Below are 144,179 nucleotides of genomic sequence, written 5' to 3'. Positions count from 1 at the left end.
ATGGGGAAGACTGCTGACTTCACACTTGTCCAGACGATGATCATTGGCACCCTGCACAAGTAGGGTAAGACAGAAAAGATCATTGCTAAAGAAGCTGGCTGTTCACAGTGCTGTATCCAAGCTCATTAATGGAAAGTTGAATGGAAGGAAAAAATGTGGTAGAAAAAGGTACACAAGCAACAGGATAACCGCAGCCTTGAGAGGATTGTGAAACAAAGCCCATTCAACAAGGAGTCAGTGCTTCAAGAGCTGCCATGCAAAGACGTATCCCCTACATGGGTTACAACTGTTGCATTCCTTGTGTCAAGCCACTCTTGAATCAGAGACAATGTCGAGGTGTCTTACCTGGGCTATGGACAAAAAGGACTGGACTGTTGCTCACCTGTTTCCTTTTCCTCTTGAATGATTACCTTACCCTCTTGTTGGCAAACAGGGATTTGCTCTTATGGGAGGGGGTGTTTGGGCAGATGTGGGACTGCTGTGTTTGTGGGTGCGTTGTCTCCCTCTGTTTACCTGTTTCCAGGTTACCAGCACTTCTGCTGGAGCAGGGTGGGGAGCACAGCTGTCTCTAATAAGCCTCATCAGCGTGCAATTGATGTGAGCTGTGAAGATGTGTCCATTGCCAGTGGCGTGTGCTATGTGATGGCTTCGTTTTGAGGATGCAGCGTGTTCTTTCAGAGCTCTCTTTTAGTTTATCTAGAAAGTGAAAGTGACTACTCTTGTCAAGTATGGGGACCCATACTTGAAATTCCCCTCTGCATTTAACCCACCCGAAGTGCACACACACCGTGAACACACACCCGGAGCAGTGGGCAGCCATTGCTGCGGCACCCGGGGAGCAGTTGGGGGTTCGGTGCCTTGCTCAAGGGTCTCAGCTCAGTCATGGTACTGAAGGTGGAGAGAGCGCTGGCTATTCACTCCACCCCACCGACAATTCCTGCCGGTCCTGAGCCTTGAACCCACAACTTCCGGGTTACAAGTCCGACTCTCTATCCTCCCACTAGAAGTAGTGTGTTTCAGTTAGTTGGCTTTTTCTGTTTGTCTAACAATGTTTGTTTAACATTTATGGTTAATTTTTTGTTGTTTATTAATAAATTTAACGAATCACTGCTAGTGATTCCAACTCCCTGCTCCTCCTTTAACCCAGTTTATTCTCTGTTACATCCCCTCATTCCCTTTAAACCATTGGGGAACATAACAGGTCCAAAGTCTCCTTTTTAGATGAAAGTAAATTTTGCATTTGATTTGAAAATCCAGGTTCCAGACTGGAGGAAGAGAGGAGAGGCACAGAATCCAAGTTGTTCGAGGTCCAGTGTAAAGTTTCCACAGCCAGTGGTGGTTTTGGGACCCATGTATTCTGCTGGTGTTGGTCCACTGTGTTTTATCAGGTCTAAGGTCAGTGCAGCCATCTACCAGGAAGTTTTAAAGCGCTTCATGTTTCTCTCTGCTGACCACCTTTACAGAGATGCTGATTTCATTTTCCAGAAGGATTTGGCACCTCCCCACACTGCCAAAAGTATCAATACCTGGTTTAAGGACCCTGTGTGTGTGTTTATCCCTGTGCTTGATTGGCTCTGTGTTATTTCTGTGCAAATCCTTTTTTTAAAAATTGGTCTTAAGTAATTAAATTTTCTCAGATACTGAATTTTGGCTTTTCATTAGCTGTAAGTTATAATAATCAAAATTAAAAAATAAACACTTGAAATATATCACTCTGTGTGTAATGAATCTATTTGTGAGTTTTACTTTTTGAATTGAATTGTGGAAATAAATCAACTTTTTGATGATATTCTAATTTATTGAGATGCACCTGTATATATGTATTTTTCTGTTCAACAAGGCTGTTTCTGCTAAAGTGATTGATACTCAGTGCAACTTATAACCCAGAGAGTGCGGTAATTACATGCTCTGTGATTAATCTAAATTAATCATATATATGAATTTTTGCTGTGAAAATATTTCAATTCAAATGAATTTTTGAAGATGATCGAATATATCAATAATTGTCAAACACTTTAAAGGTCAACGTCTCTTTTACTCTACAGAATCAGAAAATGTTTTCAATAATGGCCATGCTCTACGACTCAAATGTGACCTAATATGCTAAAAAAATGTATTCACGAGAACCATCCAATGCAATCCATTTTGCAAAAAAATAGGTTAGTCAGTCACAGGTACACTATATGTAGACTAACTCAGTTTGTCTCTGAATGTCTGGTCCAGCATGGTTTGACGAGGCTATCTGCCAGTATCAGGGGCTGTGCTAACTCAGACCTCTGGGCTAAATGCTTTGTATTAACGTGATCTTTCAGGCTCGAACTGCAGTTCTGTAATCAACAGCTCCCTTTGGGTATTATATTTTTCAATTCAATTCAATTCAATTTTATTTGTATAGCGCCAAATCACAATACAAATCATCTCAAGGCACTTTACAAAAACTAAAACCAAAAACCCAACAAATCCCTTATGAGGGGTAAGAGGTAAGATTGTAGAATGCAATATTCACACCTTTTCCAGGCGCGATGAAGGGCACCGTGACCGTCACCTTTAAAACATAACATAATTCCCTACAGCCAGTGTTTGGTTTGTCCATTCTCGGCTATTGTAACTTGGTTGCTTCTGTGAAAGCAGAACTGTTACCCATGTAGATTTAAAAGGCTCACTCTAAGATTTGGAAAATGCATCACTAGGTATTTTATAGTGGTTACACACTAATGGCAACATTTTTATGAATACTATAGTCCATTTTTGGTAATAGATCATTCTAAATATTGAACTTTGAACCTTATTTTTGTGCTTTTACTTTTGTATATGCTTTGTCTCTAGAGGCCATCATATAAATGGAATCTACAAAAAATTTATATACCTCTTTATATAAATTTTAAAAATGTATATAACTATAAATCAGTTTTATTTTTGGTAGGTGTTATTTTTAATATTCTAACTAGTGAAAAGCTAGTGAGGAAACAGTGCTTCATCAATGTGTGTGTGAAACATATACATAAAAGCATATAGTATAGAAACAGAGGTGTGAGCGTTGTCTTACTTGAGTTTCAGGAATTCAGCATAGGCCTTCTCATATACTGTTAAAGACAAAAACAGAATTTCATTGCTCTGTAGTGTATTTTAGAGATTCTGAAGCAGAAATTAACTTTTTTAAGTATTAAAATACTCATGTGGAGAGATGGCTATGACAAATTTATTAAGACATTTTCTTATCTGCATGAAAAAATTTCATCCATCCATCCATTATCTGTATCCGTTTATTCATAACTATCTGCTGGAGCCTAGCCCATCTCTCTTTGCGTGAAAAGCAAGGGTACATCCTGGACAAGTCACCAGTCCATTGCAGGGCCACATAGAAACAAACAACCACTCACACTTACATTCACTCCTATGGGCAATTTAGATTCACCAATCCACCCGACATACATGTTTTTTGGACTGTGTGAGGAAACCGGAGTATCTGGAGTAAACTCACGCATGCATGCAAAACTCCACACAGAAAGCGCCTGCTGGGTTGTGAACCCTGGACCTTCTTACTGTGAGGCAACAGTGCTAACCACTGTGCCCTGGTGCTGCCCTGAAAAAATTTCCATATTGGGAATTCATTATAATCAACGTGAATTCAAACTGGCCACTTCTGCAGGTATTTGTAAAGAAGTTTAGTAAGTTCAAAAACTGGGGTGAGCCAGGTAATTATGTGCATGCCCCCGAGAAATGGCATAAAACGTCAAGCTTCATTATAGAATTTACTTACTTTTTCTGTGCATTTGGATGATGGCACGCTACGCAGGTGAAGATGCATTTACTTGAGGTTTACTTTCTCATCAGAGGACTAAAGGCCTATACATACCCCGCCAGAAGTTTGTTCTCTCTCCTAGGGCTGTGAGAAAAGAATGTCATTTTTTTCTCGCAGCCCTGGTTTGAGAGTTCTCACAGCTTGTTCTCGACACATCATCTGGGCAGAACTTTTTTCTTGTGTGGTGTCCGACAGTTATTGTGTGATTGGTCAGAAATTTGAAGTGAGTGTGGTTAATACGGAAAGTGGAAATGTTGTCTTCCCGCTTTTTCTGCTGCCGGTTGTTATTGCAATGGATAGTTTTGAGGAACAGCTGCCAGAGGCGGTGAGGAGGTATGAAAATCTTTATCATCTTGTAAGGCATATGAAGACATACAAATGGCAAATAATTTGTGGACAGAGGATACGTTGAATACAGAGGAGCACGTCTGTGATAAAACATGGCGATATCTGATATCTTATCCGCTGTTTTGTAGTTTCTGTCAGATTCCCGTAACCTACAGTGGGAGGGACCTCCCAGGAGTTTGTCAGTTGAGTTTCTCGTGGAATATGAACACAGTTTGTTCTCACCACCAAATTTCTTGCTTCTTGTGGAGTATGTATCAGGGTTAACATGACTCAGATGACAAACGTTTAGATTAGACTCCGAGCAGAGGATATAATTCCTGATAAATAATTCCCTCTCAGCCACATTCCTGACTGAAAGGCTCATTATGCAGCTCATTATGTGGGTCTTTGTCTTCTTAGGTAAATCACATGATTATTCATGTATTTAATCATGATTATTCATCAGGCGAGACTTTTTGCATATGCCTTTTCTACAAAAAAGGGCCTTAGAAAATTCTAATCAGTGTTTTGTTTGCTGTGAATGAGTGAACAAGATGATTTTCACATCATTTTGAAGCAAACTCTCTAGGCTACAAGATGCAGTTTTATGACCTTATTTCAGTGACTTAGAAATGTTTTCACTAACCATGCATAAATGCTATTTTCTATGCACAATCATGTATAAACATGCTGCTCACATACTATTGTAGCCCAGTTTGTGCTGATTACAGTGTTATCAGACTTTAGCCATTAATATGTTTAAAAGCAACTGAAAAAAGCACAAATGTCAGGGCATGTCAAAATTTGTCCAGGGTCCCAAAACATCCTTAGACCCCAGAGGGTTAAACTTTAGATTGAAGCTAAGAGGTCCATAAAAACAAGTGGCAGTGTGGCTTCTAACCTACTATTTACTGTGTTATCAATAAAAATAGTGAGTGATGCAGCACAAGAACAAATGAGAGAGAGAGAGTGTTACTGACCTTCACCACTGAGGTCCACTGTGCGTTTATGTGTGTTTTCAGGGTCAGTGATCACTATGGAGTACTTTCCTTTATCCTTCTCCACTGGTTCAACCACCTGTGAGTCAATAAATCATTCACGCGAGCCCATTAGGTAATTAATGTCTGGCTATTTGTTTGAGTTGTCTCTCTTAGAGTACAATTTTCTTAATGATACATCTATCTAATCCATAATTGCAATTATAAATCTTTCTGACAAAATGGAAGATGCATAATTTGATTAATTATGCTTAATGAATTTTAAAACGTCTGATTTTATCCATCAGCCAACCCTTGTGACAGTGAGATTATGTGTGTAATTTGTCTTAAAGTTGCCCCGGGAAAGCACCCCTAGAACACTGATAAGGAACAGTGCCAATGCCTGCGGTGCTTCATTGTATGAACTATATATGATTCACCGAAAAAGTATATGCTATTGAGCATTGTACAGGAGAGGAGAATACCTCCATTGTTGCCATAGCAGGGGTTCCTCCAATCACAATCTTGTCACTGGGAGAGAGTTTAGTATCACTGAGGAGAAGAGAGAAGAGGAAAGCTTAGTGTGAATGTGTGTGGAGTGTTTGTATGAGAGTGGATGAAGGCTGTTTCAGAGTTAATGGAAAAGCATGTTTACATGCCTAGGGATATTTTTCTCTCTTGCTGTCTCTCTCTTAAAAACACATACCGAAAAGACAGGGGGAGGTTAAAAATCTAATCTCCATAATTTTTTGTTCTTCGGATAATTGAATAACAAAAAAAAGACTGTAACCCCTATCTTTGTTCTGTGTGTTTCTATTTATCTTTATTGTTTATCTTCTTTTCTTTTGTTCAATCTGTCCACTGTCACTTGGTTTCCCTTCCCTTCTCATTGCATACTCTTTAGGGTACAAAAGAGTAGTTCTACATGTAGAAAAACCTTTACAGGCAATGATAAGAGTGGGATTTTTGTCACAAAACAGGCAAAACATTACTGCAGTATAATAACAACAATTAGCAAGAGCCATTTCAAGTTTTAAGTGGCTTATTGTTTTTGCCACTCCCAGCGATTTAACTAAAGACAAACTCAAAATAATGTATTTCTGGTCAGCTTGCTTATAGGCAGACATTAAAAAAAAAAGATTCATAAAACCACATTTCCAAATATTGCTATTAACATTTACTTCTTTTTATAAACTTCTTCTTCTCTCCTAAGTAGCAGCTTTTGTTGTCATGTTTATTATAGAGTGCTAATAGTCATAGCATTATTAGTATTATTTTTATTTGTATTAGTATTATATATATAAAATATCTTACCCATGATACCAGGTAATGTTCATCTCTGAGGTATAATACTTCATGTGACACTGCAGCTGAACACCTGTTGCTGTGCAGCTAATCACCAGCTCTCCAGCACTTGCCCCTAGATGAGGTGATGAAGGAGAGAGAGGTGAAATCAAAATCAGCCATTTATGTGCATACTTTCCATCTCCCGCTCAACAACCTAGCCCCACTCTGCAGGGAGACCTACAGGATGCACTTGTGCCCAAAATGAATCAAATAAAATCAAACAACCATCTGCAGACATTTGTAGTATTTATTTTAAGACTTACCTATTTATGTTACCTTTATCTAGCTTGCTTTTTTTTTTTCGTCGTGTGTTGTATAGTTCGTCTACTGATTAGCAACAGACTAGCCTTAGTGTAACACACCTAAAACTAACTAAACTTTCTAAACAATTCATTAACCGCTACATTCCGGTACTAGTCAAGTACCTTTCTATTTTGACCGGTATTTATTGCTATTCCCAGACTTAGTGTTCGTTAGCCTACCAGTTGCCTTAGCTAGCTAGTAACATGGCTTCTCCCTCTCTCTTTCCACCGAGCTCAGGCTCGGGGTCTGTTAGCGGTCCAAGAGCAGCTCCGGAGCAGCCCGGAGAATTAGTCTGGGTGACGGTCCGACGGAAACATACTCCTAAGCAGAAGCCCACGGCTCATCACCTGCCTGTTCACGTTTCGAATGGATTTTCCCCGCTCAGTAACACACCTGCTGAAAAACCGACTCTGATAATTCGCGATTCCATAGTCAGAAACGTGAAGCTAGAGACACCAGCGACCATAGTCAAATGTATTCCTGGGGCCAGAGCGGGCGACATCAAGTGAAATCTGAAGCTGCTGGCTAAGGCTAATCGTAAATATGGAAAATTTGTTATTCACGTCGGCAGCAATGACACCCAATTACGCCAATCGAAGGTCACTAAAATTAATGTTGAGTCGGTGTGTAACTCTGCCAAATTAATGTCAGACTCCGTAGTTTTCTCTGGACCCCTCCCCAATCTGACCAGCGATGACATGTTTAGCCGCATGTCGTCGTTCCATCGCTGGCTGTCTAGGTGGTGGCCAGCAAACGATGTGGGTTTCATAGACAATTGGGCCACTTTCTGGGGAAAACCCGGTCTGATAGCGAGAGACGGCATCCATCCCACTTTGAATGGTGCGGCTCTCATCTCTAGAGCCGTCGCACCCCTCAAACCACATAGAGATTGTGTCTGCCCCTCGAACATATAAATCACCCCCTCAGTCATAAAAATTGTCATGTTCCTCAAAGCACAGGCCAAGGTGGAGGAGTAACTGCAATCTTCCACTCAAACTTATTATTAAGTTTGAGTTTGAGTTTATTATTCATCCTCAGAACAATTATAACTCATTTGAGAGCCTCACTCTGAGCCTCTCACATCCAAACTGGAAAACACAAAAACCAGTTCTACCATTCTTCCATTGTGTACCGTCCACCAGCTGCCTCAAACCCACTCCCTACCAAATTGATCATATTGTTGACAGTGCTGTAGCCTCACTGCGTGAAACGCTTGATACTGTGGCCCCTCTGAAAAAGAAGTTAGTGAATCAGAGAAGACTAGCCCCATGGTATAATTTACATATTCATACCTTAAAGCAGGCATCACGAAGGCTGGAAAGGAAGTGGCGTTCCACAAACTTAGAGGAAATTTTTCTAGCCTGGAAAAACAGTCTACTAACATATAAAAAAGCTCTCTGTAAAGCCAGAACTGCATACTATTCATCACTAATAGAGGAAAATAAGAACAATCCCAGGTTTCTTTTCAGCACTGTTGCCAGGCTGACAAAAAGTCACAGCTCTGTTGAGCCCAGTGTTCCCTTAGCTCTCAGCAGTGATGAATTTATGAGTTTCTTTACAAATAAAATCACAACTATTACAGATAAAATTCAGCAGATGCTTCCTATACCTACAATAAATGAATCTTCTACTACAGTAGCTCTTGAATCATCTGTAGGACCTCAGTTATGTTTAGACTGCTTCTCTCCCATAGATCTCTCTGAATTTACATCAGTAGTTGCTTCATCGAAATCATCAACGTGTCTCTTAGACCCCATCCCGACTAGGCTGCTTAAAGACACCCTGCCATTAATTAACTCATCTTTATTAGACTTAGTAAATTTATCTCTGGTATCAGGCTACGTACCACAGGCCTTTAAGACTGCAGTAATCAAAACCACAAGGCTCTGTGCTAGGACCGATTCTGTTCACCCTGTACATGCTTCCGTTAGGCTATGTCATTAGAAAGCACTCTATTAATTACCACTGCTATGCAGATGACACTCAGTTGTATCTATCTATTAAACCTGTTAACACAAACCAGTTAACCAGACTTCAAGCATGTCTAACTGACATAAAGGCCTGGATGACCAGTAACTTCTTACTTTTAAATTCAGAGAAAACAGAAGTTATTGTATTTGGGCCTAAAAACCTCAGAAATAACTTTTCTAAAATTATAGCCACCCTTTCCTCCAGCACTACTGTGAAAAACCTTGGAGTTATTTTTGACCAGGACATGTCCTTTAACTCACACATAAAACAAATCTCTAGAACTGAATTGTTTCACCTGCACAACATTGCCAAAATTAGGAACATCCTGTCTCAAAATGATGCAAAAAAACTAGTCCATGCATTTGTTACCTCAAGGCTAGATTACTGTAACTCATTACTATCTGGATGTCCCAGTATCTCCATAAAAAGCCTCCAGTTAATCCAGAATGCTGCAGCCAGAGTCCTGACGGGAACTGGCAAGAGAGATCATATTTCTCCTATATTAGCTTCTCTTCATTGGCTCCCTGTAAAATGTAGAATAGAATTTAAAATACTTCTTCTCACATACAAATCCCTTCATAATCAAGCTCCTTCATACCTTAAAGACCTCATAGTATCATATTATCCCAATAGAGCACTTCACTCTCAGAGTGCAGGTCTACTTGTGGTTCCCATAGTTTCCAAAAATAGTATGGGAGGCAGAGTTGGTCTCTAGTAGAGACCAAAAGGGGGATTTGTGGGAATGCAGCAACTACCTGAGAAAAGGGTTTCATAGAACACAAGATTTAAGGCATAAAGTTGTATAGGTCCTGCTAGTATGCATTAAGTATGGTATGTAGGCTGAGGAACAGACTCACTGTAGAGTGCTGATCTCCAGAGATATCTCTGTTTATAATAAAACCGGTTAATTTAGTCTCTGATTCAGCTCATCCTTTCTCAATTAAGGAACTCGGGTCGGATTCAACACTAACTGACATAAAGGCCTGGATGACCAGTAACTTTCTACTTTTAAATTCAGAGAAAACAGCAGTTTGTATTTGGGTCTAAAAACCTTAGAAATAACTTTTCTAAAATTATAGCTACTTTAGATGGCATAGCTACTGCATAGCTCCTTCATACCTTAAAGACCTCATAGTACCATATTATCCCAATAGACCACTTCGCTGTCAGAGTGCAGGTCTACTTGTGGTTCCCAGAGTTTCCAAAAGCAGAATGGGAGGCAGAGCCTTTAGCTATCAAGCTCCTCTCCTATGGAACCAGCTCCCAGTCTGGGTTTAGGAGGCAGACACTCTCTGTACTTTTAAGGCTAGACTTAAAACCTTCCTTTTTGACAAAGTGTATAGTTAGGGCTGGCTTCAGGTAACCCTGAACCATCCCTTAGTTATGCTGCTATAGGCCTAGACTGCCCGAGGACCATTGGTGCACTGAGCTCCCCTACCCTAACCCTAACACTCCCTTCCCTTCCGCTGTCTTCCTCTCCTCCCCCCTCGCATGTATATTCCACCATTGAATGTCACTAACCTTGTGCTCTTTCTCTCCCCTAGTTTGTGCTCTCTCCCTCTCTCTCTGTTCTCTCTCTGTACCTTCTGCAGGTGTCCCTGGTCCTGGAGCTGTATATCGCTGATGTGCAGTTACTGGCCCTACCAACCTGCAGTGTCTTTGTTTATTGTTGCTGTTCTTTTCTCTCTCCTCTATCCACTCACCCCAACCAGTCGAGGCACATGGCTGCCCAAACTGAGCCCGATTCTGCTGGAGGTTTTTCCTTCTGTTAAAGGGAGTTTTTCCTCTCCACTGTCGCCAAGTGCTTGCTCATAAGGCATTTGTTGGGTTTTTAGTTTTTGTAAAGTGCCTTGAGATGATTTGTATTGTGATTTGGCGCTATACAAATAAATTGAATTGAATTGAATTTTATACTACACTTTGTCTGTGTGGGGCTTTGCTCTCTTCACATTACAACTGTACAAGTGTGTCTTCCACCTGGTCACATCACCATGGTTTTCCATTATCACAGTACTGAAACCTCTTCACCTCTGCAACCACTACTCTAGTAGTTGCGGCAGAGCTGTCCTAAAATAGGAGTAAGATGCTCCTCCACAGTCATTGTGACAGCTCAGTGGAATTTCAAAGTGATTTCACCACATGATGGCATGATGGCCAAATGGTTCCAGCATGACAACTTCTGCCACACAGTGTCCCACTGTTGTAGGTACAATGTGTACAATGTGATTTTGAAACACAAATGTGTAAGGCTGGTGGTGGATCTACTAACTCTTGTCAGTGTGATGTGATTGCTGTGTTATATTTAGATAGTTTGCACTTGACCCTATCAGTGGATAGGGATAATTGATGTGTGTATCCACCTGTGTGTGTGTGTGTGTGTGTGTGTGAGACATGCAGATACCTACCAGCCAGTTGACAGAGCTTGTTGATGGCTTCATCAAAGACTAGAAGAAAGGCAGAGAAATGTGGGGTCAGAACAGAGAATGAAAGTCACAATTCTGCCCTCTAGTGGCTGCATTCAAAGCGCTGCAGGAAAAGGTTTAAATTAGGGATCAACAACCCTGGTCCTGGAGGCCCACGGACCTATCTGTTTTCCAGCTACCTCTGCTCTACCCACTGCTGATTAGTTGGATAAGGTGTGTCCAGCCAATCAGAAGCTGGAAGGGCAGGGATAGTTCAAAAATGAGCAGGACAGTGCCTCTTAACACAGTTAAATGTTGGGCTTGTGAAACTATCTGAAACCAGTAACACAGTAGGCTATAGCAGAAAGAAATCAACATAAGTCACAGACAAATGTTGCAGATACTCATACTGTTTGTGACCTATGAGCAAATAAATACACACCTAGATACGTACCACTTCCTTTGGCCGCTATAATGATTTTTTAGTTATCGTTTTCTCAAAAATGCAAGTTTACAAAGACATACCTTCAGACTACCACAGTGTCTATTTTCTAACCATATTACAGAAAACCAGGCCAGCATCACATTTAACTGGCTGAGTGCTACTGCTTGCTGTAATCAGTCTCCAGGCACACTCTTCAGCACAACACCCCTGGCAACAGTAGAAGGCCAGGTATAAGGAAGTACAATAACAGTCACTCAAAAGTAACTGGCAAATGAGGACAGAGTCCTCTGATAATCACCCCATATTAGCTGGCCAATGAGGACATGGTCTTACGACAGTCACTCTTGAAACGTTGTCCAATGAGGACACAGTCCTGTAACATCTGCCCGAACGAGACTTGCGCAAGTACTGAAACCGTTGGAAACCAAAAACGGAAACTGAAAATTTTACATTGAAACTGAAAAAATGAGACTTAACACCATGTACACAGATTATTTACTTTCAATGTTCTCATTTCTGTTCAGTTGTTATTGTGTCAAATCTCATTCCATACTAATTCATCAGTAAGATAAATTAAGTCATAAAAATATGTTTACCTTTTCCAGAGATGTCAATCTGACTCATGTCTTTTCCTCTGTCATCACTGATGGTGGCCTTGTAAACTCCTGCTGTCTTCAGTGAAAACTAGAGAAACAGAATAGGAAACATAAAACAGTATAGGAGGAATAGGGAATGTAGAATGCTTGTATGTTGAATGCTGAATCTAACCAGGTGGTGAGGTATTATTGAGCAACGTGTCCTTGTTTTGAATCCTCAGAGAAACACTGAAATGTGCAGTTTTTTTAAATTACCAAAGCACTGAAAAAAAATTGCATTCATAACTTGAATTAGAATGGCTGCTACGCTAGACTACATCCTGGTATTTTCATGCATAACATGCATAGATATAAATGCATTGTACATGGTTTTATAGCATTAAGGAGATTAACTGTACCAGAGTGTAATTACCAGTTTAATTGGCAGTTTGCAGACTCCTGATGCAAGGTCAGGTTTCACATCAGGTATGATTTCTTTGTCTTCTCTATACCAGTGGAACTGTGAGTCCTTCTTCAAGTTGGCAACCTGCAGTGAAAAACACAAATTAGACACATTACTATTAATTTAATTATTATTCTATAAATCTCATCAGTCTTGAAACTATAAATAAATGTGTGTTCCATCATATATTACAATGACAGTAATGCTGCCAACAACGACTCTATACAAAATCCATCAAGTCAGGGATGTAATGCCTCAGTAAAAATTGAGCCTATGTCTGCAGAATGGTTGATGCTTGAAAAGAAGTTTATGCCAGCTTTGGGCGGCCACTTTAAACATTCACACATTTCCTGATCGATTGTTGTGGTTCTATAGTATTCAAAGTACAGTTACTTGACAAACTGACAGATTAAACACATTTCAGCTTCAGATTGTCTAGACTAGAGTGATGTGAATAATACTATATAATAATACAATAATTATATGCTTCATGCTAACAAAGCAAAGACAAAACCATTTTATAATTCTGGTTGTTTGTATATGGACCTTATTATTACACAGCATGTTGCACCCTGCACTCAGCCTCTGCAGAATGACTAATTAGCTATTGAAAAGTAAGTCTCCCATTTGTTTACAGTGTAAATTTTCAATTATTTCTGAGTTTGACTGTGTTTACTGTGAGGGAAATTTATACCTTGACAGACAAATGTCTACTACCTCCCTTTTGTGTCCTATGTTAATTCAACAAAGGCTTTTAACACTGCTTTGTAGTCACAAGGAAGCAGACGGAAAGTCAGGGAGACGCTATTATATTATGTATGCCATCCTGCTGGCATGATTTACAAGTGAGTGACTGGTGTGTAAATTAATGCTGTTCAACTGATACAAAAGCTGATCATTTTCTGTGCTCGTGGTCAATCGGTATTGACCCGTGCTGTAGGCCGTATGTTCTGTTGTGACTCTGTTGCTTTGCCCGTTGCCATGCCTATTAAATTTGCCATCCTTTGACCTGAGATTTGCCTCCAAGTATTTTTTCCACGACATTTACCTTGCAGAACAAAGTGACAGAGCAGTCCTCTCCAACCTGGAGCAACAGGAACTCACTAAAGTGGGGACCTATATTGGATAAAGGCAGGAGAGAAAGGCCCAGAGAAGACATACATGTTAAATACAAATTCTAAAACTTGATTGTATGAGCTCTATTAACCTTTTTGAGTCTTGCATAGACCACTGAGGTTTAATTGTCTCAGGTGTAAGCCAAGTAGTGTTTTTTTATTCTTAGTGTGAAATAATATTGTGGAATTCTTCAGCGGGTATGATCCACTGACGTGATATCTGTGGATGTTATGTGTCTCTTACCCTCTTTGACTCTGATATACTCTCTCCTTTGGAAGTCAGCCTCAGCCAGGGCCGCCTTGAAAGCTGTATGTAAATACAGACACACAAAAACAGAATAACTAAAATAACAGTATTGCTGTATGGCAGTGGAATCATGATTTATGAAATTCACCATCTTAATTTAAATCAGAAACCTCTAAACGCACTTTTACATTTATCAGAAGAATGCATTTCCATGATGTTAGTCTGTTATGCCAAGGATGGACACAAGCATATATAAAAATCATATTACATACATTATGTCACAATAGGCTGTGTTTATTTTAGGTCAACTTTGTCTCAGTCACATGTGCACTCAAGATACTACAGAAACAGCAACAGTGTAAATTTTATTATTATGTTTTTTATCTTTGTCTCATTTGTCTTTGCAGTTCCCTGTTAATTCTTGTGGTACTAGACTGTATCAGTCCAAGCAGGGTTGTGATGGTTTGTTCAGTTTAGAGAAACACTGCAGAGAATGAGTGAGAAATCATAAACCGGGCATCTCTTACTATTTCCAATCAGAACCAGTGAGCTCTGTGCTTTGCCTCCTCCATCTGTGATCTGGCAGGTATATGTCCCCTGATTCTCCTCTGTGAAACAATCCATGATAAACTCAATGATACCTGTAGAGATGTCATGACGCATCTTGTTGGGCTGCAGTAAAAGAGTTTGTTGTCAAAAAGAGCCATAATATACTCAGGGATATACTTTAGGTCAAGGTTTAAGGTCAAGGTCATTTTTATTTATATAGCACCTTTAAACAACATTAATGCTGACCAAGTTGCTTCACAGTAACACAGTACAATGATAAAAAGTACAGAGATTAAAATGTAAACCAACAGCTTAACTCATGAAGTCAAATAAAACCATGAATAAGAAATTTAACTCACTAAGACCAACATAGCCAACAATTATAAATAGGTCTGAGAAAAGAGATACGTTTTCAATTACTTTATGAATGTGGAACACTTTTTTACACTATAATTATGGCTTTGATGCTGAATCACCAGGCAGGCAGGCAGACAGACAATTTTTTCATGTTAGAGACGGATTTTAATTTTTCCATCTCTCTTTAACTATGTTAATTTTAAAAACAACAGTGTATCTTACATCAGCTCCAGACAGTTCGATGTTATTTGCAAAGAATTTGTAGGTGACATTGGGTGAAATCTCTTCAGCCTGCAGCCAGAACCTCATTCTGCCTCTCTCCAAAATCTTATATGCCAGTTCTGACTTCAGTGGGATAACTAGAGGAGGAAAGAGAAGAGGAAAAAGGAAGGCCATGGGTTCAAAAACATATAATAACCTGTTGTTATTTTAATAGTAACAGCAGAAGAGAGAAAGCAAAAAAAATGTAAATATAAAGGTGGTTAGGCGGGTGATGCAAAAGCAAGTAAGACTTATCTGGATCAAACAAAAAGAGTCATGGCTACTAAGAAGAAACAGAAAAAAGAAATCTGAAATGTTCAAAGTAAGTCAGAACAGAACAAAATAAAGGCATGAAAAGTAGAAAGAGAAAAACAGTGTGGGTAAAACAGATGCAAAAGTGTGAGAGAAGAGATTAAAAGAAAGATTATGAAAGATGAAAGTCAGCCAAAGGTACCTACTTGGGTGTCTGATATCATAGCTGAGTGCGAGCATTTTTGCCAACTCTGAAACATAAAAAGATAACTTATTCATGTTATTCATGGGCACAAATAAGCAATTAAACACTTCAGAACTTTTTTGCACACTTTATTTTGTTGTATATGTCATTTTACCATGCAATTTGAAGAGATGACTCAAATACAAAGTTTGGAGTTGGAGAAGTCACTACTGTACATGTGCTAACTAGCCAGATGTAAGACAATACTTCATGGCACTGAGAGTTACACTGAAAAAAATGTAACCCAAATTGGAAGCAATCAGCATAAGGCACAATGAATAATATATAGCCTTGTAGTGCAGTGGCACAATAGCAGGAAAAAAATCTTGTCATAAGGACGTGGTTTTGAAATACACATACTGAGCCACGCTTGGAAAAATAATGTGAGCAATGTGCTCTGCTAGTAATCATCAGATGAATAATGAAAATTTTTGTTGCCCACATACCAGTGGGATTATTTTTTAAGCATGGCTTCTTGGCTTTCAGCTTTGTCATCCTACACAGCCTCAGTTTTTTGATGCATACCTTTCATTTAAATTAAGTTTAATTTTGACCATTTGACATATTTGTCTAATTGGATATTGATGTACAGTGGTTCAAATGCTCCTTTATGAAATGTTTGCATATAGTACATTAACAGTTCACAAATATGTGATGCAAATTCCAATGAGAAGATACCAGTAATACAAATTGAAGTATGTTGGCAGGTATAACTAATTAGTCTAGATTGTAAAGTACTATGCCACAGATAAAGGGCTGCAGATAATTTTATCTGCACACTTTGAAAGCCAGAGTTTGGGCTGGGTGGTTAAGCACCAAGCTACACATACACAGTGATGGGTAAATCCTACCTTCAGAAGAGATTGCATAGCTGGATGAAATGCCCTCTGTGTTGGTGACAGATACTGAGAACGTCCCAAAGTCCTCTTTATCTGGGTTCTTAAAGATCAGCTTTGAACTACAGTGCAGAACAGGAGAGAGACAAGCATATGGACATATGAAATTTCAAAATGCATATTTTCCAGTGTCCAGCTCTTTGCATGCAGCACGCAAATATGTGTGCAGTTGTGTGTATATGTGTGTGTGTGTGTGTGTGTGTGTGTGTGTGTGTGTGTGTGTGTGTGTGTGTGTGTGGTCTCACTGGTTGCCTTCGGTTTTAATCACTGTTCCTTTAGAGAAATCTGTGATTTCTTTATAATCTTTCTTCCAGATGAACTGAGAGCCCTCGTTAATTTGGCAGGACTCGAATGATAGAACAATGTCACCTGACTTCCCATCCACCACACAGGACACCTCCTGGGAACCTTCAATGCACACAGTAATAAAGTGATAATTTTTAATATGCAGCTATTTCACACAGCTGAACAATGCTGTGGTACATTCAAATATATAGAGAATCTTGGAAACACATCTTTAAAAATATACAAACTGCATTTATTAATGTCCCACTGTGATTAACTGGTACCTGCCACAGCCTTGGCTGTTATGGAGTCAGAGGGCATTGAGGCCAGACCCACTCCTGCGTCATTGACTGCACGCACTCTGAACAAATAGGTAGATCCCTCCTCCAGATCTGTTACCTAGGAAACAAACAGACAAGGAAACAACCTCATGTTTGCAAGAGGAAGAGAGTTACTGTATGAATTTCAGTGCACAAGGGGCATGACAAGTAACTGTCTTTAATTATTGTAGCGGCACATTTTCCAACATCAGAAATTGTTGCAGTACAGTAAATAACGCAGTTCATCAGGTGACTTATCTGGTGAGATGAAATTTTGACAGCAGTAATTACTACACTTTATGCAACAAATACTCCTATACTAACAGTCAGACCTATAATAGACCTCTTGCATATAGCTATTATTATAAGTATGAGGATTATTATTGGATTAAACACACTTTTCACTTATGATTAATTCTGTATTGTTTGCAGCCAACATTTTATTATGTAATTAAATATTTTTTGCTTTATACAGTAATCAAATCAAATATACTGTTCCTTTGTTGACTGATTTGCGTGTATCAGTAATGAGTTGCCTGTTTGCTGCTACTTTCCAATCTAAAACCAACCATTTTGTTCTGTACTTAAGACAGTAATTGTTTATTTTATCCACTAGATGTCAGTGTCACACGGTTTTCTGTTAAGTTTTCTATTAGCTGGTACAGAAAGTGGAAATGTACTGAAGTACACTGAAGCTAATATGATCAAACAGGAGGCTTTATCAATGAGAAATGAAGTATAGAGGAGGACTGCTGAAGAGATGAATATTTTGCAACACACACCATATCAGGAACACAATATGCAATTGTGATGATTTGTTTCAGCAGTGCTTATGTTAAACACCACCCACTGGTTTCTCTATAATGTACACAGTACAGCAATATACAGTACTAAGTTGTCATTCCAGGAGCTTTGTTTTGTACATACTTTGATGGAACCTTAAGAACAATAATACATATTAAAGATGCTGTCACCTTGAGGAAGCGTTGACTGACAGCTGTCTCGTTGGCTGTGATCCAGTCAGAAGTGCCCTTCTTTGCATACTCTACATGATAGCCTGTGATTGGTCCAGATCCAGTATAGATAGGTTTCTGCCACTGAACCACCACTGAATGATCTCTTACTTCACATACAGTCAGGTCATAAGCAGGACCTAAAGAACATGAGGAATAAGATAGATCTACATTTATAATTTCCCTTCTAAGTACATTTCATTGAATCCATTCCCTTCCTTTTAATTCTCAAGACTATGAGCTGACTGCCTATAACTTCTACAGGATTCATGGTTTTTGGACAAAAAAATGATAGTGACTGCATCAGTCAGAAGACTATATTTACTAACCAGGCTCTGGAATAGTCCAGGCCTCACAGGTGAAGTCAGCTGAATGCTTGGAACCTGGTCCCAGGCCAACCACGTTGGCTGCATGCACCTGGAACTGATAGATTGCTCCCTCTGTTAAGCCCTCCACCTGTAAATAAAATGTTACCTTGATTATCATCATACCCAAAAAAAAAAAAAAAAAACCCACAAAATAACCAATGTATTATTATTGTAGTGACTGGGTACTTGGTAAAAATTCTATGATATGCCATAATATCAGAGAATAGTCAATGATGTACTTTTGTGCACTTTTTTCTAAAATTGTAGCTTCCTCTTTGATTTTTTATTTTTATATCAAGCTTATCAACAAACATTTTTGTACCTTATAAAGCCTTTCTGCAAGTGGTGGGACGTTAACCTCCCTCCACTCTTTTGTTCCGCTGCGTCTTTTGTCCACATAATAGTCCTTGATCTTTGCTCCTCCAGAGTAAAGAGGCTTCTTCCAGGTCAGAACCATTGAATGGCCATCACAGTTCAGCAAAGCAATGTCATAAGGTGCAGAGGGAGTGGCTAAAAAAGGCAGTAATGAATTTTACTACTTATAATTACTTATAATTACATTGATAGTTCCCAACCATCAAAATCATTATCACAGACAAGCAAGGAACAGGGAAGATGCATTATCCCTATCGTCATCATCAATAATACTGATAAAAATATGCCAATACTGACACAGGGCAGCTTTGACAGTCAGGGGTGCAGACTCTTGGGATTCCTCACTAAGGCCCAGCTCATTGATAGCCTGGACACGGAATACATAGGTTTCTCCTTTGGTCAGACCACTAACCACAAACCTTAAGAAATAGAAATTCATGCAAAAGTGTCACTTTCATACACTACAACCTCCAACAAAAGAAAAAAAATACATTTAAGCCCAATGTGTACAGTTTGTTTGTTTTTCCATACTTGGTGCTCTTGTGAGGTTTATGATTTGCTGAGACCCAGTTTTTGGAACCCTTCACACACTGGTCGATGTAGTAGCCAATTAGATTGTTGGGCTCCTTTGGCGGAGCCCACTGGATGAGGACAGAGGTGTCAGTTTCTGTTGTAGCAATTACCTGACCAGGAGCTGAAGGTACACCTGAAGAAATAAAACATAATAAATAAATTAATAAATAACAATTAAAGCAATGGAAATGAATAATGATTAAAAAATAATTGTAGCCTTAAAATGTTAAAGATGTACGCTTAATTTTTGTGACAGCTGAGAGAAAATACACAGAAACAGACCTTTGAGTTCCAGAGTTTCAACAAGCCCAGTCGGCTCTGAGGGCACACTGGTTCCATGGATATTGGCAGATAAAACTCTGAACTTATACTGTTTGCCCTCTGCCAGGTCAAAGACAGCATAACGTGGGGATCGAATGGGCACCTTAGTGTTAACACGCTGCCATGCACCACTGTCTGCCATGCACTGTGGAGAGAAAGACAGACAGGCATGCCTGAAATTACTATACATCCACACACATAATAATATGTTGTGCTGCTTGAAGCTGGGTTTACTGCAGCAGTTATATTCATTTCACATTAGCCTGACCTAGATTAACAGTCAAAAAACTGCTGTGTTTCAGTCTATGGAACTGCTATGGTAGCAAACTAGTTTATAATATTGATTGGTTTGTCACAAGAATAGTTTGCTCACAATCAGTGTGTTAACTTCATTAATAATATGACTTGTTCATTTTGGGTACAACATTAGTACAGTATTGTACAGATCAGTGTATTTGTTATTTATTCAAGTCAGTATGCCTGTAAAATGCTTTCTGGTTTTACAATCCTGTTTGTGAAGACAAGAACTACATTGCTGAGGAGAGAGAGTAGCGTGCATACTATAAACTTACATTCTTAAATGCTGGTGAGGTGCACAAATACAGTGTAGTATTCGAAATGACACCTGTGTTGGTAAAGGTTTTTCTTACCTTTTCTATGTAGTACCACATGGGAACGTTGCAAGAATATGGAGGGGATTTCCAGCTGAGAACAACATATGTTCTGTCTATTTCTGAGACATGTATTTCTGAGGGAGCGCCTGGGGGCTTCCCTTCAGCTACACATAATCACACATACACACAGATTATTATATATATTTAGAAATTACTTGCAGTAATTGATATAGATTCATATTCATTTTAATTGAAAACCCACCTTCAACTTCATCATGGTAAGACACAACATCCAGTTTTCCTCCCAGCTTTTTGGCTACAGAAAGATAAAACACATGATGTCTGCTTCAAAATTGCTCCAAATATAGATTTCAGATAGACATTCTGTGATTTTTTAAATCTGTGTATCAAATCAGCACACTGGTATGCTAATATCAATTTTATTTGCAATATGCAAACAAATTAAAAACCAGTTTCTTAAAATCCAATGACCATGGAGGGATACATCATCGAACATAAACCACGTATTGCACAGAGGCCCTTATATGTAGCAGAGTTCAACAACATAATTTTGTCAGGGAAGCAAAATTTTCAGAAAGCTAATCCATTCATCAATCCACCCATCCATTTTCTGCCATTTTATCTGGGGCTGACTTTATCTGGGGCAGAGATTCCCAGACTTCCTTCTCCTTAGACACTTACTCAAGCTCTTCCCCGGGGGAATACTGAGGTGTAGTCCCTCCAGCTAACCTGGATCTTCCCTGGCGCTTCTTCCCAGTGGGGCATACCCAGAACACCTCTCCAGGGAGGCATCCAGGGGGCATCCAGAACAGATGCCCAAGCCACCTCAGCTGGCTCCTCTCGATGTGAAGGAGCAGCGGCTCTTCTCCAAGCTCTTCCCGGGTGACCAAGCTCCTTACCCTATTTCTAACGGAGCACCCAGCCACCCTGCATAGGAAGATCATTTCAGCCACTTAAACCCATGAGCTTGTCTTTTTGGTCAAAACCAAAAGTTTATGACAATAGGTGAGGGTAGGAACATACAGTGGGTACGGAAAGTATTCAGACCCCTTTAAATTTTTCACTCTTTGTCATTGCAGCCATTTGCCAAAATCAAAAAAGTTCATTTTATTTCTCATTAATGTACACTCAGCACCCCATCTTGACAGAAAAAACAGAAATGTAGAAATTTTTGCAAATTTATTAAAAAAGAAAAACTGAAATATCACATGGTCATAAGTATTCAGACCCTTTGCAGTGACACTCATATTTAACTCACATGCTGTCCATTTCTTCAGATCCTCCTTGAGATGGTTCTGCTCCTTCATTGGAGTCCAGCTGTGTTTAATTAAACTGATTGGACTTGATTAGGAAAGGCACACACAGATCCGTCTATATAAGACCTTACAGCTCACAGTGCATGTCAGAGCAAATGAGAATCATGAAGTCGAAGGAATTGCCCAAGGAGCTCAGAGACAGAATTGTGGCAAGGCACAGATCTGGCCAAGGTTACAAAAGAATTTCTGCAGAACTCAAGGTTCCTAAGAGCACAGTGGCCTCCATAATCCTCAAATGGAAAAAGTTTGGGACGACCAGAACTCTTCCTAGACCTGGCTGTCCAGCCAAACTGAGCAATCGTGGGAGAAGAGCCTTGGTGAGAGAGATAAAGAAGAACCCAAAGATCACTGTGACTGAGCTCCAGAGATGCAGTAGGGAGATGGGAGAAAGTTCCACAAAGTCAACTATCACTGCAGCCCTCCACCAGTCGGGGCTTTATGGCAGAGTGGCCCAACGGAAGCCTGTCCTCAGTACAAGACACATGAAAGCCCGCATAGAGTTTGCCAAAAAACACATGAAGGACTCCCAGACTATGAGAAATAAGATTCTCTGGTCTGATGAGACCAAGATTGAACATTTTGGCGTTAATTCTAAGCGATATATGTAGAGAAATTCTGGCACTGCTCATCACCTGCCCAATACAATCCCTACAGTGAAACATGGTGGTGGGAGCATCATGTTGTGGGGGTGTTTTTCAGCTGCAGGGACAGGACGACTGGTTGCAATTGAAGGAAAGATGAATGCGGCCAAGTACAGAGATATTCTGGAAGAAAACCTCTTCCAGAGTGCTCAGGACCTCAGACTGGGCCGAAGGTTCACCTTTCAACAGGATAATGACCCTAAGCACACAGCTAAAATAACAAAGGAGTGGCTTCGGAACAACTCTGTGACCGTTCCTGACTGGCCCAGCCAGAGCCCTGACCTAAACCCAATTGAGCATCTCTGGAGAGACCTGAAAATGGCTGTCCACCAACGTTCACCATCCAACCTGACAGAACTGGAGAGGATCTGCAAGGAAGAATGGCAGAGGATCCCCAAATCCAGGTGTGAAAAACTTGTTGCATCATTCCCAAGAAGACTCATGACTGTACTAGCTCAAAAGAGTGCTTCTACTCAATCCTGAGCACAGGGTCTGAATACTTATGACCATGTGATATTTCAGTTTTTCTTTTTTAATAAATTTGCAAAAATTTCTACATTTCTGTTTTTGTCTGTCAAGATGGGGTGTACATTAATGAGAAATAAAATGAACTTTTTTGATTTTGGCAAATGGCTGCAATGACACAAAGAGTGAAAAATTTAGAGGGGTCTGAATACTTTCCGTACCCACTGTAGATTGACTGGGAAATAAAGAGCTTCGCCTTTTGACTCAGCTCCGTCTTCACCACAACAGACCGGTACATAGGCTCCACCGCACCAATCAGTCTGTCAATCTCCCATTCCTTGTTCCTGTGAACAAGACCCCAAGATACTTAAAATCCTCCACTTGAGGCAGGATCTCTGCTCTGACCCGGAGAGAGCGAAACCACATTTTTCAGGTTGAGACCCATTACCTCGGACTTGGAGGTGCTGATTCTCATCCCAGCCACCTCACACTCAGCTGCAACCCGCCCCAATACACACTGAAGTTCCTGGTTTGATGAAGTCAAAAGGACAACATCATTTGCAAAAAGCAGAGATGGAATCCTGTGGTCCCCGAAGTGGGCTCCCTCTGGGACCTGGCTGCGCCTATAAATTCTAGCCATAAAAATAATGAACAGAGAACGGAACCGGTGACAGCCCCGACATGCACTGGGAACAGGTCTCACTTACGGCTGGCAGTGTGAACCAAGCTCCTGCTCCACCCAGACTAGACAGCCATTAGCAGAGGGCCCCGGACCCCATACTCCCAGAGCACCTCCCTCAGGATGCCACGAGGAACAGGATCGAATGCCTTCTTCAAGTCCACAAAGCACATGTGAACTGCGTGGGAAAACTCAATTGAAGCCTCATGCACCCTGGAGAGGGTGTAGAGCTGGACCAGCATTCCACGACCAGGACAAAAACCGCATTGTTCCTCTTGGATCTGAGGTTCTACTATAGGCCAAATTCTCCTCTCCCGTACCCCTGACATGGTATCCTTAGTTTGGACTCGCAGGCGAGCACCTTGTGGCCGGGTCTCTCCCCATGGCGCCGGTTGGTCAAAGTCCAAAAAGACGATGTGTGGCTGTCCTTCTGTGGACCCACCACCTGCAGGAAGAGCCACAAGAGGCATGGCTTTTTGATGAAAGGCGGGGGGCTCAATGACCCAATCCCTGGCTACTGAAACTGGCTCTAGGGACATGGCATGTCATCTCACTGGGGGGGAAGGAGCCTGAGCGAGAAGGTTGAGCAGTACTGACTAGAGATAGTCGGGCTCACCTCTATACACAGCTTGGGTTCTGGAACCCCACTTCTTGAGAGGGGCTAGATCCTCTTCTACTCTGGAGTTACCAGTGGTGAGAAGTGATGTGGGCTTCATAGACAAATGGGGCAACTTTCTGGGGAAAACCCGGTCTGGTAGCGAGAGATGGCATCCATCCCACTTTGAATGGTGCAGCTCTCATCTCTAGAAATTTGGCCGAGCTTATTAGCCGACCTAAAGCCTGACAATCCAGGGTGGGGACCGGGATGCAGAGACTCAGTCTAAAACGCCTCTCTGCAATTTTCTTAGAGCCGCCTCCCCCCTCAAACCACATAGAGACTGTGTCTGCCCCTCGAACATATAAATCAATTAAATCAGAAGTTAACAGAAGAGGAGTTATTCATAAAGACTTAATAAAAATTAAGACAACTCCTCTTATTGAACAGAAAAACAGAACTGTCAAATGTGGACTATTAAATATTAGGTCCCTTTCTTCTAAATCTCTGTTAGTAAATGATTTGATAACTGATCACCAAATTGACCTACTTTATCTTACTGAAACCTGGTTACAGCAGGATGAATATGTCAGTCTGAATGAATCAACCCCCCTCAGTCATAAAAATTATCATGTTCCTCGAAGCACAGGTCGAGGTGGAGGAGTAGCTGCAATTTTCGACTCAAACTTATTATTAAACTTTCATCCTCAGAACAGTTATAACTCATTTCAGAGCCTCACTCTTAGTCTCTCACATCCAAACTGGAAAACACAAAAACCAGTTCTACTTGTCACTGTGTACCGTCCACCTGTTCCTTACTCAGAGTTTTTAACTGAATTTCCAGACTTCCTGTCTGATTTAGTGCTTAGATCAGATAAAGTTATTATAGTGGGACATTTTAACATTCATGTAGATGTTGAAAATAACAGCCTCAGCATTGCATTTAGTTCTATATTAGATTCAATTGGTTTCATTCAAAATGTTAATAAACCCACCCACTGTTTCAATCACACCCTTGATCTTGTTCTGACTTATGGCATCGAAATTGAACATCTAATAGTTTTCCCCCCAAATCCTGTTTTGTCAGATCATTCTTTAATAACTTTTGAATTTGAAATGATGGATCATGCAGCGTTTGGAAGAAAATTCCACTACAGCAGATGTTTATCCGACAACACTTAATAAATTCAAGAAAATGATTCCATCTTTATTTGCATCTATGCCAAGTATAAACATAGTGGAGGGCAGCTGCCTCAATCCTACTCCCTACCAAATTGATCATGTTGTTGACAGCGCTGTAACCTCACTGCGTGAAACGCTTGATTCTGTAGCCCCTCTGAAAAAGAAGTTAGTGAATCAGAGAAGACTAGCCCCATGGTATAATTTACATGTTCGTACCTTAAAGCAGGCATCACGAAGGCTGGAAAGGAAGTGGCATCCACAAACTTAGAGGAAATTTTTCTAGCCTGGAAAAAATATCTACTAACATATAAAAAAGCTCTCCGTAAAGCCAGAACTGCATACTATTCATCACTAATAGAGGAAAATAAGAACAATCCCAGGTTTCTTTTCAGCACTGTAGCCAGGCTGACAAAAAGTCACAGCTCAGTTGAGCCCAGTGTTCCCTTAGCTCTCAGCAGTGATGAATTTATGAGTTTCTTTACAAATAAAATCACAACTATTACAGATAAAATTCAGCAGATGCTTCCTATACCTGCAATAAATGAATCTTCTGCTACAGTAGCTCTTGAATCATCTGTAGGACCTCAGTTATGCTTAGACTGCTTCTCTCCCATAGATCTCTCTGAATTTACATCAGTAGTTGCTTCATCGAAATCATCAACGTGTCTCTTAGACCCCATCCCGACTAGACTGCTTAAAGGCACCCTGCCATTAATGAACTCATCTTTATTGGACTTGGTAAATTTATCTCTAGTATCAGGCTACGTACCACAGGCCTTTAAGACTGCAGTAATCAAACCTTTACTCAAAAAGCCTAGTCTTGATCCAGGAGTCTTGGCTAATTATAGACCAATATCCAACCTGCCATATATTTCTAAAATCCTAGAAAAAGCTGTTGCTAAGCAGCTATCAGACCACTTACACAGGAATGAACTATTTGAAGATTTTCAATCAGGATTTAGAGCACATCATAGTACAGAAACAGCACTGTTGAAAGTTACCAACGATCTTCTCTTAGCCTCAGATAATGGACTTGTTTCTATACTTGTCCTCCTAGACCTTAGTGCAGCATTCGACACCATTGACCACAACATCTTATTACAGAGACTGGAGCATGTGATTGGTATCAGAGGAACAGCGTTAAAGTGGTTCCAATCCTATTTATCGGACAGATTCCAGTTTGTTCATGTCCATGATGAACATTCCACACGAACAAAAGTTAGTTATGGAGTTCCATGCTAGGACCGATTCTGTTCACCCTGTACATGCTTCCTTTAGGATATGTCATTAGGAAGCACTCTATTAATTACCACTGCTATGCAGATGACACTCAGTTATATCTATCTATTAAACCTGTTAACACAAACCAGTTAACCAGACTTCAAGCCTGTCTAACTGACATAAAGGCCTGGATGACCAGTAACTTTTTACTTACACCCTAACCCCCCCCCCCTCCCATCCCCTCTCTTCTCTCCTCCCACCTCATGTATATTCCACCATTGAATGCTACTAACCTTGTGCTCTCTCTCTCCCCTAGTTTGTGCTCTCTCCCTCTCTCTCTGTACCTTCTGCAGGTGTCCCTGGTCCTGGAGCTGTATATCGCTGATGTGCAGTTACTGGTCCCACCAACCTGCAGTGTCTATCTGCTGTTTATTGTTGCTGTTCTTTTCTCTCTGCTCTATCCACTCACCCCAACCGGTCGAGGCAGATGGCCGCCCAAACTGAGCCCGGTTCTGCTGGAGGTTTTTTCTTCCATTAAAGGGAGTTTTTCCTCTCCACTGTCGCCAAATGCTTGCTCATAAGGGAATTGTTGGGTTTTTAGTTTTAGTTTTTGTAAAGTGCCTTGAGATGATTTGTACTGTGATTTGGCGCTATACTAATAAAATTGAATTGAATTGAAAATTGAAGTGGCAGGCTGGTGTGGGCTTGTTTGTAGATCCCCATCTCAGCCGCCATGTGCTGGAGTTTTCCCAGATGAATGAGAGGGTCCCTTCCCTGTGCATTCAGTTAGAGGATAGGTTGTTTCGGCCTAACGGCTGAGCAGCAGTACAGAGTACCCGGCATTCTTGGAGTCCCTAGGAGGGTTGCTGGAAGGTGCTCCAACTGGGGACGCCATCATTCTGCTTGGGGACTTCAATGCTCCTGTGGGCAACAACAGTAAAACCTGGAGGGCGTGATTGGAAGGAACAGCCTCCCCAATCTGAACCCGAGTGTTGTTCTGTTGTTGGACTTCTGTGCTAGTCACATCTTGTCATTAACAAACACCATGTTCAAGAATAGGGGTGCCCATCAGTGCACATGGCACCAGGTTAATGATCAATTTGGTGGTTATGCCATCTGACCTTCAGCCATATGTCTTGGACAGCTTGATGAAGAAAGGGTCTGAGGTGTCAAATGATCACCACCTGGTGATGAGTTGGATCCACTGGCGGAGGAGGAAGCTGGACAGACCCTGCTAACCTAAATGAACTGTGAGCATCTGTTGGGTTGACCCAAAGGGATCTTCAACCCCCACCATGATGAGAGCTTTGACCAGATCCCGAGGGAGGTTGGGGACATTGAGTCCGAGTGGACTCTAACTATATTGTTGACATGGCAGCTCGGAGCTGTGGTCATAAGGTACCTCTCTGGTACCTGTCGTGGCGGCAACCCCTGAACCCGGTGGTGGAGACCGGAAGTAAGAGATGCCGTCAAGGTGAAGAAGGAGTCCAATTGAGCCTGGCTGGCTTGTGGGACTTCTGAGGCAGCTGAGAGGTACTGGCAGGCCAAACGTGCTGCAGCCCAGGTGGAGGCAAAAACTCTGGTCTGGGAGGAGTTTAGTGAGGCCACAGAGGAGGACTATCGGTCAGCCTCAAGGAAATTTTGGTAAACTGTCTGGTGCCTCAGGACGGGAAAGCAGTGCTCTGCCAACACTGTTTACAGTGGAGGTGGGGAGCTGTTGACCTCTACCTCTACTGAGGGCATTGTCGGTTGGTGGAAGGAATACTTCGAGGATCTCCTCAATCCCACTGAGACACACCCCCCATAGAGGAAGCAGAGGCTAAGGACTCGTCACTGAGGTGGTTCAGAAACTCCTCAGTGGCAAGACATCAGGGGTGGACGAGATCCGCCCTGAGTACCTTAAGTCTCTGGATGTTGTCGGGTTGTCTTGGCTGACACACTTCTGCAACATCGTGTGGTGACTGGGAACAGCACCTCAGGACGGGAAAGCAGTGCGCTGCCAACACTGTTTACAGTGGAGGTGGGGAGCTGTTGACCTCTACCTCTACTGAGGGCATTGTCGGTTGGTGGAAGGAATACTTCGAGGATCTCCTCAATCCCACTGAGACACACCCCCCATAGAGGAAGCAGAGGCTAAGGACTCGTCACTGAGGTGGTTCAGAAACTCCTCGGTGGCAAGGCACCAGGGGTGGACGAGATCCGCCCTGAGTACCTTAAGTCTCTGGATGTTGTCGGGTTGTCTTGGCTGACAGACTTCTGCAACATCGTGTGGTGACTGGGAACAGCACCTCAGGACGGGAAAGCAGTGCTCTGCCAACACTGTTTACAGTGGAGGTGGGGAGCTGTTGACCTCTACCTCTACTGAGGGCATTGTCGGTTGGTGGAAGGAATACTTCGAGGATCTCCTCAATCCCACTGAGACACACCCCCCATAGAGGAAGCAGAGGCTAAGGACTCGTCACTGAGGTGGTTCAGAAACTCCTCGGTGGCAAGGCACCAGGGGTGGACGAGATCCGCCCTGAGTGCCTTAAGTCTCTGGATGTTGTCGGGTTGTCTTGGCTGACAGACTTCTGCAACATCGTGTGGTGACTGGGAACAGCACCTCTGGACTGGCAGACCAGGGTGGTGGTCCAAACACAGGGGGATCACACTCCTAAGTCTATGCCAGGGTAATGCTAATTCTTTTAATAGAAAAAGTGAACTACTGTACCTTAACTTAGAATGTGTAACATGATTACAAAAAAAAAAATCCATTCCAAAATGTTAAGCTTTTCATAATTCAGTCATAGAGTAATGTAGTCTTACAAGCACCAAAATAAATGCACTACAGCAAATTTCATCAGCATGCATTTATCAAGTCTTCAAAACAGTGCAGGGATGAGATCTCTCAATACTAATTGAGTTAAACCCACAATGGAGTCTCTCAAACTCAGTGGGGTCCAGTGCAGCGATGGGATCAGACATGCGGGATGGTTTGCTGATTCCATGGGAGTTGACAGCTCTGACTCTGAAATAGTAGGAGTGTCCTTCAAACAGCCCAGACACTGGATATTTACAGATCTTGATGGGATGGTCATTGCATTGGGTCCAGTTTTCAGTTCCAACCTCACATCTAAAAGAGAAGAGAAGAGAGGCACTCAGGAGGTAAAAAACATATTATATTATATTAACATAATATTAGTGATTTTGAGGTATCATATCACCATGTAAGGACAGGTAATCTAATGTAATGACATTTAACTATTAACATGTATCAATGTTTTTAAGTAGAGAGGGTTTAACTGGTAGAGGAGGCTCTTCCACAAATGATGTACTTATGCTTTTGTTATGATGCAGGGATAGTAAACCCTCCTTCTGTATAGAGAGTCAAGCAAACTCAATGTGATCACTTACAGTAATCTGTTTGTCTTTTCAGTCAGTTTATTTATTTTATGGTGTTTAATCAGCAACTCCTACTTGTCCACGAAGTATCCCAGGATTGGACCTTCTGTAGTTGTATTAGGAGGCTTCCATGACACAATGACATAATCTCTATTGGCATCATGGATCTTGATATCCATAGGAGCACCAGGTGCACCAGGGACTGGTGGAGGACCATCTATATAGGAAGTGACAGGATGACATTATTTTAATAACTTGTGTTAGTAAGTAATTGTTAATAGTTAGTAAGTAATAATCTTTAAAATAAGTACAATTTTACAGAGTCTGTAAAATAAATGCAGGCATTGTATTGACAAGACATTAATTAAAATGAAATAAAAAATGAAGTAAGATGTTATGAGTTGGTGGTGGTGCTGGAGTGAAGAAGGGAAGAAGGAGAGAGAGGTAGGACCCAAATGCAGAACCAAAAAGAACTTTATTCCTCCTGGGATCACCAGGGCAAGGGTAAAAATACAAAAAGCAGAGCCGACTGAAACGGGAAACTGAAAACCACAGAATGAAACGGGAAACTGAGAAAAGCCAAATGGAACAGTAGCACATACATAACCAACAAGCATACAAATAATTGCAATAGGCAATACAAAACATTAGCAAAGGTCCTGAACCGTTTGGAAGGACAGCCCCCGAGGTGAGCGAAGTTCCGGGGTCCTTCGAGAGGACGGCCCCTGAGACGAGCGAAGGTCCAGGGCCGTTCAGGCGGACGACCCTTGAGGAGGCAGAGGTCTGAGGTGAAGGTCCAGCCTGGGACTCTGGCTGGGCAGTGAGGAGGAACACTGAAGAAGGGCTGGCTTTAGACTGAGGCGAAAACTGGCAGGAGGCTCTGGTGAGTGGCCAGCTGAAAGCTCGGGTGAAAGTCCTGCCGGAGACCAAGGTGACGAGCTGGCTGGAAACTGAGGCAAAGGACCAGTCCGAACCTCAGGAGAGAAACCTGCTGAAAACTCAAGCGAAGGGCTGGCAGGAGACTAAGGCGAGGAACTATCCGGAGACTCGGGTGAATGGTTGGCCAGAGACAGAGGCGAAAAGCTGGCTGGAGGCTCAGGTGAGAGGCCAGCTGGAAAATCAGGTGCAAGGCCTGCCAGAGACTGAGGAGAGGAGCTGGCTGGAGACTGAGGCAAGGGACTAGCCCGAGACTCAGGGGAGAGGCCTGCTGGAGACTCAGGTGAAGGGCTGGCTGGAGATGAGAAGAGGACCTCAGTGGGGATGCTATCGTCAGCATGCTGAAGGTCTGGAAGCAGGGGCCTTGGAAACTGGGGCACTGGAGACTCAGGTGAGAGGCCAGTTGGAAAGGCCTGCTGGAATCTCAGGCGAAAGGCTGGCTGGAGACTGGAAGGGGGACCTCAGCGGGGATTCTGTTGTCGGTGCACTGAGGCTCTGGATGCAGGACCGGAGCCTCAGCGGGGACGCTGGCGTCGGCGCACTGAAACTCTGGAAGCAGTACTGGAACCTCAGCAGGGATGCTGATGCCGGCACACTGAGGTTCTGGACTCCTGAGTGGAACCTCAGCGGGGACACTGTCCTCGACACACTGAGGTCTGGAAGGCTGCAGAGGAACCCTAGCGGGGGACGTTGTCATCGGCGCGCTGAGGTTCATGCAACTGAGAGGGTGGAACCTCAGCGGGGACAGCTTCGTCAACACACTGAGGTTCTGGGATCTGCCTCTTCAGACGGCAGAAACTCCATCGTCGTCGAAGCTGCAGGTGAGGAGGTTCTGTCTGCTGCGATGCAGGGTGCTCGGACTGGTGTGGCGCTGGAGGCTCCAGCGGTGAGGAAGGGAGAGAGTGAGAGGGGACCCCGGCTGGGAAATGGAGAGAGTGTGAGGGGGACCCAGGCTGGGGAAGAAGAAAGGACTCAGCCTGAGGGAGGAGAAGGGACAGCTCAGGCTGAGGAGAGAGATGAGGAGACTCAAGCTGAGGGAGAAGAAGAGGCTCGAACGGAGGGAGATGAAGAGGCTCAGATTCAAGGAGATGAAGAGGCTCAGTCCAGCAAAGTGGGGAGATTGGACTGACGCGAGTGATGTCTCTTTGTTCGAAGAAGGAGCGGAATGTGGACGGAGGCGAGTGGCGTTCCGATCCAGAGGAAAGGATCTCTAACTGAGGAGAGTTGCGTCTTGGTCCTGGGAAACTAGGGGAGCCGATGGTGTGAAGAGCTGAGAAGCTGGTGAGGGAAGTTGAAGCGCTGCGAGGCATCTCCACTTGGCTTCGTGGATCGGGAGTTGCCGCTCTCTGCCTTCCTCCAGCAGAGCATGTAGGGAAGAGAAAAGCTCGGACGCCTTCCTCTCACTCTTCTCAGGTATGTCCGGTGGCAGTGCAACAGGCACCACTGCTGTTGGCTACACGCGGTGAGTGCTATAGTGTAGTCCGGGGAGAACCTCAGGCAAAGTTGGAGAGCAGCGACACTCTCCCTTAAATGCCTCTCTGAGAATGCTTCCTCGGCTGGTTCTGCTGGGCCCATCTTAGGCAGAAACATTCTGTTATGAGTTGGTGATGGTGCTGGAGTGAAGGAGGGAAGAAGGAGAGGTAGGACCCAAATGCAGAACCAAAAAGAGCTTTATTCCTCCTGGGATCACCAGGGCAAGGGAAAAAATACAAAAAGCAGAGCCAAATGAAACGGGAAACTGAGAAAAGCCAGATGGAACAGTAGCACATACATAACCAACAAACTGTTATGAGTTCCCTTTTGGGACTTCCTGCCGGGGGACCTTTATACTGAAGGGACTTCCTGTTCTTCCCGCCTAACATACAAATAATTGCAATAGGCAATACAAAACATTAGCAATAAACAATAATGCTTCCGCAAAAACAAAGGGAACAGAGAAGTATTTATAGGGAGAAAACAAAAGGTAATTGATAACAGGTGAAAGCAATTAACTGGGTGTGTGAAGCTGACGGGGACCAATGCAGGGGAAAAAGGAAGTCTTTTCAGTGTAAGGATCCCTGGCAGGAAGTCCCAAAGGGGAACCATGACATAAGATTTGGGTTCCAAATTTAACTATGTGCCCTCTTTAGACTCATGATAGTTTGACATTTTTAGTTTCAAGCGTAATGTTGTATTTAAAATTATCAGGCAGTCCAGTCATCCACCACACCTCACCTGCAACAGAGACAAATGCACTGTGTTGTGCAGTGCCTCCTCTAGTGACCATGCGTAGTGTATAAAGGCCTTCATCATCTTTGTAGAGGTTTGGAAGAGTCAAGGTGGTGAATCCTCTGCCAGTTTCAATCTTCACCCATTTAGAGTCAAACAGATGTGTTTCTAGGATTAAAGCAAGATCCTGAATTCAATATCACTGCATAAATCTTTTAATCCTATTGCTATAGCAATATAATTTTAGAAATTATACATGCAGTTTGACTGCATATAACCATTGTTTATAAAAGATTAACTTAATATTGTGTGTGCTCATATATATGTTCATAAAATGCTACTTAAAACAGTTACCATCTCTATACCACTGTGCCTCAGGCTGTAGGTTGGCGAGGTTGGGATTCACAGCCATGGTTGCAGACAGAGTGGCAGAGTCTCCCTCAGTGGCAAACACAGGCCCAAACTGCTCCAGAAAAGTAATGTGAATTTTAGTGTAGTGGACCTGGGGGAGCATGACCTCTGAGAGACAGGGGGAAGGAAAAAACAGAATAGGAATGAGATGGGATCTTCAGTGGTGACAACTTGCTCATTCACTTTAAAAAGAGACATATTTTATACCCTAGTGGTGGTTACTTTATAGTCTAGTGGCGGTAGAAAGTTTTCAACATATTCAGAAAGTGCTGGATGAAGCTTTGTAGCCTGCCCAGCCAGACCCACTCCTTTCTAACCGAAAGAATGTGGGTCTGTAACCTCTACCTTAGGGAGTGTTTTCCTTTGGCTTCAAATGAGCCAGGCCAATCACAGCCATTTATCTGCAATGGGCTTTATGCGTTACTTTTTTTGTAATATTTCTCAATGCCAGTCCCAAGTCCACAAATCTTTCTACAGCTGGCTTTTGCTGTTTAGTCCGTTCAAAAATGTGCAGAGAAATGGTGATAACACCATGTATTAGGTAGGTAGTCATTCACCAACATGAATGACTAACTACCCACCTACTCTACTACATGGTCTCACTGTCCCTTTGCTCGCATCATATCGTTCTTTCTCTTGGTTTATTCTGCGTCCATTGAAATTCAATCTCAACTGAAAAGATTCCAGACTAATTCTTTGTATAGAATAGGAAAAAATAGTCTGGTTGGCCAGGGTAGAAATTTTGATACTTACCTGTAAAAGGAAACCAAGCATATGGACAGAACTCATCCTCCTGCCTGAACCCTGCATGATTAAAAACAAACATACTGATAGTTGAACATTATTAGCAGTAACTAATTGATAAAACTGGTAAGCAATCAGGCAGATGATAACCAGTGGCCATCAAAGATGTAATGTGTCCATATAATAACTACATGTTTAGCAAAGTAATTTGCCTGGATGATAAAAATCACACTACAACATCAGAAACAGGGTAATCACATAGGAGGACTTACTCTTGACAATAACGGCTGCCTGGCTAGAGGCTTGTCCATGGATGTTACTAGCCACTGCAGTATACTGGGCTGTGTCATTGGTGGAGCATCTATAAAAACAATGTCAATATACGTATCTATTAGTATATTCATAGACGCTTACTGTATCTTGATCAAAATTTTGGAAATTCCTACATATATCCATTCATTGAATGTCAATGAGGATCTGCTCTAATAGGATAACTTGCAAGGCACTGAAGTAATGCCAGTGTGGATTTACTTTTACATGGTGTATTAAACCAGTGTACCAGATTTAGTTTCTCACATGAATGCGTTATGTTGCCGGGAATAATCAGCAGGTGGGAGAGGGGCAGAGCAGAGATTAAGCACAGCCCCATATACACTAACAGCACAGAAGAACCTAAAACCTGGCTGGTTTAAGGTATCTGGGGAAGGTTTTGACACACAGCTGATAATTCTAATATGTCCAGTTTGATCATACTTGGCATATTTTAGCTAGATTGATGAATGCTTGTACAAGACATACTGTGTTTCCTGGAGACAGGAAAGTGGGCAGTTTATTCAGTTTTCTATATTTCTCTATATATCCACTGTTTTAGCAGGTTTTCTTTGCTGTTTAACATTGTTGATAGTAAGTTGAAGAAAGCTTCAGTCATCTTCTCCTTTTCAGTATTACATATGTAGCAAAACCATTTCCAATGCCCACCATTATCACCCTTTTATCACAGTTAACATTTAAGTGGGTTGCTGATTTTTTTGTTTTTTGCCTGATATGTTCTGTGATTTTCTTTAACTGGGTGATTGCATTTGATGCCAGGGTTAATTCTAGGATCAGACTTTTAAGTGTGCTCAGCCCCTAAGCAGAATGTGACATTTGACATATTGTTGCTGTTTCATCTCCACTTAAAATAAAATAACAAAGGACATCAGTTAGCTCATTACCTGGCAAGTGAGTAGCTAAGTAAGCTAATGTTAATAATAATGACCAGTTCAGCCCAGTGTTCACAGTCAGAACAGTCAGCAACTATATTTACTAATGTTAAAATTTAAATGTGGCCTACTCTCCAATGAAATCCTCCACTGCCTACTTCTTCTTCTATGTTGCCTTTATGCGCATGGCTGAATACAAAAACACTGGGCTGCTGCGGATGCACCTGCTTTTTATAGGGCATGCTTGATATGACATACTTGACATGATTGTGTTAAAATGGCAAAAAATTGGCTGGAATCAGTTGTTGACCTCTAATCATAGTAGTGTGAGTTATGAAATTCCTCCCTTAGCGCTCAGCAGTGAGGAACTGTTTCCGGGTAAGTGAATCACTTCCTATTGCAAGCGTGTTGTGCTGTGTGTGTGGTGTATAGTTCGTCTACAGATTAGCAACAGACTACCTATAGTCTAACATTCCTAAAAACCTAACTAAACTTTCTAAACAATTCATTAACCGCTACATTCTGTCACTAGTCAAGTACCTTTGTATTTTGACTGGTATTTATTGCTATTCCCAGACTTACCTTTCGTTAGCCTACCAGTTAGCTTAGCTAGCTAGTAACATGGCTTCTCCCTCTCTCTCTTTCCTGCTCGGTGTGCCACATGTTTAGTTATTCCTCTGCCTCCTTTGTGCAGGGTTCTGCTAGATTTGGAGGCGAGGATCACCGTTTTGGAAGTGCGGCTCCACACCTTTGAACAAAAGCCAGCTAGCTTAGCCCCATTAGCAGGTGTGGAAGCCACCGAGCTCAGGCTCAGGGTCTGTTAGCGGTCCAAGGGCAGCTCCGGAGCAGCCCGGAGAATTAGCCTGGGTGACGGTCCAACGGAAACTTACTCCTAAGCAGAAGCCCACGGCTCATCACCTGCCTGTTCACGTTTCTAATAGATTTTCCCCACTCAGCGACACACCTGCTGAGAAACTGACTCTGATAATTGGCGATTCCATAGTCCGAAACGTGAAGCTAGAGACACCAGCAACCATACTCAAATGTATTCCTGGGGCCAGAGCGGGCGACATTGAGTGAAATTTGAAGCTGCTGGCTAAGGCTAATCATAAATATGGAAAATTTGTTATTCACGTCGGCAGCAATAACACCCAATTATGCCAATTGGAGGTAAATATGGAAAATTTGTTATTCACGTCAGTAGCAATGACACCCGATTACGCCAATTGGACGTAAATATGGAAAATTTGTTATTCATGTCGGCAGCAATGACACCCAATTACGCCAATCGGAGGTCACTAAAATTAATGTTGAGTCGGTGTGTAACTTTGCCAAATTAATGTCAGACTCCGTAGTTTTCTCTGGACCCCTCCACAATCTGACCAGCGATGACATGTTTAGCCGCATGTCGTCGTTCCATCGCTGGCTGTCTAAGGTGGTGGCCAGCAAACGATGTGGGCTTCATAGACAATTGGGCCACTTTCTGGGGAAAACCCGGTCTGATAGCGAGAGACGGCATCCATCCCACTTTGAATGGTGCGGCTCTCATCTCTAGAAATCTGGCCAAGTTTATTAGCCCACCTAAAGCCTGACAATCCAGAGTGGGGACCGGGATGCAGAGACTCAGTCTAAAATGCCTCTCTGCAGTTTCCTTAGAGCCGTCGCACCCCTCAAACCGCATAGAGATTGTGTCTGCCCCTCGAACATATAAATAAATAAATCTGATGTTAACAGTAGAAGAGTTAGTCATAAAAACCTAGTAAAAATTAAGACCACTCCTCTTATTGAACAGAAAAACAGAACAGTCAGATGTGGATTATTAAATATCAGGTCTCTTTTGTCTAAATCTCTGTTAGTAAATGATTTGATAACTGATCACCAAATTGACTCTCTCTGTCTTACTGAAACCTGGCTACAGCAAGATGAATATGTCAGTCTGAATAAATCAACCCCCCTCAGTCATAAAAATTGTCATGTTCCTCGAAGCACAGGCCAAGGTGGAGGAGTAACTGCAATCTTCCACTCAAACTTATTATTAAGTTTGAGTTTGAGTTTATTATTCATCCTCAGAACAATTATAACTCATTTGAGAGCCTCACTCTGAGCCTCTCACATCCAAACTGGAAAACACAAAAACCAGTTCTACCATTCTTCCATTGTGTACCGTCCACCAGCTGCCTCAATCCCACTCCCTACCAAATTGATCATATTGTTGACAGTGCTGTAGCCTCACTGCGTGAAACGCTTGATACTGTGGCCCCTCTGAAAAAGAAGTTAGTGAATCAGAGAAGACTAGCCCCATGGTATAATTTACATATTCGTACCTTAAAGCAGGCATCACGAAGGCTGGAAAGGAAGTGGCGTTCCACAAACTTAGAGGAAATTTTTCTAGCCTAGAAAAACAGTCTACTAACATATAAAAAAGCTCTCCGTAAAGCCAGAACTGCATCCTATTCATCACTAATAGAGGAAAATAAGAACAATCCCAGGTTTCTTTTCAGCACTGTAGCCAGGCTGACAAAAAGTCACAGCTCTGTTGAGCCCAGTGTTCCCTTAGCTCTCAGCAGTGATGACTCTGAGTTTCTTTACAAATAAAATCACAACTATTAGAGATAAAATTCAGCAGATGCTTCCTGTACCCACCATAAATGAATCTTCTACTACAGTAGCTCTTGAATCATCTGTAAGACCTCAGTTATGTTTAGATTGCTTCTCTCACATACATCTCTCTGAATTTACATCAGTAGTTGCTTCATCTGAATCAACATGTCTATTAGACTCCATCCCGACTAGACTGCTTAAAGGCACCCTGCCATTAATTAACTCATCTTTATTAGACTTGGTAAATTTATCTCTGGTATCAGGCTACGTACCACAGGCCTTTAACCCTCTGGGGTCTGAGGGGGTTTTGGGGGCCTGGACAAATTTTGACATGTCCTGACATTTGTGCTTTTTTCAGTGTCTTTTAAACATATTAATGTCTAAAGTCTGATAACACTGTAATCAGCACAAAATTGGCTACAATAATATGTGAGCAGCAAGTTTATACATGATTGTGTTTTTGAGAAAAAAAGTGTTTATGCATGGTTAGTGAAAAACTACAATTTTTTACTCACTGAAATAAGACCATAAAACACAAACAGAACATTGGTTCACAAGACTTTGGAGACCAGCATGTTGTAGGCTAAAGTGTTTACTTCAGAGTGCTGTGAATGTCATCTTGTTCACACATTCACAGTAAACAATACACTGATTTAAATTTTCTAAGACACTTTTTGTCCAGAAAGGCCATATGCAAGAGGGTGTGTCTGAGGATGAATAGTCATGTGGTTTACCTGAGAACACAAAAGACGCACTGAACGACCAGACAAAGAAGCGCATAATGAGCCTTTCAGGCAATGTAGATGGGACGGATTAGTGCAGCACAATACAAAACAATGAGGAGCCATATGATCCTCATTTGAGTTAAAATCAGTGTTTTTACTCTGAGGTCAAGCTAAACTGTTTGTCTCTGTGTGGAATACAAGAAGCGCTTCTTCACGTCCGTGACGCGCCATCATCCAAACGCGCCGAAAAAGTGAGTAAATTCTATGATGAAGTTTGACGTTTTATGTCATTTCTCGGGGGTGTGCACATATTTATTTGATTCACCTGAGATTATTTACATGTGAACAATGGACAGTGTACAAGGCGGGACCACATTACCTGTAATGAGGTGGGACAGGAAAAAACGGACTTCTCCTTACGTTCATACGGATTAAATAAAAAGTGATGATTTGTTTTCGACTTGAATTGTTTCACTTAAAAGAAAACATTTCAAGCTTTCTAGCCATATAATGCTATTTTTTTATGAGCCAAATATTCGCTGAGATTCTGGTTGTTTTATTTTCGCGTCTGTGAAGAGAAATGGCAGAGACAGAAAAGGCAGAGAGCGCACCCTGTCGGCTTTCTTTATTTAAAAAAAGCACAACGTTTTGTTTTTATTATGATGGTATACAACTAAAAGTAGACCCTTTACAGATTTGAATGATATATTTCTTTTATCTGTACGATCAGAATTGACGGAGTAATTTAAGTTTGTTTCGGCCTTATCAGGAAAAGATGCGTCAAAACGCGCCGGCGCGTGCGTCGATCCCAGAGGGTTAAGACTGCAGTAATTAAACCCACAAGGCTCTGTGCTAACACCGATTCTGTTCACCCTGTACATGCGTCCGTTAGGCTATGTCATTAGGAAGCACTCTATTAATTACCACTGCTATGCAGATGACACTCAGTTGTATCTATCTATTAAACCTGTTAACACAAACCAGTTAACCAGACTTCAAGCCTGTCTAATGTGAGAATGCAGCAACTACCTGAGAAAAGGGTTTCATAGAACATAGGATTTAAGGCATAAAGTTGTATAGGTCCTGCTAGTATGAATTAAGTGTGGTATGTAGAGACAACAGCCGCGCCCTGTAACCTCCTCTTTGTGTAAGACACTGTGACCCCCAGATATAGGGTGCGCCTGCAGCATAGCTGTTGCTAAGGGAATTGGGCAGTTTTACCTTATAAGGAAGTGACCTTAACCAGTGCGGGAATGGAGAGGTCAACCAGGGAGTGGCTCTTGTCTGTGAAAACCACTGTTTTTCCTGTTTTATGTGGATCTCATTAGGCACAGGCTGAGGAACAGACTCATGGTAGAGTGCTGATCTCCAGAGATATCTCTGTTTATAATAAAACCGGTTAATTTAGTCTCTGATTCAGCTCGTCCTTTCTCAATTAAGGAACTCGGGTCGGATTCAACAATTTTGGGGGCTTCGTCTGGGGATTTAAGCCAATTTGGACAAAAACGGGGGACCAGATACATTGATCAACCAGGGCGTTGGCCACACAACCAGTAGGTAAGCAGAAACCATTTTAATAAAATTCTGCATATTGGGAATGACTAAATTACTGCCCTGGACTGGTTAAATGTACCTGTCTCAGCACAATTGCCTGAATCAGAGATAAAAGAGGCTAAAACAGACTTTAAGTCTTGGACTGCGGTATATAAATTAAGCACTGTAAGGGTAAATATAAGGAACTGTCCTAGGTGTTAGCAAACCCCACCGATCTCCGACAGGAGACGGAGCCAGGGTGGCAGCTGGGTTCACAGTCCCAGGGAATTTAGGACCCCCGAAAAGAGTGAAAGGAACCGTAGAGTGTAAAACAGAGACCAGGTAGAGGTCACTGGTGAATATAGGATATCAGCATATAGGATATCAGCATATCCTACAGTAATAACAGAAACTAGAGTAAACTAATATCTGCCTATTATAGCATATTCAATTCAATTCAATTCAATTCAATTTTATTTGTATAGCGCCAAATCACAATACAAATCATCTCAAGGCACTTTACAAAAACTAAAACTAAAAACCCAACAATTCCCTTATGAGCAAGCACTTGGCGACAGTGGAGAGGAAAAAACTCCCTTTAACGGAAGAAAAAAACCTCCAGCAGAACCGGGCTCAGTTTGGGCGGCCATCTGCCTCGACCGGTTGGGGTGAGTGGATAGAGCAGAGAGAAAAGAACAGCAACAATAAACAACAAATAGACACTGCAAGTTGGTGGGGCCAGTAACTGTACATCAGCGATAAACAGCTCCAGGACCAGGGACACCTGCAGAAGGTACAGAGAGAGAGAGAGAGAGAGGGAGGGAGAGAGCACAAACTAGGGGGGGGGGGGGGGGAGCTCAGTGCACCGATGGTCCTCGGGCAGTCTAGGCCTATAGCAGCATAACTAACTAAGGGATGGTTCAGGGTTGCCTGAAGCCAGCCCTAACTATATGCTTTGTCAAAGAGGAAGGTTTTAAGTCTAGCCTTAAAAGTACAGAGAGTGTCTGCCTCCTGAACCCAGGCTGAGAGCTGGTTCCACAGGAGAGGAGCTTGATAGCTAAAGGCTCTGCCTCCCATTCTGCTTTTGAGAACTCTGGGAACCACAAGTAGGCCTGCACTCTGAGAGCGAAGTGGTCTATTGGGATAATATGGTACTATGAGGTCTTTAAGGTATGAAGGAGCTTGATTATGAAGGGGTTTGTATGTGAGAAGAAGGATTTTAAATTCTATTCTATATTTTACAGGGAGCCAATGAAGAGAAGCCAATATAGGAGAAATATGATCTCTCTTGCTAGTTCCTGTCAGGACTCTGGCTGCGGCATTCTGGATTAATTGGAGGCTTTTTATTAAGATATTAGGACATCCAGATAGTAATGAGTTACAGTAATCTAGCCTTGAGGAAACAAACGCATGGACTAGTTTTTCTGCATCATTTTGAGACAGGATGTTCCTAATTTTGGAAATGTTGCGCAGGTGAAAGAATGCAGTTCTAGAAATTTGTTTTATGTGTGAGTTAAAGGACATGTCCTGGTCAAAAATAACTCCAAGGTTTTTTACAGTAGTGCTGGAGGCCATATTCTGAGGGATAGTATTTTAATATACTTTGGTTATAGAACAAAGTGGTAAACTTAATTATAAATGATAACTAGGTCCCTATGGGAATAATATGTGATAAGGTCGGGGTGGAATAAATTTAATTACAGGTTATTATTGATAATTGGTATATGGTCAATATGGCCATCTGGTGGCAGAGTACACACCACTTACACAGACAGAAGGACAAAGCCAAGTTGGAGGAGGTAGAAAACAAGGTAAGGCCATCCTCATTTAGTTCACCGCCCTACATGTGTCCTTCCCCATCGGCACCCCTACCAGGTATCTATCCCACCCTGGTCATAGAACAGGGACAGCTGCATGTGTCCTCTAGGCCTGGGCAGAAGTCGACAGGCCATGCGTGACAACCCTGACTTGCAGGGAGCGGACTCTGTGGTATGGGAGAGACATCTGGTGCATCACCTCATCCGCGCTCAAGAACAACACCAAAGGGAACATGATCAGACCAAAGACCTGCAAATGCATCGGCGACCCGATGTTACTACTGCGAAGAGACAGGACATTGGGTCAAGAACTGCCCTCATATCAAAGCCATGGAGCGAGGGAGGGGATATCAGGGCGGCTTCCCAAGCTCCGGCCGAGGCCGAGGTGGGCCTTTATTAAAATAGAAAAACTGAAATATCACATGGTCATAAGTATTCAGACCCTTTGCAGTGACACTCATATTTAACTCACATGCTGTCCATTTCTTCTGATCCTCCTTGAGATGGTTCTGCTCCTTCATTGGAGTCCAGCTGTGTTTAATTAAACTGATTGGACTTGATTAGGAAAGGCACACACCTGTCTATATAAGACCTTACAGCTCACAGTGCATGTCAGAGCAAATGAGAATCATGAGGTTGAAGGAACTGCCCAAGGAGCTCAGAGACAGAAGGCACAGATCTGGCCAAGGTTACAGAAAACCAGGCACTGCTCGTCACCTGCCCAATACAATCCCTACAGTGAAACATGGTGGTGGGAGCATCATGTTGTGGGGGTGTTTTTCAGCTGCAGGGACAGGACGACTGGTTGCAATTGAAGGAAAGATGAATGCGGCCAAGTACAGAGATATCCTGGAAGAAAACCTCTTCCAGAGTGCTCAGGACCTCAGACTGGGCCGAAGGTTCACCTTTCAACAGGACAATGACTAAGCACACAGCTAAAATAACAAAGGAGAGGCTTCGGAACAACTCTGTGACCGTTCTTGACTGGCCCAGCCAGAACCCTGACCTAAACCCAATTGAGCATCTCTGGAGAGACCTGAAAATGGCTGTCCACCAACGTTCACCATCCAACCTGACAGAACTGGAGAGGATCTGCAAGGAAGAATGGCAGAGGATCCCCAAATCCAGGTGTGAAAAACTTGATGCATCATTCCCAAGAAGACTCATGGCTGTACTAGCTCAAAGGGGTGCTTGTACTCAATACTGAGCACAGGGTCTGAATACTTATGACCATGTGATATTTCAGTTTTTCTTTTTTAATAAATTTGCAAAAATTTCTACATTTCTGTTTTTTTCTGTCAAGATGGGGTGCTGAGTGTACATTAATGAGAAATAAAATGAACTTTTTTGATTTTGGCAAATGGCTGCAATGACACAAAGAGTGAAAAATTTAAAGGGGTCTGAATACTTTCCGTACCCACTGTACCTGCCATTTCTAGTCGACACAGGGGCCACATGTTCCACCCTCAATAATATGGCCAACTCCACCTTGTCGACTCGTCACACTACAGTCATGGGCTTCTCGGGGAAGAAACAGACTCTGCCACTAACGGTCCCACTGACCACCCAAGTGGGTCCCCAAATAGTGACACACCCCTTTGTGTTTTCTCCAGGCACGCCAGTTAACCTCCTGGGCAGAGACCTTCTCATCAAACTGGGTGCATCAATTCTGTGCACCCCTGATGGACTCACATTGACACTGCCTGATGGGACACGTCTCCCTTGCTCCGGAACACATGCAATGGCACACAAACAATGCCTTTTGCAGCCGCTAGAAGAGGACAGTGCGGACATATATTGGGCTAAACTCTGCCCTGAACCACCAGACCAACCGGGCATTCTATCTGTTTTCCAGCAGTGGCGCCCTTGGATCTCGCTCCTCGAGCCCTACGTTCCCCCACCGGACCCTCCCCACGTCACCCTCTTCTACGACAGGCTCCAAGCCGATTGGTACAGGGAACAATTCGAGGAACAGGTCGAGGGAGACGAAAGGAGCATCGACACAGAAAACATTTATGTTGTCCCCGAGGGGGTAGTGGCCACAGTTCGGCTGCTTCCGGCTCAAGTACCCTGGTTCAGGATGGAGGAGGACAGTGCACCTCATGTCTCTCTCGCACTACACCCCACTCACGAGGCCAAGGACCTGAAAAGAGCCCTAAAACAGGACGCGTGGCAGCCTACACAGCTGCCTGGGGTCCTCTACGCTCCACCTATTAAGACGTTCTGCATAAAGACATCGGCCACGGACTCTGCCGTCCTGGAACACCAACAGGTCGCCAGACACCATGGTCGAGAGAAAACGGACCACCATCTAGCAGCAGGTCTGCTGGATTCTTTGCCGCCACATCTCTGGGCACAGTCCCCGACAGATGTCGGCCTCACAGACTGCCCTCCAGTTACATTCGAGGTGACCACGGACTCCCCGTTGTGGGTCCAGCGGTACCCCCATAAACCGTAAGCCGCTGAAGGGATCCGTGACACCATTGAAGGCCTTTTGGAGGCAGGTGTCCTCGAGCCCTCCTACTCCAACTGGAATACTCCCATTTTACCGGTGGAGAAAAAAGGCACAGGGAAGTACCGTATGGCTCATGACCTCCGCGCCATCAATGATGTCCTGGTGACCCCCACAGTTCCTGTACCAAACCCTTTTGTGGCTCTCACTAACCTGAACCCAGACCAGTCCTGGTTTACCTGCATAGACCAATGCGTTCTTCTGCCTTCCATTGGCTGAGGACTGCAGGGATATTTTCTCCTTCACTTACCAGGGCTCCCAGTATCGCTACACCCGGCTCCACCAGGGGTTCGCCTTGTCTCCAGGCATTTTCAACCAGGTACTCAAGCAGGCCTTGTCAGGCTGTTCCCTCCCCAAGAATACCATGCTCATCCAGTATGTTGACGATCTCCTGCTGGCGGCTCCCTCTGCCACTGCTTGTCTCCAGGCCACAGAAACTGTTTTGCTGTGTCTGGCGGAGAGAGGGTTTAAGGTCAGCAGGTCTAAATTGCAAGTTTGCAGGAAACAAGTTTCCTTCTTTGGTCGCTTGATCTCCCAGAAGGGCACAGGGCTGTCTCCCACTCACAGGTCTGCCATCCTCCACCACCCTAGGCACAGATGATGAAAAATTTGGAAAATTGGTGGCATCCCTTCCTGAAAGACATGGCTCGTGATTGGGTAAGGAGCTGTGAGATCTGTACTAAGTACAACCCCAGACCTACTCTGCGACCAGAACTAGGCCGGTATCCACTGATTACCAAACCAGGTAAGGAAATCATAATTGACTTCACAGACATGGGAACCTCTGTCAGAGGATACAGGTACATATTAATGTGTGTGGATGCATTCTCTGGGTGGCCAGAGGCGTGGCCTACTAAGAAAGAAGACAGTAAATCTGTGATCAAATGTTTGATTAATCATTACATTCCTAACCATGGTTTTCCAGAAAAAATAAGGTCTGACAATGGTACTCATTTTAAAAATCAGGACCTCCAGAAGGTGGAGGCACTAATGGGGCTGAAACATTCATTTGGCACTGTGTACCATCCACAGTCACAGGGCAAAGTGGAAAGAATGAACCAAACGGTGAAATCCAAATTGGCTAAAATCTGTGCACAGACTAAATTGAACTGGGTTGATGCCTTACCTCTTGCACTTATGTCAATTAGATGCTCTGTTAACCAATCCACAGGTTTCACTCCTCATGAACTCCAGACAGGGAGACCCTTTTCCGGTCCATTTACTCGTCTACCTGGGGAGCCAGGTGACGATCAGAGTCTAACCGCTAAGACCTATTTTAACTTTCTACAAGCTCTCGTTTCAGCTTTTGCCAGACAGGTTGGAGAGGGCACGGAGATCAATCAACCTGTGCCACCACCGACAGACAAGGTCCTGCTGAAGGTTATCAAACGGAAGTGGTCGGAGCCGAGGTGGACAGGACCATTCAGGGTCACTGAAAGGACATCACACGCCGTGAGACTACAAGGGAAAGGTGATACGTGGTTCCATTGGTCGCAGTGTGCGGCCACAGAGGAGCCGACAAGATCACTGGAACAGGTCCGGATGGATCTGTTGACAGACACCTCTGACTTGGACGAGGCAGAGAAGGACCCTCCTCACAAAGGGGCAGAATAGAGGAGCGGGTCAGGTGCTGAGGTAGTCTACCCTCAGCCCGAAGAAAAAGGAGAGGAACGACAAGCTACCACAGATCAACAAGGGAGGAGGTGAAATAGTGCTCCTCTCCACCAAGGGGCGTGCCAAGCCTCCAACCAACGAGCGGAAGTGCACTTATATGCCATTGTGGTGTTTACGTTGTTTTATGTGTGATTGTGATCTCTTAGTAGAGATCAAAAGAGGGATAGCAAATTTCCTCTACCAGGTACCTCTTCGAAAGTTGGTCTCTAGTAGAGACCAAAAGGGGGATTTGTGGGAATGCAGCAACTACCTGAGAAAAGGGTTTCATAGAACATAGGATTTAAGGCATAAAGTTGTATAGGTCCTGCTAGTATGAATTAAGTATGGTATGTAGGCTGAGGAACAGATTCACTGTAGAGTGCTGATCTCCAGAGATATCTCTGTTTATAATAAAACCGGTTAATTTAGTCTCTGATTCAGCTCATCCTTTCTTAATTAAGGAACTTGGGTCGGATTCAACACTAACTGGCATAAAGGCCTGGATGACCAGTAACTTTCTACTTTTAAATTCAGAGAAAACAGCAGTTTGTATTTGGGTCTAAAAACCTTAGAAATAACTTTTTTAAAATTATAGCTACTTTAGATGGCATAGCTAAAAAGCCTCCAGTTAATCCAGAATGTTGCAGCCAGAGTCCTGACGGGAACTGGCAAGAGAGATCATATTTCTCCTATATTAGATTCTCTTCATTGGCTCCCTGTAAAATACAGAATAGAATTTAAAATCCTTCTTCTCACATACAAATCCCTTCATAATCAAGCTCCTTCATACCTTAAAGACCTCATAGTACCATATTATCCCAATAGACCACTTCGTTGTCAGAGTGCAGGTCTACTTGTGGTTCCCAGAGTTTCCAAAAGCAGAATGGGAGGCAGAGCCTTTAGCTATCAAGCTCCTCTCCTATGGAACCAGCTCCCAGTCTGGGTTCAGGAGGCAGACACTCTCTGTACTTTTAAGGCTAGACTTAAAATCTTCGTCTTTGACAATGCGTATACTTAGGGCTGGCTTCAGGTAACCCTGAACCATCCCTTAGTTATGATGCTATAGGCCTAGACTGCTCGAGGACCATCTGAGCTCCTCTACCATAACGCTAACACTCCCTTCCCTTCCCATCTCTTCCTCTCCTCCCCCCTCACATGTATATTCCACCATTGAATGTCACTAACCTTGTGCTCTCTCTCTCCCCTAGTTTGTGCTCTCTCTGTCTCTCTTTTTCTTTCTCTCTCTCTGTACCTTCTGCAGGTGTCCCCGGTCCTGGAGCTGTATATCGCTGATGTGCAGTTACTGGCCCCACCAACCTGCAGTGTCTATTTGTTGTTTATTGTTGCTGTTCTTTTCTCTCTCCTCTATCCACTCACCCCAACTGGTCAAGGCAGATGGCCGCCCAAACTGAGCCCGGCTCTGCTGGAGGTTTTTTCTTCCGTTGAAGGGAGTTTTTCCTCTCCACTGTTGCCAAATGCTTGCACATGAGGGATTTGTTGGGTTTTTAGTTTTTGTAAAGTGCCTTGAGATGATTTGTATTGTGATTTGGCGCTATACAAATAAAATTGAATTGAATTGAATTGAGATAAAGCTGGATGGATGTGACTCTAAATGTAAACAGCATTACTGTTTACACAGCATTACTCTCCAGCTTAAGAGGCACAAGATGACAGATAGCCAAGTGTTCCTCAGTGTCATTACATGCCACACATTCATGGCCTGTAGACCAACTTCAACCAGTTATTAACCAGACTTCCGCTCTCACCATGATTCTATTGTTACTAATTTTTCAATACACCAGTGTCAAGTAACATGGATTTTTCACCTGTGCAGAATGAATGGTATTCATAAGATGATGAATGGATGAGATGAGATGAGATGAGATGAGACGAGACAAGACAGATGAGATGGAATGAAATGGACTATTTATAAGGCAATGAAAGCACAAGGTGTAGGAGGTTGTTTAGGCAGAATAGAAAATGTACACTATTTTGATTTTGGGCAATAATAGCATTTAGCATTTAGTAAATTGTTATGATTCTTGAAGACGGAAAAGTACATGGCCCATGTGCAGATAACAACCCTTTATTGCAGACGCTGAACAGGGCATTATTCTAATGTAATGTAGTTAGTTTCATTTTGGTTGAACTTTACGTAAGTAACAGAGAGAAGGAGCTAGAAGTGACTGGATCCAAGGAGAGAATGATGACTGAAAGAATACTGCTGAGGAACAGCTGAGCTTTCTAAGACTGAAGGGAGAGTGGGATATGCTCTTGTCCCATATACATTATGTAGCCATACAGGCCAAGTGTCATGAATGTGTAACAGTGAGCTATGAATTACAAACCTAGTAATTGGAAAAGATTAGTTAAGGACACCTTCTATTTTCATTGTGCACACAGTGAAGTTCAACTCCAGGCAAACTGTGCAAGGCTCATTTTAAATCATTTAAAAGTGTATTTGAATTCCTGCACCTTGAAATCTCCAGAGAATGGATTCCACCTTTGGCTTTAACCAGGTACCTTCCAGAGGATATATCCAGGATCACATCATCTTTATACCTAATGCAGAGGAAATATACAGCACATCAGACCATATACAGACATTTTTATCAGCAACATCTACTATCATATTACTGTCATATGTAGAAGAATTAAAGAGAAAGAGGATAGGCCTGCCTGCTGTCACCAAACAACATGTATGGGCAAGACTGTCTCCCAGAAATTCTGTTCATATGCAACTCAGCTGCAACAGCAAATATGAAAAAGTTGACTTCGGACAGAACATGAATGTAATTTTGTGAACACTTCTTACAAAACATATCTCCTGTAGCTGTTTAGTTGTGTAATATAATATAATAATATAATATAATTAATTTCTGACAGACAGGGTTGGTACAGTTGAGTAATTGCAAAAGAAAGCAAGATTTTGATGTTTTTGTTTTATTATATAACAGGCCTGTTAAGTATAAGGTTTTAGGCAAAGCAGATTTATTTGCATAGCACAATTGATACAGAATCTTCCTGCTCACCATTTTACAATGGGCATGGGGAAGCCCTCAACAGTACAGAAGAGTTTGATTGGAGTGTTTCCAAACACGGTATGGGATCTTAGTCGGACCAGGAACTTTGGTCCCCTGATCATGGGCTCTTCATGCACATATTTCTCCACCACCTTTCTCCTTACCTAGACAGGCAAATAAAGGTGCCAATAACAATTACACTAATTAAAACAAACAATTGTTACATGTTTTTTTTTTTTTTTTACATGGTTCACTCCCACTGTATGTAAGTGTAAGTTCTTGCACAGATAATGGAATCCATTGTTCATATGCATGTCTGAATATGAACCTTTCATAGATTCTTACCACATCCTGGATGCGAGCCTGTGTTTTGTGCTCATATCTTTCCTCCATCGCCTCAGAGCTGAAGACAAACATTAAGTTTCAGAAAAACATTGGTTTGTACACAGGCAGAGATTTAACATAATTCTTAAAATTATATGGGATTTTGAATGTTTACCTACTTGTAGCATGTACGTTTTGTAAATGAAAACTTTTCTTAAGAAAATTGTCATGTATTGATGCACCTCAAAGGCATTTATGGTAAGCAGTTCTTATTTCAGTAATAACCATTAATAACTGTGTTGTTGCTGAGTATGAATGGTAAATATGGACACCGGTTATTTAGTTACATTAGTCCAAATAACAAGCGTCTAAAATTGCTTTACTATTTTATTAGTGGGTTAATTGGCTTTGTCTTTCAGATACAGGCTGTATGCTGTCTGTAGCCAGACCAAGATGAGATTTGTGATCAGATTTCCTATAAAACACTTTAAAATAATAAAAATGAAAGTTAGTCATTAAAATATTCATTCTGCATGCAAAGACTAAGGCAAGCTCTGTAGTACTGCTTGCCATTCTCTGCTGAGCAGTATAGTGAAATTTACAACTATCAGTAAAGTCATTCATTACTGAACCACCATTCACACCTAGTACTTGTACATAAACTGTTGTACCCCAACCAAGCATTCATGAAAACTTAAAAGTAGACTTAAAAGTAGTTCTGTGACAAGTTTAGAGGCCATGTCTGTAGCTACGGAAAGGAGTAACACTTTGTGCTTTTAACTTCTGCCATGTTGAAATGAGAGGGTGGGAACCTGGAGGATGTAGAGAATGAAGGACACTTTTAATCCTCATCCTACACAACAGACTAACACACACTGACTCTCCAATATCTCTTCAAGTTAAAAGGTAACTTAATGCATTTTTGGCATGAACCACTAACCCAATAGTTAAAAAAATAGCAACAAGAAAAGTGAGCACAAAAGCACATTATGTACACAAGCTTCATACTACTTACTCAGGAAATTAGCTCTATATAAGCAGGATCACTGCCACTAGATTAGTAAAAAATGCATATCCAACACTCGTCATTGAACACATTGTAGTAGTCATTATTTAACAAGGAGTAAACTTGTGTGCTGTTATTGGCCAAAAAGTGAGCAGTCAGAATATGTTCCCTTAAATCACAAACACATACAACAGTCCACATAGTTTCTAACCACAGCAATGCTGATTAGAGAATGTGACAGAAAATCTGCTAGCATAAGATTTTTCATCATGGTGTTGAACTATCTAGAACTAATCAACTCATTAGAGTTAAAATTAGGGATGTCTGAGTTTTTTTTAACTTTATCCCAGTTCAATTTAAATCCTCCCACAGATTCCACAGATTGGAATTTGTAAAGTCAAACCCATTTAGACAGTACACTTGAAATATAATATGTCAAACTGGACCAAAATTTTTCTATTATACTATTGTATTTGTGTGCATGTTTGTTGCTTGAAAGTTTGGGCAGTCTTGAGAAAAAGATTCAAATTAATAAGCTTGCTTACTTGCAGAAAATAGGTTTGAGAGTTTTAATCTAGAACAGTGTGTTGTTTTTTATTGCTGTCAAATTATAAAGGATTAAGTTAGCTTGAACTGAAGTTGGGTTTGGCTTGATTTTGCCAATGATTTGCAATTAATAATGTTTTAATCAGCCTGGATATAGATTTTGAAGCTGAAGTTCTGAACTATTTCAAGTTTAACTTGGGTATTTCAGGGTTAGTTTGGTCATGATATTACATTAATGCTCTACAGGTTAGCCTTCTTATTTTAACCGAATCTGGGTTTTAAAGCCATGTTATCTTTAATATGTTCATATGTTAATATGTTCATATGTTAATATGTCTGAATTTGCACATTTAGCAATGGCAAAGCTTAGTAACAATAGTACTATTAGTGATAACATTAGAACTAAAAGTGTTGCATAAACTTAGTATTTTAGTTATTATAAGTCTTTTTTTCCAGTTTTATTATACCTGCTGTACTCTTTAACCACATATTGGCTTTGTTTGTGGTGGAATTCATGGTTGTAATTCCCACGTCTGATCCACACTGACATGGTAACACTGTAGACACAGACCTGTTGGACCAACACACACAGACTGACATGGTAATGAAGAACAGCAGATCCTTGCCCCTTAATTCAGACCCAGCACAAAGACACCAACACAAAAAAACATGTTGACGATGGCTACCAGCCGTAAAGGTTTATCAGAGAGACTAGGGAAATAAGAAGCAATGAGATAAAATGAACAGTAAAGGAAAGAGATAGTTAAGTGTGCTAACGGGTATTTTGGGCTTAGGCAAATGTAGTCTGTGTTATTGACTGTGCTTTGCAACCGTATGTTTGTGTTTACTGTCCTACACAAAAGGAAAAGCCCTCCTGAAATCTGAAGTTGGCACAGTGTAACACAACCACAACACACACATGCACAGCCATGTTTCCATTCTTTCAGATGACATTATAGTGACTTAATCACCACTCCATACCTAACTCTAACCCTTACCCTAACCGTAACCAAACATCAAACTGAGTCATCACTCTAAAGTTAACGATTTAAGTTTTGACTTTGGGGACTTGCGCTCATAAGGTCCTCAGGTCAACACAATCTGATTTTGTAAACAGATTTATGTTTTCACAACATTAGTAATACCAGAAACCAAACACAGCAGTGTTAATGACATCATTACAAATGACAGGGTGATTCTATTTACACTTAAAGACACGTCCAGTCCAGTTTATTGTTGAAGTGAACACCCAGGTACTTAAAGCTGTCCACCAGCTCAAAGTCTAAGCCCTGGATGTTCACGGGTGTGAGGGGTAGTGCCCTTCTCCAGAAGTCAATCACCATCTTTTGTCTCACTTGTGTTTAAGCACAAGTGGTTGCGTTTGCACCAGTCAACAAAGTCCATGATGACTGACTTGTACTCCAGCTCATTCCCCTCAGACACACAGCCAACAATGGCTGAGTCATCGGAGAACTTCTGTAGATGACAGCTGCTGGAGTTGTATGTTAAGTCCTAAGTGTAGAGGGTGAACAGGAGCAGTGAGAGCACCGTTCCCTGAGGGGCCCCAGTGAGCAGATTACCACCTCAGATGCACAGTTACGCACGCAGCCTCACGTACTGCGGCCTCTTGGTCAGGTGGTCAATGGTCCATGCAGCCAGGTTCCTATCCACCCCTGCCCCCTCCAACTTCCCCTCAACAGCACCGGCTGGATGGAGAAATCAAAGAACATGACTCTCACAGCGCTCCCGGCAGTCTCTAGGTGAGACTGCCTGTGCTCAGTATTGAGTAGAAGCACTCTTTTGAGCTAGTACAGCCATGAGTCTTCTTGGGAATGATGCAACAAGTTTTTCACACCTGTATTTGGGGATCCTCTGCCATTCTTCCTTGCAGATCCTCGCCAGTTCTGTCAGGTTGGATGGTGAATGTTGGTGGACAGCCATTTTCAGGTCTCTCTAGAGATGCTCAATTGGGTTTAGGTCAGGGTTCTGGCTGGGCCAGTCAGGAACGGTCACAGAGTTGTTCCGAAGCCACTCCTTTGTTATTTTAGCTGTGTGCTTAGGGTCATTGTCCTGTTGAAAGGTGAACCTTCGGCCCAGTCTGAGGTCCTGAGCACTCTGGAAGAGGTTTTCTTCCAGGATATCTCTGTACTTGGCCGCATTCATCTTTCCTTCAATTGCAACCAGTCGTCCTGTCCCTGCAGCTGAAAAACACCCACCACCATGTTTCACTGTAGGGATTGTATTGGGCAGGGGATGAGCAGTGCCTGGTTTTCTCCACACATACTGCTTAGAATTAACGCCAAAAAGTTCAATCTTGGTCTCATCAGACCAGAGAATCTTATTTCTCATAGTTTGGGAGTCCTTCGTGTGTCTTTTGGCAAACTCTATGCATGTGTCTTGCACTGAGGAGAGGCTTCCGTCGGGCCACTCTGCCATAAAGCCCCGACTGGTGGAGGGCTGCAGTGATAGTTGACTTTGTGGAACTTTCTCCCATCTCCCTACTGCATCTCTGGAGCTCAGCCACAATGATCTTTGGGTTCTTCTTTACCTCTCTCACCAAGGCTCTTCTGCCACGATTGCTCAGTTTGGCTGGACGGCCAGGTCTAGGAAGAGTTCTGGTCGTCCCAAACTTTTTCCGTTTGAGGATTATGGAGGCCACTGTGCTCTTAGGAACCTTGAGTGCTGCAGAAATTCTTTTGTAACCTTGCCCAGATCTGTGCCTTGCCACAATTCTGTCTCTGAGCTCCTTGGGCAGTTCCTTCGACCTCATGATTCTCATTTGCTCTGACATGCACTGTGAGCTGTAAGGTCTTATATAGACAGGTGTGTGCCTTTCCTAATCAAGTCCAATCAGTTTAATTAAACACAGCTGGACTCCAATGAAGGAGCAGAACCATCTCAAGGAGGATCAGAAGAAATGGACAGCATGTGAGTTAAATATGAGTGTCACTGCAAAGGGTCTGAATACTTATGACCATGTGATATTTCAGTTTTTCTTTTTTAATAAATTTGCAAAAATTTCTACATTTGTTTTTTTTTTCTGTCAAGATGGGGTGCTGAGTGTACATTAATGAGAAATAAAATGAACTTTTTTGATTTTGGCAAATGGCTGCAATGACACAAAGAGTGAAAAATACTTTCTGTACCCACTGTATGTGTGATCTTGACCCTCCTGTCTCATCTCCTTGACTCGTGTTGTCTTGACCCTTTGCCTATGTACCTATGTCCCTTTAGTTTCCTGTGTTCATGTTTTGGCTTCCTTTGAGTCTTGTGTTTTTGAATAAAGTTTCGTTTTAGAACTTGAAGTACCAGAGTGGGCACTCATTTGGTCTGACTTCTAACCCCCCAGCAGCAACCCTGACACATTGAGGAGAGGATGGGGTTGGGTGGAGTGGTGTGAGGACCGGGGGGTGGAGGGGAGTGAAGTGTCCGCTGGCCTGGGGATGTATGAAGGGGGGGAGGAGGGGTTGCAGAGGGAGAGGGGGTGGAGTCAAATCTGTTGAAAAAGATTCAACTCGTCAGCCCAGCGCTGATCTCCATCAGCTGTCCTTCTAGCACCACTCTGTCCATGTCCTGAGAGGGTCTTTAGGCCTCTCCAGACGTCTCGCGCGTTGTTCTGCTCCAGCTACTCCTCCAGCATCCTCTTATAGCTGTCCTACAAGAATTAAAGGGGGGAGATTGGAGATTCTCCAAAACAACCTCAAATTTGACCCCCCGAACATGTGTGGAAACGCACCAAAATTTGCACAGAAATCAGAATCGTGTGAAAATTTTATATTTTATAGGTTCCACAAATGACCTCAAAAGAATGGCTCTTCAGCGCCCCCGACAAAAGTAAAAATATACTGCACCAATGGGAGCCCGGCCGACACTTTTTTCATCGCACACTCACCAAACTCGGCATGTTTATTCTTCATGTTGGGCCAAGCAAAAAAGCATATCATGTCAAGGTTGTGCGACCAACAGGAAGTCCACCAGGTGGGCATTTTCCTTGAGGTCACTGTTTGCTATTTTTGCTCACCTCGAACTTGAACTCCTCCTTCTAGGTTTTTGACCGAATAAGCTTATTCTTGGCCTACCTAATCTACACAAGAGGGGCTGCAAAAGTTATCCAAATTTCGTAATTAATTTTTACGGTTTTCCCCTGCTGGATGCGGTAAGTTGACATACGTTTTTGGCACCTTCGACCGTTGGCATTGTCAGATTTGAATCTGACCAATTGATGAATTTTAGATCCCAGGTGCCTGAATCCGGGTGATTGAACAAAATCACAATAGGCACAATAGCCAATTGTATAATAATAAAATTTGAATGGAGAGCCAAACATTTAGTTTGTCAGAACTGTACCAAATTTGGCAGAAAAATCCTTTAGGGTGACCCGATCAGAAAAGCCAATTGGACCTATGTTCTATCTTCCACACTGTTGCCTTGGAGATGACAGAGACCCACCATTGTTTTCCTATGGAGAGCTGCACTAAGGGATGAAATTACATGGAGAGCCAAAATTTTGTTTGTCATAAATGTACCAAACTTGTCTTTAAAAATCCTTTACGGCGTGATGATCAAAAAAGCCAATAAGACCCATGTTCTATTTTCCACGAGGTTGCCGTGGCAATGACTGAGATCCACCATTGTTTTCCAATGGGAGTTTTAAACTTAAAGGTGCAATAGTTGAATAAATATTTGTTACTGCTGTCTTGTCAAATTTTAATCAATTATACTCCCCGCAAGCCTGAACCCACATGATCAAACAAAGTCACAATAGGCGCAATGGCGCCCCCTCAGTAATTACTTGCAAATTGCATGGAGAGCCAAACATTGAGTTTGTAAGAACTGAAGCTAATTGGGCAGAAAAATCCTGATCAAAAAAGCCAATTGGACCCATGCTCTATTTTCCATGCTGTTGCCGTGATATTGACTGAGAGCCACCATTCTATTTCATTGACAGATGCATAGTGGAAGATGAAATTAATGTAAAAATGCCTGCTGCTGCTGCCGTCCTGCATTTCTGTGTATCTGTATGTTTCTGTATGTGCCTGTATCACTGTGGTCTCAGAAATGTGCCCACACCTCACCTTTCCAGGTCCAAATTCTGCTCTCATTTAAAGGGCTCCCAGTGACGTGACTGGAACCACGGTTTGACCTTGGTATTGAATAAATCTTGTTTTATGACAAGACTCTTTTCACTGTGATGTTGTGAAAAATTTGTCTTTTCGGTCCGAAATGTGGCCTCTGGAGTGATTTACAAAATCCCCCACCTCAGATGTGGCAATGCGCGACACCTTTCGGAAAATGTATATGATGCGGGGACCTGGAAATTGTTAGGATTCTTCTTCTTTTTTTTTTTTGTTATTCTTCTTCTGAAACAACCTCAAATTTCACCCACTGAACATGTGTGAGGAGGTTTGCTCGAGGAGGCGGTTCGCTGGAGGCAAGGGCCGTTTAGTGCCACTATATTGTGATTATTATTCCATTCACTTCCCCAATGATTTGTATTTATTCTTGTTAGGCAGGTGTCTGACATAAGCATGTCTTACAGTACAGACTCCACAAAAAGAGCATAACTTTGTCTTACATCATGCACATATAGTGGAACATGTTTAAGTGACATCACCTACGTCTTCAGAGACCAGAAATAAGGTCAGATGAAAATTGAAGCACATCTCCTGCCCAGCCTCTACATACTTAAAACTCCTGAGATGTGCTGTACTGGCAAAGGCATCCCTGTTTCCACATCTTTGAAATTAGTAAAGTCATTTTTAACTTACAGTACATCCCCATCAGCACACGAGCAAACAAACTGGTGATACCAAAACACAGCCAATCCTGACCAAAGACCTCACACCCCTGAAGTCAATAAAGATTGATTCATGTGGTTGTGCATGACGATTTGGAATTTAAATATATTGATCATTATTTTATATGTATATAGATTAATATATGTTGAGGTTTCATAGTTGTATTGGGGACATTTTATGTATTTATTTAACACAGAAAACTGTTCATACACAGCCTGCCAAAACTCACACACACACCAAAGAATACATTTTTAATTATTTATTTTGCTTTTAGTTAACCAGGAAGTCCCATTAAGATTGGAGGTCTCTTTTGCAAGGGAGACCCAGCCAAAATAGCAGCCATACGAAGTCTGTACGTACAAAATACACAATGAACAATAAAACAATAATAAAATAACAGTGATTCATTCACAATGGCTTCTCAAGAAAAGCAATAACATTTCACCTTCACTGCATTCTTTATGATACTCTAAATATAGTATATAGTTACTTTCTAGAGCATGTTACAGTAAAACATTCAAGCAACAGAAACAAGAAGATACACTGCCTTAAAAAGAAAAAGAAAACTTTCGCCTTAAATTCAGCTGCTATGAGCCAAGTCAAAATTCTAATCCCGGCAGTCTTACCCCCGCTGTGGCTGACTTCTGCCTCTGTCAGTCCAGCCAAATGACATCTGAGCCTCTGTCTCTGTAACAGTAAACCTCTTAAATGCTTAACCATAACTGTACAAATGTCTGAAATTCTGTAGCTTGATCATAAATAGTCTCTACTCAGATACAGTTGCATTCTAACTAGTGGGAAGTGTAATAATGTAATTTCCCCCATGGGGGATGAATAAAGTATCTGTCTAATGGCTATGTTATTGTGGTTTCTCCGTATACCATAAAATGTTTACCATATGCATAAGGTTAAATTAAGTCAAAACGATGAAAGTTCCAGAGCCACATGTAAGCAAATTGTCTCATGAACCAACAGTTTCTAGTAAATTTGACTGCTCAGTTGAAGTCATTTAACCAAGTAGCCTACTGTTATTATGGCAAACATGTACAAAAACCTGCTATCTAGCTGTCTTGTCCCAAACAAGGCCATTTCGGTCCTTATGCCTAAAAGACTGGATAAATAATTTATACCTTGTAAATTTCTGCACATTCATAATAATATTCTTGTGTCATATCACTCTTCCATTTGAGTGCTCTGGTTTAGGGCCATTCAACATCCATTGGTCATTCCCTAAACTGCTCCCTATACCTCCTTCCAACTTAGGTTTAAAAACACAACTAAATGAAAAGACTGAAGATACAGAGGGGATAGCACCAGAAAACAAAATTTAAAAGTTTACTTACCCTTTGAGACTTCCTTTGCAGGGACTTTGGTTGTCAGCCTGAATCCACAGCGAGTCAGCCAGAACCAAGTACCAGGGCAACAAGACCACCACCCATCTCTAGCTGACCACTATCAGCCTCTCCCTGAGGCCTTATAAGGAAAGTGAACTGCCTATATATAACCAGTATTCTTCAAGACAGAGCTAGAGGCTGTGAACTACTTCATTAACAGAGTTTAGCCATTACAGCTGGTAGTGGAATCCATGTTTGCCAAACTACTGGATTCTGGCATGTTAACAGCCTTAACATCTGGTTATTCAAGTATACCAGCTTATACAGAAAATACCAATGCGGTGCCACACATTTTCAACCAATGAAATGGTGGGCTTTAACAATAGGCTGGTCACATTAATTTCTAATGTTATAGCAATTGAATAATAAAACATGTTTTAGATAGCATTTCGCTGTTATCTAACAAGCATCTTCAAACTCTAAATTCTGTAATAAATATTGCAATAGCGAGACGTTTCTACATTAATCAGCTGTTTAACTGTACATTTAATCTGGGAACACATTAGACAGTACTGAATACTACTCTAAGATCATTCTCCGTGTGGACTCAGAAACATCTTGAGACACTGAGCTGCATGCTGATCTTTGGCCAGTGCCTATTTATAAAACTGGATACAGTTACAGACTATTCCTGACACAGTTGAAGAGCTGTGAAACACATTTTACAGCTAAGGGGAAATTAATGTGATTAAAGACTGTACTGTTTGTGCAAAAGTGTTAGGGTAATTATTGGAGAATTATTAGAGAATCTTCACAGGTAATTATTAGGTAACAGCAATTCTTCTGTCACTGAACAGCCTGGCTTTTCATTCCCAGTGCCAAAATACAATTGGGAGTTTTTTTATTAGCAACATTAAATTGCAAATAATCTCATATATTCATGTAACCTATTTAATATATTAGAAATAATATTACAGCATGAAATCAGCATTTTGTTGAGAGGTTGATTAAGTCACCAGGACTCAACTGGACCCACACTGTAAATGAACATGTTCTAAACTAATACAGAAGTTATATCAATTGGTTTATTTTCCCTTAATAAATTTTGAATGTCTTACAGAAGTTTCATAAGTATCAGGCAGTCAATGTAACATTCATTGCACTTTTGTGTCCTATTGTAAATTTTTTCTTCTTTGTGTATAAGAGCCCTTTGTTGAACATATAGAAGTACACTGTGTAATCATTGACGGTGTATACAATGTGACGTCACCCAGTGTTACGCACCGCGAGAATGAGGCCAATTCAGTTGTCATTTTCGACCGTTACGGACGTCACCATGTTGTGATTGTGGAGCCAGAAGTACCACAATAAACGAGTATCAGAGAACGTTCTCATCAGCAGCGAGCTTGTTGAATATACCCGCCCCCTCGAGAGAGCGGCTAAAACTATGACCGCACAATCTACAGTCTACAGTCTAAACTGGCTTTAGTCATAAGGCTTAATCTAAGGCTAAATTATCGTTCTGCACAATTATTTCTAGTACAAAATAACGGGCGACCTGCGATTTGCGTATGGGTAAAGCAATCTGTCAATCATCTCCACGTAGGAGTGGAACTGGTCGACGTGGATTAAAGGCGGCATCTTTCTATCTATTATATTAATATCTGTCTATACCCGCTTATTCCTTGATTAGGGTCACGGAGATCTGCTGGAGCCTATCCCAGCTCTCTTTCATGCAAACTAGTGATGGGCGATACCACAAAATTTGGTATCGATCCGATACCAAGTAACTACAGGGCCAGTATCGACGATACCGATACCGATACCGATAGCTTTTGCACCTTAAAGGAAAATCATTATTGCATACAGTGATGATTAATATCTTTATTGCAATGGCAACATGAATAATGCTCATGAACATAAATACTTGTTTAAATGCTAATAATAAAATGATAAATAAATAGCATTTCCATTCGTAGTGGGTGAAAAATAGCACCACACACTGCTTCTTTTCCTCTTTCTCCATGCTGCCGTGCCTCTCAGCAATGAGACGGAGGAGGTCCCTCCACGCTGCAGAGTGGAGAGAGTAATACTTCTGCAGTGCATGACTGGCTCTGGAAAGCTCTGACATCTGATTGGCTGCCATAATCATGTGATACGGAAGACCATTTAAAATACGCTTGGGCTGGTTTTCACACATCCAAAACTCTCAAAAGTGAAAACTAATTGCACGTTTTTTATTAGGAGTGGTATCGAGCGATACTTAAGAAAGTATCAACTCCAAAGTATCGACTAGCGGGTATCAAAGTATCGATTCCAGAGAGGCGATATTCCCATCCCTAATGCAAACTCCACACAGAAAGGCGAATCCAAGACCTTATTGCTGTGAGACAACAGTGCTAACCACTCAGCCACCATGCTGCCCAACGTTGCAAATATCGATATAAAAAAATAGGAATATTAAGTGCGTATTAAAACAAAGACGACAAAGCCACAATGATTACTGTGGCAACAATAGTGACTTTGTAATTGGCGCTGATTTTTAAATAGAAGTTAATGGGAGCGAGGCAGTGGCGGCTGGTGAAAAATATTTTGGGTGGGGATGTGCTAAATTTACTTATTTCAGTAACCATCCCAATACAATTAATAAGATCGCATGGCAATAACATAACATAGTTCATGGTCCTGTAAATGTTCAGCAGTTATTTAATGTTATTAAAATGTTTGGCCATTACACAAAAACAAAATATACATAAATAATATATCAATTAATATAATTCAATTCAATTCAATTTTATTTGTATAGCACCTAATCACAATACAAATCATCCCTAGGCACTTTACAAAAACTAAAACTAAAAACCCAACAATTCCCTTATGAGCAAGCACTTGGCGACAGTGGAAAAAAAAAACTCCCTTTAATGGAAGAAAAAACCTCCAGCAGAACCGGGCTCAGTTTGGGCGGCCATCTGCCTCGACCGGTTGGGGTGAGTGGATAGAGCAGAGAGAAAAGAACAGCAACAATAAACAACAAATAGACACTGCAGGTTGGTGGGACCAGTAACTGCACATCAGTGATATACAGCTCCAGGACCAGGGTCACCTGCAGAAGGTACAGAGAGAGAACAGAGAGAGAGGGAGAGAGCACAAGGTTAGTGACATTCAATGGTGGAATATACATGTGAGGGGGGAGGAGAGGAACAGAGCGAGGGGATGGGAGGGGGGGGGGGAGAGCTCAGTGCACCAATGGTCCTCGGGCAGTCTAGGCCTATAGCAGCATAACTAAGGGATGGTTCAGGGTTGCCTGAGGCCAGCCCTAACTATATGCTTTGTCAAAGAGGAAGGTTTTAAGTCTAGCCTTAAAAGTACAGAGAGTGTCTGCCTCCTGAACCCAGGCTGGGAGCTGGTTCCACAGGAGAGGAGCTTGATAACTAAAGGCTCTACCTCCCAGTCTGCTTCTGGAAACTCTGGGAACCACAAGTAGACCTGCACTCTGAGAGCGAAGTGGTCTATTGGGATAATATGGTACTATGAGGTCTTTAAGGTATGAAGGAGCTTGATTATGAAGGGATTTGTATGTGAGAAGAAGGATTTTAAATTCTATTCTATATTTTACAGGGAGCCAATGAAGAGAAGCCAATATAGGAGAAATATAATCTCTCTTGCTAGTTCCTGTCAGGACTCTGGCTGCAGCATTCTGGATTAATTGGAGGCGTTTTATGGAGATATTGGGACATCCAGATAGTAATGAGTTACAGTAATCTAGCCTTGAGGTAACAAATGCATGGACTAGTTTTTCTGCATCATTTTGAGACAGGAAGCTCCTAATTTTGGAAATGTTGCGCAGGTGAAAGAATGCAGTTCTAGAGATTTGTTTTATGTGTGAGTTAAAGGACATGTCCTGGTTTTTTACAGTAGTGCTGGAGGCCAGGGCTATGCCATCTAGAGTAGCTATAATTTTAGAAAAGTTATTTCTGAGATGTTTCGGCCCAAATATAATGACTTCTGTTTTCTCTGAGTTTAAAACTAAAAAGTTACTGGTCATCCAGGCCTTTATGTCAGTTAGACAGGCTTGAAGTCTGGTTAACTGGTTTGTATTAAGAGGTTTAATAGATAGATACAACTGAGTGTCATCCGCATAGCAGTGGTAATTAATAGAGTGCTTCCTAATGACATATCCTAAAGGAAGCATGTACAGGGTGAACAGAATCGGTCCTAGCACAGAGCCTTGTGGAACTCCATAACTAACTTTTGTTCATGTGGAAGGTTCATCATGGACATGAACAAACTGGAATCTGTCCGATAAATAGGATTGGAACCATTTTAATGCTGTTCCTCTGATACCAGTCACATGCTCCAGTCTCTGTAATAAGATGTTGTGGTCAATGGTGTCGAATGCAGCACTAAGGTCTAGGAGGACAAGTATAGAAACAAGTCCATTATCTGAGGCTAAGAGAAGATCGTTGGTAACTTGGTAACACATCACAGTTAAAGTATATGAACAGGTCCATGGGTAGAAACTATTTATAAGTGAAGAACATTTTTTCAACTGCCAGGTGAAGATTAGAGATCATCTGTTGGTTGAGAAGAATGTAATATTTTAAGATCTGTAATTCTTTTTTAACATCTCTGCTGATAAAGTGATATGACATGATCAGAATTTGTTGACAAAATGCAAAAATCACAAAAACTATTTATACAATCTCTTAACATAAAATGTTTGCATCTATTTTTACTGTATTTTTCCTAGCAGAATCTATATTGTGAAATTACCTTATTGAATGAAGGCCTTACTAAATAAAGGGTGCCTGAAAAGACAATGATAAATATCTGAGTTTTTTATGTGTGGAATACACATTCATTAAATTTGTAACTTGAACCTTTACTGTAAGTGGTGTTTCTTTGCTAGTGTGAAACCCGCAAGTGCAACTGTGAGTTTCTCTTGTTAGGGTTATTTGTCCTCTCAGATGGGGACAGCGTTGTTCTTCATTTGTGCTCAATTAGTAAATGTTACATTATCATACACAGCAGTGTAATTCATATGCCTTTAAATAATGATGATATGTGACGCTGTTTCCTTGTAAGTGAATTCACGTCGTGTTGCAAGCGTGTTGTGCTGTGTGCGCTGTATAGCTCCTCTACGGAGTGACAACAGACTAGCTTTAGTCCAACACACCTAAAAACTAACTAAACTTGAACCTTTACTGTAAGTGGTGTTTCCTTGCTAGTGTGAAACCCGCAAGGGAACAATTCATTAACCGCTACATATTCCTGTACTAGTCAAGTACCTACAGTATCTATTTTGTAAGGTATTTCTTGATATTTCCAGACTTAGCGCTTGTTAGCCTACCAGTTAGCTTAGCTAGCTAGTAGCATGGCTTCTCCCTCTCCCTCCTTCTCCTGTTTGGTGTGCCACGTGTTTAGTTATTCCTCTGCCTCCTTTAGTGATAATGGTACTTGTAATAAGTGCAAGGTTCTGGTAGCTTTGGAGGCAAGGATCACTGAATTGGGAGCACGGCTCCGCACCTTTGAACAAAAGTCACCTAGCCTAGCCCTGTTAGCAGGTGTGGAGCTGCCAAGCTCAGGTTCTGTTAGCTGTCCAAAGGAGCAGCCAGAAACAGGCTCCTAAGCAGAAGCCCACGGCTCATCACCTTCCTGTGCACGTTTCTAACAGATTTTCCCTGCTCAGCGACACACCCGCTGAGAAACCGACCCTGATAATTGGCGATTCCATAGTCAAAAACGTTAAGTTAGAGACTTCAGCGAACATAATCAAATGCCTTGGCCAGAGTGGGCGACATCAAGTCAAATTTGAAGCTGCTGACTAAGGCTAATCGTAAATATGGTAAAATTGTTATTCATGTCGGCAGCAATGACAACCAGTTACACCCAGTTACTGACGTCCAATCAGAAGTCACTAAAATTAATGTTGAGTCAGTGTGTAACTTTGCCAATACAATGTCAGACTCTGTAATTTTGTCTGGACCCCTCCTCAATCTGACCACTGATGACGTGTTTAGGATTGTCGTTGATGTCGTCGTTCTGTCGCTGACTGTCTAGGTGGTGTCCAGCAAACAATGTCAGCTTCATAGACAACTGGGCTACTTTCTGGGGAAAACCTGGTCTGGTAACAAGGAACGGCATCCATCCCACTTTGGATGGTGTGGTTCTCATCTCTAGAAATCTGGCCAAGTTTATTATTCAACCTGAAGTTTGACAATTCAGAGTTGGGGCCGACAATGCAGAGACTCAGTCTCTCTGCAGTTTCTCCCCCAAAACCCTATAGAGACTGTGTCTGAGTTATTCATAAAAACTAGGGCTATCAATCGATTAAAATATTGCATGATTACATTAATCGCATGATTGTCATGTTTCTTTTCAGCACTGTAGCCAGGCTGACAAAAAGTCACAGCTCCATTGAGCCCAGTGTTCCCTTAGCTCTCAGCAGTGATGAATTTATGAGTTTCTTTACAAATAAAATCACAACTATTACAGATAAAATTCAGCAGATGCTTCCTATACCTGCAATAAATGAATCTTCTACTACAGTAGCTCTTGAATCATCTGTAGGACCTCAGTTATGTTTAGACTGCTTCTCTCCTATAGATCTCTCTGAATTTACATCAGTAGTTGCTTCATCGAAATCATCAACGTGTCTCTTGGACCCCATCCCGACTAGACTGCTTAAAGGCACCCTGCCATTAATGAACTCATCTTTATTGGACTTGGTAAATTTATCTCTAGTATCAGGCTACGTACCACAGGCCTTTAAGACTGCAGTAATCAAACCTTTACTCAAAAAGCCTAGTCTTGATCCAGGTGTCTTGGCTAATTATAGACCAATATCCAACCTGCCATTTATTTCTAAAATCCTAGAAAAAGCTGTTGCTAAGCAGCTATCAGACCACTTACACAGGAATGAACTATTTGAAGATTTCCAATCAGGATTTAGAGCACATCATAGTACAGAAACAGCACTGTTGAAAGTTACCAACGATCTTCTCTTAGCCTCAGATAATGGACTTGTTTCGATACTTGTCCTCCTAGACCTTAGTGCAGCATTCGACACCATTGACCACAACATCTTATTACAGAGACTGGAGCATGTGATTGGTATCAGAGGAACAGCGTTAAAGTGGTTCCAATCCTATTTATCGGACAGATTCCAGTTTGTTCATGTCCATGATGAACCTTCCACACGAACAAAAGTTAGTTATGGAGTTCCACAAGGTTCTGTGCTAGGACCGATTCTGTTCACCCTGTACATGCTTCCTTTAGGATATATCATTAGGAAGCACTCTATTAATTACCACTGCTATGCGGATGACACTCAGTTATATCTATCTATTAAACCTGTTAACACAAACCAGTTAACCAGACTTCAAGCCTGTCTAACTGACATAAAGGCTTGGATGACCAGTAACTTTTTACTTTTAAACTCGGAGAAAACAGAAGTCATTATATTTGGGCCTAAAAATCTCAGAAATAACTTTTCTAAAATTATAGCTACTCTAGATGGCATAGCCCTGGCCTCCAGCACTACTGTAAAAAACCTTGGAGTTATTTTTGACCAGGACATGTCCTTTAACTCACACATAAAACAAATTTCTAGAACTGCATTCTTTCACCTGCGCAACATTTCCAAAATTAGGAACATCCTGTCTCAAAATGATGCAGAAAAAACTAGTCCATGCGTTTGTTTCCTCAAGGCTAGATTACTGTAACTCATTACTATCTGGATGTCCTAATATCTTAATAAAAAGCCTCCAATTAATCCAGAATGCCGCAGCCAGAGTCCTGACAGGAACTAGCAAGAGAGATCATATTTCTCCTATATTGGCTTCTCTTCATTGGCTCCCTGTAAAATATAGAATAGAATTTAAAATCCTTCTTCTCACATACATATCCCTTCATAATCAAGCTCCTTCATACCTTAAAGACCTCATAGTACCATATTATCCCAATAGACCACTTCGCTCTCAGAGTGCAGGCCTACTTGTGGTTCCCAGAGTTCTCAAAAGCAGAATGGGAGGCAGAGCCTTTAGCTATCAAGCTCCTCTCCTGTGGAACCAGCTCTCAGCCTGGGTTCAGGAGGCAGACACTCTCTGTACTTTTAAGGCTAGACTTAAAACCTTCCTCTTTGACAAAGCATATAGTTAGGGCTGGCTTCAGGCAACCCTGAACCATCCCTTAGTTAGTTATGCTGCTATAGGCCTAGACTGCCCGAGGACCATCGGTGCACTGAGCTCCCCTACCCTACCCGCCCCCCCCCCCCCCCCCCTTCTCTCCCACCTCATGTATATTCCACAATTGAATGTTACTGACCTTGTGCTCTCTCTCTCCCCTAGTTTGTGCTCTCTCCCTCCCTCTCTCTCTCTCTCTCTCTCTCTCTGTACCTTCTGCAGGTGTCCCTGGTCCTGGAGCTGTTTATCGCTGATGTGCAGTTACTGGCCCCACCAACTTGCAGTGTCTATTTGTTGTTTATTGTTGCTGTTCTTTTCTCTCTGCTCTATCCACTCACCCCAACCGGTCGAGGCAGATGGCCGCCCAAACTGAGCCCGGTTCTGCTGGAGGTTTTTTTCTTCCGTTAAAGGGAGTTTTTTCCTCTCCACTGTCGCCAAGTGCTTGCTCATAAGGGAATTGTTGGGTTTTTAGTTTTAGTTTTTGTAAAGTGCCTTGAGATGATTTGTATTGTGATTTGGCGCTATACAAATAAAATTGAATTGAATTGAATTGAATTGAATTGTCATGAGTTAACGCGTGATTAATCACAACTTAATCGCACATTTTTATCTGTTCTAAATGTACCTTATGAATACTTTTCAAGTTTTTAATACTCTAATCAACATGGGCATGGACAAACATGGATGCTTTATGCAAATGTATGTTCATTATTAGTGAAACCACCCTAAACATACAGCATAAAGAACACAGACATGTTTCAAAGACTGTAGGTATGTTTTTCAAATAACTTGTTCATGTCTATAAACACATTGAAAAAAAGAACAGGAAAAACACGTTCCCATTATTTCCCTTTGCACTGAGCTCAAACAGCCAACAATAAACACAGACAACTTTTGTTCACAGAACCATCAGATGTCGTTTTGTAAATAAAATTACCTTTCATAAGACATTTTTCTTTCTCCATTTCTGTTTGCTGCTGCACTTTTTACTGTTGTTTTCTCCTACTGCGAGCTAGGCCATGGGTCAAACAGGAAATGTGTACTGCGTTAACCGCACCTTAATTAAATTAGTGCCATTAAAATGAATTTGCATTAGCATGTTAACCGGTTAATTTTGATAGCCCTAATAAAAACTTAATAAAAATTAAGACCACTGCTCTTACTGAACAGAAAAACAGAACAGTCAGATGTGGATTATTAAATATTAGGTGTTCAGAACTCTGTTAGTGAATTATTTGATAACTGACCAACAACTGACTTACTCTGTCTCACTGAAACGTCACTGCAGCAGGATGAATATGTCAAACGAATCAACCCCCCTCAGTCATAAAAATTGTCATGTTCCTCGAAACACAGGTCGAGGTGGAGGAGCAGCTGCAATCTTCCACTGAAACTTATTAAATTTTCATCCTCAGAACAATTAGCCTCTCACATCCAAACTGGAAAACACAAAAGCCATTTCTATCATTTCTGATTTAGTGCTCAGTTCAGATAAAGTCATTATAGTGGGAGATTTTAACATTCATGTAAATGTTGAAAATAATAGTTTCAGAACTGCATTTAATTCTACATTAGATTCAATTGGTTTCACTCAAAATGTAAATAAACCCACCCACTGTTTCAATCACACCCTTGTTCTTGTTCTGACACAAGGCATCAAAATTGAACACTTAATAATTTCCCCCCCAAATCCTCTTATCTCAGACAATTCTTTAAACACATTTGAATTTAAGATAACGGATCATGCAGCATTTGGAAAAAAATTCAGTAAATTCAGTATTCAGTAAATTCATCCACTACAGTAGATGTTTATTTGACAACATTGATAATAAATTTAAGAAAAGGATCCCATCTTTATTTATTTATTTATTGTTGTGCGGCTTTCAGGGAGGAGCTGAAACAGGCTCTGGGAGGTCAGGAGGTTCTTCCAGATGACTGGACAGCTACAGCTAAAGTTATCAGGGAGACAGGTAGGAAGGTACTTTGTGTGTCATCTAGAAAGAGGAAAGCAGATAAGGAGACTTGGTGGTGGAGTGTGTTAAGAGGAAAAGGTTAGCTAAGAAGAAGTGGGACACTGAGAGGACAGAAGAGAACAGACAGGAGTACAGGGAGATGCAGCATAAAGTGAAGGTAGAGGTGGCAAAGGCAAAACAAAGGGTGTATGAGGATTTGTATGATAGGTTGGACACTAAGGAGGGAGAGGTGGATTTGTACAGGTTGGTGAGGCAGGGAGACATCAAAACGGAAATGGAAATGTGTTGACAGGCGCCTAAGTGTGATGTGCCCCTAAGTGTGATGGAAAGATGGAAGGAATACTTTGAAGAGTTGATGAATGAGGAAAATGTTAAGAGAGCACAGAGTAGAAGAGGTGACTGTTGTGGAGCAGGAAGTAGCAAAGATCAGTAAGGATGAAGTGAGGAAAGCGTTGAAGAGGATGAAGAGTGGAAAGGCAGTTGGTGCTGACGACATACCTGTGGAAGTATGGAAGTGTTTAGGAGAGGTGGCAGTAGAGTTTTTGACTGGGCTACTTAACAAGATCTTGGAGAGTGAGATGATGCCTGAGGAATGGAGGAGAAGTGTACTGGTGCCCATCTTTAAGAATCTCCGTGGACCATGATGTTTGCAGATGACATTGTCTTCTTTAGTGAGAGCAGGGAGCAGGTGGAGGAAAATCTAGAGAGGTGGAGGTTTGCTCTGGAAAGGAGAAGAATGAAGCTTAGCCGCAGTAAAAGAGAGTACATGTGTGTAGATGAGAGGGACTCAAGTAGAACGGTGAGGTTACATTGAGTAGAGGTGAAGAAGGTGGAGGATTTTAAGTACCTAGGTTCAACAGTGCAGAGAAACGGAGAGTGTGGAAAAGAAGTGAAGAGATGCATGCAAGCAGGTTGGAACGGGTGGAGGAAAGTGTCAGGTGTGATGTATGACAAAAGCGTGTCAGCAAGAATGAAAGGAAAGGTGTACAAGACAGTGGTGAGACCAGCAATGTTGTATGGTTTAGAGAAAAAGACAGGAGGCAGAGCTGGAGGTAGCAGAGCTGAAGATGTTGAGGTTCTCTCTGGGAGTGACGAGGATGGATAGGATCAGGAATGAGTACATCAGAGGGACAGCTCATGTTAGATGTTTTGGAGAAAAAGCCAGGGAAGCCAGATTGAGAAGGTTTGGACATGTTCAGAGGAGGGACAGTGAATACATTGGTAAAAGGATGATGAGGTTAGAGCTGCCAGGAAGGAGGCCTAGAGGAAGATCAAAGAGGAGGTTCTTGGATGTAGTGAAGGAGGACATGAGGATAGTTGGTGTGGGTGAGGAGGATACAGAGGATAGAGTTAAATGGAGGCAGATGATTCGCTGTAGCGACCCCTGAAGGGAGCAGCCAAAAGGAAAAGAAGATTCCATCTTTATTTACATCTATGCCATGTGCCAACACAGTGGAGGGCAGCTGCCTCAGTCCTACTCCCAGTGCTGTAGCCTCTCTGTGTGAAACTCTTGATAGTATGGCCCTTCTGAATAAGATCCCAGGTTTCTTTTCAGCACTGTAGCCAGGCGGACAAAAAGTAGCTCTTGAATCATCTATAAGACCTCAGTTAATTTTAGACTGCTTCTCTACCATAGATCTCTCTGAATTCACGTCAGCAGTTGCTTCATCTAAATCATCAACATGTCTCTTAGACCCCATCCCGACTAGACTGCCATTAATTGGCTCATCTTTATTAGACTTGGTAAATTTATCTCTAGTATCAGGCTATGTACCACAGGCTTTTAAGACTGCTGTTGCTGTTGCTAAGCAGCTGTCAGACCACTTACACAGAAATGAAGTATTTGAAGATTTTTTCAATTTTTTTCAATCAGGATTTAGAGCACATCATAGTACAGAAACAGCACTGTTAAAAGCCACCAACAATCTTCTCTTAGCCTCAGATAATGAACTTGTTTCTATTTTCTGGATGACCAGTAACTTTCTACTTCTAAACTCAGAGAAAACAGAAGTTACTGTATTTGGACCTCAAAACCTCAGAAACAGCAACCTATCTACTTTAGATGGCATAGTCCTGTCCTCCAACACTACTGTGAAACACTTTGGAATTAATTTTGACCAGGATATGTCCTTTAGTTCACACATAAAACAAATCTCTAGAACTGACCAAAAGTAGAATGGGAGGCAGAGCCTTTAGCTGTCAAGCTCCTGTCCTGTGGAACCAGATCCCGGTCTGGGTTCAGGAGGCAGGCACACTCTGTGCTTTTAAGGCTAGACTTAAAAACCTTCCTTTTTGACAAAGCTTACAGTTAGGGTTGACCATCTCACATCAACCACACTCCATGGGACGACCCTGCAGTGGCAAGACCAATGAACGGACTCCAGGCCTGCAGCAACTTCGGGGAATGCCTACGTCTCCCCTGGAAACAGCCTGCACTTGGACCAGCCCACAGCGGAATGGACCAAGCCTCAAGTAGGTCGAGGTCAAGCAAGTAACCCATGACTGTGCTGGTTGTCTCACATTAATCTCAGTTGGTCTCCATAGTTACATAGAGATACCTGTTAAACGGCTGTTTAAACCTCAGACTCAAACACAGAACATAAATTAATTTCAAGATTTCTTTTCCACCACTGCAAACAACCTACAGATATACTGTTATGTTTTATTCATTAATTCATCTAGTTTTTTTGATCAGTTCTCCCTCTGCTTCCCCCCTACAGAAATAGCATGTATCTACAATGTGTATAGTTGAATCAATCTTAAAAGGCATCTGTGACCAGCATAATTTAAGTTATTTCACACAATAAATACATCACTGAATCGGGGAACTCTCGCTCAGATTGCACACTTATATCCTGCATTGTTAATTAATTGACTGGTTGATCCGCCATCAAAGGATCTGGTGCCCCAAACTTATGCAGATGGTTTATCATATTCATAATTCATAAACCAGACATAATAAACACATTCATGTTCAATACATATATTATTTTATATTTGCAACACATCACTCAGGGTTACCAGTTTCAGAACAATAAATTGCTTAAGGGTAAAAACTCCATCAGTCTTGTCATGTAAACATATACTCCTGCTCTAGGTCTGCTTAAGCTGGTTAAAAGCTAACATTAACTTAATGTTAACCTAAAACTGTGTGGAAAAAAACTGGATAGAGACAGACATCCATGCTGGCTACAGTCATACTAGGTAGCAAGAGTCATCCCTGGCGAGCTTTTTTATCATGTAAAGGAACCACACTACTGTCTGTAAATAAATCTGTAATGGATTTTCTTCCAGACAAATTTGTATTTTCACTATTCAGAATGGTGATGAAAGATATTCACAATAACATTCTTACTGGTAGAAATTGTATTTGACAATGTTTACAGCATAGTTACTGAATGGTGAGGCATGAGCTGTACTGTTTGCTCCTTAATATGCAAATTATGTGCAGAACATGTAGTAGCCACGTCCCTTAACCCTGCCCCTCATAGCCCTCCCCTCCATGCCAAGACAGTGACATAAATTATAAAGGAATGAAAAAGAAAAAAACGTTATTGAAAATCAGATGTAAAGCTTGTCATTGAAAAAATTACTTTGGCAATGAAAAAACTTACATCAACAATGTAGTGTCCGGCAACTTGACTTCCTGCTCCGCGCCCCTATTTTGAAGAACCCAGGCTCGGAGAAACATCCCGTGCTTCCACCCTGCTAATGAGGCAACAAGACTCACCTGTTCGTTCTCTTTTCTTCACAGTTCTTATACCTCTCCATAGCCATAGGCAAGTTGCTGGATCGTCCGAGTTTGCACGTTAAATAACCACAGCTAACAACCTTTGTTTTCCAGGCTGCTACCTCGAACCAAGTAGGCTAAGTCTTTTTCACTGACTCTAGTGGTGGGCAAGTGAAGCCTCATGAAGCACTGAAGCTTTCCTGACAATTGTGCCGAAAAAGATTCAAAGCTTCGAGACGTCAGTGACAGTGACATCTGGTGGACAACTTAAGCCATAGCAACCTCTAAAGAGCACGACTGAAGCACTGGCACTGTTTCAATCCCATGACAGCAATAAAAGTTCAGACCTCTTGAGATCAAAATGATCCCAAACTTTAGAACGTCGCTTATTGGTGGGACTCGCCATGAAACTTGCCAAAATACTCTCACTCTCATTCTCCAAATCTCTATCTCCTCACAACCCCATTTTGAAGCATAATGATGCATGTTATATAGATGGTATGGCACCAAACCACTCAAATCTGTCAAACCTGTCAAGCTGTCATTGGCTCAGAATGCATTGAAACGCCATGAGCCAATGACACACACTGAAAGACTATGAGCCAATGAAAAGCTTTGAAACATTTTGAAGCAATGAAGCGTGAAGCGAAACAGTGAGTCACGTGACACTGGTGTTTCGATTCAAGCTCCGACACAGCGTTTCGAATCACTCCGCTTCAGGAAGAGTGACACAAGCTCCAAAGCCTTGGTATCATTTGCCCATCACTGTTGACTCATGTTAATCTCGGAAGGATCGCTTCGCTTTTACTTCAGAGGGATCCAGCCGTGGCTTCAGGAGTTTATTTTCAAGATACTGAGAAAAGATTCATAAGCTGTAAACTGGACTTTGCTTTTACTGCAGCTCTTTTTGTGTTTTTTAACTCGCCAGTACCTTTTCCCTCCTCCGGATGTTTTGTTGCCATAATCTTATTAGTTGGAGGAGTGTTTTCTGTTACTTCTGTAATCACTGGACTCTCTAAGTTTTTCTCTGCTAGAATTCCTGGATCTTCTGACCAAGGATTAAACTGCTCCATCAGATGTTGCTCTGCGGGACACAATCCGGACTCAGACTCCCATCACCCTAGACCCACCAGGTGGTACCTGGCCCGTGCTTGGAGTGCAACCACAGGATCCATAGTCTCTCTTGTTTTCTGTCTCCATCTTCTGGTCTATTCACGGTCCATGTTTTACCCTGCTCCCTGTCCCTGGAGTAAAATAAACTATCTAAAACTGAGTATCGGTGTTGGTGCTTAATTGGTCGTAACTTTCCCGAATCATGACAAAGACTCTGAAATGTGTATTATTTTCAGTATTAATTCTTTTTTTCAATGCCAATGTTTTATTTTTCATGTCCGATTTTTTTTTTTTTTTTTTTAAAAGTACCAAGTGTTATTTTTCACTGTTCTGGCTCCATAAACATCACAGAACATTATTTCAAAACACCAGTGAAAGTATATGGAATAAATCACATCAGGGGTTGTAGCCAAAAGTGTGGTCTGTCCTGTCAGTGGCTCTGTTCTGTGGCCTGGACCACTGGCCTGTGAGGCCTGTCGGTAACACGGACCATTACAGAGACCAGCTCTAGGGGTGCTGTTCTGTGGTCTGAGTTGCAGCAGTGTGGCCTGTCCTGCCAGATGTCTGGTCTCTATCAAGGATTTGAGGTCAGTTGCCTTGCTAACTGTGGTCCTGGTGGTTTGTGGCATCTATAATTTAAATGCATGTCATTGTACTCCTGTCGCGTTGTCTGTGAACCACAAGGAAAGAGAATGTCTCATCTGGAACTGTGTGGCTCTTTAGCTCACAGAAGTAAGCAGATACCCCAAATTCAAGAGATAGTATTACCCTCTACCCTTTTATAGTACTACTGCTTAATGTGACATGTATTGTGATTTTAATACAATGACATGCATTTATACAGATGCCACAAACCACCAGGACCACACATAGCACGGCACGGACCTCACAGGCCACACTGCTGCCATTCAGACCACAGAACAGCGCCCCTAGAGTCGGCTCCTGTAATGGTTCGTGCCACCGACAGGACAGACCACACTTTTGGCTTCAACCCCCTCTCATAAATCAAGTACCCCACCCAAGACTATCACGTGATGAGTCGTGACCTCTGCGGCGCTCACGATTGGCTGAGCAAACATTCAGGTAAGGAAGGAAGAGGCTTCGGCACGTAAACAAAAGACTAAACTGCGGCTTTCAGGAACTTTGTTGCAACATATTCAGCACAAGGTGAGGCCAATTTAAACAACGCTTACTTATGTTTCTGGGTTAAAACTGAAGTTCACTTTTACTCACTGAACACTGATCGGGTTTACTACGACAAGTTTATTTGCTTTTACGTTCAACTGTTTTATTTTTAGTCTTATTTTCACACAGTACGTACTGTAGCTTTAGTTTGAGTTAACATAAAACATGTCTGCCGACTGGCTTTATAGCTCGTTGAGTCAACGTAAAGTTAACGTTAGCTCGGTTAACGTTCCTTGGTCCTTGATCTACATGCACTATTAGGGACCTGCTATGGTTCTGTGAAGTAGATAAAAATAGTAAACATGTAATTGCTGGCTTTTTTCTTATTGCAGGGCACAAACTTAATCTGAACCCTCAGCCTGAGTTAACTATTGTAGATACGTTTAGAGGCACGTATATTCTGTGATAATCACTGTTGGCAGTTTCAGAACTAAATTATTATATGGTAATGCACTTATTGGAATTGTGTTCTCCGCTGCCGATCGCATTTATGGTACTGTTTACTTAGCTAACTGACCCAGGTAATATGTGTACAGGCATAAGGTTTCATATGCATGTCATATTACTTGTTGTGTATGTGAGAAGTATATGGCTTGGTTAATGGGTTTGCGATTGCCTAATTAAGTTGTCACATGAGGTCTTCTTTACCGCTGATTTCCTTTAATGAAACCCACTACCTGTTTTCTCCTTTTCACAGTTGCTGTGTGCACAACTGGTGTTCTTAGTGAGGCAACCAAACATCAAACATGTATTAATATATTTTTTCATCAAATTCCATCATTATAGCAATATACTTTAACACATTAATTCATCACATATACAAATTGTTACTACACTCTGGATATGATTCATTTGTGACCTATGTTTAATGTTCACTACTGAATTCTGGATAAATTCATCTGTTTGACAAAGCTGTTATCTTGTTTTAGGTCAGACATGAGGCTTTGTTGTCCCTTTCTGATCTGCCTGGCAGCAGCCCTGTCTTCTGCCCTTGTGATTTCATCTCCGTAAGTAAAACACAGCAGGCTAATTAGTATAGATGAGGATGGTCTCATGAACGTTGCTGTTTTCTGCTTCTTTATTAACATTTACAGTGGCTTCTGAGAGTATTCAGACCTCTTCAAAATTTCCACACTTTTGTGTGGTAAATTCTGTTAAATTGAAAAATGTGCCAATTATCCTTTGCATTTATTAAACCCATATTAACAAAGCAAAAACACGTTTTTAGAAATGTTTGCAAATTTATGCACAATTAAAAACTTAAATTTCTTATTTATAAAAGCTGAATGCTTTGTGAGAATTTGGAGTGCCCTATTTGAGAGGTCATTCAGACCTCTCAAATAGGGCACTCCAAATTGTTATTCTGTCCATGCTCTTTGCTTTAATAATCTTTGTGAAGGGAAGCACAATGGCTTAGTGGTTAGCACTGTTGCCTCACAGCAAGAAAAGCCTGGGTATAAACTGATGGGCATAAATAAAAATGTTGTCAATTTAAACTGAATCTATAACACGATAACGTGCTAAAAGGTAAGTGGCCTAAACACTTTCTGAAGCCACTGAAGTTCTAAATAAAATTTTGGGTCACAGTTGTCACTGCATTCTGACATAATATGTGTGTATTTCAGATATCTGTGGACCAAACTCATCCTGACCCACCACTGGCCCAGCACCTTCTGTAGTGTGAGTGTCTTCCTGCTTTCATATTTTGAAAAACTGAAATCAACCTTATCATAAAACACATTTTGACTGTGGTAAAAGGAATGTTTGTCATTTACTGTAGCTACTTTGCTACAATTTATTTGTATAGTGCCAAATCACAATAAAAATCATCTCAAGGCACTTTACAAAAAAACAAAAAAAAACAACAAATCCCTTATGAGCAAGCACTGGCGACAGTGGAGAGGAAAAACTCCCTTTAATGGAAGAAAAAACCTCCAGCAGAACCAGGCTCAGTTTGGGCGGCCATCTGCCTCGGCCGTTTGGGGTGAGTGGATAGAGGAGAGAGAAAAGAACAGCAACAATAAACAACAAATAGACACTGCAAGTTGGTGGGACCAGTAACTGCACATCAGGGATATACAGCTCTATACAATAACTTCTGTTTTCTCTGAATTTAAAAGTAGAAAGTTACTGGTCATCCAGGCCTTTATGTTAGTTAGACATGCCTGAAGTCTGGTTAACTGGTTTGTGTTAATAGGTTTAATAGATAGATAAAGATGAGTGTCATCTGCATAGCAGTGGTAATTAATAGAGTGCTTCCTAATAACATTGCCTAAAGTAAGCATGTACAAGGTGAACAGAATCAGTCCTAGCACAGAACCTTGTGGAACTCCATAACCAACTTTTGTGCGTGTGGAAGGTTCATCATTGACATGAACAAACTGGCATCTTTTCGATAAATAGGATTGGAACCATTTTAATGCTGTTCCTCTGATACCAGTCAAATGCTCCAGTCTCTGTAATAAGATGCTGTGGTCAGTAGTGTCAAATTCAGCACTAAGGTCTAGGAGGACAAGTATAGAAACAAGTCCATTATCTGAGGCTAAAAGAAGATCATTGGTGACTTTTAACAGTGCTGTTTCTGTATTGTGATGTGCTCTAAATCCTGATTGAAAATCTTCAAATAGTTCATGTCTGTGGTCACATAGCTACTTAGCAACAGCTTTTTCAAGGATTTTAGAAATAAATGGTAGGTTGGATATTGGTCTATAATTAGCCAAGACTCCTGGATCAAGACTAGGCTTTTTAAGTAAGGGTTTGATTACTGCAGTCTTAAAGGCCTGTGGTATGTAGCCTGATACTAGAGATAAATTTACTGGGTCTAATAAAGAGGGGTTAATTAATGGCAGGGTGTCTTTAAGCAGTCTAGTTGGGATGGGGTTTAAGAGACATGTTGATGATTTAGATGAAGCAACTACTGATGTAAATTCAGAGAGATCTATGGGAGAGAAGCAGTCTAAACATAACTGAGGTCCTACAGATGGTTCAAGAGCTACTGTAGTAGAAGATTCATTTATGGTAGGTATAGGAAACATCTGATGAATTTTATCTGTAATAGTTGTGATTTTATTTGTAAAGAAACTCATAAATTCATCACTGCTGAGAGCTAAGGGAACACTGGGCTTAACAGAGCTGTGACTTTTCATCAGCCTGGCTACAGTGCTGAAAAGAAACAGCACTGTCAGATAAACATCTGCTGTAGTGGAAATTTCTTCCGAATGCTGCATGATCCATTATCTTAAATTCAAAAGTTATTAAAGAAAATAAAAGAAAATAGGATTTTGGGGAGTAACTATTAAATGTTAAATTTCGATGCCATAGGTCAGAACAAGATCATGGGTGTGATTGAAACAGTAGGTGGGTTTATTAACATTTTGAGTGAAACCAATTGAATCTAATATTGAATTAAATGCAGTACTGAGACTATTATTTTCAATATCTACATGAATGTTAAAATCTCCCACTATAATGACTTTATCTGAACTAAGCACCAAATCAGATAGGAAGCCTGGAAATTCAGTTAAAAACTCTGAGTAAGGGACAGGTGGACGGTACACAATGACAAGTAGAACTGGTTTTCAGAGTGAGGCTCTCAAATGAGTTAAACTTTCATCCTCAGAACAGTTATAAGTTTGAGTGGAAGACACAATCTCTATGTGGTTTGAGGGGGGTGACGGCTCTAAGGAAACTGCAGAGAGTCTCTGCGTCCCGGTCCCCACTCTGGATTGTCAAACCTTAGGTTGGCTAATAATCTCGGCCAGATTTCTGGAGATGAGAGCCGCACCATCCAAAGTGGGATGGATGCTGTCTCTCGCTACCAGACCAGGTTTTCCCCAGAAAGTAGCCCAATTGTCTATGAAGCCCACATCGTTTGCTGGACACCACCTAGACAGCCAGCGACAGAACGACGACATGTGGCTAAACATGTCATCGCTGGTCAGATTGTGGAGGGGTCCAGAGAAAACTACGGAGTCCGACATTGATTTGGCAAAGTTACACACCGACTCAACATTAATTTTAGTGATCTCCAATTGGCGTAATTGGGTGTCATTGCTGCCGACGTGAATAACAATTTTACCATATTTACGATTAGCCTTAGCCAGCACCTTCAAGTTTGACTCAATGTCGCCTGCTCTGGCCCCAAGAATACATTTGACTATGGTCGCTGGTGTCTCTAGCTTCCCGTTTCTGACTATAGAATTGTCAATTATCAGGGCCGGTGTTGCTGAGTGGGGAAAATCTATTAGAAACATGAACAGGCAGGTGATGAGCCGTGGGCATCTGCTTAGGAGTAAGTTTCCGTTGGACCGTCAGCCAGACTAATTCTCCGGGCTGCTCCGGAGCTCCCGTCGGACAGCTAACAGACCCTGAACCTGAGCTCGGTGGCTCCACACCTGCTAACAGGGCTAGACTAGCTGGCTTTTGCTCAAAGGTGCGGAGCCGCGCTTCCAAATCAGTGATCCTCGCCTACTAAGCTAGCAGAACCTTACACTTCTTACAGGTATCATTATCACAAAAGGAGGCAGAGGAATAACTGAACACGTGGCACACCGAGCAGGAGAGAGAGAGAGAGGGAGAGACGCCATGCTACTAGCTAGCTAAGATAACTGGTAGGCTAACGAGTACTAAGTCTGGTAATAGCAATAACAGGGTGTCCGTGGATCCTTAAAAAGTCTTAAATTCCATATTATAAAACTAAGGCCTTAATTAGCATTAAAATGTCTTAAATTCGTGTTTCAAAGGTCTTAAAATGAAATCTAACCGACCCCATAAAGAAGATTTTATGTTCATCTTGAAATCAATTTGAAAGCCTTTCGCGTATTTGTTACGCATAACGAAATAGGCGGAATCAACTAAAATACGCGTTTGAGGGGAGTTTATTTAACACATGCCTTCCGGCAGCTGCGTGAACTGCGTGGAAGTTTCAGCATTAGTCTTTTGCCATGGGTAAATGTAAATTTAATGACAATTGGTTACAAAACCCTAATTTTGCGCCGTGGTTAAGTTCAGTTAGTGGCAACGTGTTCGAGGTCCGGTGCAGGCTGTGCAAAAAAATTTAAAACTCGGAACAATGGGTATGAAAGCTTTGGAGACCCACATGCGGTGTGAATAAGACAAAGCATCTGCGGAAACCTGTCGGAAAACACCTGGCATTTTATTTTTGTTTTACTCAATAAATCAAACAGTGTGTAAACAGTTTATATCAATAAACAGTGTGTTATGGTAATTGGTTGTATTGTGGGATGTTTTGTTTTATTTCTACAAAATTGGTCTTAAATTTCATTCAGAGTGGTATTAAAAAGGTCTTAAAAAGTCTTAAATCTAGCTCTTAGAAACCTGCAGATACCCTGAATAAATACTGGTCAAAATAGTAAGGTTCTTGACTAGTACCGGAATGTGTAGTGGTTAATTAATTGTTTAGAGAGTTTAGTTAGTTTTTAGGTGTGTTAGACTAAAGCTAGTCTGTTGCTAATCTGTAGACGAACTATACAGCACAACGCGCTTGCAATAGGAAGTGGAATCACTTACCCGGAAACACAAGTAAAAATGCTCCCCCTTTGTCATAAAATCTTTGTCTGCATCAGCAGCCTGTGGATGATTAGTCAGGTTTTGGTTCTCACGGCCACAGTCATCTCAAGAGCCTCATTTTTCTTTTTTGGAAATGTCAGGGTATTGACATGTGCAGCATTCTTAGGTCAGCATTGACCTTATCTCTATGCCTCTATGTCAAGGCTCTGCGGTGTATATCTGTAGGTCAGTTTCAGGACCAGCAAAGATGAACCAAAGGCAGGTTAGCTATTGATAAAATGTAGTCCTGTGTGATTTGTTTTAATTATTGTTTCTAGGCAAGTTTGTATGACCATTTATTTAAAAATTATGGTTAACTGTTTAATAACATGGTGCCCTTTCATAAAACTTGTATATTGCCCCAGAATGTTACCTATGTGGCTCACTTCACATTTAATCCTTCAGTATCACATGATGTTTCTGAGTCAAGAGACTGTGTGTCGACAGTTTCGTTTGATTGGGTAACAATTGTGACCACAGCTTTGTGACCACAGGATTGTTTAACAGTCATGACACAAAACATACATATCTTATTTTGTGTTTTTTTTTTTTTTTTTTGTCTGCACTCTATGTACTCCTTTTGCTACCCACTGAATTTCTAATTGTCCCACCCCAATGCCCCCCACCCCCCATGCTATTTATCTGACATGCAGGAATAGGTTTAATTTGGCAACAATGTGGCCTTGGTATGAAAAATGTATGGTTGTTGTGGAAAACGTTTTGCTGTATTTCAGTATTTTAGTTCTTCTATTGGATTCAGTTTAAATTCCATCTCAGCTGAATAAATGTATTTGTAGATCCTTACAGTTCCCCTTTCCACTCAGTGCTGTGACATGTCAATAGGAAAACGAAGATGTTTTTACTGTATTTTAGGTGCTTGGAAATATAAATGTAAATTCAAACTGATCATTCATTTTGAACTATTGAATAACTATTTGAACTGATCGAATAATTCAAAATACGTTGGTTTTAGTAATAATTAATAATTGCAGGCTTGATATTTGCTCTCCAAAATTATCTTAGTTAATTTTTATTTCAACCATTTTTTTTGTCCTTACACTTTCACTGAGATTGTAAAAGACCAGTTGTCAAGAAGTTTTTGATTTCAGCCCACTGTAAACCAGAGATCTGATATTAGTGAAAGTAAATCACTAACAGAAGAATTAAGTGTTGGGTTTATGTGTGTAAATGGAATAAAAATAAAATGTTTTATTATTTTCAGATGGAACACTGTCATCCCAACATTAGCTACTGGACATTACATGGACTCTGGTAAGTGTTTGTGTTTGTATGAGTATGTCAGCACACACTCTATGGTGGAGCAGTAAAAAATTTGAAGCAGTTCCTTCTCCAACTTATTCCTTTTGAGGACTCTTGGGAAATGGAGTCGCTGTTGGGTCTACCTCACCACTGTTGTGGTGTTTCCTGACCAAGAGAGTTCTGCAGAGATTTAAAGGAAGAGATCCTCTCCACACAGTTTCCTCTAATGTGGAGGGGGGTAGGGGCAGTTCTGTTCTTCCTGAAGTCTATGATGACCTCCTTTGTTTTCGTAGTGTTTAAGGGACAGGTTGTTCTTTGTGCTCTACTCTGCCAGCCACTACACCTCATTGCTCTCTCATCTCCTTCAGTTATCTGTCCTTCTGTCATCAGCAAATTTAACAGAGGTGGCAAAAGTACTCACATTCTATACTTAAGTAGAAGTACAGATACTTGTGTGAAAAAAGAGTCTGGTAAAAGTACAAGTACTGACTCAACTCCTTTACCCAAGGGTCTGAAATGTACTTAAGTTAAAAAGTAAAAAGTAAAAGTAATTTTTTGCCATCAATGATACACAATACAAAACTAAAAAAGTTTGACACAAATATGGCCATGGATGGGGAATGTCTGCATCGTCATCAGACTCAGCAGTACTCCCTGGATCCCTTTCTTCCTCCATGTCTCACTCAGGTTTTCTCTCTATCATGTACACTCACTCGATTTTCCTCTGTAGTTAGTTATGTCATGTCATTGTTGAAAAAGTAACTAGCCTGTTTTGATAATGTAAGGAGTAGAAAGTACAGATATTTACAATTACAATGATGGGTAAGTGGGGGTGCAGTCGTATGGTGTAGATGGAGAAGAGGAGGGGCCTTGGCACACGCTATTTTGGGTCACTGGTGCTAAGCAACCTTTATCCAGCCATCTTGCTGACGAGGATGTCTGCACTGATCGTGTTGAAAGCTGAGCTACAGTCGATGAAACACATTCTGATCCATATCCTTGGGTGTTCTAGGTGATTCACAGCAGTGTGGAGGGCTGTGGGGATGGTGTCATCTGTGGAACTGCACTGTAAGCAAACTGATGGGGGTCGAAGTCAGGAGGCAGGCAAGCTTTAATGTGTTGTGATACAAGCTTCTTGAAGCATTTTGCAACGACTGGTGTTAGGGCGATGGGTCTGTAATCACTCCACAATTATGGTGGCCGACTTGAGGCAGGATGGGACTGTGGTGTGTGTCAGAGGTTGAAGATCTTGGTGAAGACTGCACAGAGCTAGTTAGCACAGGCTTTGAGTACTTTTATATGTACTCTGGCCCAGTAGCTTTTCTCTCATTTACAGTTCTGAACACATGACTCACTGATGCTCCTGAAGACAGTAGGTTGGTGGCTGGAGTCTGTGGGGGCACCGAGACACTATGGGACCTTGATGTTTCGAAGTGGGCAAAGAAGTTGTTTAGTTCCTTCACCAATAAGGAGTCAGCGCTGGCAGTTTCAGGGGTTTTGTACCTGGTTAACTGCTTCAGACCCTGTCACACCTCCACTGGGTTGTTGTTGGAGAGATGTTGCTCCACTCTGTCTTGGTAGGCCCGTTTTGCGGCTTTGATGCCTCTCTTCAGGTCAGCTCTGGCTGAGCTGTACAGGGCGTGGAAGAGCTGTACAGGGCTTAATCACCTGACCTGAAGGCAGAATCATTCAGGTCATTCATGGCTTCCAATTTGGATAAATGCGGATGTGCTTGTCAATGGTGATATATGACAGCACAGTGTCCATGTATCCCTGTAAGGCCTTATGTTCTAGGACTTTCCACAACTTGGAAGAGGAGCACACTCTGGCCAGGTTTGAACCTTCTTTGTTTCTGGGGTTTATACTCCTCCAGAAAGCGGTATAGGCTGGGATAAGAATGAGTGAAAGGTGGTCAGACATTCTCAGTGTGTGTTCATTCTTATACTGGCGTGTTATGTCTAACAACTACTGTATCTGTTAGGCATTACCACTTTGGAAAAATGGTTACAAGTGATTCTACCACCTGGAAGCAATTTAAGGCAAAAAATCAAGTTCCCAATAAGGTGCATCTACATGTGCATGACCCTTGCAAAAGAATCTCAGCTCTTCAAATCAGTAATAGTTGCTTGTTCTATTTCTGTACTGGCGTTAAGATCCCTGTGTGTATTATATGCAAATGAGAGATTTAATATTCTAATTCTTTCTGTTTCAGGCCAGATAAAGGGATTGACTGCAATTCATCATGGCATTTCAACTCTTCGGAAATAGAGGTATAATACTGGTTCTTTTTTTTTTGTCTTTGAGTAATGTATTAGTACTGTAGGCAATTTATATCAGTGGGATAAAGCTATTGGCATGACAATGAAGAAACAGAATTCCAAATTCCTGAAAATGCCTAGAATAAAAATTGCTTTAATCTGAGGCTGACAATCTAAGACAAGACAGTGAAATGTAGTGTAAACAGAATTTGTGAAATTTGTTACCCTTTTTTAAAATTAGAATACAGTAAACCATCTACAGAAAGAGAAAACAAATCTGTCTTGGTGTGTGTGTTTTCTCAGGACCTGCTTCCAGACATGGAGAAAAGTTGGCCCAATTTGCTTCACCCTTCATCTATTGGATTTTGGTATACTATCAGTCAATCCTTCAAGGTTTCTGTCTTAGTCCATGTATTTTTAGTACTGTGCTACTACCAAATCAGCATTATCTTAAGTGAGTACTGCTGAATTATTTCTCTGGTTGTCTGTTTTTTCCATGCATCCTTGATTCCAATATGAAAGTAAAATGCCACAGTGGTAATAACTATTGTTTAATAATTCGGTAGGTAGTTGTGGTCAGTGAAGCATTGTGCTCTACTTTATCATACCCTACACACTGTGAGCTCTGAATGAGCTTAAAGACAGATGATTATATTAACACCACCATATTTTCCGGATAATAAGTCACATTAGAATATTAGTCGCCTATAGCAAAAACAGCCTTATTGAACAAACAGAACAGAAAAAAAAACAACCACCACAAGTTCTATGCTTCGGTCTATAACCCACATTTATAATTATACCAATTATAATCTAAATTAGCCTATATAGAATGCACATAACAACAAGCAGAAGTGCATTACCATTCATTCATCTGTGTCAAGTAAAGGTGAGTGGGGGGTGTCTGCATCCTTTCTCAGGTTGCCTGATTACCTCACTCCAAACTTTGTTTTGGCCAGTGGCATTGTTAGGCATAATCATTCGGGGCTTTAGCCTTAAATATTCTGAGCTCAGCCCCGAACATATTTGGTCCTGTCAAAGGTTCACACTAACACTAAATTAACTCTAAGGTCATGGACTGATTTTGGAGGGAAGCAGAACTAATTACAGCGTCAGAGAGAGGGGAAGTAGTTTAGTGACGCACAAGAATGACGGTGCAGGAGGAATGTGCACACTGTAGTTGTAGATGCATGAAACGTTCTGGCAGGAATATCCATTCTTGCCTTCTTGGATATTTCAAGAAGAAAAATGAAGGTAAATGAGAAAGCTAGCACATTAAACTGTGAAGGAAACAAAGTTGATGGTGAAAAGTGGGACCAGTGAGAAAATTTTCTGCCAAATTCAAGTTGTCCCTTAAGTTACACACACTGCTGGAGGTCTTACCAGTGAAATCCTTTGCCTCCCTTAGCAAATTATTGTGTGGCCACAGAAGGACGGGACAGGCAATTATTTTTGATAAAAAATATATTAAAACTTTAAGCACCTTAAAAAGAGGGAAGCTGTATGTATAGACATATGTCCATTTGACGCACACATACAAATACACTTTTCTCCAGCTGGCTCAGCTGGATGATGCTGCTCATGGCAAGCCATTCTAGCATTAAATAGGTAGACAGAATTCACATTTAAGGTATCTGTAATATATTTATAACTAGTCAAAACTGTGATTATCTGCAATGACATTTTGACTAGTTGAAATTCTAGTTACAGATATCTATGGCAAGCCGTTTGAGCATAAATCCTTGATATCAGATGTTAATTTCATATACTAGTTCAGTCTTTGTCAGAACTAGTTTGACGTTTGATTGCACTAGTTGGACATGTGATTGCACTAGTTGAACAAGAACCCTTACTAGTCACGCTTTCTCAGCAACTAGTGGCATTTCTGTCCAGCTAGTTCCAAGAAAAGTTCTACTATCAATGCCAGTCACTGCACTAGTAGGACCAAAGTCCCAACTAGTCAGCTTTTTGATGTACTAGTGGCCCTCTGGACAACACTAGTAAGGCTAAAAGTCCTACTAGTTAACTAGTGTGCTGAAAGAACTGTGACAAGTTTACTAGTCCACCCTAGTGACCAGCATTTGTCTGCACTAGTTCACTAGTGAGAGCCTAATGAGGGCCAACATACACACTAGTTAACTAGTTAAGACCTCTAGGCCTTACTGGTTAACTAGTGTGGCTAAAGAATGCATACTAGTTAACTAGTGAGGTTAAAACCACACTAGTTGTACTAGTTACAGACATTTTCATGTAAGTAGTTAACTAGTAAGTTCCAAACGTTCACGTATTTGGGCTAGTTAAACTAGAACTAGCCCAAATACCCACTAGTTAACTACTCAAAGTTTTTGTTTTACTTTACTAGTTAACTAGTGGGCTCAAAATCTTTACTAGTTAACTAGTGAAAGCCAAGTCGATCACTAGTAAAGTATTTACACTAAATGCTAATGAAGAGGCAGGCAAGTGACATAAACCTAACCTTCCTATTGGCTCTCCTGGAGTTCAATCAAACCAAAATTTAAATTTAACTCTGTAAAGCCTGGCTTGCTCCTCTGCTTCACTGCTTTGTTGAACATTTTTTAAAAGAAATACCAGAGGAAATACCACTCTCCAATTTAAAGTAAAATCTGATGGAGGTGGCAACAGTTAAAAGTGAAGTTTGTTTACAAGGAACCATGTATAAAAATATACTATATTATTGCTGATTAGTGGCAATAATCCATCTAAAATACTATGTAATAATGTTGAAAAATAAGAAAAAATATAGCTGGAAGCAGCGATGGGCGGCCCTTGCCTCGAGCGGACCGCCACCCTCAGCGAACCGCCGGTGCAAGCGACCCCCGGCCCGCGAGAGGTCGAACTAGCTAAAGAAAAGGCCCAACATGTAGGAAAAATGTGTGGCACGTTCAGTCATAGTCTGAACATGTCTGATAGCCTACAGACTTTCACTACTGAGACAAAATGTCTTCCACTAGTTAACTAGTGAGGAGAACATCATTGTCACTAGTCAACTAGTTTTTTCATTTGGACCTTACTAGCTCACTAGTAACAGATTGTGTGTTTAACTAGTTAAGACCTCTTGGCCTTACTAGTTAACTAGTGAGGCTAAAGAATGCATACTAGTTAACTAGTGAGGTTAAAACCACACTAGTTATACTAGTGACAGACATTTTCATGTAACTAGTTAAGTATTAAGTTTACAAATGTTCACTAGTCTAACTAGTTAACTAGTAGCACAAAATGCTAATGGGGGTGGGCTGGTGGGCATTACAGCTTTTTATTAGCTCTCTATTCCAAAATTAAAAATGCTAACAAATCAGAATGAAGGATTTTGTCATTATCCCGACCACTTTATCTGCATGTTGCGCACTAGTTAACATGCAGGCCTGAGGAACTGCACCTAGTTACCTAGTGAATGCCTGTCACAGCTTACATGTTAAACAGTCAAGGCGTAAATGCTGACAAGTTAACAATTCAAGGTTTATTAATTCTTACTATTTCACTAGTGAGATTCAAATGTTTACAGGTTTACTAGTAAATACCAAAATGTCCACTAATTCCACAGGTGGGGATCATTTTAGTGTGCTGAAAGAACTGTGACAAGTTTACTAGTTATGCATGAGTTTGACTCACTGGTGAACTAGTGACCAGCATTTGTCTGCATTAGTTCACTAGTGAGAGCCTAAATCCTCACTAGTGAAGTAGTGAGGACCAACATGCACACTATTTAACAAGTAAGGCCAAAATGATCCCCACCTGTTATCCATGCTGTATTTTTGTGTTTTACAGATAAGTACAGATGCTTCATGATCTTGAAAATCAGTAACAGTTTGCCAAATCAACATTGGCCTTTACATTTGTAGAGTATTACTGGCTTAAATATGTAGCTACATCATCATAGTAAAACTTATTGTCACTTGTTTGTCTCTTTCAACAGGAAGTACGAGTGGCACAAGCATGGTACATGTGCAGCGACAGCAACTTCCCTGGATAGTCAACATAAATACTTCAGCAAGGCATTGGAACTATATCACAAAGTGGATTTAGATGGGTACAGAATATGTACACATGCACTACACATACTATTGTCTCATTTTCTAGTTGTTCCCGATTCTTGTTACCCCTGCATGTTTTTCATTTGCTAGTTTACACAGAAACTGGCATATATATTTTTTACATAGCAATTATATGTATATAGGTAGTGAACAAAAATCTGTTTAGAATGTCTGCTTTATGAATTATTAATTTCATAAATAATCCTTATAATTTCAGGGCACCAGATCCTTTGATGGCAGATTGACCCGTCAGTTAATAAGTACGGCTGTCAATCGAAAAATATTTAATCATGATTAATAACATGATTGTCCATAGTTAACGCGTGATTAATTGCTTTTTTTATTTGTTAGAAATGTACCTTCAAAAGCATATTTTTAAGTGTTTACTTTGGTTATCAAGACAGTAGGGTAGAAATTCGCTGCTTTATAAAAATTTGTTTATTTTTGTGACACTCCAGAAAAAATATGATGAAAGTGTAAATTGTCAAACTCAGGCCCAACAAGCAACAATATATGGACATATTGAATTATATGTAACATTACATAGTAAAACTAACACAACGCAGTGTGATACTTTCAAACAGAAAGGAAAAATAGCTGATGAACATCATACATCATAACAACAGACCTACTGTGCAACATGTACAATGATCATTCAGTGTTCACTGAATGGATCTTTAACACCTAAATTATCTCAAACTGTAACTATGCTTAACCTCACACTGGAGGAAACAAAGGCGCACAAAAATAATCCTTTCTACTAGATGTGAAATAATTTTGAACATGTGTATAAATAAAACGGTAACAGTGAGGAATTTAATGCCATCTGGCATGGCTTTGAAGATAAACTTGCCATTCATAAGACTCTTTTCTCTGTCCATTTCTGCTTCTTGGTAACGTGCTAACTTACTGCTACAGCGTGCGCCGAGGGTTACAGTTCAGAAATCAATTAACATGTATTTAAAAAGTTTGTGCCAGTAAAATAATTTGCGTTAATGCGTTATTGTGTTAAATTTGACACCGCTATTAATAAGCAATACAGAATATCAGTCTTTAATTGAAGTGAGTTCTGCCAGGGACACCTGCAGAGGTACAGAGAGAAAACAGAAACATATAACATGAACAATTAAAAGTTTCAGGTCATCTCTAGGACCATGTTTCAGCAGCAAACAGGATGGTTTAAAGCAGGGGTCACCAACCCTGGTCCTCAAGGCTCACTGTCCTGCTGGTTTTCCAACTCTCTCTGCTCTTCCAGTTTCATTAGATTGGCTGAAAACACCTGATTCAGGTAATCAGCAACATGTAGGGCAGGGATATCTGGAAAACAAGAAGGACAGCGGGCCTCAAGGACCATGGATGGTGACCCCTGGTTTAAAGGATAATTCTGCAGTCTGTTTTAAAGAGGTTTTGGCAATTCCGCAACACCTCCTGGTGTTTGCATCACAGGTCGAATGTCTTTTCCTTATCAGTTTCAATAAACTGATAATAATAAACAAAGTCTCCTAAAAGGCAAGTTGCGTAGGAATGTGCGAAAAGGAAAACATTTGATATTATTTCTGCCTTGGGTGCACTACAGTGCCTTGCTTCGTTACCTTAAGAAGTCACATTAGTTAAATTAAGTTCACCTGTCTGCAGTCGAAGGGTGTATTCGCACTGAAAAGTCTTTTGGTTTGTTTGCTTTGGTCCAAACTAAACATGGACTTTATTTTTTTGGTTTGGTTTGGTTCGCTTTCAGATTGCGCTTTTTGTATATGTTGTAAACAAAACCACATGTGTGACAATCGTTGTGGACATTGGGCAGAACAGATATGGACAGGGCAAAGCAAAGACACGGATGTAACGAAAAACAAACATGGAGGTTTTGCGTGTTGCACTTCTTGTCGGCATATTTATGTTGTTCTTACAGCTGCAAATTTGGGAAAACCATTTTGAGCATCAGGAACAGCTCATTCAACCTGTGTTATCACATACACAGCATTATTCGATAGCATTAGCAACTGGTAACAGTGAGCGCAGCGTGCGAGGGTTTCTGCAGCTGATTTCCCATTATGCCCAGTGGCTACAGAAGCCCGTAGACACACGCTTTTTGGAGCTGGGCTGGATCAAGGGCTGTTCATATTCACACCATAAATGACCCGAACTGTTTCGAATCCTGTTTCAAGAGTCAGAGACCACTTCTTCAAATGGGTCTTGGTCTGCTTGTTTGTTCTGGACCAGAGTTCTCGTTGTATTCACATCTGCACAAAAGTTCTGGACCAACTGGAGAAACAAACTCTGGTTCACTTTAACCAGACCAAACAAAGCAGGTCTGAATACACCCCAAGTGTCACATCTTCTCAGCAAAAAGCCTCAGAGTCTGCAACACCACTGAGCAAAAGGTAGCATCAAGCAAGCAGCACAATGAAGACCAAGGGGCTCTCCAAACAGGTCAGGGACAAAATTTTTGAGAAGTAAAATCGGGGTTGGGTTACAAAAAAATATACTTTGAATATCCCATGAAGCAGCATTAAATCATGAAAAGCAAAGTGGAAGGAATATGGCACTACAGTAAACCTGCCGCGAGAGAGGGCTGCCCACCAAAACCATACCAGTCAAGGAGGGCATTAATCGGAGAAACATCCAAAAATCCAACAATAAACCTGAAGGAACTGGAGAGCTTCACAGCAAAGATTGGCGTGTCCACAGGATCACTATTAGTTGTATATTCCACAGACCTGGGCTTTGTGGAAGAATGCCCAGAAGAAAACCCTCATGTATAGTATGGTTTACTGTATTAAAATTTTATGCAAGTTTGTTTATTTCCGCATATTGCTTAATTTATTTTTCTATTTCTATGGCATTACATCAATATGAAAACTAGAGGGTGCAAAAACACAGATCACTTTCATGTTAGGCTAACCATTACAACTAAATGTAAAGGTCCTCCATCTCCCTCTCTAGTTAACCGTCTGGGATCGACGCACGCGTCGGCGCGTTTTGACGCATCTTTTCCTGATAAGGCCGAAACAAACTTAAATTACTCCATCGTACAGATAAAAGAAATATATCATTCAAATCTGTAAAGGGTCTACTTTTAGTTGTATACCATCATAATAACAACAAAACGTTGTGCTTTTTTTAAATAAAGAAAGCCGACAGGGTGCGCTCTTGGCCTTTTCTGTCTCTGCCATTTCTCTTCACAGACGCGTAAATAAAACAACCAGAGTCTCAGCGAATACTTGGCTCATAAACATAAGAATTATATGGCTAGAAAGCTTGAAATGCTTTCTTTTAAATGAAACAATCCAAGTCGAAAACAAATCATCACTTTTTATTTAATCCGTATGAACGTAAGGAGAAGTCAGTTTTTTCCTGTCTCCTTCATCATACTTCATCATAGAATTTACTCACTTTTTCTGCGCGTTTGGATGATGGCGCGTCACGGACGTGAAGAAGCGCTTCTTATATTCCACACAGAGACAAATAGTTTAGTTTGTCCTCAGAGTAAAAACGCTGATTTTAACTCAAATGAGGATCGTTTGGCTCCTCATTGTTTTGTATTGTGCTGCACTAATCCCCTCCCATCTACATTGACTGAAAGGCTCATTATGTGCGTCTTTGTCTGGTCGTTCAGTGCGTCTTTTGTGTTCTCAGGTATATCACATGACTATTCATCCTCAGACACACCCTCTTGCATATGGCCTTTCTGGACAAAAAGTGTCTTAGAAAATTTAAATCAGTATATTGTTTACTGTGAATGTGTGAACAAGATGACATTCACAGCACTCTGAAGTAAACACTTTAGCCTACAACATGCAGGTCTCCAAAGTCTTGTGAACCAATGTTCTGTTTGTGTTTTATGGTCTTATTACAGTGAGTAAAAAATTGTAGTTTTTCACTAACCATGCATAAACACTTTTTTCTCAAAAACACAATCATGTATAAACTTGCTGCTCACATATTATTGTAGCCAGTTTTCTTCTGATTACAGTGTTATCAGACTTTAGACATTAATATGTTTAAAAGACACTGAAAAAAGCACAAATGTCAGGACATGTCAAAATTTGTCCAGGCCCCCAAAACCCCCTCAGACCCCAGAGAGTTAAATAACACTGAGCTAACATTAACTAGCACCTTCCTTCTCCCTGGTCACTTCCTCCAGCTCTTCTGGGGGGACACCGAGGCGTTTCCAGGCCGGCCAAGAGACATAGTCCCTACAGTATGTCCTGGGTCTTCCTGAGGCCTCCTCCCAGTAGGACATGCCAAGAGAGGCACCCCAGGAGGCATCCGGAACTGATGCCCGAGCCACCTCAGTTGGTTCTTCTCAATGTGGAGGAGCAGCGGCTCTACTCTGAGCTCCTCCCAAGTGACTGAGCTCCTCACCCTGTCTCTAAGGGAGTGCCCATTCACCCACTCACTCACACAAGCTATATACACATATACTTGGGGTTCAGTGTCTTGCTCAAGGACAATTCAAGGACAATTCGAACCACCAACCCTCTGGTTCATGGTTGACCTGCTCTACCTCCTGAGCCACAGCCACCCTAATAACAGATTGGTACATCGACCACATTGCTGCTGCTGATGCACTGGTCTGTCTGTCAATCTCATATTCTGTCCTTCCCTTACTCGTGAACAAGATCCCAAGATACTTAAACTCCTCCACCTGACGCAGGATCTCTCCCCTGACCTAGAGATGGCAAGCAACCTTTTTCCAGTTGAGAGCCATGGGCGCGGACTTGGAGGTGCTGATTCTCATCCCAGCTGCTTCACACTTGATTGCAAACTGCCCCAGTGCAGGACATCATTATCTGCAAAAAAGTAGACATGGAATCCTGTGGTCCCTGAACTGGACTCCCTCCGGCCCCTGGCTGTACCTAGAAATTCTGTCCATAAAAATAATAAACAGAACCGGTGACAAAGGGCAGCTCTGCTGCAGTCCAACATGCACTGGGAACAGCTCTGACTTATTGCTGCCAGTGCGAACCAAGCTCCTTCTCCAGTTGTACAGAGACTGGATAGTCCTTAGCAAAGGACCCCGTACTCTGGGAGCACCTTCCACAGGACGTCACATGGGACGTGTTTGAATGCCTACTCCAAGTCCACAAAGCACATGTGAACTGGCTGGGCAAACTCCCATGAACCGCCGAGCACCCTGAAGAGGGTATAGAGCTGGTCCAGCATTCCACGACCGGGACGAAAACCGCATTGCTCAGATGACCGCATTGTCATCTGCATCAATGACAGGGGTCAGCAGCAGGTAACTGTTTAACTCTACCTCTGCACAGGCAAAGCAGAAGAGGCCACACTGGTTTTGAAAAGGCTGCCAAGAGACTTCTTTATGTTTACCTGTGCACTTTGAGGCTTCTGAATGGTTTCAGTACGAGATCTCTTCTCTTGCCAGATGGGGGGACACGTTTTTTCAGTTGAATTACATATAAATATTTATGTGTTTGTAGAAGTATCATATTACAGGACATTTTTCTGTATAATAATAATAATAATAATTAGTAATAATTAATAACTATAATAATATTAACCTGGTTGTATGCACATCTTGCTGATACTAGCATTTCCATCTTCAGTCTGGTCTTAATGGCAGGGATGTTGTCTGCACTGATGTACTGCGTTTTGAACCTAGGGTCCATGAATGATGCAACATCCAAAAGGTCCTGGGTGTCAGAGTCACTATATTTGTCGTTAAGGTATGCAAGGCCCTTGGTTTTAATCGGTCTAGTCAGGTCAGTGTCCTCAGCATCTGCGGCCAGAATTGATGTGGCCAGAAGGTGGAGAACTGGCTTGAGGTAGGAGATGCTCATATACTCTTCTCCAGCAAGAGCATCTGTGAATTCCAGGAGAGGATTCTGTGCCTTGTGAATAGACTCCAACACTCAATATCCTGCCAGGTTGGGATGAGGGAGCGTGCAACTCTGGCGGTCATCTTTTCTTTGGATCCCCATCTTGTTGGGCACTCAGTTATGAGAGCGTGCTCAGGAAGTTTAAGCTCCCTCTGTGCCTCAGTCATTGCCGATTTCTTTTTCCAACTGTGGGAGAAGTGCCCCACTAGCTTCTTGCTCTTGACGCTCTGTCATCTTTCATTGTATTTTCTGGCAATAAATAAATAAATCATATTTACACATAATTATATACTATATATTTACAATTTGAGTCTATCACCATCTCTCACACACACACAAACTAACATCCTCTCACTCTTTCTCTCTCTCACACACACACACACAAAAACAAAAGATAAAAAATTGACCAATTGCAAGATGTAATATGTGCCCAAAACACTGGAGCCTTGTCTATTCATTAAGCTGTGCTGCCTTCACCATATTTGATGCATTGTCTGTCATGACTAAAACAAGGTTCTCTTCGTGGAGATCCCAGCTGGCAAGCCCCTCTCTCAAGCCGGCGGCAATATTTTCCCGTGTGATCGTCTGGGAAATAAGCAGTTTGAAGGCAGCGAGCCTTGAGCTCAAGGTCCATAAATTGCACCGTGAGACTGGCAGGGCTCCGCTGTACGGCTTGACCAAATGTCTGTAGTAGCAGTGACTCTCTGTTTACATTTTCTGTGTAGCTCCGGTATGGCGACCTGGCTAAAATACGTGCAGGACGGCATGACGTACCGCTTATCCAGTGTATTTATTAAAGCAGTTAACCCAGGCTTAGTCACCGTACTAAGGAGCATCATATCTTTCGCGATGCACTCTGTTACTTTTTGAGTTATTTCCATGTGCCGCTTTTGAAGTCATATTGAGTTACGCTTTCAAACATTTCGGTAAGTGATTCCTGACTGGTGGCATTTGGATTATTTAACAAACGGCATTTTTTTCCATGCAACTATCATACAGTACTTTGTGGTGTTTTTTTAAATGCTGAGTGGTACTGCCCCCTGAGGTAGCAACCTTAGCAAGGCAGGTTTTGCACAATACCTGACGCTCCAAGCCAAAATAGTTCCATACAGCGGACGTACTGCTCCTCGCAGTCTGCGGTTTAAAAATCGCGTTTTTTCAATTTGCAATTTACTCTACCACTGTCCTCAAATAATAAAACAGACTTTATCTCCTCCCTCTCTTTACAAAACTATATCAGTACTCTTTTTTGATAAAGCTAGTAGCAATGTTAATGCCATCTGCCATTAAACATCAAAGAATTGTTTGAGTGTATCGTCTCTGTGCTTTATCTTATGGTAACATTAATTATTTGTTAGTCATACACACCTTTAGAAGAAATACTGTTTGAGTAATAAATAATTAACGTTACCGTAACATAGATAAAGCACGGAACATATTAAACCAATACTAGTTCATCCTTGTCTGCCACCTTGGACTTCTGATGAAATTGTCAAACAGTCATTCAATGTGTAGCAGACCTAAGGCAGGACTAAATGTTCACATCCCAAGACTAGGGAATGTATTGTTCCCAAACCGATAACCCCTGGCTCTTAGTGACCCATTAAGGTAATAGCAGGAAGTGGCATAGCCATCTCAACAAAATACTGCACTCCAAAAAGCTGGAAAACCAGTTTACAGCTAACGACTCTGCTTCAGTGTGGAGAGGCCTGAGGACAATAACCAACTATAGGACTCCATCCCCCTCCTCAATAGGCAATCAAACCCTGGTGAACGATCTGAACGACTTCTATTGCAGATTTGAATCACCCCCCACCCGCTCTGATTGCCCTCCAGAGCAACCATTAACACCTCCAACCATCAACCCCCCCTCCGACACTTCAGACCAGTGTGGACGATGTGTGTCGGCTCTTCAGAAAGCAGAAGAGAAGGAAAGCACCAGGACCAGATGGGGTTTCACCAACATGCCTCAGAACCTGTGCTGACCAGCTGGCTCCCATCTTCTCTCTGATCTTCAACAGATCACTGGAGCTGTGTGAAGTCCCTGCATGCTTCAAACGCTCCACCATCATTCCCATCCCCAAGAAGCCAAAAATCACAGGACTCAATGACTACAGACCGGTGGCTCTGACATCTGTGGTCATGAAGTCCTTTGAGAGACTGGTGTTGGCCCACCTGAAGAACGTCACTGGACCCTTCCTGGATCCCCTGCAGTTTGCCTACCGATCCAATCGGTCCGTGGATGATGCAGTCAATATGGGGCTGCACTACATCCTGCAACATCTGGACAAACTAGGGACTTCTGTGAGGATTCTGTTTGTGGCATTCAACACTATCATCCCATCACTCCTCCACAATAAACTCTCCCAGCTCTCCGTTCCTGACTCTACCTGTCAGTGGATTACAATCTTCCTGACAGATAGGCAACAGCTAGTGAGGATGGGGAAATTTACTTCTGGCTCCCACATCACCAGCACTGGCGCCCCCGAGGGGTGTATTCTCTCCCCACTGCTCTTCTCCCTCTACACAAACAACTGCACCTCCCGTGACTCCTTTCTGAAACTCCTGAAGTTTGCAGATGACACCACTGTCATTGGTCTCATCCAGGACGGTGAAGAGTCTGTATACAAACAGGAGGTGGAGCAACTGGCTTTCTGGTGCAGTCACAACAACTTGGAGCTAAACATGCTCAAAACAGTGGAGATGGTTGTGGACTTCAGGAGAAATGCCCCCACCCACCCCTCTCTCACCATCATGAACAGCACTGTAGCATCAGTGGAGTCATTCAGGGTCCTGGGCACCACCATCTCTCAGGACCTGAAGTGGTGCTTGCACATCGACTCCAACGTGAAAAAGGCCCAGCAGAGGTTGTACTTCCTGCGGCAGCTGAAGAAGTTCAACCTACCACAAACGCTGCTGACCCAGTTCTACTCAGCAGTCATCGAATCTGTCCTGTGCTCCTCCATCACTGTCTGGTTTAGCTCCGCCTCTAAATCAGATATCCGAAGACTCCAGAGGACAGTTCGGACCACTGAGAAGGTCATCTGTGTTCCCCTACCCACCCTCCAAGACCTGTTCACCTCCAGAGTGAGAAAAAGAGCTCAGAAAATCACTCTGGATGCTACTCACCCGAGCCACCGCCTCTTCCAGCTCTTACCCTCTGGCCGGCGCTTCAGAGCTCCAAACATCAAGACAAAGGAAGCTTCTTCCCTCAGGCCCTCCAACTCTTAAACTCATAGCTCTCCAAGATTCCCTTCTACCACCTGGATTATGACACTGGCACCTTTTTGCTCTTTGCACACCAATTAGTTCCCCTTACATTCTGTTTTCAGGTTGCACCTTTTGTAAGCACACTGCACTCTTGTTTGATCAAAAGTCATCTGTAATTTGTTTACTTTTTATTATCTTTGCATTTTTCTTTTAGTTTTTTGTAGCATTTGTAGCATTTCTGTAGCATTTCTGTTTACTGTTAATCCTTTGTAGCATTTGTATTTATGTCTGTTTGCACTGGAGTACCCCCCAGTACCTAAACAAATTCCTTGTGTGTGTGCACACACACTTGGCAATAAAGCTAATTCTGATTCTGATTCTGATTCTGATTCTTTGTCTTCTCAGGTAAACTATTCATGCTCAGGCACACCTTCCTGCATATGCCCTTTCTAAACAAAAAGTGTCTTAGAAAATTTAAATCAGAGAGAGACCACACCTGACTTGTAAAATTTAAATCAGAGAGACATCACACCTGAATTGCAAATGTGTCCTCTTATGAGGAATTCTTTTCAGGGGGTTGAATAATTTTGAGACTGCAGTAGTCATTCAAAGTACGATTTAGGGTTGAAATTGGATAAAATCCTTGTAATATTAGTTTAACTATTTAAACTGTACCGGTGTAATTTGTTTACTGCAAACACCTGATTTTTTTTATATTTTAATAAACCTAAGATACAATGGGCATTGAATAATTTGGATTGCAACTGTATGTATTAACCACAAGAATGAATAACAGAGAAATAATAGCACAGCTTCTATATCTAGAATGGCAGAGGATCCCCAAATCGAGGTGTGAAAAACTTGTTGCATCATTCCCAAGAAGACTCATGGCTGTACTAGCTCAAAAGGGTGCTTCTACTCAATACTGAGCACAGGGTCTGAATACTTATGACCATGTGATATTTCAGTTTTTCTTTTTTAATAAATTTGCAAAAATTTCTACATTTCTGTTTTTGTCTGTCAAGATGGGGTGCTGAGTATACATTGAGAAATAAAATGAACTTTTTTGATTTTGGCAAATGGCTGCAATGACACAAAGAGTGAAAAATTTAAAGGGGTCTGAATACTTTCCGTACCCACTGTATGGCTGGGTGTGAGCAGGGGAAGTTTTATTTGTTAAGAGGGGTCCTCTTTGTAAGAGACTGTGGTCTGCTCTTTGTCAAATGGAGTCTTGACAGTGCAGTATTTGGTGGAGAGAGCTTTCTGTTGTTTACCTTAGTAGGTCGCTAAAATTTTAGAGCCATAAATTGTCTGTAGGATGTAACTCCTGCCTCAATCAGGAATGTGAACATATTCTGCTTCTTTAGGTCCACTACATAATCAAACAATCAATCATCCCCATGTAGGAGAGGAACGAGATGACATAGATGAAAGGTGGCACCTGATTGACATAGATGAAAGGCAGCACCTGATTGGTCAATTATTTATCTTAATATCTTGTGTTACGGAGCAAATATTGACATAAAAAAATTTAGGACTATTGAGAGCATGTTCAAACAAAAACGATAAAGCCACAATGATCACTGTGGCAATAATAGTGACTTAGTAGTTGCAATGATTTTTGAATGGAAGTCAGTGGGAGCCAGGGTTTGTTGGAGCCAGCGACTATTTCCTGTGTGGTTTGAAACTCTACAGTCATTGGGCAGAACGTGTGACAGACATTGAAACAAAGGTCCTTACTCTTAACAATGGAAAGATGGAGAGAGCATTAGGTATTCACTGGAACATTGAAAATGACAATGACAATTCACATTCAGCATTACATAACCAACCTCCTACACATTGGAGCATATTGTCTACTTTTGCCTCCATATATGATCCTCTGGGATTTTTTGCCCCCTGCCTTCTGATTGGGAAAATAATCCTACCTACAAGAAATGTGCCGTCAGGGTACCAGGTAGGATGACCCATTGCCTGAGCGTCTTAAAATGTGGTGGGAGGGTTGGAGAAAGAATCTTGTCACTTTGGAAAAGAATGAAGTGGCTCAGTGCTACTTACCTGTCCACTTTGGAAGGGATGTAAAAAGAGAACCTCATCACTTCTCAGATGCTCGCACTACTGGATATGGACAATGCTCTTATCTCAAACTGAAGAATAAACATGAAAACGTACACTGCATTTTTATCATGGGGAAGTCATGAGTTTCTCCAACAAAGGTGGTTACAAAGATTAAAGGTTTAACCTTTACCAAGGTTGGAACTAACAAGCAGCAGTGGTTTTCAGTCATGGTAAGCAATCTGCTACACAAGGAGCTGACCTACACCAATTCAGTTCAGTTCAATTCAGTTTATTTGTATAGCGCCAAATCACAATACAAATCATCTCAAGGCACTTTACAGAAAGGAGATAAGGAGAGGAAAAACAACCTTTAACGGAAGAAAAAACCTACAGCAGAACCGGGCTCTGTTTGGGCGGCCATCTGCCTTGATCGGTTGGGGTGAGTGGATAGAGGAGAGAGATAAGAACAGCAACAATAAACAACAAATAGACACTGCAGGTTGGTGGGACCAGTAACTGCACATCAGCGATATACAGCTCCAGGACCAGGGACACATGCAGAAGGTACAGAGAGAGAACAGAGAGAGACAGAGAGAGGACAAACTAGGAGAGAGAGAGAGAGCACAAGGTTAGTGACATTCAGTGGTGGAATATACATGTGAGGGGGGAGGAGAGGAAGAGAGGGGAAGAGAAGTGAGGGAGCTCGGTGCAGCTCGGGCAGTCTAGGCCTATAGCAGCATAACTAAGGGAAGGTTCAGGGTTACCTAAAGCCAGCCCTAACTATACGCTTTGTTAAAGAGGAAGGTTTTAAGTCTAGCCTTAAAAGTACAGAGAGTGTCTGCCTCCTGAACCCAGACTGGGAGCTGGTTCCACAGGAGAGGAGCTTGATAGGTAAAGGCTCTGCCTCCCAATCTGCTTTTGGAAACTCTGGGAACCACAAGTAGATCTGCACTCTGAGAGCTATACAAACTAGGGGAAACTATGAGGTCTTTAAGGTATGAAGGAGCTTGATTATGAAGGGATTTGTATTTGAGAAGGATTTTAAATTGTATTCTGTATCTTACTGGGAGCCAATGACGAGAAGCTAATACAGGAGCAATATGATCTCTCTTGCTAGTTCCTGTCAGGACTCTGGCTGCAGCATTCTGGATTAACTGGAGGCTTTTTATGGAGATACTGGGACATCCAGATAGTAATGAGGTACAGTAATCTAGCCTTGAGGTAACAAATGCATGGACTAGTTTTTCTGCGTCATTTTGAGACAGGATGTTCCTAATTTTTGCAATGTTGCGCAAGTGAAAGAAGGCAGTTCTGGATATTTGTTTTATGTGTGAGTTAAAGGACATGTCCTGGCCAAAAATAACTCCAAGGTTTTTCACAGTAGTGCTGGAGGCCAGGTTTCATAGATAGATACAGCTGAATGTCATCTGCATAGCAGTGGTAATTAATAGAGTGCTTCCTAATGAAATATGAAATAGCTTAGAGGCAGCATGTACAGGATGAACAGAATCGGTCCTAGCACAGAATCTTGTGGAACTCCATAACTAAGTTTTGTGCGTGTGGAAGGTTTATCCTGGACATGAACAAACTGGAATCTGTCCGATAAATAGGATTGGAACCATTTTAATGCTGTTCCTCTGATATCAGTCACATACTCCAATCTCTGTAATAAGATGTTGCGGTCAATAGTGTCGAATGCAGCACTAAGGTCTAGGAGGACAAGTATAGAAACAAGTCCATTATCTGAGGCTAAGAGAAGATCGTTGGTGACTTTTAACAGTGCTGTTTCTGTACTCTAATGATGTGCTCTAAATCCTGATTGAAAATCTTCAAATAGTTCATTCTTGTGTAAGTGGTCTGATAGCTGCTTAGCAACAGCTTTTTCAAGGATTTTAGAAATAAATGGTAGGTTGGATATTGGTCTATAATTAGCCAAGACTCCTGGATCAAGACTAGGCTTTTTAAGTAAGGGTTTGATTACTGCAGTCTTAAAGGCCTGTGGTACGTAGCCTGATACTAGAGATAAATTTACCAAGTCTAATAAAGATGAGTTAATTAATGGCAGGGTGTCTTTAAGCAGTCTTAATCAGGATGGGGTCTAAGAGACACGTTGATGATTTAGATGAAGCGACAACTGATGTAAATTCAGAGAGATCTATGGGAGAGAAGCAGTCTAAACATAACTGAGGTGTTACAGATGATTCAAGAGCTACTGTAGTAGAAGATTCATTTATGGTAGGTATAGGAAACATCTGATGAATTTTATCTGTAATAGTTGTGATTTTATTTGTAAAGAAACTCATAAAGTCATCACTGCTGAGAGCTAAGGAAACACTGGGCTCAACAGAGCTGTGACTTTTTGTCAGCCTGGCTACAGTGCTGAAAAGAAACCTGGGATTGTACTTATTTTCCTCTGTTAGTGATGAATTAGTATGCAGTTCTGGCTTTACGGAGAGCTTTTTTTTATATGTTAATAGACTGTTTGTCCAGGCTAGATAAAATTCCTCTAAATTTGCGGAACACCACTTCCTTTCCAGCCTTTGTGATTCCTGCTTTAAGGTACGGATATGTAAATTGTACCATGGAGCTAATCTCCTCTGATTCACTAACTTCTTTTTCAGATGGGCCACAGTATCAAGCGTTGCACGCAGTGAGGCTACAGCACTGTCAACAACATGATCAATTTTGTAGGGAGTAGGATTGAGGCAGTTGCCCTCCACTGTGTTGGTACATGGCATAGATGTAAATAAAGATGGAATCATTTTCTTAAATGTATTAACAGATAAACATCAGATAAACATCTGCTGTAGTGGAATTTTCTTCCAAACGCTGCATGATCCTTCATCTTAAATTCAAAAGTTATTAAAGAATGATTTGACAAAATAGGATTATGGGGAAAAACTATTAAATGTTCAATTTCGATGCCATAGGTCAGAACAAGATCAAGGGTCTGATTGAAACAGTGGGTGGGTGGATGGCTAATCGAGCCAAGGCATGAGCCAAGCTATCACATCTTACATGCATTCATCAATGGTCTGTGATGCTTTATTGCATTGAGAGGTAAATTTTTAGTACCAGTCGAATGTGGCATCAAGGTTTGTGTAGTGTATTTTTATATCTGTGAATGTTTTCAGGTGGCTTTTATATGTAGGTTAGCTAACTTTGTTTTGTTAATTACACTAACAAACTGATATGACTCTGCTAGCCAATATACTGCAAAGCTAATTATAATATTTTCTTTTGTTTAATGTTTAGCTCTTACGTTGGTTAATTAACAAAGCTGTCAGACTTTTTATTCGACTGGGATACTATAGTGTGGAAGAAGGTACTGTGGTCAGATGAGGCTAAAACTAAAATGTGTGGCGCAACCCCAACACCTCTCACCCCCAGAACACCATCCTTACAGTGAAGCATGGTGGTCTGGTATCATGCTATGGGAATGTTTTTCATCAGTAGGTACTGAAAAACTGGTCAGAATTGAAGGAGTGATGGATGGTGTTAAATATAGGGAAATTCTTTAACAAAATCTGTTTCAGTCTGCCCAATAGTTGAGACTGGGAAGTAGGTTCATCTTCCGGCAGAACAGTGAACACACTGCTAAAGCAACACTCAGTTAGTTTAGGGTGAAACATTTAAATGTGTTGGGGTGGCCCAGTCAAAGCGCAGACCTCAATTCGATAAAGATTCAGTGATCTGACTTAAAGACTGCTGTACACCAACGAAACCCATTCAACTTGAAGGAGCTGGAGCAATTTTGCCTGGAAGAATGGACAAAAATCCCAGTGGTTAGATGTGCTAGTGTCAGAGGCATACTCAAAGAGGCTTGTAGCTGTAATTGCTGCAAAAGGTTCTAAACTGTATTAACTTTGGGGAGGGGGGGGGGGGGGGGGGGGGTAGTTATGCATATAAATCATTTGTGAATCAATGCATTTCAATTCCAGGTTGTAAGGTAAAGTATCTACACTTCAAAGCCTCAAATAAAAATTTCTATTTCTGTTATTTTAGCATCCTAAGGAAGTTTGACATCGTCCCATCAAAAAAATACTACACAGTAGGTGTATTTATATTTTAATGTCACATTCTTGTAAATTAAAATCTAAGGTATATGAGGATGAAATTGCCTCATAATAATAACGAGATGGTTGCTTTTTCTCTTCTCTCTGCTCTCTGTATGGCTGTAGGTTTCACAAATTGAAGGAGTCATCGAGAAGTTCTATGGCGTGAAACCTAAGATCCAATGTGTACATCCATCAAAGGTATAAACACTGTTTTTTGAATTTTATTTAATTAATAAAATCATAATCATCTGTTTGTGTTGCCTGTGGTCCTGCTTTTTAATTATGTTGGGGTTAATCTTTTGTCTGGTGCAGCTGTATGGAAGGTGGGTTTCAGATGTTGACTGCATGTCTGTTAAATTGTTAAACTCTATCATTCTATTTTTGACAGAATGCTGATTTCCAGATTTTGGGGCAGATTGAGATCTGTTTCAACCCTGACTTCATCTTGCTTGACTGTGAGAAACAGTTCATCATTGAAACAACATTTAATGGAGACTGGGACAATCGCATTGCTGTTGACAAGGCGTCTGGTTTCAGTGTTTGTGACCATGATCTGCCAGTGAACTACCCACCTCTACCATAAAACACAAACAAGAAACAATACACTACGAACCTATTTTAACATCTTCTTTTCCTTTTGGCTGCTCCCTTCAGGGGTCGCCACAGCGAATCATCAGCCTCCATTTAACCCTATCCTCTGTATCCTTCACACCCACACCAACTATCCTCATGTCCTCCTTCACTACATTATTTGTGATTTGCATATTTGATTTGGCTGAAATTTTAGGATGCCCTTCCTGACACAACCCTCTGCATTTACCCGGACTTGGGACCAGCAACATGAAGACACTGGATTGTGCCCCCCTGTGGTTGCATTATGAACCTATTTTTACATGCACATACAAAATGACATAGAAACAAATGCACTTTGCATGTTTGCCAGTTAAATTAGCATGAACACAGAAAAATTATTAGATTTTTCTTTAATGGTAATGACAATTTATGTCAATAGCTTTGCACAATCCATGTAGATTGGAAAAAATTGAGTTACACATGCAGGCCATGCACATACTTGAAAGTATACTTTGAGTGCATTGGTATCCTACAAAATCCAGGACACACACTTCACTACTACAGAGTGCATTAAATGAATTATGTACCTTCATGACCCTTGCTAGTAGATGAGCCCCACAGTGTACCCCATGATATTCCATGAGGTCAAGGCAGGCAGTTTATGTTTTATGCCATTGACCTGAGCTCTATTTGCAAGTGAGTCTTAGTTTGTGTTGTTGATAGTATTGCTGTCAAACCATAGTGTATATCTTATGGCTGAAAGTTACACAGTGGCAGGATTGTGTCTGCCCTCTCTTCTCATCCTTCATATACATATTTTGGCTTCAGCGCATTACATCCACTGTGGTTACACATGTTGCGGCTTTTCAGATCTGATCACAAAGCTCGAATTTTGAGTTTTCATCATCAGTCATCTACAAAAGATATGTTATTTATGGATCTGTGTTCAGCAGTATGTGTATTTGTGCCCTGTTTGCCGGTGATGTCTACTTAGTGTTATTGTGTAGATGTCAAACTATTGTCATGGGTGCACATTATCTTATACCATTTTTGTGTGCTTTTGTGCCACCTATCATGTACACAAATTATATTGGACAATATGCATATTTTCAGAGCTCTGGTCACAAGATCCACAACTTTTAAACAACAGTGCTGTTTTATACCATTCATATAAATGAGTGGATTATCTAACTTCTGAGGATTTTAAGAATATGTTAATATGTTTTTCTACATCCCTGGGTAGTCTGTTTCTATAGACTAGAAAGGAAATAGTTTATGGGTTATTGAGTAAAATTGATTTTGTTAATGACCTAACCTAAACATAACATATTGCATAAGATGTCACAGGTTAATTTTGCCACACATGCACTACACCTGTACAGATAAAATCTCTTTTTGCAGGGATAAATCAGTTGTTTTGGTAAACACTTTTTAATTCCTACTAATTATAGCTATGGTGGAAAAATGCTGTGGTGTAAAATTACTGAAATGAACACTTGTACAAATTTTTAATGTCAATAAATCATCCTGCATGTAGTTATTTTGTGCTCTAGTCATCAGTTATGGAACATGCATTATTAATGCATATTTATTTGCATTTTTAACAGGTGTATTACTGTATAAACTGTACATTGATATATTCAATTTATAAACATACCTTGGTGAATAAGTATATAAGAACTGCCTACCACAAAACAGGTGACAGGACTGTTTTAATAGTCTCATAACAGTACTGTATTTCTGTCTGTGTATCTGTCCATATCTACTGCATGAGTATGAATAATGTGATCTTCTTACAGGGCCTTAATCCTGCTGGGACAAAGACACCAGTCCATAATCCTGAATCTCCTCCCACAACACAGCACAGCAGATTGACTAAACACATCTGATTACATTTTCAATGGTGCTTAAATGCCCTGAAGTTTAGTGCTGCTCGCATCCTAGATGTGGTCCAAACATGGTCCTGTCTCACATATGAAAACACCAGCACTTTTTCGTTGTACCCCAAGTTTGGGGATCTCAATTAAAACGTCTGGGGTACATTTATGCTGGCAAAAAAAATCTGACACCTTATTTGAGGGGGAAAAAATACCCAGGTCACCTAAGGACACTGCCCTGCACCCATCTCTGCCACTTACCATGGTTTGTATTTCCATCTCACTGTCTGTTATGTAACATTGCAGCTCTGGAAAGCTGCTGATGTGACAGATTCAAATACCTACCCACACACCCATGTCCAGTGATAAACCAGATCAGCTGTAGTGTCTGTGATTGTTGTCCTTGCTCTGATCATCAGTGACTGTCGCACTACTGTCACACTTACTGTCCTCAATAGTTAATTGAATTCTGATGTTATTTCAGAGTATGAACCACAGTGTTTTATATCTACTGCTATGCTGCATATCTTTCGCTTTATTTTAGCAGATTTTTTCTTCTTTCTGTGTCTGTCATTGCATGTCATGCAGGAGCAAATGAAAAAGGACGGGACAGAGGGAGACAGCAAGAGGTAGTTGCTGTTCCACCATGTGACCTCGCCAGCTGTTGCTGCATGCTGGTGGAAGAAACACAGAGGGAGGTGAGGGGCAGGAAAGGGAGAATGAGGAAGGGAGGGGTCTGGAGCTCGCCGGGACTGGTGACAATCCCTTGTTCTGCAGAGAGAGAAAAGCAGCAGGGGATGAACAGACACATGCACGGCCAGAGACACGAGGAAGTAGCTCTCACACACCTCTCCTGATTCAGCAGAACAGATTTATTCGTCACCTCTCCCCTGCAGCATCCCGCAGCGAGCCTGCTGCATCCAATTAGACAATCCCAAACCCAGCAGCACCTGCCATGTCCGTCAGCCCGTGTGTCTGCGTAGATTAAGGTCTGTTTTGCGACTCTGCGTGCTTACTGGCGTCCACTGCAGCTGAAAGACGGAGAAAGAAGGGGACAGCGACGGGCTGAAACCCACTAGAGAGACGACCGGCGAATGTGAATGATGGGAAAACAAAAAAACGAGGACTGCACTGAGGATGTGCCAATCGCGCAACCGCGGTACAAATAGAAAACCAATTAAAGCTCTGTTTATGCAACTCTACTTTGGGATTCCCTGTAGGGAGATGTTCATCATTATGGGATAGATGCACAGTTCTGCCTGTTGCCATGGATACCAGCACGCGAAAATTCACAGTGCGGAGATGGTTTTCTATCTACCTGAAGAACAAGGCAGCAAGGAATAAGAACAGCACTGGCTTCTGTCAGCTAGAGGTTAGTCACTGTGTTGAGGTAGTTTGCTTAGCAGTAGGCCTACACCGATCTTTCATTTACTGACTCACGTGCGTGTGTGTTCGTGAGATTACAAAGGCCCAGACCGCAAGAAATAAACACAGACGGCAGCCGTTTCATATCAACTGTAGATGAGGATGTGTGTATGTGAAAAGCCTGCGTGCACATAGGAATGGGTGTGGAAAGAATGAGTGTTATTCGGCTAACCCTGGAGAGGTTCAGCAGTCATTCCAGCACGATCCCAGCTGTTGCTCTGCATGCCTGTCAAGAACCCAGAAAAGGGGGCAAAGAGACGTGTTTTGACAGAGAAAGTGGTGGACAAGTTATGTGGAACGCTAACAGGCAGACTAGCAGCAAAGCAGGCAGGTTGATGGATAAATGGATACAGACAGATTCATTCAGAGAATGGCCACAGCAGTGGAGATCTATTTATAACCCAAACAAACCAGCAGGAGAGGCAGAGAGGCAGTATGCTGTTTGCAGCACATCCACCTGCATTTTTGAATAAATCATAAATCAAAAACTCCCCCTCCCGTCCTCTTGTTCTTTGTTATTACTAAGTGCTGATTAATCAACTTGGCAAACTATCTACCTGTTTGTGTTATTGTCTCTCTGGTTGGCAAGTGTCTGAACGCCTGTGCATCTTTACCTGTTCGACTGTCTATTGCTCTGTTTCCTTCTGGTAGATAAGCATCACTGCTGTAACCTTGTTTAAATAATAAAACAGTAATTAATTACATAAAGCAAACAGCTACTGTGCTACTATTAATAGGCTGAAACTGTTTACCTGTTACACCCCAATCAGTGACATCACAGGAGGCAAACCCTAAATGTTTACCTCAATGTGCAAAACCCAATGCACTCTGCTCAGTGCCTAAATGCAGGTATTTCATTACAAGTCTTCGCTCAAATGCTGCTTACTCTAATCACCTCTGTACATGCAAAACTTAATCTCGAAAATACAGTTAGAGAGATAGGAAACATCTACAGGTTGACCAAACTGAGAGTGGATATAGAGCTGAGTATCATCAGCGTAAAAGTGATAGCTAAGGTTAAAAGATCTTAGTAGCTGACCAAGGGGGAAAATATAAATGGTGAAACGCAGTGGTCCAAGAACTAAGTCCTGAGGGACACCAGTTAAAACAGGGTTCACAGTTATACAGTTACAGTAATGTAGCCTTGAAGTAACAAATTCATGGAATAGTTTTTCTGCATCATTTTGAGACATGATGTTCCTAATTTTGGCAATATTGTGCAAGTGATACAAGGCAGTTCTAGAGATTTGTTTTATGTGTTAATTAAAGGACATGTCCTGGTTAAAAATAACTCCAATGTTTTTCACAGTAGTGCTGGAGGCCAGGGCTATGCCATCTAAAGTAGCTATAATTTTAGAAAAGTTATTTCTAAGGTTTTTAGGCCTAACTCCTGTTTTCTCTGAATTTAAAAGTAGAAAATTACTGGTCATCCAGGCCTTTATGTCAGTTAGACACGCTTGAAGTCTGGTTAACTGGTTTGTATTAATACGTTCCATCGATAGATACAGCTGAGTGTCATCTGCATAGCAGTGGTAATTAATAGAGTGCTTCCTAATGACATTGCATAAAGGAAGCATGTACAGGGTGAACAGAATCGGTCCTAGCACATGTTAAGGCGTGTTCTTTTGTTGAAAAAGCAGAGGAAAAGACTTCTTTCAGAAATATATACCTTTAATTGAATTTCCAAAAAACTTGTACAAGGATCTTCTCCTGTGTTGAAAATCGCAGCCAGCAAGCTGTTAATCTGCAACCAACCCCACAGAAGAGAGATGCAGAACAAAGGAAAACATAACATTATATTGGCAGCTAGAAGTCACATCTTATTGGTTGACTACAGGTGGGGGAAGTCGCGGTTTTAGACTTGACTCCACATCGTGATAGTCGGGCCAGTTCTCCCCCCCGCCCCTCCCAATCTTCAGGTCAGCGTCCGGCTGTGAAGACTAGGAAGTTAGTTGTAAATGGCCAGCCAACATTTCCTTATAAGGAGTTGTCTACTATCTGTCTATTGTTTAACGGTCTCTGGGCGTAGTCCCTTCTGCCAGTCACAGTCTCTGTCCAGTCACACTATATTGTACAACACATTCTTTAATACATGCCACCAGTAAAAATTCACACAAATATAATACTAAATGAGTAAATGTAAACCATAGTTTTCCATCTGCAGAAGCCTTCACCTTCCCTATCCACTCTGTATGTCTCTTCACACAGTGGAGACAATGCTTTTAACCTTTCTCCTTTCTGGCATTCCAGGCCTGCACAACTCCTCACAACAATGTAAACACAAATAATATTAATAATGCAGCTAAACATAATGCTATGCTAAATGAATAATACATTTTTTCCCAACACACAGAACCTTGTGGAACTCCATAACTAACTTTTGTGCGTGTGGAAAGTTCATCCTGGACATGAACAAACTGGAATCTGTCCGATAAATAGGATGGGAACCATTTTAATGCTGTTCCTCTGATATCAGTCACATGCTCCAATCTCTGTGATAAGATGTTGCGGTCAATAGTGTCGAATGCAGCACTAAGGTCTAGGAGGACAAGTATAGAAACAAGTCTAGCCTTGAGGTAACAAATGCATGGACTAGTTTTTCTGCATCATTTTGAGACAGGATGTTCCTAATTTTTGCAATGTTGCGCAAGTGAAAGAAGGCAGTTCTAGAGATTTGTTTTATGTGTGAGTTAAAGGACATGTCCTGGCCAAAAATAACTCCAAGGTTTTTCACAGTAGTGCTGGAGGCCAGGTTTCATAGATAGATACAGCTGAATGTCATCTGCATAGCAGTGGTAATTAATAGAGTGCTTCCTAATGACATTGCCTAAAGGAAGCATGTACAGGGTGAACAGAATCGGTCCTAGCACAGAACCTTGTGGAACTCCATAACTAACTTTTGTGCGCATGGAAGGTTCATCATGGACATGAACAAACTGGAATCTGTCTGATAAATAGGATTGGAACCATTTTAATGCTGTTCCTCTGATATCAGTCACATTGTAGGTAAGAAACCCAGATTGTCGGCTCTATCAAACTGGTTCGATCTTTGGCACTATCGTCACCTCGGTGTGTCGCCAGAACACCACTTAAAGCCCCGATATCCCCAAGGATAAATGAGAGTCGCGGAGTTGCAGTTAAGGCATTTAATGATCCAATGACATAGTCTATCAGGACATGTATATTTGTGGTTTTCCTTGTCGTCCTTTATTTGACGGGTATTTTATGTAGTTATCGTATATTTTTGCGTCCAACTCGCATGGCGAAAACGGGCTACACTGTGCAAATTATTAATTAAAGAGTTTACAGGTTTCCACATACAACCGCCTTCTAATAACAATAGTAGAGACAACAATAATACGTACAGGTCATTTACGCACAAATCAAATATCGCTATTACAACTGCAGACATGCACCGCACCACAACCGAACTGCACACCAGGGGAGTGACGTCAGCACATCAAGCGTGACCTTAAAGAGCCCTTATGTGCGAAAAGGTGACACTATAATAGGCACTTTGGGGCCTTTTCTACAGCCGCCCCCGAATGTATGTAGTACATTTGTTCATTAAGAAAGGCAACAAAGTCTTAGGCTTGTGATGAACTTGGAGAAGTAGATCCGTCATCATCTTCTCCAGATGGAAGTGCAGGCAGGACAACCAGCCTGGCTACTGGTCGTGTGTAGACTTTCTCTTTCACTTTCACATCAGCTGACCTAATGCGTCCATCAGGACTGGGATGAGTTTTAATCACCCTCCCAATGGGCCAGAGGGCCCTGGGAAGCTGTGGATCAGCGATCATCACAACAAGGTCCTTGGCAATGTCGGATGAGGTTCCCTGCCACTTCTGACGGGCCTGCAGACTCGGTAGGTAGAGCCTGATGAAACGTGACCAGTGGTCAGCCAAAACTTGAGTATGTCTCCATCTGCGGCGACTCAGGAGCTCGGTTTCTGGATACACTATCTGAGGTAAAGATCCATCAGGCCGCCCCATCAGGAGAACATTGGGAGTCACTGGATCCGGGTCTCTAGCATCCGGAGACACATAGCCCAAGGGTTTACTGTTCAGTATTCCCGCCACCTCAATCAGTACAGTGTGAAGCACTTCTTCAGGGACTGGTTGAGCACCCACTGTGGCATAAAGGGCACTCTTCACTGAATGGATCTCTCTTTCCCACACTCCTCCAAAGTGAGGGGCACCTGGGGGGTTAAAGCGAAAGAGGATCTTCTGTGGAGCAAGTAACTGCTGAATTTCAGGAGCCATTCTCAAGAAGGTCTCACGTAGTTCTCGTTCTCCTCCCCTGAAATTTGTCCCTTGATCAGAGAACAACTCAGCAGGTGTCCCCCTACGGTCGAAGTGACATCAAGAAAGCATCTGCGTCAATGGTGGTGAGAAGATCCAAGTGCACTGCCCTGGTAGTGAGACACTTGAATATAATCCCCCATCTCTTCTCCCGGGGTCGACCCACCATGACTTCAAAGGGGCCGAAGCAGTCCATCCCTGTAGAATAGAAAGCAGGTTTGAAAAAGCGTAGTCGGGCATCCGGCAGGTCCGCCATCTTTGGTACCGAAGGGCGCGCTCTCCACCTTTGACAGTCAGCACAGCTATGCTGGTAGCGCCGGACTGCTTCACGTCCACGCAGGATCCAGAAGGAGCGTCTAAGTTCAGCGAACACTCACTCTGGACCGGGATGGTGGAGATGACTGTCAAAATCTTGTATCAGAAGTCTAGTTACTGGATGACTGGGATCTAGAATAACTGGATGAAGTACCATCAGTGCTAGATCTTCTGATCGACGAAGTCGTCCCCCAACACAGATGAGTTCTCCTGCGTCATCCAGTTCTGGGGACAGAGGTAGAAGACGACTGTGCCTTGAGACTGGTTTCCCATCTTTCAATAGGTTGTACTCCTCCTGAAAACTATCCATCTGGGCCTTCTGAAGGATCAGCCTTTCAGCTTGCTTATAGTCCTCAGCTGTAGGGTGTTCATTCTGGTTGGCTGCCCCATGTAACCCCTGCACTGTTAATTCTAGCATTTCACTCCAGGACCTATAATGTCCATTGCTCCATCTGTTAGGGACAACAAGGTCCCTCAACTTTTTCCACCGTGTCAAGTCATCTGTAGGGTTCCTTGCCGAGTCAACGTACTTCCAGAGGTGTCTGTCAGTCAGTTCCTGTATCTCAGCCACACGAGTACCAACAAAGACCTTGAATCTGACCTCAGCCATGTCAGTACCGTTGTGGAATCAGACCACAGGATGATTTGATGGATTTCAAGGGTAAGCTCCTTCTCCAGCACCTGGGAAAGCTGGGCACCGGTGAGCGCAGCACAGAGCTAATCGGGGCATGGAGTGAAATCGTTTGGGAGCGACCCTAGAGCGGGCCATCACGAATGATAGATGCACTCCTCCATGTCTCTCAGTGGTTCGGAGGTATGCCACCGAGCCGTAAGCTTTTTCGGAGGCATCACAAAAGATGTGAACCTCTCTGTGGCAACCAGAGACAAGGTGCTTCGCCTCTTCCACAGTAGGGAAGCTCTGAAGGCAGTTATCAACATAAAAACATCTCTCGACTGAGAACCTCTCGTCATCACCAGGCTGGCTATTGTCTATGACGTGGCGCTGCAAGGCGAACGTAGCACAGCAGGGGCTACATGTCGTTCCGAATGGTAGCACCCGCCATTCATAGACTGCTGGAGGCTTTCCATTCCTGCCATCCCGCCAGACAAATCTTAGAAGAGCACAATCCTCAGGTAAGAGGCGAACTTGGTGGTACATGCCTCTGATGTCTCCACTAACAGCCACTGCATGCTCTCGGAATCACAGCAGGACACCCAGGAGTGACGCCCCTAAAGTCGGCCCCGGCAGCAAATAATCATTCAAGTTCTGCCCTCTATACTGGAAGGAACAGTTAAAGACCAGTCTGTTCTTGCCATTATGGCTCACCATGTGATGAGGGATATACCATGCTTCACCACCTTCTGCCACTGGTGGCCCAGAATCACACTCGATGACAGAACCAGCCTTGATGAGCTTCACCATCTCCACTTGGTAAGCTTCTACTCGTGCAGGATCTCTAGCTAGTCTCCTCTCTACACTCCGTAGACTTGGCATAACAGCCTCTTTAGCAGCCTGCAGCAGTGACATGCCACTAAAGAGCCCTTAAAGAGCCCTTACGTGCGAAAAGGTGACACTATAATAGGCACTTTGGGGCCTTTTCTACACACATGCTCCAATCTCTGTAATAAGATGTTGTGGTCAATAGTGTCGAATGCAGCACTAAGGTCTAGGAGGACAAGTGTTATGAAACTGGTGTGTGATGGTGATGAAGGAGGAGGTGAGGACCCAAGTGTTGGACACAAATGAGTTTTATTTTCCCTGGATCATCCAGGGCTCAGACAAAACAACACAAATCTTCTCCGCCACTCGGCGGGCAGGCAGGCAGGCAAAAAACAGAAACGCCACTTGGCGTACAGGCTGACGGGCAAAAACAGAAACGCCACTAAGCGTAACAGACACAAAATAAAAACTCCTTATTCTTCTGCAAACATGCATCACATGCATCAAACATTAATGCTCCGACAAGAAACAAAGGAAAGCAGGAGATATATCTAGACAGAACTCAAGACTAATAAACACAGGTGAAAGTAATCTTACTAATGAACACAAAGCTACCCCTGATAAACACAGGAAAAAACAGGAAATCAACCAAAATAAAAGTCCAAAACCGGAACTCAAACTTAACTTCATGACAACAAGTATAGAAACAAGTTCATAATCTGAGGCTAAGAGAAGATTGTTGGTGACTTTTAACAGTGCTGTTTCTGCACTATGATGTGCTCTAAATCCTGATTGAAAATCTTCAAATAGTTCATGTCTGTGGTCACATAGCTGCTTAGCAACAGCTTTTTCAAGGATTTTAGAAATAAATGGTAGGTTGGATATTGGTCTATAATTAGCCTGGGCTCCTGGATCACGACTAGGCTTTTTGAGTAATGGTTTGATTACCTCAGTCGTAAAAGCCTGCGGTATGTAGCCTGTTACTAGAGATAAATTAATCAAGCCTAATAAAAATGAGCCAACTAATGGCAGGGTGTCTTTGAGCAGTCTAGTCGGGATGGGGTCTAAGAGACATGTTGATGATTTAGATGAAGCAACTGTTGACTTGAATTCAGAGAGATCTATGGGAGAGAAGCAGTCTAAACATGACTAAGGTCTTACAGATGATTCAAGAGCTATTGTAGTAGAAGATTCATTTATTGCAGGTATAGGAAGCATCTGATGAATTTTATCTCTAATAGTTGTGATTTTATTTGTAAAGAAACTCATAATAACGTCATCACTGCTAAGAGCTAAGGGAACACTGGGCTCAACAGAGCTGTGACTTTTTGTCAGCCTGGCTACAGTGCTGAAAAGAAACCTGGGATTGTACTTATTTTCCTCTATTAGTTGTTATGATGTCATAACAATAAGTGATGAATGGTATGCAGTTCTGGCTTTACGGAGAGCTTTTTTATATGTTAACAGACTGTTTTTCCAGGCTAGATAAAATTCCTCTAAATTTGCGGAACACCACTTCCTTTCCAGGGTGTGAATGAAACAGTTGGTGGGTTTATTTACATTTTGAAAGAAACCAATTGAGTCTAATATTAAATTAAATGTAGTGCTGAGACTATTATTTTAAGCAACTACCTTAATGTTTAAATCTCCCACTATAATGATTTTATCTGAACTAAGCTCTAAATCAGATAGGAAGTCTAAAAATTCAGTTAGAAACTCTGAGTAAGGGACAGGTGAACGGTACATAGTGACAAGTAGAACTGGTTTCTAAAACGATTTTAGAAATTATATCTATTGTTCAGTGGCAAAGTATTTGCTAACAGGGTGAGACCATTTCACTTGTCTCTAGTAAGAATCTAGACCCAAAAATTATAAAGAATCATAATTTCTTTATGATTCAGTCGGGAGATTCAACACTCTTGAAACGACAGAAACAGAAATCTCACATCTAGCAGATTTAATACACGAGCAAGGGTCATCTTATCCAGGATGTCCTCATGGATCGTAAGTTTGACTTTCTGTGTTTAAATGAAACGTGGCAACAGCCCTGTGACTTTTCACAACTCAATGACTCTACTCCTCCTGGGTTTTGGTTTGTTTACATCTGTCAACCTCGTGGCTCAGGTCGCGGAGGAGGTCTCGTGATAATTTACCGCAAGAAGTGGAAAGTCCTGCCAGTGTCCATGCCTACCTACAGCTCATTCGAATGTTTAGTGTGTAAACTGCCTGGACCCACTCCCACCATCACTGCTACAGTTTATCGTCCCCCTAAACCACACAATGACTTCTTAAATGACTTTGCTGCCTTACTCATCTCTCCACTCTCTCACCTAATGTAACATTGCTGAGAGACTTCAACATACACATGGCAGTCGTGGATAGGGAGTCTGACTTGTAACCCGAAAGTTGCGGGTGTCAGGACCGGCAGGAATTGTAGGTGGGGCAGAGTGAATAGCCAGCGCTCTGTCCACCTTCAATATCATGACTGAAGTGAGACCCTTGAGCAAGGCACCGGACCGGACAGGCTCCGGGTGTGTGTTTACGGTGTGTGCACTTTGGGATGGGCACAAGTGAGCACAAATTCACAAGTCAAGTTGGCTACACAAGTCACTTTGACTTTGACAATACTAATCTTCCTCTCACTAGAGACTTCTCTTCATGCCTTGAAAGCTTTGGATTCAATCAATACTGTGATCTCCCCACTCATACTAAAGGACATACTCTGGACTTAATCTGCAGTTCTGGTCTCATTCCCTCCACCTGCACAGCTGATGAACTCCACCTGACAGGTCATTTCCTCGTCTCATTCAATGCAACACTCTGTCTCTTCATAACCAAGTCACCTCGCCTCATCTCATTCCGAAATATTAAGGACATTAACATTGATACCCTTGTTTCCTGTATTGACACAATATTGTGATCTCTGACAACTTATCCTCCCCGGATCATTTGGTTTCTCTATATAATAATGATCTACACAATATTCTCAACTCTCTTGCTCTCGTGAAAACTCGGTCTGTCACCTTCTGTCATTCTACCCCCTGGTATACCCCTGAACTCCGGTCACTGAAGGCAAAAGGTCAACAACTTGAGTGACTCTATCATAAATCTGGTCTCACTATTCATAAGGAAATGTACAAATCTCACATACTTCACTATAAGGACTCCGTTAATCAAACTAAATCTACTTACTACTCTGGTTTAATCTGCTCCAATGAAGGCACTGTTTTCACTGTTCAACAAATTCTTCAACCCCCTGACTCCTCACCCCTTCACCTGTACTCCACTGACACTTGTAATTCAGTAATACAATTTTTCATTGAGAAAATTCACAATATCCACCAGCACCTAAGACCTGTTTCCCTGCCTCTCCCTCACTCTGAACTACCTGTGCACTGTCAGCCGTTTTCCAGTTTTCAACTTCCTGATGCCTCAGTGAATGCAGACCTCATTCATCAATCCAAGCCCTCCACATGTCACCTCGATCCCAACCCCACTGCCTTGGTCAATTCCTGCATCTCCTCTCTGCTCCCATGCATATCTGCCATCATCCATTCCTCTGTCACCACTGGAATTTTCCCCTCACATTTCAAATCTGCAGCTGTCACCCCAATTCTGAAAAAACCTGGTTTGGATCCCAACAATTACAATAACCTCTGCCCCATCTCTAATTTCCCTTTACCTGATCTGCTGCTTGATAGATTAGAAACGTGGGTGGGAGTTACTGGGAGATACTCTAGTGTTAAATTGGCTAAAATCTTACTTACAAGATAGAGACTATTTTGTCTCACTTGGTAATTACGAGTCCGAGCGAACAAAAATTAAATGTGGGGTTCCTCAAGGGTCTATTCTTGGTCCTCTCTTATTCAATATCTACATGCTGCCCCTTGCTCAGATTCAATATCTACATGCTGCCCCTTGCTCAGATTATTGAATACTACAACACTGACTACCATACCTATGCAGATGACACCCAACTTTATATATCAGTATCATCTTATGATTATAGTCCTCTAATCTCATTATGTGAGTGTATTAATCAAGTCTTAAATCAAGTTTTGGCCCCAAAAATGAAAGGTCAAAGGTCATTGCTCACCTTGATTCCATGTCATTGAAAGCTACAAATCAAGCCAGAAACCTTGGCGTAATCATTGACTCAGACCTGAATTTTAACAACCACATAAAATCCATGACTAAATCTTCCTATTACCACCTGAAAAACATTGCTAGCATAAAAGGTTTTCTGTCTAAACAAGATGCAGAAAAACCTGTTCATGCATTTATCTTCAGTAGGTTAGATTATTGTAATGGCTTGTTTACAGGTCTTAGCAAAAAGTCAATAAGGCAGCTGCAGCTAATCCAGAATGCTGCTTCCAGAGTCCTTACAAACACCAGGAAACTGGACCATATCACACCAGTTCTTAGATCACTACACTGGCTTCCCGTTACTCAAAGGATAGATTTTAAAATCTTATTGCTAGTTTATAAAGCACTAAATGGTTGTGGACCAAGATATATTCAAGATGTATTAGTTCCCTATGAGGTTTCCAGACCCCTCAGGTCATCTGGGACAGGTCTACTGTGTGTTCCCAGAACCAGAACCAAACAAAGTGGAGCAGCATTCAGTTACTATGCTCCTCACTTGTGGAACAAACTTCCTGAACACCTGAGGTCTGCTCAAACTGTCAGCTCATTCAAATCAGGACTGAAAACACTGTTGTTTACTGCTGCCTTCAAATAATTGTTCATCCTTGTTTTCTTAATGTGCTTTTACATCTTATTTTAATTTACTTTATTTGATTTAAATTCATTTTATGTTAAATGTCTTTGTTTTTAGATGCTCTTTTCCATGCTTTTAATGTAATAACGTGCCTTGTAAAGCACTTTGAATTGCGTAGTATATGAATGGTGCTATACAAATAAATTTGCCCTGCCTTCCACCCCTCTCTCTCACCAACTGCCTATCTGAAATAAAATCTTGGTTCACTTCAAACTTCCTAAGATTAAAGACTGATAAGACAGAAATTCTTCTTGTTGGTTAAAGTTAACAGCTTTTCCCTCAATATCGACAGCTCCTCAGTTTCCCCCTCCGCTCACGTTAAGGGCCTGGGTGTCATCCTTGACAGCTCATTATCATTTCAGTCACATATCAATAATATAACTCGGTCTGCATACTTCCACCTTATAAACAATCATCTCTGCCCCTCCCTTACCGTCCATTCCACCTCAATCCTTGTCCACAGCCTCGTCACCTCCTGTATAGATTATTGTAATTCTCTCCTCTATGGTCTCCCTCACAAATCCCTCCATAAGCTTCAACTAGTCCAGAACTCAGCCGCTCGTATCATCACCCAAACCCCCTCTTCTCACCATATCACCTCCATCCTACAAGATCTGCACTGGCTACTGGTCAAATTCAGAGTTGAGTTCAAGATTCTCCTCCATACATTCAAGGCCATCCTCCATACATTCAAGGCCATCCAAGGCCATCCCCCCCCCCCAGAGCTTTCAGTCGCTCTGCTCCCAAACTCTGGAACTCACTACCTTCAGACATCGCAAATCCAGACTCAAAACTCACCTGTTCAAAATATCATATTCCCTGTAACTGCACTGCTCCACGTTTGCTGTTCTTTTATTGTTTTATCAGTTTCTTATTGCCTTTGTTTTGTAAAGTGACCTTGAGTTTTTTGAAAGGTGCTTCAATTAAAATGGATTATTATTATTATTATTATTATTATTATTATTTACGTAAATGTGATACTTCTGTTTTTATCAACATTCCAAAAATTCTGTTTTCACTTTGTCATTAAGTGGTACTGAGTATAGATTAATAAGAAAAAAAATAATTTAAACAATTGTGGTATCAGGCTGCAACATAACAAAATTGAAAAAAGTGAAGTGGGTCTGAATACTTTCAGAATGCACTGTATGTAACACATTGGATTGGACAACTTTATAGGTGTGCCACATCCTGATAGCATCTCATACTTGATTGAAATTGGAGAGTAGAGTTCATAACATCTAAATTATTCTGACAGGTTGACTGAATTTCAGTATATTGTCACACTGACCAATCTGAGGTGTGCTTTGAGTTGGCAGTTGGTCATTCACTTCACTGAGCAGCCCAAATACGCCTAAAAAGGCAGCTTACACTGTACATCACCGCTAGCGACCTCAGGCCATAACTATTCAGAAATAAAATAAGGGCTCATGAATAACCAGCTCTCTTTCTGTGTATGTAAAGAGAATGGGATACTTTAAATGAATCAAAATCATTTAACAGGTCTTTTTTTTCCTTTTTTTGACTGCAGCCTTTTTCTTGGTTATTTGGTATATACCATACGAATTGACTTCTGCCTTCTTTCCTTTAGGATGACAGCATACTGAAAGAGATTGACATCAGCCACCATGTTAAGGAGGGTTGTGAAAAAGCAGACCCTTCTCAGTTCCAGCTTCTTAAAGTGCTGGGACAGGGCTCCTATGGGAAGGTACAGGATACACACTTCACACTGTACAACCATAAGCACTGAGATCCACATATCTCAAAATCACATCTCTTGTGAAAGATTATTGAGAGGAAGTAAGTACTCTTAAATCCATCTCATTAGAATGCGAGGACAGTTACAGTACAGTACAGAAAGTCAGTCAATAAGACCTGGCTCACCATCAGCATTAATTTAATAGCTATAATAAAAATAATATAAGTGATAGTTGGGGTTAAGGTCAAAGCTCTGTTTGAGACCGTCAAGTTTTTCCACACCAAACCAGAAAAATTATTGCATTATTGTTTCCTTTAGGATGACAGCATACAACACGTCAGTTATGGTGTTTATTGCATTGTGTCAGCTGAAAAGCAGAAGACTGCAACCAGTATATTGTAAAATCTTGTATGCTGTATCATGAGGATTTCCGTTAATCAAAACCAAGAAAACAATAAATAATATAATACATATAACAAAAAACAATAAATCTTAATCTTCATAAATCTTAATAATTCTATTGTCTTGATAACAGATACAGCATACAAAATGTGACTGGCTTGGTAACCTATAAATGTGTGACTTATTTTCCCAGATCCAATCCAGTTCTTTCGTTTAGTCCTTGTTTTATTGTTATCCATAATTACATACAACACCTGAATGCCATGCAAAAATCATTCACTCCTTACATGTGTTTTCATTTTTGAGTAATGTTGCTACAGTGGAAATTAAAATTGTTGCAAGCCACTGAAAAACAGTGTCAGAAAGTCTGATGATGGCAGTGATGGATGATGGTGATGACTTGTCAGGTGTTTCTGGTGAGAAAGATCAGAGGAGTGGACAGAGGACAGCTGTATGCCATGAAGGTCCTGAAGAAAGCCACACTAAAAGGTAAAACAGAAAAGGTGAAATGTGAGATAGAGTAAAATAAAGCACCAACCAGATAAACTGGTTTGTGCCAGATGGGATTATTGTAAACAAGGATGTACTGTAAGAGCAGGTTGCAATGAGAGGTCCAGATTTAGTGCCTTTGCACAGGCCTTAATCCTCTTAACCTGCACCCCTGAAATTTAAATAGCTATGGTCTTATTCTGTCAAGGAGACAGATGCTGCAATAACACTGTTACTGTAGTTTTCATTGCACAATACACCAGCAACACTGGGGGATGTGTCTAATTGAATTTACATTTTTCAGTTAAGTGAGTGCAGTTGGATCCTACACAAAGCATCGAGGTGTGGTATTAGGTTTATCTGCATTTTAAATAGAAAGAACAGAATGCAACAGTATTGAACAGATTGTACCTACCAGATTGTGATTGTACACTCCCTCCTTTCTAGTTCGGGATCGTGTGCGCTCAAAGATGGAAAGAGATATTCTGGCAGAAGTGAACCATCCATTTATAGTTAAACTGCACTATGGTAAGTCTGTGGTGCTGATCTAGGTATCTAGGTGCTAATTTGAATATGTGTCTGAAATCATGGTGTATTCTCCATTGTGTATCAAACTTTTGACAGGAAAACTGCAGAAACAAGGTTTAGGATTTTAAGTTCTACATAGAAGTTGGAGTCGTGCTTTAAAGCAATATGAGAGAGACTGACAGACTCCACTGGAGCATTTGGAGCTGCCCTAGCTCATTAGCTACTGTAATGCTGATTGTCCCACACCTGTGCTCTTTATATTGATTATGAACAGTACCTTTTTACATTAAATATCCATCCATCCATTATCTATACCCACTAATTCCAAACCAGGGTCACTGGGATCTGCTGGAACCTATCCAGCTCTTTTTGGGTGAAAGGCAGGGGTATACCTTGGACAGGTCACAAGTCCATCGCAGGGCCACACAAAGACAAACAACCTCACACACGCACACTCACTCCTGTGGGCAATTTAGAGTCACCAATCAGCCTAATATGCATGTTTTTGGACTGTAGGAGGAAACCGGAGTTCCCGCAGTAAACCCACGCTACATTAAATATATCCTCAAAATAACACACAATACCAGGCAACCCCAATACGGCAATACAGCTACAATCTATCATATGCTGTATAATGCCTGTTTGTGTGTGTAGCCTTCCAGACAGAAGGAAAGCTCTATCTGATCCTAGACTTCCTCCGAGGAGGAGACCTTTTCACTCGTCTGTCAAAGGAGGTAGGTTAACTACTGGGCTCCCTGGTTTTTTCCTTAGGTAGATTCTATTATAGGGCAATCATTAGAGTGAATATACTTGCCATCTCTCTCCTCGAGCCTCACCTGTGTTATTTTCATGCTGATACATTAACCTGCCAGTAAGGCAAATTTAGATACAACAGGAGCCATCCTTTAGGTCTTGAAACATATAAATGTTCAATTTGTAGTTGTGACAGAGCTAGTGGTATCTAGTGGTGAAATTGCAGAACGCAACATTCTGAGCAGCCCTCACATTCCTCCCCTCCTTTAAAACAAAATGTGATTCCCTGTCTAGAATCTGTTTGGTTTGTCCATTCTAGGCTACTGTAGAACATGGTAGTACAACAAGGCTGCCTCTGTGAAAGGAGACTCACTCCCTATATAAAAGGCCCATTCTAAGATTAAGAAAATGAAACAGTTGGTATTTTCCAGTGGTTACACACTAATGACAACATATTTATGACTACTATATTCCCTTTCTGCTAATACATTGCTCTAAATATTAAACATGGTACCTTTAATTATTCCATAATCTGTTCACTGATGTGGGTTTTGTTTTGTTAGATTGAATCCAGTTCTTTCTTTTTGTACTTGTTTTACTATTATATACTCCTTCTTATCCAAGTCCTTATTTATTCTAGGTAATGTTTACAGAAGAAGATGTGAAGTTTTACCTTGCAGAATTGGCCCTGGCCTTGGACCATCTGCACAGTCTGGGGATCATCTACAGAGACCTCAAACCTGAAAAGTACTAAGTTGTGAAGGCTCCCTTTTTTGCATCCAGTTATAATGAATTTTATTATGAATTTTAATGTTCTTTTTTCCGCACAGTATTCTTCTGGATGAAGAAGGACATATAAAGATAACTGGTCAGTGTATCCAGATGAAAAGAGTCTGTAGTTTTTTTTTATTAGTTTTTCTGTCTTAATTTGTGTTTCATTTGACATTATAACCTCCGTCTCTCTGTTCAGACTTTGGATTGAGTAAGGAGGCCATTGACCATGACAAAAGAGCATATTCCTTCTGCGGAACAATAGAGTACATGGCTCCAGAGGTTGTAAACAGGAGAGGGCATACACAGAGTGCTGACTGGTGGTCATTTGGTGTTCTTATGGTAAGAACGTTTTAATCTTAGAACAGTATTTATTTTGGCAGCCTATTTCTGACATGCACTTTTTCCTCACTTTGTTTACTGACTTGTTTTATCTGATCGTGCTGTCAAAAACAGCAGTTGTCTCAAGCAGATCTGATGCAGCTAGTCACGGGCTTCATTAGTTGCGCCAGGTCACATCAAATATATGGCTAGGGATTTGTTGAGTGTCATGTTTGATTGCTTGTTTGAAATTTGTCAAAAGAATTGTCAAAAAAAACTAAGAAGAGATTGTAGCCTTTCCCAACAAGGAAGAAGCTACAAAATGATAGCAAAGGCACTCAATGTTCCTAGAGAAACCATCCATCCATCTTCTATACCCGCTTTTTTCCTGAAAGCCAGGGTCACAGGGATCTGCTGGAGCCTATCCCAGCTCTCTCTTGGGTGAAAGGCAGGGGTACACCCTGGACAGGTCACCAGTCCATCGTAGCTAGAGAAACCATTCAAGCATAATTTAAGTTCAGAGTTAAAGTAACAGGTAACAGCAAAAAAACAAAACAAAAGAGATTTCTGACAAAGCAAGTAAGGGAAAACCTTGAGTGACTGCAAAAGACCTGGAGCAAGACTTGGTGGCAGCAGGCACTGTGGCTTCAGTTTACAAAGTAAGGCACATACTAGTCACTGAAGGTTTCCATGCCAGAACTCCAAGATGTAAAAAGCAGAAGAAAAGTCAGTGCCAATAGGCACAAAATCATATAAATACACCACAGAAGTTTTAGGATTCTGTTCTATGAAGCAATGAAAAAAAAAAACAACAACTTTTCAGGCCTAGGCATCAATGGAATGTCTGAAAGAAGACAAATGAAGAATATGCTGAAAAAAATATCCTGCTTACAGTGGAGCATGGTAGTGGCTCAGTGGTGCCCTGGGGCTGCTTCCTCTGGCACACGAAATCCACAGCATGTAAAAGGCAAGATGGATTCATTTAAGTATCAAGGCCTCCTAGGAGATAACATCATGCATTCAGGGAGGAAGCTAAAGCTTGGACATCATTGGGCCTTCCAACAAGGCAATGGTTCCATGCACACCTGGGTCCACCAATGACTGAGTGCAGAAAAAGTCCTGGAAGATTCACAGTCACCTATAGAAAATCTCTTCTTGAAGAAGGCTGCAGCACACCTAAGAATGTTAGTGAACTGGAGACCATTTGAGACTGCAGAAGTCATTAAAAGTTCCATTTTGTGTTGAATTTGCTGGAATCACTTGTAACATTAGTTATGTTGAGATACTTAATTTGTTATTGTTTGATTTGTTCATTGCAAACAGTTGAAAGTTTGGAAATTTTATTGATACGCCTAATTTTAAAACAGTGCTTATAGAAAAATCCATTATTGCAGTTACATTTAATGTAAAACATTATGATACAGCCTTAAAAATGGTGCTAGAAAGGATTGGCATGTTTGTATTGGTGCCAGATGTGTTGCCACTCATAAAAATATGGAGGCTATCTTATGTGCTTCATTAGTCTTCGACAGAACAAGTTATCTCTTTTTCTGTATTTTGATTTTATTTTCTGTTATGGAATGTCGATATATGTCACTCATAATAAAAGCTCTTTAATAATGATGTTTTCTACTATAAAATTCATCATTGCAGACTGCATATATATTTTGTTTTTTGTTGTTGGTTTAGTTTTAAAAAGTGCTGCAATCCATTATCTCCTGGATTTTTTTCTGTGTTTTGGCCTATATTTAGATTTCCTGTGGTGGACTTTTATTTTGGTTTCCAAGTTCCTGTCTCGCCTGGGTTAGTTTATAAATAGCTTTATGTTTCAATATCATGATTTGTTATCATGAACACTTTGTTCATTATTATTCTGAATATGTTCTATCAATCAAAATGTATTTATATAGCATATAAACACAATTGTCCAAAGTGCTTCACAAGAAATGAAAACATGTAAATACAACATAAAATAAACAGATCAGATAAGAAAAAGATAAAAGAAGGTCAAGTCAATTTTATTTATATAGCACATTTAAAAACCAAAGTGACCCAAAGTGCTTTCCTGACAATATGGAGGTGAGGCAGGTGCAAATATACAAGGTAGCTGCAACATTCCAAAAAAAAAAAAAACAGCACACACCTGGCCCACTGGGCCAGCAGAAGCAGGTCATCGAGGTAAAACAGGACTCTCATTCCCTGTCTCCAAAGGGGCTCCAGTGCCATCTCAACGCACTTGGAGAAAGTTTGGGGAGCCAGCGAGTTCCCAAAACAACAGGCGGTTGTACTAGTAGCTGATTCCCTGGAAACAGAAGTGCAAGAATTCCCTGTGTTGGAAACACACGTCCTTCAGAGGTATTGACATGAACCAGTTGCCCCGGTAAACACACCGCAAGAGCTGGGCCATCGTGAGCATGTGAAATCTCCTGACCTGCCTCAATTTGTTGAGCCGTGTCAGTACCAGGACAGGCCTCATCTCTCCTGATTTCTTGGGGACCAGGAAATAACGGGAATAAAATTCATAGGCCACATCCACCGATGGAACAACAGAAACAACAGATCTTGTATCTCTGTTAGCAACACCTGCACATGCACCAACAAGGGGAATGACAGAGGGGACATTTTTTCGGGATTCCCACAGGGAATCATGGGAAACAAAATTACAATTAATTATGATGGTCAGAAGGTCAGAGGAATCAGGTCGCCGTTGGGCCATATACTCCCAGCCCTGAGAAGGAGAAGCAGGAGAAGGTAAGGCTCCTATTTGAGCAAAGAGATTCACCCAACCTGCTTGTGAGAAACACCAAAGCCCAGGTCCGCATAGGACGCAAGTGGAATGTGGCACAGGCAGTGGACCAGGCCACAAACCAACTAAAGCACCAAGAGATAGTCGGGTGGCCACAGTCAGGAAGGACAGGCCTTGGATGGAGAATTGCACCCAGGATGTGGTCCAAAGCATCAAGGAAGGAGAGGAAAGACCTGGTGATCACTGAAGTGAAGACACGCAGGGTAGAGGCAAACAGTGAGAAGATGCCAACGACCCACCAGCAGATCCATTTTCTCCAGCAAGGGGAAGAGGGTCGAAGCAACAGCCAAAAGGAGTGGTCGCTCCTGTCACCAGGATCCGCTACCTCCAAGTGGAGGATGGTAGCGGATCTTGAACAGCAGTTGAAGTTCCCCACTGAGATCACCCAAACCTCTTTATGGCCTGACATCATCCTTTGGTCCACCCCTACTAAGACATGGTTGAGAGACATGGTAAGACATGGTTTCGAATTCGTCCTAGGGCTTTTCACCAATTGAGCTCAATTTTTGGTCAGCATCACCTAGACCCATGGGGCTGCAAAAGTTTTCCAAATTTTTTCGCTCACTTTCACGGTTTTCGTTCGCCTTCCAGCCGAGGTACGATTTTTGGCTCGCCACCATTTCTTCAACTTGTAATAACTCTCACACGCATTGTCGGATTTGAATCGGACCAATTGATGAATTGTAGTCCCTGCCACCCTGAACCCATGTGATTAAACTAAATCAAAATAGGCCCAATAGCGCCCCCTGTATAACTATTTGGAAATTGCCATTCAAACCAAAACATTTACTTTGTCAGAATTATACCAAATTTGGCACAGACATCCTTTAGGGAATCCTAATCATAAAAGCCAATTGGACCCATTCCCTATTTTCAATGCTGTTGCCTTGGCGATGACCAAATCTCGCCATTGATTTCCAATGGGAATTTTGCAAAATGTCCAGTTTTTGCACACCTGGTACTTGAGCGAACTCATCCGAGGGCTTTTGACCGAATGAGCGGATTCTTGGTCAGCTTCAACTAGACATGTGGGGCAGCTAAAGTTATCCACATTTTTTTGCTAACTTTTACAGTTTTCCTTTGCCGGACCCCAGATGTTGACCTATGTTTTGCCATCTTCAAATTGTGATAACTCACAAACGCATGGTCGGATTTCAATCGGACCAATTGATGAATTGTAGAGCCCACTGGCCTGAACCCATGTGACTTAAGAAAATCACTATAGATGCAATAGCGCCCCCTATGTACTTGCACTTACTTTGTCAGAACTGTACCAAATTTGGCACAAGCATCCTTCAGGGCATCCTCATCAAAAAGCCAATTGGACCAGACCCTATAGATGCAATAGCGCCCCCTATGTACTTACACTTACTTTGTCAGAACTGTACCAAATTTGGCACAAGCATCCTTCAGGGCATCCTCATCAAAAAGCCAATTGGACCAGACCCTATAGGTGCAATAGCGCCCCCTATGTACTTGCACTTACTTTGTCAGAACTGTACCAAATTTGGCACAGACCTCCGCAGGGGGCCACTCAAGGACGTGGTCTATTTGGGGGGGTGCGGTCTCCTCGGGGGAGGATATTGGGGGGGCGGCCAATTTTCAGGGGGTAGTCGATTAAGAGGGGAGGGCGCTCAGGGAGGCAGGGAAGATTCATGGGAGCACAAAGGGGGAGTACTCTGGGCAAGGCGGTCTCCTCATGGGGGTGGTCCGCTCAGGGGGAGACGCTTGCGGAGGTGGTTCGTTTGGGGAGGCGGTTCGTTCGGGGACGCGGTTCGCTCGAGGCGAGGGCCATTCATTGCCGCTTGCGGCTATATTTTCTCTTTATTATTATTCCGCCGTTTTTTGGTCGCTATGTAGTCCTACACTGTTCGACGTAGAAACGTTCATTCAAACACCGTCGCGTTCAGCTCGATGAGAGGGTTGCTTCTACTTTTTTCAGCGATATCTTTTATAATTTCCGACATATTCGAAGTTTTGTCGGAATTTTTTCCCATGGAAATGAACGGAGAGAACGTTAAAATCCCCTTCAACTTTGTCCACTTTCAGCTTTAACTGTGTCAGCATACTTTGAGCTAGAAACACCATTCAACCTTTAAACGGGTCAGAAGGCATTAATCTATAAGTCTTGAATTCAATTTTTGATATCAATTATGGTTTTTCTTTAATCGCAGTTTAAGTTTTATGGTTTTTTTTTCGAATTATCTGAATTTTACATTGGTGTGTATGGGAGAGAGCTAGAGTGGTGACATCATCGCTAGACTGGGAGAAGCTGTTAAAGTTTATGGAAAATTTTTCTCTCTAACTCGCCGTCACAGCCACAATTTTGCCGCTTCATACACCATTTTCTCCAAAGTAGTAGAGATTTTTGTCTTCTTTCAGGCAATGCTACTCTCATTTTGATAGGACCTACAGTTTTTCCACTTGATGGCCAAACAAACAGAGAATGACTGCTCAATCTCTCATTCACTCCCATTATAAAGAGCTCTATCATTTCTGGTGAAAAACACAAATGAAGGCTGTTTCTAACTCACCACCAATCCTTAATTTTTTGGAATATCTTCACAAAAAGTGGATCAGTCTCTTTGTTCAAGCCTCCTGGCACTGTTAGTGAAAGAATTATTTTGATAGGTCTTATAGTTTTTCTGTAATCCTCCATTTTGTGAGGTGAAGTTTTCTCAGCTTCTCCATTGTGCGTGTGTAAAATGCTGTGTCACTCCCCCTCCCACTCTGGGCTTAGGTCACCGCTATGGTGACAGCTCACAAAGCAATAGCAGAACAACAGCTGTCTGTGGTTGGAAACTAAGTGTTGGTTCTAATCAAACATTTACACAGAGACTTTCTTTTCTTTGTTCTAGGTTGAGCTCGTGACTTTTAGGAGATGCACACTCAATGCTATCCCCGGCTGCAGCCCCGAGTCTCACCCAGCACTCTTTATTTACACAGTGATGTGGTTACATGATTTCCAGGCATTGTCTCACTTTACACAATAGGTGAGAGTTGAAACATAGGCTATCTTCAGAGTTCATACAGAGTTCACATCCATATATGTACAGTGGGTACGGAAAGTATTCAGACCCCTTTAAATTTTTCACTCTTTGTGTCATTGCAGCCATTTGCCAAAATCAAAAAAGTTAATTTTATTTCTCGTTAATGTACACTCAGCACCCCATCTTGACAGAAAAAAACAGAAATGCAGAAATTTTTGCAAATTTATTAAAAAAGAAAAACTGAAATATCACATGGTCATAAGTATTCAGACCCTGTGCTCAGTATTGAGTAGAAGCACCCTTTTGAGCTAGTACAGCCATGAGTCTTCTTGGGAATGATGCAACAAGTTTTTCACACCTGGATTTGGGGATCCTCTGCCATTCTTCCTTGCAGATCCTCTCCAGTTCTGTCAGGTTGGATGGTGAACGTTGGTGGACAGCCATTTTCAGGTCTCTCCAGAGATGCTCAATTGGGTTTAGGTCAGGGCTCTGGCTGGGCCAGTCCAGTCGGAAGCCACTGCTTTGTTATTTTAGCTGTGTGCTTAGGGTCATTGTCCTGTTGAAAGGTGAACCTTCGGCCCAGTCTGAGGTCCTGAGCACTCTGGAAGAGGTTTTCTTCCAGGATATCTCTGTACTTGGCCGAATTCATCTTTCCTTCAATTGCAACCAGTCGTCCTGTCCCTGCAGCTGAAAAACACCCCCACAACATGATGCTCCCATCACCATGTTTCACTGTAGGGATTGTATTGGGCAGGTGATGAGCAGTGCCTGGTTTTCTCCACACATACCGCTTAGAATTAATGCCAAAAAGTTCAATCTTGGTCTCATCAGACCAGAGAATCTTTTTTCTCATACTCTGGGAGTCCTTCGTGTGTCTTTTGGCAAACTCTATGCGGGCTTTCATGTGTCTTGCACTGAGGAGAGGCTTCCGTCGGGCCACTCTGCCATAAAGCCCCGACTGGTGGAGGGCTGCAGTGATAGTTGACTTTGTGGAACTTTCTCCCATCTCCCTACTGCATCTCTGGAACTCAGCCACAATGATCTTTGGGTTCTTCTTTACCTCTCTCACCAAGGCTCTTCTGCCACGATTGCTCAGTTTGGCTGGACGGCCAGGTCTAGGAAGAGTTCTGGTCGTCCCAAACTTTTTCCGTTTGAGGATTATGGAGGCCACTGTGCTCTTAGGAACCTTGAGTGCTGCAGAAATTCTTTTGTAACCTTGCCCAGATCTGTGCCTTGCCACAATTCTGTCTCTGAGCTCCTTGGGCAGTTCCTTCGACCTCATGATTCTCATTTGCTCTGACATGCACTGTGAGCTGTAAGGTCTTATATAGACAGGTGTGTGCCTTTCCTAATCAAGTCCAATCAGTTTAATTAAACACAGCTGGACTCCAATGAAGGAGCAGAACCATCTCAAGGAGGATCAGAAGAAATGGACAGCATGTGAGTTAAATATGAGTGTCACTGCAAAGGGTCTGAATACTTATGACCATGTGATATTTCAGTTTTTCTTTTTTAATAAATTTGCAAAAATTTCTACATTTGTTTTTTTTTCTGTCAAGATGGGGTGCTGAGTGTACATTAATGAGAAATAAAATGAACTTTTTTGATTGTGGCAAATGGCTGCAATGACACAAAGAGTGAAAAATTTAAATGGGTCTGAATACTTTCCGTACCCACTGTATATGTCTTGGTGAGATAAGCAGAAAAACAGGAAACATCCCCAACTGTGACATTTACACCGTTATTTTGGTTGCTCAACTGAGGCATGCCTGGTTGCCCCCTTTGTATAAAGCTGTCTGCAAAATCCCTTAAGCTGCAAAATGACAATTCTCATAACACAGTCAGCAATTTACAATGCCCTTATTCTAACACTAAGAATGACTGGCTGCCTAATGTCCACTGCTGTTACACATGGTGACCATTCTCAGCTATTTAGAGCAAGTGACTCTGTGGCTGTTTTAAATGTACCCCCCCTCCCACTCTGGGCTTAGGTCACCATAGCACAGTGATTCTCAAACTGTGGGGGGCGCGACGCCGTGACAGGTGGGGCGCAGCGAACGGGAATAAATTTGTCTAATTTTGTGTATATCCTAATTCATAATTTTCTTTACTGACAAACACCATACATGCAAAATAAAACAACCACATACAAAGAAATGTGTCATTAAAAAACACAAATAGAGGGAAACAAGAGGAACCAAGCAGAAATGTTTAACTTCGGCACTTAATCGTAGCAGAACAATAAGCAAACTTTCACACAGCAACGCAATGATTAGTGGGCATAACAATGGATAAATTTGTTACACGGACACCTGGCGACTCCACGCCAGCAGACAAAAACACGACAAAAAGCCAGCCAAAAAGAAAATACGATGAAGCCTACCTGGGTCTTGGATTCATAGTGGGGCTAGTGGGGGCAGAGGAGAGACCCATGTGTGTTGTGTGTCTTAAACGACTGGCAGCAGACAGCATGAGACCCAACAAATTAAAAAGACACTTAGAAACAACGCACCCCAATCTCGTCAATAAACCACTCGACTTTTTTAAAAGAAAATTGGCAGAATACCGTCAGCAGGAAAATCGAATGGTAAATGGTAATCTTTTTTTTTCACAGAATGCAACATGCCTAAGTAATTACACAACTGCACTTTAATTTTATTTATTTTGAACTCTGTATTATTTATTTAGAAGTTATTTTGAATAAATTTGAAAATTTTAAGTTTGAAATAAGTTTCATTGTCATTTTTTGGGTGAAGTGGGGCTTGAAACTTTATGCTCGGCCTTAAGTGGGGAATGGCAGGAAAAGTTTGAGAACCACTGCCATAGCACCAGCTCACAAAGCAATAGCAGAACAACAGCTGTCTGTAGTTGGTAATTAAGAATGACTGGCTGCCTAAGGTCCACTGCTGTTACACATGGTGACCGTTCTCAGCTATGCAGAGCAAGTGACTGTCTTAAATTGTACTCCCCCTCCCACTCTGGGGTTAAATCACCATAGCAACAGCTCACAAAGCAGCAGCAGAGATCAAAGCTGTCTGTGGTTAGTAATTAAGAATGACTGCCAAATGCTGTCACACATGGGGACCATTCTCAGTTATTTAGAGCAATTTACTCTGTGGCTGTTTACCATGTCAGCTATGGTGTCATCTTCCAACGGGCCATGTTCGGACTTTCACAATAAAGGTCTAGTCATTTATAGGAAGATATTAAATTTTCTGTAAAGTAAAAGAAATATTCAAAATAAAGTCCAGATTCTAGTAAAAAGTCCCATGAATCTCCTGCAGCACCTTGTCCTTTCAAAATAAAAGCCCTGAAATAGCATCTTCTCAATAGAAAAGCCCTGAAACAGCAACTCAATATTAAAACGGTTGTTGCCTATTGGCATACAGCTTCAGGTACCAAGTGAGGCCATTTTCAATATCAGCCATGGTTTTCTGACATGGTGAGACTTTCACAATAACAGTCCACAGTTATTTATAGGATGATATTACATTTTTGTAAAGTATAAGGAATATTCAAAATAAAGTCCAGATTCTTGTATAAGGTCCCAAGAGTCTCCTGCAGCACTTTGTCCTTTCAAAATAAAAGCCCTAAAATAGCATTTTCTCAATAGAAAAGCCCTGAAACAGCAACTCAATATTAAAACGGATGTTGGTTATTGGCATACAGCTTCAGGCACCCAGTGAGGCTATTTTCCATGTCAGGCATGGTTTCTGACATGGTCAGACTTTCACAATAAAAGTCTACAGTTAGAATATTCCAAATAAAATCCAGATTCTTTTGTAAGTTCCCATGAGTCTCCTGCCACTCGTTGTCCCTTCATATTAAAAACATTTTTATAGCATTTTCTCAAAACAAAAGCACCCTCACTACAATTCGTATTTCTCAATTATTGCAACCGCGTCAGGCGATTCAAAACATGCTTCGGCGACGCTGTTTGCGGCAATCAGCAATCCCAACGCAATTTCTTCAGAAATTGCATCGTCTAGTTTATTATAATCTTCGAATATTTAGTCTTCACTCCATTTCTGTATTTTCTGTTGTGCTGTTCAGTTAACTTGTGTATTAGCCTATAGCCTATGATTATTATTCCCTGGTGTTTTAATGTGGGTATTGCAATCATCAGTCCAAAAAACATCTTGTGACCAGCATATATCAAAGACTTTGTACAGTGAAGACAATACACCGGCAGCTCAGTGGCCACATACATGTCAACTGGACTGGAACCTTAATTACAGCAATTTAGCTATTTTAGTATTATGTACAGACAAATGGAGTGGCATCAGAGCTGACATACAGACATATGGGCATTTCAAGAGCACTGGGTACTGCTAACTATTGGCAAAATGCCAAAATGCCATGGCATCTCCTAAAATGCCGTGGCAGATGCAGTGGCACCTCCTAAAATGCCATGGCAGATACATTGGCATCTCTTGAAATGCTGTGGCATCTGCAGTGGCACCTCCTAAAATGCAGTGGCAGATGCAGTGGCACCTCTTAAAATGCTGTGGCAGATGCATTGGCATGGGAAAACCCCCTACTGTCAGGTCAGTCACCTGTGTGATGAGGAAGATGGTCAACATTGGGGCTTTTAGCTTGGCTAGCTCCAACGCTGCCACGGAGAGGTAAACAGAGATGGTAGAGGATCAAGGTCAAACAGGTACATGGTGTGGCGCCTGCGTCAGGTTGTAACAGCCGAAGTGGGCATCCTGGAGCGGTTGGACCAGCTCTGGAGGGACACGGGAGCTTACACCTGTTAGCCGCTGTAATGATGATGCCCGGAAGCTCTTGTAATAGCTGAGCCATGGCCCGCAAGATGTAGAAGAGGCCGGTTAGCATGCTAGCAGCAGACAGTTGCACCGGCTCGCTCTCCAGTGGGGAGGGTGTGGAGCAGGGAGCTGTCCAGTGAGTGGTGTGGCAAGGAGGCAGAGTCGTCCGACTCTGGGTCCAAGGCTAATCCCAGGATGGGTTTGAGCTCATCACCAGGAGTTCCCTTGGCAGGAGAGAGACTTGAGAACCCGCGGGAGCGGACAGAAGAGCAAAGGGAGGAGTCCTCTTCTCGGTCTGCCAGCACTCTTCGGCGGCAAGAATGAATAATTCCGCCCTCTGGCGGAGTGCCTCAAGGGGCAGCCGCTAGCAGAACATGCAGTACGCCCTTGTGGTGAGGGCCTTGCCAACGTATTCCACTCCCATGCAGCCCACGCAGCAGGGATGCAGGTCGTCCCCAAAGATGTAGCCAGTACCACAGTCACAGCAGATTCTAGTGACACCGCAGTCATGATTGAAGATCTTGCTCTCAGTACTTGGGTTAAAGAAAAGAAAGAAAAGAGCTCGCCCGAACCACCGTTTTACATCTGGGAGCTGCGGACGTGGCTGGGACACTCGGTTCGGGCAAGGGGGCCCACCACATGTGGCCTAAACAAATTTCTCTTCATTGCGAAGGCGTGAAGAAGGGATATGACCCATAGCGATAGCCCAGACAGCTGTGCTCCAATGAGACAGAACAAGTAAAATATAATATTATTAATCATTAACCCTCTGATGCACCCAAGCACATTTTTGTGTGCAGTGGGAGTGTTAATCATTAATGGCATTATAACAGGGAAATATCAATTTTGGGGCTGTCACAGCAAATTGTGATGTTCATGTTTTGAACATCATTGCTGTTGCAGAGACAGACACTGACAAGTCACTGAGGTTGATTATGGTAAAAAATGAAAGAAATGTCTATGTTTGTACATTTTTGTGTCTGACGGTGTGAGCTCATGCAACACCGCACTCATTTTAACAAAAATTTTAAGCTACAGGTTTAATATTTGTTAATGTTTCTGCTCTATATATCACAAAGAAAGTCTTATTCTCATTTTGCAGAAGTCAAATACAGAAACTAATTATACTAACTGGTTGGACACGTTGCCATCTCTTTTTCAGTTTGAGATGTTGACAGGATCATTACCATTCCAAGGAAAAGATCGGAAGGAAACAATGGCGCTTATTTTAAAGTAAGATATATTCAAGCTGTTTTTTTATGACCAATATATATGGTCTCGATATAGACTTCAGTTGATATTTCTAATTTTAGGTGTCATGTTTCATTAGTGTGTTTTTCTTAATTTTTACCTGATTTAATAGTGTTTTTTATGTATATCATGTATAGGCTATTGTTGCATTTTCCTCAGATTTTCTCTCTTATGATCTCATTTCTTATTTTTTACACTCCTTTCAACATAAGCTATGCTGTCTTTACAGAGCTAAGCTGGGAATGCCACAGTTCCTCAGTCCTGAAGTGCAGAGTTTATTAAGAGCACTCTTCAAGAGGAACCCTGCTAATCGCCTAGGTGCTGTAAATGTAAATCTTGAAAACTGACAGTCAGATATGTTTTGAGAATAATCGTAGTGCATCTAGATTTTTGTGCCTCTTTGAATAATTCTGGTCAGTTATTACCTGGAGGGAAGCAAAACATGAGGGACAATAAGGCTGCAAACTAAAATAAAATGAGGCATTTTAAACACTTTTTGTCCAATAAATGTAAGCATTAATATCCTGTCTGTGTGATCAACAGGTGCAGGACCAGAAGGAGTGGAAGAAATAAAAAGACATCGGTTCTTTGCGTCAGTAGACTGGAACGTAAGTGTGATTTCTGACGAATATTCAGTAGTCTACATAAATTTTAAGCTGTCAATTTTCAATTTTTTTTTCAGACACTATATACCAGGCCAATATTAACTTGTATTATTCACTTGTACAGTTTTTGGTGTTAAATACATGCTGTATATAGAGTAGTCTATATATAGTGTGAAAAAAGTACACAGACCCAATAGACCAAAGACACTAGTGTAAGAAACAACAAAGTTGTCTTACACTAGCATTTCTATAGACAGTGTCTGAAAGTGTATCAGGTATGGTGAACTATGGTTAGATATAAATAGCCTGCTACAATACACTAACTACAACTGTTCATCGATACTGTATATTCATTTTTACATTAAATTGCTTCCTGTAAGGCTGTTGGTGAGAAATCTCAATTTTCATTTCTTATAAAAAACAAATCGTGACAAATGTACTGATTTCTAAGTGTCACGAAACGGGGGTGTGGTGTGAAGGAGGAGAGGTGAGGACCCAAATGCAGGACCAAGGAACTTTATTAGTCCTGGGATCTCCAGGACAAACTCACACACGAAACATGTACCGGATGAGACGGCAGAAAACAAGGAGAGACCGGGTGAAACGGTCAATACAGAAACACACTTATTCATTAACTTACTTCACTCATTCGTTAATGATCCGGCGGGGAACAAAGGAACGAGGGAGGTATAAATAGGCGAAACCCAAAAGGTAATCAAACACAGGTGAACATAACGGGGACAGGTGAAACTCATGAACACAATTACACATAAAGCTGCTAGAGACTAGAACGGGGAGAAAACAGGAAGTCAATACAAAATACGAGTCCTCTGGCAGGAAGTCCCCAGAGGGACTCATGACACTAAGATGCAGTATTCATATTAGTGGTTAAATTTAAAAACATTTATTCAAACAATACATTTGTATCACATTGTTGACTATAGTTCTCATGCCATTCCTCAAAATATGCCCACGAACATGAATCATTAAATATCCTTGTTATTATCCCACCCTTATTGTAACTACTCGTCTTATCTGCAATAGCCTTTCTCAAAGTGTGCACTCATACACATATATTTTAACTACACATATTCTTGTGTTATCATAATCTAACCTTGACATCCACTGGGGCCCACTCTTTCAACTGTAAGCACTCTTGGCCACTTAAACATAACTGAATCATGCTCTGAAACTCCATTTGTTTCTGGTCAACTTCTCTATAAGCTACTGGTTTATATGTGAGTAACATTCATGCTCCAGAAGACCCATACTGGATTTGTGAACAATTAAAAGCAATTCAACAATTGGTGAAAGCCTCCACATGGTACTTTTAATGTTTCATTTACCAACTGTTATGAGAGTAACAGACATTCCTTTTTAAAAAACACAGAAGCACTGTTTCAGATCTTTGTAAAAACCAACATCATATTTTAGAATTTATTAATACAATACCATGAGCATAGTTCAAGTATATTAATCCGATTTAATGCTTGTTAATGTTAAAGGAGTGAGGAAGCTCAACCCATCATTTATCAAATTTAAATGTATGCATCCACCAGGCTGACTGTTGATTGTTACTTTCCTTGAAACACAGGTTTTGATAAACAGAAATAGGTAATAGTAAAGTCACTTATTGTTATATAGATTGCAGACATGTCCCCTACAGGTGGTATATCTACATGAAATAATAAAATCTTTTAAAGCCCACATGGTCACATCATTGCACCTGCTTCTTTTTTATCAGAGATGTTCAGAAGGCTTGTGGCTCTTGCATATCCATTGTAGTGAGTAGTGATGTTCTCAGTTCTAATAAAATCCACTGACAAAATCTGCACCCTTACCTCCTCAGAAACTGTGCATCACAAATGAAATGGCATTTAAAATTGGTAACAGTACTAGGCTAGGCTAACCATAAAAAGGTCCTAGTAATCTGTGTTTCTTAATGTTTCTGGTATCCTTTACTTTTCTTATATGTGTTAACTACTCAAAGAAATCTTGTCCGACTGGTCACTGCAAGTAATGACACTACAGAGGTGACACCTGCAGGCCATGGTCTGTAATACACTTAAGTAAATAATCCTCTGCTGTTAAATTTTAACATGAGGCAGTGTGAATGCTGGCTAAGCATTTGTTTACAAGTTCAAACCTGCTGTAGGTGTAAGATGTAAGTAGGTGGGAAGTAAGCATTTCTTAACTGTGGAGGAACACAACATGTATTTCCAGTGGCATTCAACCAGCAATTTAATGGAAAGAAAGCCACCTCTTTCTGTAAATTCATATATAATCATTATGTTGTGCCAGCTAATACTGATGATTCATTGACTGAATGATTATGATGTTGATGGTTATTGTTGCCATTGTTTTCTGCAGAAGTTGTACAAGAAGGAAGTGAGGCCTCCTTTCAAACCAACTGTTGGAAGACCTGAAGACACATTTCATTTTGACCCTGAATTCACCTCCAGGACACCGACTGGTAAATAAAACATACACATACATATATGCATAGATAAAAGGATGTGAATCCTTTAATCAAAGGCACTGAATGTGAAAGTGTAATTTTCCCATCATAGTAAGTTACCATATTAATATTTGTACTGTATCTGTTTGTGTCTTTTTGCATTTCCAGATTCTCCTGGCATCCCTCCCAGTGCAAACACACACCAGTTGTTTCGTGGTTTCAGCTTTGTTGCAACTAATCAATACCAGGAGCCCAGTGTTGCTACAGTAGCGCCTTCTCATCAGGAGGTGAACAACATCAATCCTGTTGTTCAGGTGTTTGTCATTTAAGAAAACAATAAAAGTCCTTACCCCACATCTAATTAGGTGATGCACTCACTAGCTTAGCGGAGATCAAATTAATTTTGTAAATAAATCATGGACCCACTACTTTTATGAATTAAGTGACATATAAGCAGACAATAAGTATGAGATTGGCAATTTAATAATGCTTCCCTTTCTTAATGTTATGCTCATGAATCACTGTATAAGCTACTATACTAATGCATGACCTGGCCAATGAGCAAAGTGATTACTCACTCACCTAATGTATGACTTTGATGTGTGTATGAAATATAATGGTAGAAACATTGTGTGTTCCCTGCTGCAGTGCCATGGTGATTTCACTTTTAGTGATATTTATGAGCTGAAGGAAGAAGTCAGACAGACGGCAACTTCTGTCTGCAGAAGATGTCTTCACAGAATTACTGCTGTGGAGTATTCAGTGAAGGTAGTGGACAGTACACCTTACACAAACTGTACAGATGTTCTGTTCTTTCTTCTTTCTAAGCTTTGAGTCTCTGTCATTACTGTGGTTGAAAAATGAAAGCATAACTTTAGTACAGGGTAAAGTGTCTTGTTATGCAGTCACATTATGTAATATTATACTCACTGTACTGAAAAACGTGTATCATTAAATTTGGTTACTACAGCATTAATATATATGGTGAACTTTATTTCTGTACTTAAGATTGGACCAAGGTCATCTTCTACAAGATATATGTTTAAAGTTTTTGCTGGACAGGAAAACAATAAAAATTCTAATTGAAAAAGTATGGTAACTACAGCTATCAGACAGATGTAGTCTATTAAAATGTGCAATATTTGCCTCTGGAATGTGGTGGAGTAGAAGTATAAAATAAAGTACCTCAAATCTATACTTAAGTAAATGCACTTTGTTACACCACTATCAGGTGTAAACAGGGATATTTTTCTTATCTCGTGAAAAGTTGGTTATTTGGAGATGCAAGGTTTCATAGTGTGCAAAAAAGATTTTTATTTTATTATTTATATTCAACCACACAAAATGCAGTAATACTTAGTAGTACATGCTAACTCCTAATTTTCCTTATGCTGGGTGAGTAATGCATTGTTAGAAGAACTAGGGAGTGTAGAATGAAACCACCCAAACAACAGTCTGTGCGTCTTTGGCACTTACAGGTGTACTTACATTTTGCAATTGTATGTCGTCTACAACATATCCTGTGTTTCTGTTTTTATGCCAGATAATTGACAGAGCCAGGAAAGATCCAACAGAAGAGACTGAGATCCTGTTGCGATATGGACAGCATCCAAATATTATTACCTTGAAGGACGTAAGTGTAACTCCCCAGCCCCTCAAACATGTTGCGTTTTTTTCAAAACCATATTAAAATGAAAAGTAGAACTTTAGCATTTTTATCAAGCCATTTTAATAAGCAATGTGTGTCTATCTCATAACCAACTGTGTGTGTGTGCGTGTGCGTGTGCGTGGGGTTACTTAGGTGTTTGACGATGGCCAGTATGTGTTCCTGGTTCAGGATTTACTGAGAGGAGATGAGCTGCTGGACAGAGCGCTGGCAGTGCCACATTTTACAGAGAGAGATGCATCCGACATTGTCTGCACACTGACCAAGACTGTGGAATATTTACACTCACAGGGGGTATAATGAGACAAACAAACAAACAAACAAACAAAAATAAACATATAGACAAATGGCAAGTTCACAGCCACCTGGAATATACATATGTGGAAACAACTAAATACTTTGTGGATCCAAATGTGTCAGCTGATTGCTCTTGAATTCAATGTGATTGGATCTAAGTCAGTGAAACACACTGATAAAGACAGAGACAGCTTCACAAATGCTGGCACTGTAAAAGTAAAAGTACGGTAATTATGTGAAAAATAATTTTGCATGTGTGTGTGTTTTGTTTTGTGTGTTTTATTTTCAGGTCGTACATCGAGACCTGAAACCCAGTAATATTCGTTATTCTGACGACAGTGGACTCCCTGAAAGCATCAGGATTTGTGATTTTGGTTTTGCCAAACAACTCAGAGCTGAAAATGGCTTGTTAATGACCCCTTGTTACACAGCCACATTCATGGCTCCTGAGGTATGTTAATAATTACAATCTGTAACATCTTACCAACACTTGCACAATGAAACAGCTATCAATACATTAATAAATAAATGATCACAGAAACTGATTCCATGAGTCCTGTGTGTGTATTTGTGTGCAGGTTTTGAGGAAGCAGGGTTATGATGCAGCCTGTGACATATGGAGCCTGGGTATCCTTCTCTACACCATGATAGCTGGGTGAGTAAAAAAGCATTTTAAACTGCCAGCACTGCCAGACTGCTGCATGACAGATCAGTTTTCCAGCATAACAAACAAATGAAATGTTGCCATTTTCTGTAAACACTCCCTGTGCTGCTGTACTGAATAACTGTACAGCCAATAATAGATCATGTGCAGTATTTTACTTATGCCAAATCTGAGCCTATTTCATTTTATTTGATCTGCGGTGGGTGTTACAATCTCCAGATTTTAAAATGTGAAAGGTTTTAATTTAGCAAATATTTTTCACAACATTTGTAATTTTGAGAAGACTCTCATATTTCATTCTAATGATTCACCGAGCCTCTGTCATTTTTTTTATTCTTATGGCCAGTTTCAGCCCATTTGCCAGCACATCCGAGGACACAGCAGAGGAAATTCTGGCTCAAATTGGCAGTGGAAAATTCATTATAACAGGGGGAAACTGGGACTTGGTATCAGATGCTGCCAAGGTTATGTTTTAATATTTTCCCATTAAGATATAGATACGTATGAAGTGGATGTATTACTGACATCATTGTACTGGTACTGCCTAAATATACTAATATGACTTATGTATGTCTACATATAATTGACAGGACATTGTGATGAAGATGCTCCATGTGGACCCTCACCAGCGCCTGACTGCTCCCCAGGTACTAGTCCAAAATGTACCTTAGTGTGCTTTGTTAGGCTATAGGTCTTATTGACCATTTGCAGTCTGTCGACAGGAAACATTGTTACATATCCTACAAACATTAACTTAGCACGTTACACTGTACCTTGACTTGGCTTTAAAAACATGCAATGTCGGGTATTGTGCAGAACCTGCCTTGCTCCTGTTGCTACCTCACCATTTCATTAATGAAGACCAGTCCTTATTGTCAGTGCCTTATGTTGTTGTAACAATTATTACATGTTTACAAGGCTGGAAGTTCAACAAATCAGGCAATATACTACTGTGATTAAAGTACTTAAATATAAATGTCATTCATATCATTTCATACTTTACCAAATTTCATCATAACATATAAGCCTGGCCTACAGGAAAGAACAGTTTGTTTAATCTATCTAATATTGTGTTGGTCATATTTATTGTTCATGTTTGTTGAATAATAGAGAAGATAAACAATAACTACATAATAAATTATAATCGCAATATTGGTAAAGTAAAATTATAATTAGATTATTTTCCAAAATTGTTCTATTCTCTAAGCCTTTGAAGTGCAGTCATGGCATAGTATATAATGTTAGCTATATTGTATTGTTTGTATGTATAATCACTGTTAGGGTTTGCTGACATTAGAAAATCATTTTTATTATGATGCTTTTTAGGTTCTTCGTCACCCCTGGATTGTTGAAAGAGACCAGCTCTCTGACAGAGCTTTAACCAGACAAGATGCACTCACCGTCAAGGTGTGACTGTTTGTACACTGTTTGGAAAGTATTCACAGCACTTCACTTTCTCCACATTTTATTTCATGATACAGCCTTATTCCTAAATGGATTAAATTTTCCTCAAAATTCTACAAACGATGCCCCATAATGACAACGTGAAAGAAGTTTGCTTGTTTGAAATCTTTGCAAATTTATTATTATTAAATTTATTATTAAATTTATTTATTATTATTATAATAAAAAACAAGAAAAAAATCATGTGAATCATATGAATACATACGTATTCACAGCCTTTGCACAATACTTTGTTGAAGGACCTTTGGCACCAATTACAGCCTCAAGTCTTTTTGAGTATGATGCTACAAGCTTGGCACACCTATTTTTGGGCAGTTTCTACCATTCTTCTTTGCAGTACCTCTCAAGAGCCATCAGGTTGGATGAGGAGCATCAGTGCACAGCCATGTTCAGATCTCTCCAGAGATGTTCAATCAGGTTGAAGTCTGGGCTCTGGCTGGGATGTATACTCCCAGTTCCTGCCGCTGAAAAACATCCCCACAGCATGATGCTGCCACCACCATGCATCACTGTAGGGATGATATTGGCCAGGTGGTGCATGGTGCCTGGTTCCCTCCAGACATGATGCTTGGCATTCAGGCCAAAGACTTCAATCTTTGTTTCACGAGACCAGGGAATTTTGTTTCTTGTGGTCTGGGAGTCCTTCAGGTGCCTTTTGGCAGGCTGTCATGTGCATTTTACTGAGGAGTGGCTTCCATCTGGCCACTACCATATAGGCCTGATACGTGGAGTGCTGCAGAGATGGTTGTTCTTCTGGAAGGTTCAACCCTCTCCACAGAGAAATGCTGGAGCTCTTTCAGAATGACCATCAGGTTCTTGGTTACCTCCCTGACTAAGGCCATTCTCCCCCGAATGCTTAGTTTGGCCAGGCAGCCTCTAGGAAGAGTCCTGGTGGTTGCAAACTTCAATTTATGGATGATGGAGGCCACTGTGCTCATTTGGACCTTCAATGCTGCACAAATTTTTCTGTGCCCTTTCCCAGATCTGTGCTGCGATGCAGTCCTGTCTCAGAGGTCTACAGACAATTCCTTGGACTTCATAGCTTGGTTTGTGCTCTGACATGCACTATTAACTGGGACCTCATATAGACAGGTGTGTGCCTTTCCAAATCATGTCCAATCAACTGAATTTCCAATCAGTTTGTAAAAACATGTCAAGGATGCATCTGAACTCAATTTTGAGTGTTATGGCAAAAGCTGGGAATACTTTTGTACATGTGATTTTTCTGTTTTTTATTTTTAATAAATTTGCTAAGATTTCAAACAAACAAACATTGTCATTAGTGGTATTGTTTATAGAATTTTGAGGATAATAATGAATTAAAAAATTTTGGAATGAGGCTCTAACATAAAAAAATGTGGAAAAAATGAAGCGCTGTGAATCCTTTCCGGATGCACTGTATGTGTGCACAATACCATGAAGGAAAACACATTAGCCTCTGTATTCATATTATGTGAATTTAGTTATAGAAAAAAGGCAGAGCAAAGAGAGATTCAACAGAAGAGATATAATATGATATAATTCTGTAAATCTGAATGTTTGGGACTTTAAAAAGTTTGGTCATTAGTTTCCAAATATGAAAAAGTTAGTGAGAAAGAATTGAGAAAGTGAGAATCGAGTCAGCAATGCTTCCTTGAAACTAAAGGTGTTGTTGCTTAAATTCACATGCTTTGATAAATTATAGTCAAGAAAAAAGGTGATTTTGAAGTGCCTTGAGATGATTTGCATTGTGATTAGGCACTATACAAATACATTGAATTGAATTGAATTGAATTGTTTGCTGCCCTGTACCTACAAACAATCAGCAACTGAAAGAAGCTGCAGTCATTTATCATTTTTTGAGTTGTTGGACAGACTAGGCGACTATTAATGATATATAATGTAGTTTCTATTTTATTCCTCCAGGGGGCCCTCTCAGCCACTTACTCTGCACTGAAGCGCTGTGTTCCGGATCCAGTCTTGGAGTCTGTTCAGTCATCAAGTCTGGCCCAGAGAAGAGGGGTGAAGAAACTGGAGAGTTCAAAAGTTAGTTCAGACCCTAAAGAAAAAGATTTGCCTCAGCAATGTGACTGAAGCTCAAAAGACGTGAAATATAGCACAAACTTTGTTACAAAGTGCTTATAGGCCTAAAAACTGAATGTAGCATTTGGGTGTTTCCCCAAAGGGACCAAGCCTAGTTAAATTAACTAATGAAACATTTCACTTTAGTTCATCCAATTAAATTTAAATCTTCAAATTATAAACAAATATAATACTGTTCAGCTCTAACTTTGAGCTTAGCTTACAGACAAACTTTCTCATAGTTTAAGCATAGCTATAAAACCAGAAGAAATTGGGCTGATCTGTAGCTGATATTCAAAAGGAGCATATGCACAGTACTTATTGGTTATATAGTACATGTGGGAACCCAATAGTGCAATATACTCAGATAAATTGTTAGTTGCCTTGATCCGTATCCACTTGAAAATAGGTCTAATTATTAAAATTAGAAAAAAACAATATGCCAAGCAGTTAGTTTACTTTAATATTTATATTTAGCACATGCATGTATGTCACCAGGGGTTCTCGGACAGGCAAATATTTATACTGTCTTCCACAGTCATGACTTTAACATATGTTTGAATAGTGGCACTTTGATTACAGGTGTTCCTCTGAATTTTAGTTATGCATGTTAAAAATGTAAATATCTTACCAAAGGGAATATTCCTGTGGAGATTCCTTAAGTTATTGCCATTGAAGTCTTATTGTTCATAATGTTTAATAATGTCATTGT

At 41.4% G+C, this 144,179-nt stretch overlaps 3 protein-coding genes across 6 annotated transcripts in view; 2 read left to right on the top strand and 1 right to left on the bottom strand.

Moving 5' to 3' along the window:
• Nucleotides 1–58,434, bottom strand: part of myom2b (myomesin 2b) — a 63,834-nt gene extending 5,400 nt beyond the window's left edge. Inside the window, exons 1-35 of one of the 3 annotated variants that reach the window (XM_026320463.1) lie at nucleotides 58,286–58,377; nucleotides 57,569–57,629; nucleotides 51,612–51,715; nucleotides 49,614–49,671; nucleotides 49,278–49,432; nucleotides 48,721–48,807; nucleotides 34,475–34,563; nucleotides 34,212–34,262; nucleotides 33,402–33,566; nucleotides 33,054–33,215; nucleotides 29,979–30,120; nucleotides 29,435–29,634; nucleotides 20,665–20,718; nucleotides 20,439–20,566; nucleotides 19,750–19,933; nucleotides 19,426–19,600; nucleotides 19,192–19,313; nucleotides 18,842–19,029; nucleotides 18,481–18,607; nucleotides 18,113–18,291; nucleotides 17,103–17,217; nucleotides 16,779–16,941; nucleotides 16,489–16,595; nucleotides 15,600–15,644; nucleotides 15,103–15,239; nucleotides 14,502–14,646; nucleotides 13,972–14,034; nucleotides 13,661–13,728; nucleotides 12,583–12,696; nucleotides 12,171–12,258; nucleotides 11,133–11,171; nucleotides 6,421–6,526; nucleotides 5,592–5,658; nucleotides 5,110–5,206; nucleotides 3,047–3,083 (exon numbers count right to left, since the gene is read on the bottom strand). In XM_026320463.1, the coding sequence (XP_026176248.1) occupies nucleotides 3,047–3,083; nucleotides 5,110–5,206; nucleotides 5,592–5,658; nucleotides 6,421–6,526; nucleotides 11,133–11,171; nucleotides 12,171–12,258; nucleotides 12,583–12,696; nucleotides 13,661–13,728; nucleotides 13,972–14,034; nucleotides 14,502–14,646; nucleotides 15,103–15,239; nucleotides 15,600–15,644; nucleotides 16,489–16,595; nucleotides 16,779–16,941; nucleotides 17,103–17,217; nucleotides 18,113–18,291; nucleotides 18,481–18,607; nucleotides 18,842–19,029; nucleotides 19,192–19,313; nucleotides 19,426–19,600; nucleotides 19,750–19,933; nucleotides 20,439–20,566; nucleotides 20,665–20,718; nucleotides 29,435–29,634; nucleotides 29,979–30,120; nucleotides 33,054–33,215; nucleotides 33,402–33,566; nucleotides 34,212–34,262; nucleotides 34,475–34,563; nucleotides 48,721–48,807; nucleotides 49,278–49,432; nucleotides 49,614–49,671; nucleotides 51,612–51,694 (3,740 nt within the window). In that variant the 5' untranslated portion in view covers nucleotides 51,695–51,715; nucleotides 57,569–57,629; nucleotides 58,286–58,377. Of the gene's footprint in view, nucleotides 1–3,046; nucleotides 3,084–5,109; nucleotides 5,207–5,591; nucleotides 5,659–6,420; nucleotides 6,527–11,132; nucleotides 11,172–12,170; nucleotides 12,259–12,582; nucleotides 12,697–13,660; nucleotides 13,729–13,971; nucleotides 14,035–14,501; nucleotides 14,647–15,102; nucleotides 15,240–15,599; nucleotides 15,645–16,488; nucleotides 16,596–16,778; nucleotides 16,942–17,102; nucleotides 17,218–18,112; nucleotides 18,292–18,480; nucleotides 18,608–18,841; nucleotides 19,030–19,191; nucleotides 19,314–19,425; nucleotides 19,601–19,749; nucleotides 19,934–20,438; nucleotides 20,567–20,664; nucleotides 20,719–29,434; nucleotides 29,635–29,978; nucleotides 30,121–33,053; nucleotides 33,216–33,401; nucleotides 33,567–34,211; nucleotides 34,263–34,474; nucleotides 34,564–48,720; nucleotides 48,808–49,277; nucleotides 49,433–49,613; nucleotides 49,672–51,611; nucleotides 51,716–57,568; nucleotides 57,630–58,285 lie in introns of those variants that run through there. The other 2 variants (XM_026320462.1, XM_026320464.1) reach the window with 2 other exon arrangements.
• Nucleotides 58,435–74,296: 15,862 nt separating this feature from the next.
• rnaset2 (ribonuclease T2) lies at nucleotides 74,297–103,510 on the top strand. 2 transcript variants are annotated; one of them, XM_026320478.2, is made up of 11 exons: nucleotides 74,297–74,442; nucleotides 75,158–75,208; nucleotides 75,390–75,467; nucleotides 76,086–76,140; nucleotides 81,251–81,300; nucleotides 83,501–83,558; nucleotides 83,850–83,914; nucleotides 87,481–87,594; nucleotides 102,709–102,754; nucleotides 102,885–102,959; nucleotides 103,150–103,510. In XM_026320478.2, coding segments are annotated over exons 2-11 (738 nt in total). In that variant the 5' UTR covers nucleotides 74,297–74,442; nucleotides 75,158–75,206; the 3' UTR covers nucleotides 103,345–103,510. The 2 variants fall into 2 exon arrangements, with proteins under 2 accessions (XP_026176263.1, XP_026176264.1); XM_026320479.2 differs by lacking the exon at nucleotides 75,158–75,208 and having other exon boundaries at nucleotides 74,314–74,442.
• Nucleotides 103,511–106,478: 2,968 nt separating this feature from the next.
• On the top strand, nucleotides 106,479–143,479 carry rps6ka2 (ribosomal protein S6 kinase, polypeptide 2). Its single transcript, XM_026320592.1, has 22 exons — nucleotides 106,479–106,583; nucleotides 119,065–119,181; nucleotides 119,982–120,063; nucleotides 120,511–120,591; nucleotides 121,246–121,325; nucleotides 121,985–122,091; nucleotides 122,175–122,212; nucleotides 122,315–122,457; nucleotides 134,164–134,234; nucleotides 134,482–134,570; nucleotides 134,796–134,860; nucleotides 137,228–137,330; nucleotides 137,484–137,635; nucleotides 137,964–138,083; nucleotides 138,859–138,948; nucleotides 139,117–139,275; nucleotides 139,568–139,729; nucleotides 139,857–139,933; nucleotides 140,289–140,406; nucleotides 140,533–140,589; nucleotides 141,269–141,349; nucleotides 143,312–143,479. The coding sequence occupies exons 1-22, from the start codon at nucleotides 106,479–106,481 to the stop codon at nucleotides 143,477–143,479; spliced, it is 2,265 nt and encodes a 754-aa protein (XP_026176377.1).
• Nucleotides 143,480–144,179: the final 700 nt, after the last annotated feature.

The sequence above is a fragment of the Mastacembelus armatus genome, chromosome 3 (genome assembly GCF_900324485.2).
Source record: "Mastacembelus armatus chromosome 3, fMasArm1.2, whole genome shotgun sequence".
Classification (NCBI taxonomy): domain Eukaryota; kingdom Metazoa; phylum Chordata; class Actinopteri; order Synbranchiformes; family Mastacembelidae; genus Mastacembelus; species Mastacembelus armatus.
Note: the sequence above shows the minus strand (reverse complement) of the source record. Positions and strands in the feature narration are given on the sequence as shown.

What these genes read in the sequence shown, in the direction of transcription:
- rnaset2 (XM_026320478.2), top strand. An exon ending in TCAACTCTTCGGAAATAGAG is followed by an intron (nt 83,559 to 83,849) that starts GTATAATACTGG and finishes GTGTTTTCTCAG; the next exon opens with GACCTGCTTCCAGACATGGA. An exon ending in CATCAAAAAAATACTACACA is followed by an intron (nt 102,755 to 102,884) that starts GTAGGTGTATTT and finishes GTATGGCTGTAG; the next exon opens with GTTTCACAAATTGAAGGAGT.
- rps6ka2 (XM_026320592.1), top strand. Translation starts at nt 106,479, where the DNA reads ATGGATACCAGCACGCGAAAATTCACAGTGCGGAGATGGTTTTCTATC. An exon ending in ATCCTGTTGTTCAGGTGTTT is followed by an intron (nt 137,636 to 137,963) that starts GTCATTTAAGAA and finishes TCCCTGCTGCAG; the next exon opens with TGCCATGGTGATTTCACTTT. An exon ending in AAGATGCACTCACCGTCAAG is followed by an intron (nt 141,350 to 143,311) that starts GTGTGACTGTTT and finishes TTATTCCTCCAG; the next exon opens with GGGGCCCTCTCAGCCACTTA.